Here is a 144,179-nt window from a genome sequence, read left to right on the forward strand (position 1 = left end):
GCAACTCAGGGAAGAAGGGGCTCATGTCACCTTACAGGTTACAGTGCATCATTGTGGGGCAGGGCAGGAATTCAAGGCAAAGACCTGGAGCTGAAGCAGAACCATGGGAGAACATTGCTTACTGGCATGCTTCCAGCCTCACTACACTTCTTATACCTCCCAGAACCACTTGCCCAGAGGAGGCACCGCCCACATCAATGAATAATCAAGAAAACAGAGGAATCTCCTCTATGGAAGTTCCCCCTTCAGGCAACTCTAGTTTGTGTCAAGTTGACAAAAAACTAACCAGCACAGCATATTTCTGCCCTGCTCCATCGCTTAGGGTGTTTGCTATTTTCCTGTGCATGCACAATGATCCTGTGCACAGTAAGGTCTGAAAGCGTTACAGTGTACTTTCTCAGAGTCCAGACTGCAATGAATGCATACAAGGAACTCATTCCCACAGTCCTGAAGGCAAAACCCAGCAGACTCTTCTCCAGAAAGTCCATACCCATGTGCTCAGGTCTGTCTTTCTTCTGAGTGACTCTCTTTCCCTTAACCCTTTGGCTCAAGCCTATATTAAAATATCCTTATTAAACACCAACTCTGCTTCCAAAACTGAAATATATATCATAGAAAACTGTCAGACTATTCTGGCACATTGTGGGTGTGGTTGTTTCCTACCTTCTTTTTTCTCACTTGCCTGTGTGTCAGTGTCAACACTGTCAGTACCACCACCATCAGAATGAACCACACTACCCCAGCAAATCCTTGCGCTGAACTGAACCCAACTGCATCATGCCAAGCTTGAAAGAAGCCAGGTGTTACAAAGAGAAAGAAAGATTAAATTATCATGCAAATAGAACAGAACCTAAGTATTTTCAGAAGGAAAGAGGAGGAGGTGAAGGGAGGGAGGAGCAATCACACCTCCTGCAAGACATCAAACTTCAAGATAGTTCCAACCAAAGTGATACTTTGTTTTGCTCAAGAATCTAACACATACACATATTTTCCCCCACCCTTAGGAACCTGTTTAGCAAATTCAACAATATTTATTGCTTCCCTCTCATCCTTTTAATTGCCCTAAATTAAATCATGTTGCCTTTCGGTGACCACCCTTCGATGCTATTTCATCTTTTATAATGTACATGCATGAATGGCCAACAACATTGGCCCAACGACTTCATCTAAGCAGTGCCATATTTCACATTTTTTTCAGAGGCATTTTGGAATTTGTGGCTGAAGTGCATATGTTGATAGAATTGCCTTTTTAAAAGAAGCTTTAAAGAGCCTTTGAACAATGATTTCTTAATAGACACAGAAGAGGTGAGACCTGTCCCAGCGCCCGTGGGTCATCTGCACAGTCAGCCTGTGGAGCTTCAGGCTCTGGCACACCCAGTGCACAGCACACAGAGCCCAAATCAGCCAGGAGAGGCTCTTCCAGTAAGGGACCTGGGAGTTCTCCACCTGCTTTATTCTTTTTTCATCTGCTGGCTCATTCATTCATTCATTCACAAATATGAGGCAAACCCCTCAGTGATATGTCCATGATGGATGCAGAGAGCAGTATTAGATAAAGAAATTCACAGAAAGGTAGAAACAGAATATTGGTGGACCAAAAAAAAAATACACACATTCCATATTTTCTCTTATATGTGCCATATACATGCGTACATACACACATACATATGTATACATATGTATCTTGTGACATGAAGCACAGCGGGGACTATTTGGATGGAGGGAGAAAGTGAGGAATGAGGAGGAAGAGATGAAAGAGGGCAGGCAATGGGGTGAGGAGACAAGTATAAGAAAATTATATATACGGTTACATACATATGAAAACATCAGAGTGAAACTCATTATTTCGCACCCTGACTAAAACATTAATAAAATCATAAATAAATGTATTTGCTATTTAGCTTCTTTGGGGGTGGGGAGGCAGGTTGCGGTCTTTGGTTTATATCAATAATATCATATTTCTTAAGAGCTCTGGATCTGGCCAATCCAGCTAGGCACTTGCCCCAAGAAGCCAGTCTCTTCCTTCTGAGGACTAGGTGGGCCACCCTGTACTCTTGACTTTCTAAGTGAATGCTGGGGATTCAAACCCTGGTCCTCACATCTAAACAGAAATTGCTTTATCCAAGGAGCCACTTCTCCATACCCTCTGTAAAAAAAAAGAGAGAGAGAGAGAGAGAGAGAGAGAGAGAGAGAGAGAGAGATTGATCTACCACACTGTTGCCATCCCCACTCACAAATGAAGACCCAGGGTCCAGAGAAGATGAATGGTTTCCATGAAAGGCCACCTGGAAGAGCTACCTTGACTCTCACTTCCTCAGAGCCATAAAAATACACAAAAGATTTGCCAAACTAAACGAACAATAAAACCACACAAAATTGTACCTTCTAATTTTGAGGGACTCTAAGTTAATAGGAATGTTAGGCTTTCTAAAATAATAATAATAGTAGTAATAATAATAATAAGCCTTCTATCTTCTATAAATAGGATCTTAGAGGCTTAAAACATACAACTTACTTTGTTTAAAAAAAAAGAACCAGACCATTAATTAAAAAAAAAAACTATTAATGGGGAACATTTTGTGTAAAATATATACAAGCTATTATCAAATTTTTCCTTCAATGAGACAATTTGCAATAAAATCAGGGATGTTTAGGCCCCTAGCTTTAAGAAATAGGAACATTAAGTAGCTGTATACAGTCCTAGGTTCCTCCAGGAAATTCATGTGAACAGGACCCTCCTGTACTTTTGAGAGATGAAAGAAAAGGGGTTGATTGAACTCATGAAATAAAGATGTGATTTCATCCTGCCCGAGGGGCTGTGTCTCAGTCATCCGGTCTAAAGTTCTCAATGAGAGACACTCCTTTGAATTGAAACATCACCAGAGAAGGCCTGTACACTCTCCATGTCTCCTAAGGGGAGAAGAAACTCCTGAGGCAATGTTAACATCTTGTGATAAATTATTACAGCTTTAATTTGTCAAATTAGCTCACCATACCTTGGGAAGCATTTGGCAGAGCTATAAAAGAATGGCATGGGAGAAAGGTAAATTCTAATTAACGATGAGCCTCCGTCATGTATTATTTCTTTTGATAATATTATTTCTTACTGATTTGTGGAAGCTCTTTATATATGTTAGGAAAACTTACCAGGTTCTGCCCTTTTGCCTTCTGGTAACAGGATTACTAAATTGAGAGAAGCACACTGTGAGTTGTTTGGATGGCATGACTTACCTAACCCTCTCCCTATTGAAGGGTGGCTCACAGCCTACCTCTGGGCCATCAGAGTAAAGCGCTCCAGAAACAAGAATCATTCCATAATGGATCTATGATCCACAATGGACCCAAATCCTTCTAGTGGTTTTCTTTTGAAGCTATTGGAGAAGCAACCATCTTTCTTGGCTACTAACAGAAACTACTAGAACAGAAGGGTAGGATTGGAGCATCCAAGATGGCTTCCTTTGAAGATACTGGAGTCATTTCACTGCTGGGCTTTCCAACTACAGAGATCAACAAATCTGGAATGCTCCAGCACATTTGAATTAGATTCTTCCCTTTTAGTTAAAAGTGGCCTGACAAAATCATGTGCCAGGGAGTCTTTGACCTTCTACTTCTTCCTATGAGCTAAGTATCCCTTGTTCATCCTTTTATTTTATTTAAGAAGGTTTCTGTTTCTGTTTCATGTTTTCCTTTGCTTTGCCATGCTGGACATGGAACCCAGGGCCTTGGACAGGCTGGGCAGATGCTCCACAAGTGAGCTACACCCAGTCTTAAAAGTGTTTGCTTTGTTTTAGTTCTTTTAAGATTACAAGGGTTGGGGATTTAGCTCAGTAGTAGAGTGCTTGCCTAGCAAGCTCAAGGCCCTGGGTTCAGTCCTCAGCTTGGTGTGTGTGTGTGGGCGGGGGGGGGGGGGGGGGTGCAGATTGCAATATAATGTTTTCATTTTGTGAGGCAAAGTATCAAAGTGTCCTAGGCTGGTCTCAAACTCTTGTATACAAAGGTGACCTTGACTTCATACCCTTTCCCCCTCGGTTCTCCCAAGTGCTAGGATTAAAGAGATATAACACCATGTCCAGTTATGAGTCCTATTCTCTTTAGACTTTACCTTTGTTGAATTCCTGTTGCAGCTCTTCTTCAAGAGTCTTCCTGAAGAACTGAGTTCTCTATTTCTACTAGTGCTTTTAAGGTTTTGTTTGCACAACTAATCTTTCATTCTTTTCCTTGCAGATAGACAGTTAGCTCTCCCCAAATCAACAATCCAATCTTTCCCTGATTATTTTTGTGCTGTGTTTCCTTTGTCACAATCATATTCAAGCTTTGGATTTTGTCTTGACCCCATATTATTAGTTTTCCATCCAGATTTTCTTCTCTTCTTGTACCAGCTCCACACCAATCTTAATTGATGAAGACTAATGACTGGAGATAAAAATTCCTCTCCTAGCCATCTTGCATATTCACACATCTAGATTAGTTTTAGAATTTTTTTTTTTTTTTAATCAAATTGGGGTTTGCACAGGACTATATATGGGAGTAGGTTTGGAGAAAATTCATTTAAGCCATGTAAGGATGAGGTGTGCCCTTACATTCTTAAAGTCACTCCTAGATTCCTTGGTAGAATTTAGTAATGTTTTGCACATTGGTCCTGGTCATCTGTTGAGTTTTCCCATGTACATTTTCTGTTTCTGCTAAAAATTTTAGTAGAATTGTTTTTAGCCACTGTATTTTCTTTAATAGTTTTACTCCTGTTTATTAATTTGTCCATGCATGTGTGTAGATACGAATGTTGCGAGTTTTTCTCTGACTCAGCCAGCCAGCCAAATCACTACATGGAGACTTACTATTAATTATGAAAGCTTAGTCAATAGCTTAGGCTTGTTTCTAACTATCTCTTGTAACTTAAATTAACACATTTCTATTCATCTACATGCTGCCATGTGGCTCGTGGCTTTTACCTCTCACCTTGCTTCCTTTGCATCCAGCTCTTGACTCCACCTTCTTCTTCCCAGAATTCTCTCTGCCTGGAAATCCTGCCTAGTTACTGGCCATCCAGCTTTTTATTAAACCAATCAGATAGAAACCTCTTTACAGTGTACAAAAAGATTATTCCACAACACACAAGTGCCATTGTGCATTTGTGAGGTCAGAAGACAGCTCACAGGAGGCAGTTTTCTTCTTCCTCCATGTGGATTCTAGGCATGGAACTCAGGTAGTTAGACCTGGAGCCAATGCCTTTACATGCTGAGCCATCTTGCTGGCCCATTGTATTTTCTGACCAGGGTTTGCTATTATATAGGAAAGCTATTGCTTTTGCAACAAGTGAGGACAATAAACAATCTTGATTCTAACAACCTCTCACTAAATAAATGGCAATTTCTTTTGTTATTATTCATTTATTTATTTTAGATCCTTCCCCCGCCACACACTTTCCCCTCTCTGTCCCTCTTCCCCATTCTCTCTCCCCTACCCCCAATCCCCTCCTTTTCTGTCTCCATTCAGGAAAGGGCAAGTCTCCTATGAGTACCAATAAAACATGGCATATCAAGTTTCAGTAAGACTAAGTACCTCCTCATGTACTAAGGCTAAGCAAGGACCCAGTATGAGAAATAGGGTGCTAAAAGTCAGTAAAGGAGTTGGAGACAGCTCCTGTTCCCATTGTTAGGAGTCCCACAAGAGGTCCAAGCTACACAACTGTAATATACACAGAGTGCCTAGGTTAGTCTCAGGCAAGCTCCTAAGTTGTCAGTTCAGTCTCTTCTAGTCTCTATGGGACCAGGTTAATTGATTGTGTAGGCCTTCCCATAGTGTCCTTGACCCCTCTGGCTCCTACACTCCTTTCTCCTCCTCCTCCTCCTCCCCCCCCCCCTCCTCCTCCTTCTCTTCTTCCTCCTCCTCCTCCTCTACCGCCTTCTACTCCTTCTCCTCAGCGTCTCCAAACTCCAATTACTGTTTGGCTGTGGGTCTGCATCTGTTTCCATCAGTTGCTGGGTGATGCCTCTCTGATGACAATTGGACCAGGCACCAATCTAGTTACAGGGGATGGCCAGTTTAGGTTACTTAGATGGCAGTATTTTTAAAGATAAATTTTATTTTTGATGATGTGTGTGTTTGGGGTGGGGGTGGGATATAAGCGTGTGAGAACATGCACCCAAGGAGACCAAAAGATGGCACCAAATCCTCTGGAGCTGGAGTTGTAGGCAGTTTGCGAGCCACCTGATATGGGTGCTGGGAACTGAACTCAAGCCCTCTGGGAAAACAGCAATCACTCTTAACCACTGAGCCATCTCTCCAGCCTCCTATGGTTTGCAGTGTGCATGTGTGCTTGTGTGTGTGTGTGTGTGTGTGTGTGTGTGTGTGTGTGTGTGTGTGTTTGTGTAAGATATAACTTACATACCACAAATTTAAACTTTTAAAGTATACAATTTAGTGGTATTTATTATGTTCACAAAGTTGTATAACTACCACCATTTTCTGATTCTAAAACATTTCATCATCCCCCCAAGAAACCACCCAGCCATTAGCAGCTGCTCTGTACAACTCTTTCTCCTCAGCCACTGGCAACCACTAATCAGTTTTCTGTCTCCATGGATTTGTGGATTTGCCTATCTGGACATTTCACATGTGTGGAATCTTGTGATGTGTGGGATTTTGTGCCTAGCTCTCAGTTACCGGCATTTGTAAGAACTATCCATTATTGGAGCATATTTTAAGACCTCGTTTCTTTTTCTTTCTTTCTTTCTTTCTTTCTTTCTTTCTTTCTTTCTTTCTTTCCTTCTTTCTTTCTTCTTTTGGTGAAATGAGATTTCCTGGATTGGTAATACAATATTTTGTTGATCCATAGATGGGTTATTATCATTCATTCTTCTGAGTGTATAACTTGTTGTTTTTTTTTTTTTAAACCATGTGCTTTCAATTCTTTTTAGTGTGTTCTTAGGATCCCAGATTAATTTTGCCTATTAGAAAACATGCCACAAATGGAATCATACCTCTTGTATTCGTTGTTGTTTTGTTTTGTTTTTTCCTCAGAGTGGTTTTGAGATTTGGAGTTTATTTTGTTTTATTTTGTAGCCATTATCACTAAGCAACCCAGGCTGGCCTTGAACAGCAATCCTCCTAATTCAGCCCCCCAAGCACTGTGACAAGGCATGTGTGTCTAACACTAAGTTCTGCTGATGTTTTCTTTCTTTGTTTATATTATAATACACATTGGGAGGCTGTTCCTTTTTACTGATGAGCTATATGAATATACCCGTTTGTTCACCCAGTCTCCCCTATTCTCAAGTTGATGGTATGTGAGTAAAGTCATTGCAAGTACTCAAGGACAGACCTCTTTAGGATCCCATGTTTCCATTCGCCTTGAGTCTGCAGCTGGGACTGGAGCAGCTGGCTCAGAGTCTGTAGGCTGTGCAGGAAGACACCAAGGCCAAGCGGTTGCGTCACTCAAAACTCCTGCTAGTGCTGTACTCCTTCTTGCCACACTAACTACACACTGACTAAAACTTGATGTTGCCATGTTTTTTGAAGTTATTTACTGATCCTAGTGGGTATATGATGGTATCTCACTGTGATTTTTATGTTTGTTTTGTTTTGAAGTCACAAACTAGTGACCCCCTGCTTCTGCCCCCCAAGTGTTGGGATTACAGGTGTCTAGTTGTGTTCCACCATGACTGACTCATTGTGATTTTAATGAATGTCTTTCATATGGTATTGACCATGGTGTTCTACTTCTATTGGGAATGGACTGTTCAAATTTTTATACACTTAAAAATTGTGTCTCTTTAGTAGTACACAATCTTTTTTTTATGTGTTCCTGACACAAGTTTTACCATATATATCTTGTAAAGCTTTCATCCTTAGTTGGTGTATTTATATTCTTACTGAGGTCACTTATGAACAGAAATTACGTAGAATTGTTTAAAATCTCCTTTGACAAATTCCTCCCATTAAAGATTATTTAATTCACTTGCATTTACTATTATTACACTTGGGTTTTTATAACTGTTTTAAGAAACAAGAAAACAAAGTTCTTTAAATTAGATATTAATTCCTCATTTTTGGACCTTTCCATTCATTTTTAGATGTTATTTTTTAATGTTTTGTAGGGATCCAAGTTTCTGTTTCCTTTCCTGAAGATTTTCATGGTATCAACACCTTCTCTTGACTTTAATTTTCCTGAAATTTCTATCTTTCTTTCTTTCTTTCTTCCTTCCTTCCTTCCTTCTTTCCTTCCTTCCTTCCTTCCTTCCTTCCTTCCTTTCTTCCTTCCTTTCTTCCTTCCTTCCTTCCTTTCTTTCTTTCATTTGAAGACGTATCCAGGGTCTGGAGAAATGGTTCAGAGGTTCCAAACACTGGCACTCTTCCGGGAGACCTGGACGTGATTCCCAGCATCTACTTGGTGACTCACCACTGTCTGTAACCCCAGTCTCAGAGGATCTGAGACTCTCTTCTGGCCTTATCCAGCATCAAGCACATACATGACACACAGACATGTATGCAAGTAAAACTGACATACACATAAAAATAAAAGTAAACAAATGTTTAAAAAAAAAAAAGAGTTATCTGTTTATGTGTAAAACACTTCCATACATTTACCTGACAGAATTCTAGGTGGCTGGCCTTTTTTTTTTTTTTTTTTTTTACTTCAGCTATCAATTTCCTTTAGTTTCTAGCTTCCATATTAATGAAGATACACCAATTCCTGTAGCTTTTGCCCTAAATGTCATGCTTCTTTTTATCTGGCTGCTCTTAAGATTTTTGTCTTTAAGATTAGACTTTAAGAAATGGAACTAAGGATGCGTGGGCACGGCTCCGTCAGAATCTATTTCACCTGGAGTTTGCCGCCCTTCTTGTATTGGCGGGTCGACATCTTTTCTCAAATGCTGGGAAAGCCTGAGCTCACAGCTCTCTCCTTTCTTGGTGTAGATGTATATCTGAATACCTGGTATCTGGTGGTGTAGGGAAGACCAAGGCTCTGCCTCTTTTGGGCCTTTTATCTCCCCATGGTTCAGTTAATAGAGATTCATCCGAGCTCATTCATCTTTTTCTCTGCCATGTTAGATTCCCTAATAATCCAATAATATGATTACATTTTTTTCATACGTGAAAATATTCAATTTTAGGGTTATCATTGCAAATTTTTAACTGTTTCTTTACTGAGACATCCCAACTGGTCTTATGGTATATCTATTTTCCCCCCATAACCATAATTTAAACAGCTAGTCAAGGTCCTTATCAGTTAATCATAATGTTTGTGATTTCTATCATTTTCTTCCTGGTTAGTGGCCCCATTTCCTGGCTCCTCTATATTCCTAGAAAGCATATATGGCTTTTGACTCAGATACGGGTGTTGAATTTTATCGGAGATAACTTGGGACTATGTTTTGGGCTAACTATCTCACTTGTTCTGCTGATGTCAATCTTGTATGCTCATCTCTCAAACCTCAACTTTAAGAAGTAGATTACATTAAAAACTTCATAGGAAGCTCAGTTTCTTTGGCCTGACCTGGGATCCAGCTGGCAGTCTTCTCTCACCTCTTCCCTAGGTTTCTGTCCCTGCCTAGTCTCAATCCTCATTAGCTGAACTGAGACTTGACTGAGTCCTCCTCACTACAGCTAGGTCTCTGGAGCCTTCCCAACTTGCTCTGGTACCTTACTTCTCAGCTTGCACAATTCTGACTTTTTTATCAAATAAAAAACTAGCCAGGCAGGGTGATGCATGCCTTTAATCCCAGCACTCAGGAGGCAGAGTTAGGCAGATCTTTGTGAATTCCAGGCCAGCCTGGTCTACAAAGCAAATTCTAGGGCAGTCAGGGTTACACAGAGAAATCCTGTCTCAAAAACAACAACATAAAACCTAGACACAATCATGCATTCTGGCCTTATTCTTCCTTGACCCTCAGCTTCATGTACTCTGAGGTCTATCCAGGCCCCAGCACAACACCCTTCTTAGGTGTGGTTGGGATTTTTTTGCCCATCTATTTCATTCTCCTTTTCTTGTGACTGGTCATCTGTAAAATCAAAGGGATTTGACTTATATTGGGAACGGGGATGATAAGAACATTTATAGCCAGTTTGACTTTTCATTTCAAGCAATATGTTTCTGCTGTGCGCGCACCCCCCCCCCACACACACACACAATCTTTTGTCAAAAACTGGAAATAGGCTGGGGAGATGGCTCTGGAGGTAAAGCCCCTTCTGTGCAAGCAGGAAGACTAGAGTTTGAATCTTCAGAACTCACATAATGGGGAGCACAATCCCAGTGCTCCAGCAGTGAGATGGAGCAGAGACAAGAGAATCACTTGGCCAGCTACCCCTCAAATGAGGCAGGGAACCTCAAAGAGACTGTCTCAAACATGGTGCCAGGGAAGACTAACACCAGAAGTTGTTCTCTGACCTCTAAGTGTGCACCACGGCACCCACACACCCATACTCACACACAAATGAATGTGCATGCACAGACCATACAATACCACATACACACTATACAAACAAACATATACATTACACACACACAAACACCCAAAAATATTTAAAAAATAAGAACACAAACCATATTTTAGGACCCAATCATTCCAAATCTAACTAGCTATAGGTGAAAAATACCCCCAAAAATTCTGTGAATAGGAAAAATATGATATCCCTGATGAATATATACAGACTTCTGTGGCATTGTTGATAAAACAGTGATTAACGTGGCTATTTACATGATATTTACATTTTATTGGCTGTTATAAATCATCTATAGCTGGTCTAAAGTGTATAGGATGCTGTGTGTAGGTTATATGCAAGTAGCACACTAGTCTATATTTGTGACATTAGCAACTGCAGAACTTGGTAACTGCAGGGAGCCCTGAGACCCATCCTCGATGACTAAGAAGAGACAGTGTCCCGGTGCATCTCCCTTGGCAGAAGTCCTGAAGCAGTGTGGTGGCCAAACTTGGCAATGAGGGAACTGTGTTTTCCCTGGAGAGTAGTAAGCCTCTCTCCCCACTAAAGAGTAGCCTGATAGTTGCCTGTGCAGTACTTTGTCTCTAAGAAAAGGTGTCTGTATTTTAATCTCAACATTGCCCAGAAGAGATTGTAAAATGCAAAGGCAACATCCCAGGTGGCCTTTCACTTAGCAAACTCAATGACAGAGCGGGACATTTCCCTTGGTGTGATGGAGAACTTCCTGTATCCGATGCTTTGGGCCCTGTGCATGGCACTGTGGAAAGCCAAGTAGCTTTCACTCTGGGTGAAGCCTGAGGGCAGACATCTGAGGGTGGCCTGCTGCTCTCCATTAATTCATGCCTTTTCCAGAAAGATAAGGACCATTCACGCTATTGATTATGTTGAATCAAGAGCGGAGGTTAGTGTGGCACCTAAGGGGAGGTTTCGTCCTTTATTTCTCTCTCAGGTCAAGCTGGCTCTGAAGTCTAGAGCCTGAAAGCTGATGGATTGGGCAAATCAGTTTCCAAAGCTGAAGTAGTCTTAGTGCAAAGATTGAAACCAAAGTAAGCTCAGGTCAGGTCAGGGCTGAAGGGCAGACAAGGAGTGGAATTAGACTGTGATGGCCCTGGATTTAAAACTGAAATCTCCTAGAAACATCCTCACCCCTGGAACCTGGGGTAGCAAGTCAGTCTAGGCATTAGTCACAAGCTACCCTCTGTGTTACACAACTGATATCGCAAAGACTCCGGTAAAGCCAGGGTAGAGATTTCAATGCCAACTTAGCTGTGACCAGGTGAGACGGGGGCTGGCCACCCTACAGGGGTGAGGAAGCAGCAGTTGTGGTGAGGAAGGATGTGGCAAGCTGACGAGAACCCAACAAGGGATATTGACTATCTGGTGCCAAGCTGCCAGCTTACACTCTTAATACCAAGCAGAACTAGCTAGAGGACCTACATGGTCCTCAGAGGCCCCCTGGAGAAGGCTAGAAAGGGCCATAGGGATGGAATAAAACCGGGACTTCCTGTGTTGCAGTCAGATGGGGGCTTACGGCATTATTTGAGAATTAAAAGGAAATCCTGCCCCTGAAGCTGGTACGCTGGGGACATCTGGGTTACATACACATCCAGATATTGTCCTATATTATATGGAAAAACATATGCCAACCCGAGTGTTGATTTTCCATTTATTTCTTTGATAAAGAATGTATGAGCACATTCTTTATTTTTCATTCATTACTTTTGATTCCTAACCAGGTGCTCTGATGCCTGTGTGTGCAGTTATGCCTCAGTGGAAGGACTCAGACCACAGTTTGGGGACCCAGATCTCCCACGGTTCTTCCATCTTTGAAGCATTACTCCTCAGGACCTTGCAGTCTTTTAGAATCATGATGGAGAATTAAAGAAGGTATTAATGAGACTAATAGCAAGCAGGACTGCATATGGCCTCTGTACCAGCCTCCATGAAAAAGTATTACAGATCTGGTGGAGGCAGCCCCTGAGTCTGCCCAGTGGGTGAAGGCACCTGCCATCAAACCGATGACCTGAATTCAGTCCTGGGAATCCGCATGGTGGAGGGAGAAATCTGGCTCCTGAAGGTTGTCTTAGGGCAGTGCTTCTCAACCTTCCTAATGCTCCAACCCTTTAATACAGTTCCCCATGTTGCGGTGACCCCCAACCATACAATTATTTTCTTTGCTACTTCATAATTGTAATTATGCTACTGTTATGAATTATAATGTAAAGATCTGATACTATGAGAGGGTTGTTTGACCCCAAAGGGCTTGTGTCCCACAGGTTGAGAAATTCTGTCCTGTGGCCTACTATATACCATGGCACAACCTTTCCCCCCAAATAAATAAACTTTTTTTAAAAATTCTGGGTGTGGTGGTAGTGGTCACAGATTTGAGGCCAGCCTGGGATGCATAGTAAATTATGGTTACCAACAAGCTAACAACAAAGGACAGAAAGAAAAGTACAGTGCAGATCCGATTCATCATTACACTTACAATTAGATTCATCATCATATGTCATGCTGATTTTCATTTTATTATATTATGGCAACATGCTATATTTTATCATTATTTTCATTGTACTTCCTGGCCCAGTCTCTGTCTCTGTCTCTCTCATTCATTCACTTCCATCCCATGTCTAAAGAGAACATTTCAAAACCTCCTAGTGGCAAATTAAAATTCAAGAAATAAAGCAAAAGCCAAGGTTCCCCCTGCAGTGAGTGCTCTAACAGCAGGTTTTACTTATAGCGAATATCACTTTACTGCTTTTAACAAACTTCAAAGAAAATGTTGTAAAGCCATTCATTCTACATGTCTGTTTCACATCAGTCACAATTAGGTCCCAGCCTCACTTCTCTCCCCTTGTTAGACCTCATAAATCCTGTGACCAGAGTGCCGAATGTGGATTACATTAGGAGTCGTCAGAAGTGGCCTGATAGATACGGAGCACTCCAGGTCACCCAGCCTGGCACATCGAAGCCAAGCCGAAGCTGCTGAGAAGGTGGGTTAACGACCCCACCCACCTCAGGACCAGGGATCCGGTCCACCCGGGACACACGTAGGTTTCCAGAGCATGGTTAGTGGAGCCTCAAAGATGGCATTCTGGCAGCCAGGAGTAAAATGCTGTAGTGTAAGAAGCTTAACTGCCCCGTGTCCCCAGTGAGGGAAACCCTGCCAGAATCCCAGTCTCCTCTGTCCTCTGCGTTCTCACTCTGAAGAGGTCCGAGTTCTTCTCCCTACCCGTCTAAGGATGAAATGGTACCGGGGCCTCTCTGGCAGCCACCTCTCCCATCTCTCCCTCTGATCATGACCCGTTCCTCCCACGCTATAAAGTCAGGGAAGTTGTTCAGCAGTGGCAAGCAAATTTTTCTATTTGAAAAATGCAGTTAAAAGAAAAGGCTCTATGGCCCAAGAAAACAGACTCCTCGTTCTCCATGAAAGAGCTTAAAGGGTTTATTTACAGTTAGAACTCCCGTGGCATTTGTAAGATCACTGGGACTCAGGCCTGCTCATTTATCCCGGCCTGGCTGCTGCTTCCCACGTGTGGCTTTTCCCCTGATAACCCCAGTTTTATTCCCTCAGAGGCACCAACACTTGTTTAAAAAAGGAGTCTTTTTCGTTAATAGAAACATTTCCCAAAATGTCCCACATGTTTGCCAGCCTTTTAAAGTGGGCTTTCTTGAAATAGAATCTAGCCTTTCTTGCGCGCCAGGCTATGATTTCTGCTAAGGCAGGGGAGACATGATGTTGAGGAACTCTGATCCTGACAGTCTGGGTTTGCACAACTCCTGGTGTTGCCAAATCGGCCTTGCGACGCTGGGCGGCTGCAGATCCCTAGCTACCACCACGCTTCATCCACAGACATGGGATAGACCTTCCTCGCCTGAGGCATGCCGGGAGGGTTAAGTGACCCTCTACTTATTGAAAGTGTTTCAGATGATGCTTGAAAGATAATGAGTGTTTAACCGGAAAAGCATAGTAAAAAAAAATGTGTAATAAAATAAAATTAATAAGCAAAATTCAAGGGTAGTGAAGCAGTAATAAATTAGTGTGTACACTGCTGTCATAGAGAATGGCTTCAAAGCCCGGCGGAAGCACAGTTGATCCCACTGAAACGGCCCAAGTATAACGCTTCCTTTACTATGCTGAGTTCCTTCTCTCTCTGCATAGTCCGCAAACTTCCTTTCAACAGCCTGCTGCATCTGCCTGCTCACTGAGGTCAGCACCCACTCCAGTGTTGGTTCCCAAGAACCTGTGCACTAGGGAGCAGACATGAACAGGTTGCGAGGCAGTATTTTTACAGTTTAGTATATTAATGTATTGGGGGATAGTGTGGAGAAGACAAGTTGCAGGGTGTGTTCCCTCTTTCCACCATGGAAATCGGGTTGTCAGGCTTGCTGGCAAGCACCTGAACTGGGGAACTGTCTAGCCAGCCCACGCATTGTTTTTAAGCACTTAGGCACCACAGCATATGCCTTTCTCACTACTCAGGAGGCAGAGGCAGGCAGATCTCTGTGTGTTCAAGGCCAGCCTGGTCTACATTGTGAGTTCCAGGACAGCCAGGGCTACACAGAGAAACCCTGTCTTGAAAAACAAACAAATAAACAAAAATTAGTATGTAAAGTAATGGGGTTCCTTATGGCTTTTTCAGAATACTTTGCTTTTATTGATTCTCCACCCTCTCTTCCCACCCATCCCGACTCCTGCTGGCTCCCTGCCTTCCTTCTGTGACAATGGAAAATGGAAGTACCTAGGTTACTCTCCACACACGAGTCCAAGGGGAGATGTGGTGCGTAAGCACGATGGAATTCTATTTGGCTGGAAAGAGAAGTGAAATCAGGACTGATAGGAATTCCCACAGGCCCCACAGGCTGGCATGGTTGCGCATGCTCGGCGGGACACTTAGTCATTTCCAGGTCATGACCCTGAAGCTGCGTGGTTTGGTAAAGCACATGGCGCAAGCGTGGAGTAGCCGCGTGGGGGTCAGTACATGCAGGTGCGACCAGGCCTTTAAAAGCAGGTCCCCATGTTCCCCTGTCCTCTTTATACACGTGTCCTTTCGGCAGGCCTGATCACGTCTGTCCTTTTCTCCTCATCTTAATAAAACTCTTGTTAGTGGATTCTGTCATATTCGCAGGGTAAGGGCGCCGCTAAACACCAACAATGACTTTGCAGGGAAATGGATGGAACTTCAAGTCATTATGCAAAGATGTATTTTTTAAAGTATGAATTTGTGGATTCTAAGGCACGGCTTTAGGTAGCCCTTTCTAGCTTGTGACTTAGCATTATATTAGTCAGCATGGTCTAGATTTGCTGCAGAAACAAGAAGACCTGTACTTGAGAGGGCTTAATAATGCAGAAGGTCAGCCACTCCTGTTCTTTGGTCTCATGAGGGCTCTCTCTATTCAGCATGGACACTTGGGTTCCCAGACTGACAAACTCCATCTACACATGTGCGCTTTTGATACATGATCCTCTTTGTGGGGAGGCACATTTCATGTGCAAACTATTACAGAACATCAGAGGTGAGATCTAATTCGAGGAAGAGGGCCTTTGGGAGCACGTCCTAGGCAAGTAGGTCTTATTCCCAGGAGGCCCGTTCCCTTCTCTTTATTCTGGTGGACGTGACCAGCCACTTCCACAGGCCTGCTGTCATACTCTGCATACCTCACAGGAGCCAGCTAGTCACAGACTGAAGCCTCCAAAACTCTATAAGCCAAAATAAACCTTTTTTTTTTTTTTTTAAATCAGAACTTGCTTCTCTCAGGTGTCTTCCCACAGTGAAAGCTGGCTAACACAGCCACATTCTGTGCCTGACACTTCTCATTCCTCATTTCCTCCCTTTTTATACAACAAGACTGGCTCACAGGAGGTGAGCCGCTTGCCCAAGTCACAGAGTGCCCATATATCTAAACAGATATTCAAAACAGATCTGTCCAAAGATTCCAAAGCCCACATTCTTAACCAGCACTGCTACAACTGTCTGGTAGAATGCTGGGGCTGTAAGTAACCTTGAGATGGACAGGTTATATTATTACCTGGGCTGTGACAGTTCTCCATCAGAAGATGGTCAAAATCCCTCTGTTCATCTCTCTCTGCCATTGCTTTCCACCCAGAGGACTGCCTTCAAATGGACAAATCTACTCTCTGAGCATTCACTGTGAGCTCTTGTGGATCATACCAGAAGAGATTTCAGGATACCACACAGGAAACAGAGTTCTGGATTTTATCTTCTTGAAGAAATTCAAGAATAAAAGAAGGTACAAGTGAAATATAGAATGTGAGACAATTTATGAAGGCACGACACTGCAATATAATCACATTGTATGTGGTACAGCCTGGTCTACTGGCTATTGTGTTGGAGGTAGCAGGAAGGATTTTCAAAAGCTGTCAGGGGTTGGTGAGATAGATCAGCAGGTAAAGGGGCTTGCAGCCAGGCCTCACACCCTGAGATCAGTTTCCAGGACCCATGTGGGAGAGAAAACTGACTCCTTCAAGTTGTCCTCTGACTTCCACGTTTCCCACAGCAAGTGTGTGCATGCACAAACAGAGAGAGAGAGAGAAGGAGAGAGAGAGAGAGAGAGAGAGAGAGAGAGAGAGAGAGAGAGAGAGAGAGAAAGGTGTAATAAAAACTTGGAAAGTTGTATACTATTTCGGATAAAGTAGCAGTTCTTTCTACCCCTACCTCTCCACCCCCAACCCCCACTCCACCTTTTACAATCCTCTCTGCTCTTCCTAGGAGCTGTGCTGTTGGCTGGGTAATGTTCAAGCTCACTTATCAAATGGCACATCTTATCCTTCTGCCCTGTAAGTCTGTCCTTAAACTAACACATCTAAATTAGGGTCCCCAATTAATGTCGCATGCCTTTTATTACTTATAAATTTACTTCTGCATTAATGTTAGACACAAGTGAATACTTTATTTGCTGTTAAGATTGATTCAATGTTCAAACATTGCCTGTTTTTCATGTGTTTCTTGCGTTGCCCTTCTGCTTTTCTTGGTGATTTCCGCCTGCTCACTGGTTGCCTGCTGGATGAAACTGCCTGCCCTTTACTTTGGTCAGGGACACTGATGTTTTACTCAGGCCCTTTTCCCCACAGTGTCCTGCTGAATTCTGAGAGGCGTGTTCCTTGAAGAATTCCTTTGTAGGTTGTGTTTTCTCTCTGGTAGTTTTTTGTTATTGTTGTTGTTTTGTTTTGTTTTGTTTTTCTGAGACAGGGTTTCTCTGTGTAGCCCTGGCTGTCCTGGAACTTACTCTGTAGACCAGGCTGGCCTCGAACTCACAGAGATCCGCCTGGCTCTGCCTCCCGAGTGCTGGGATTAAAGGCATTCGCCACCACTGCTCAGTCCCTCTCTGGTAGTTTTCAAGGTCACACTTAGCAGGATCAGAGGTTCTGTTTAATTTGAGGACAGAGGGGATTGCAGAATGGAAATGTAGTTTATTTCCTTCCATGCCTGTGTTCTATTTTTTTTTCTAAATCCATTTCAAAACTCTTAACCAATCAATATAAGACATCTCACTTGATTACTCCACCCCTTTTTCTTTTGTGTTGAATTCTGGATGATTTCCTCAGACTTGCCTCCCAATTCACTTACTCTCCTACCGGTCACATACATTTTATAGTCCCACTGATTTCTCAACATTTTATTCCAACTTCAATTATTACATTATTTTACGCACATTTCTTGTTATTTTTCAAAGAATGTTTAATTGGGATTTACACTCCCCTGCCCTTTCTTCACATCTGGGAATGTTTTGAGCACACCGGCCGGAGTTTTTTTCTGGACTGATGTTATTTTGAGGTGGAAAGTCTTTTCTTACCTGTTGGCTTCCTTGTTCTTCTCCCGTTTGGCTTTGTTTGAGCTAATCTTCATGGAGACATGCATGATGGAAAGGAGTCTGTGGAGGTTTGCACACTCTAGACCCTCTCTGGAGGGGCTCCACTTATCAATTGTGAACAACATTCTACAAAGGCTTCTTACTCTGAGGTTCCTGCAGTACAAGGGAAGGGATCCAGGCCTTGCTGCCTGCTGCATGAATCACTTTCTTTGAAGTGAGTCTTGCTACTCTGATAGCTCAGCAATATTGCAAATGTCTCTGACCGTCTCTGGGGCTGGTGGACAATTTGATGCTTAATTCAGGAGACACCAAATTGGCAAATCAGAACACTGGGCTTCAGATGGGCAGCTATGTCCAGGCTCCCAGAACTCCCAGGACTCAAATTCCCCTGGTCCAGTGCACAGGGCCCTCAGAGCCACAGTCACGCGGGCCACCTCTTTAATCTGATGACTACCTGGTACTTCTCCTTCGCTTCCTTTTTCAATTGATCTCTGAAGATTTTTTTTTTTTTTTTGTACCTTGATAAGGATTTTTCCTTTCTTGGCTTTGAGTTTAAAAATGCATTAAAATGAAGGAAGCAAATATTTTCACCAAAATATATCTACACGTGAAGTTTGTGTTTGTTTTTGTGTAAGCTTAAACTAGTGTATTTGAATGAGGACCGTTGAAAAGAATGTGTTAAATGGGGAAAAAATGCACAAGGCTGGACAACTAATCACATGGAATGTCACCGGACCCTTAAAGATGGAGCCTGGCTGGCAGAACTGTCACTAGGTAAAGGCCTTTGAAGGTTTCACTCACTTCTGCTCCTGTCTTGCTTCTCTCTGTCTCTCGGTCCGCTGTCATTTGAACAAGCCGCTGTGACAAGCTGCCGGTGCCACAAAACTAGCCTCTCCCCCGCCATGCCTCCTCGAACAGGGCAGACTGAAATCTCTCTAAAGCCATGAACCAACATAACCGTTCCTCCCGTATGCTGCTTCTGTCGAGTATTCCATCCTACCCGTGAGAAAAATGGCTACCGGACCTTAGTTCGCATTCTCATTTCCTGCCACAACAAGTCAGGAAGGTGGGAAGTGAAAGAACACCAGAATGGGCATGAGGAAGTCGGACATGAGACGTGAGCGGGAAGGCAGTCAGCAAAGGTGTCAAGGCGATAGCTGCTCAGCTCGCCCTGAAACCCTGACCGGGGTCACCTGGGGAATAGAAAGGACGGACACTACATAGACACTCGTATAGAAAGGCTGAGGTCAGGTGGGATGTGTGCACTCTGTTGGAGCTGCACCTACTGTCCTCACAACCTGGAGCCTCGGTGTATTTACTATGTACAGCGTGGGAAGTGTTAGCAGCCTCTGTTGGAGGTCTCTATCCTCCTGGAGAAACTGCCGCTGCTAACTTTTGTACACACTGGTCAGTAGTCCATACACCCTCTTGCTGGGACAGAGGAAGGCTTTGCCTTTCCACTGAACTTGGCCCAGGGGAAAAGCTTCCCCAATTTTGATGAGTCCTCTTCCTTGGTCTTTGTCATGGTTGTGCCTATGTCAACAATATGCATTCCCTCAGGACTTCACTCACTCAGGGCTTCCTCCACCCCATTAACAAAAAAGTGGAATCAATCCTGAAACTGTTTTGAGAAATTGGAAGCTCAGTCCTGGGGAGACTCTAGGAGTTCATTTATCTTACCTAAAGTGTGAGGACATACCCATAGAGGACACTCCACCACCATGGTAGAGGGATACTTTTGGAACATCTGCCATCCTTTCCAGCACATCTGGATGGACTTAGTTATAGAGAGAGATGCAACAATGTATACCCAAATGCAGCAGCTTAGCATAGTGATGAATACGCACTGTCCCATGTGGTTTGTGAGGGTCAGGAATCCTGGGATAGTGCCTAATGGTTGTCTCTGCTTCAGAGTTTCTCACAAGGTTGCTGGGACTCTTCTCTCTGAAGGCTTAGGGTGGGCTGGAACATCTGCTTCCTTGGTAAGACACTCAGATGGCTGGCCAGGCTGTGCCGGCTGCTGCTGGCCAGAGGCCAAATTCCTCCGCATGTAAAACTCACCATTTGAGTGTTTGAGCATCATTTCCAGGAGGCATCCAATCCACCCCAAAGTGAGTGATGAGAGCCAAGTGGGGGCATGGGATGTATTATGGTCTGGTCTCTCGGAAGTCCGTTGCTCCAGCACATTTTGTCTGGTAGGAACAAGCCAAGTCATGAAGTCTGGGCCACATTTAAGATGGAGGGAGAGAGGGAGGGATGTTAAACATTTGTCAATATATATTATTTTAACTACCACAGCCGACAAGTAGTATCGTGGCAGCTAGAGACAGGTCTCAGACAAAGAAAGACCTGTGGTTATGGAAGGCATTTGAGCTGAGGGGTGAGAGTGAGGGATGGGGCTGAAGAAATAAGGAAGAAGACGAACTCATGCATGGAGGTGAGAAGTTGGCCTCACTGGATGGCTGTACAAGCAGTGTGGGAATAGAAGGGGGGAGATGTATGGTTTTTAGAATCAATCTTCTGCAACCCCTATGTTGTTATTATTCAAATACTTGAACATGAGAAGACATTCATCTTAGAGTCAACAGCTTTAGTCCAAGGAACTTCAGAGCCTCACACAGACAGCTACTACACAAGCAGACATTTCTACCCTTGCGTTCCATCTCACAGCAATGTCATTAAAAGAAAGCACATGGAGAAATACAGTGTGGAGACTGGGAGTTTAGTCCTTATCGGACCATATCCCAAAAGCTAAATGAGTCACTTAATTTCTCTTGGTCTCAGTTTTCATGTCTACAAAATGGGAATCAAGTATGACCTTAACTCTCTTCCCCCAGATGAACTGAAAAGTGAATGGTAGTTTTAAAATTATATTTTGAAACATGAAGTGTCCTTGGTGTGCAGAAGTAGCTGTTAACCTCACAGACAACATGGAATAAAAATAAGCATTTTGAATCTCGTATGGTGGCACATATCTGCAGTCCCAAGGGCTGGGGAAGAGGAACTGGAGTTCCCAGTCATCCTTAGCTACCTAGAGAGTCTGAGAGTTGAGTTACTCAAGACCCTGTTTATATGAAAGACAAGTGGCTGGTTCTTTATGGTGTTAATCAAACAGTGAGGTAGTAGGAGAATTGGATGTGGTCCTCTAGAAATGTCCCCTGCTCATGAATGAATTCAAGAAAGCACCCAGCTAGCCACGTTCTGTACAGTTCCACAGGCACAGGAGTGACAGAGACCTCGAGGGCTGGGCTAGCACTGGTTACTTCCCAGTAGTGCCTACCAAGCCCAAACACACACACACACACACACACACACACACACACACACACACACACACAAGAGCTCCCAACCAGAAAAATCCAGGCTGCCACTTGAGAGATGAGAGATCCCAAGACAAGGAAATGACACACACCTGGGCAGGTCTGATGTATATTCCTTTCTGCGGAGGGCAGTGGAATTCGTTCCCGGGCCATTCATCATAGTGCTAAAATTAGATCCTGCTTAGAAGGAATGATATATTACTGATTACATAATAAAGATAGCTGTAGTTCTCATGAGAAACAGAAGGGAGAGATATATTTAGGCATAGGGCAAATATATCCTTGATATGAAAAATGGATTCATTAAGTATTTAATCTTTATACCATTCCTGTGAAATAAATGCACACATACATCACACGTGTTTTAAAATGACTTGATAATTAATATTGTTACACTTGAGAGAAAGGCTGGCTTTCCATCGGGAAGTCGTGTCATGAGCCAAAGACTCTGGGCCTAGGGGAGCCCTCTGTCCGACTCTGCAGGCAGAGGGTCAGTTGGAGATGTGCATCGGGGCTTTGCTATGTCCTCTCACTTTGCTAAGCAATCCCAAGTATCACCAAGGTCCTTTTCAAGTCCAGGCATATTTCTACGAGTCATGGAATGGTAGCTGAAAACATTTCCTGCACCAAAGGGCATTGCTTGATCAGAGTTTGGTCTTCTGATTTTCCTTAACTGCCTCCTCTGCAGCGTGACCTATTTCTCCCACCACCACTGTCAAATGGAGAAAGCCTCACATACTTTAAGCCCAGGGTGAAGGTGTTTCTGGTTGTTCTGACTTTAAACAGACACAGGAATGTTTGATTGTCTAATGGACAGGCAGACTGGTGGCCCGTGGATCTCCAAGGTCAGTAAAAACCAGTCTAGGTGAAGTCAAAGCAAAATTGGCCTATGAATTACAGCTTTGAATACAATATTCATCTAGTTAAGATGATTCTAAAGGGATGGTGGCTAGAAAGGAGATGCTAACAAGTTCTGAGGGATTAGAGTTCATTCCTTGGGGCTGAAGAGATGGCTCAGTGGTTAAGAGCACTGGCTGCCCTTCCAGAGGGCTTGGGTTTGGTTCCCAGCAAACAATCATCTGTAGCTACACTTTCAGGGGATCCCACTCCTTCTCTGGCCTCCATGGGTTCTATATGAATGTAGTGTGCAGATATACATGCAAGCAAAACACCCGAACACATAAAATTAAAAAGAACCCCACCCCCAAGTTTATGCTGCAGGAGGAGGACAAGGTTATGGGGTCAGAAGGGAAATGAGCCAGACAATGACTGGGTGTGTGATTTGGGGAATCTGAACTCTGATCCTCAGGCTTGTAGGGAAAGTGTTCTAACCACTGAGCTATCCACTCAGCCCCGCTGAGTAGAGTTCCAAGTAGTCAGGATAGGGCAGGCTCCGCTGCTGTACAAAGCAACACGTGGTGCTCCGTGGCTCAATATTTCCTTCAGGCTTCATGCCCAATGAGGAGTCTGATGGCTGTACTCAATTTTGTCACTGACAGATCTATGGCTCCATGACTTTTTGAAGCTCCCATCACAACACAAGGTTCACTCTGGGAGGATGGTAGCTCTTCACTGCTTCAAAGAGGAAGCGCTCTATGGCATGGCCACTTTCTCCTCAGTCCACTGTGGTGCTTTGAGGGGACTTAGAGAAAGGAGACCCTGCCACAGGCAAAATGGTGAGTAGAAGCTGAATGCACCAAGTTCAGTCAAATCCAGAGAGGCTTTCGGTTGCTCAGGGGCCTTAGCAGCAGCCTTGCTTACCACCCAGGAGCATTCAGCTTTGCACATGGGCTACCAGGCTCTAGCCTAGTCGCCCCTCCAGTTCAGGCCTATGAGAGGCTCGCTGGGATTTTAATGATTGACACTTCTACGTAATTCATTTGCCTTGTTTAAGTTGCGTCCAAATCCCCAAACTTGGACCCTTGCTGGTGAGATGACTGTTAATTGAGTACCTGTCATCTTGTTTTCACTTCAGATCAAAGTGAACTCTTAGATGGCTGATATTCCCACACTATTCGCTCCTTCTTCTCAAATGCCCAATGAGTAGATTATTGGCTTCCCCTCTGAGGTTGATTGATTGCCAGAATAGCCCCATTTTCTACCCTCCCTTGGCATTTGGGCCTCCTGCCATGAGCCCTTGCCTGGCCTCTTGCTAAAGGGGAGGAATTGATTTCTCCATGAGTCAAAGAGGTGGCCAGATGCTTTATGAAGGCTCTCACATCCAAGGATGCTGGCCCCACTAGTGAGTCCATGGCAGAAACTTCCTGGCTGGGATGACTCTGGAAAGAGAATGCACAGCGATGGATGCGTAGAGCTGTGAGAAGCAGGGACAAAGTTGACAGCTCCAAATGTGGGGAGCAAGATCTTTACCCTACAGGTACAGTCAGAGCTCAGCCCAGGGAGGCAGTTAAGAATACAAGGTAGGAGACATCAGGCCTGTGGAGTCTGAGGGGAGGGTGCCTACGGTATCACCAGGCCACATGGATGCTGGATTGAAAATAATCAAACCAGTTCCAGAAAACATTGACAAACTGATATCTGTCTAAGGCCAGCTGGAGCTAAGTGAGACTCAGGACCCTACAGCTGGGGGCAGCAGGGACTAATAGCTACTACAGAAGTGAGACAGTTCTCCACAGATGACACACAGGGACCTTCCTGACCCAGTGGTTCCCAGCCGTGGCTCACCTGGCCCACCTGGGCTTGCCCTCAGACTGATTCAGAGGATGGCTTGTAGAGCACATTACAGTCAGTTCACGTGGCCTGGGTTGAGAAGCACTTGACTAGTGTGCCTGTTCTGGAGGCTTCCTTCTGAACAGGACTCCATATTGGCACTTCTAGGCTTTACTGTACATAGCTGCCTTACTGCAAGAAAAAAATAATAGTAGCGGTGTGCCATTTTGGAGAGCAGCGTTTTAAGCTAATTGCACACAGTCATGTCTTGGAGCCCATAGGGTATGAGAGCGATGGTCTTGGCATCCACCATTTTTTGTCATGTGTTCCACAGTAAAATCTGACTCACTGAAGAGACAATGTGAGAGATAAAGGCTGAGAGCCTTCACACCGCAAGGACAGAGGGGAAGGCGCTTTAAAAATACGTCACAGTGGCTTGAAAAGTGACACAATATTGGCTTGTCGGTGAGGCTTTTAGCGACTCTCACTGAAGACTGGGGTTCCAGGACTCTGAAGAGGGCAAGAGGGCAAGGGGACTTGACAAAGAAAAAGGAATCAGGGAGACTAATCAGTAGTTCACCCAGCACCCCAAGAGCAAAGAGCAAATGCAACAAAAGAAAGCTAACTGCGAGTTGAGCATGTTTCAAGACAGAACATGGCTACTGTCTTACAAAACATGTTTTGAAGAATAGAGATGTACATGCTCAAGCCAGCTTTCCCTGTGAGTGACACAAAACAATCTTTTATTAATATTACTTTAAATGCATTATCATTGTGCATGATCTCAGAAGACCAAGTGTGAAGAGCGTATTATAGAAATCAAAGGAATAAATTAATATGAGAGAAAAGACAATTATATACCCTGCTGGAAATGTCTCACCATCATCCTGTTACTCTGTAAAGTACTTTGTTAATGTAAATATTGCACATAACGATTAGATAAATAAGTGAGTGGGTGAGTAGAACCTTCCTCTGGGCTTTGCAGAAGAGTACAGAAGGCAAAGAGCCATTATTTCATATTCGAAAGTTCTGTTTTTCCAGTGTTGAACAGTGGCCTCAGAGAAGCCATGATGTCCTCAGATAATCAAGCTGACAAGTGAAGCTTCAGAGTAGACCTAAGACAAAAAGATTAACATCTAGTGGCTTCGTGGATGTGGTTGTTGTTAGTCTTCGGGCCCGCCCCTTGAGGACCCTGAGCAGCATCCTCCTGACACCGTCGTAGTTGCCTTTAAGAAAAACATCCTCCCCCTCTGCCTCCCCTTTCCTCTTTCTCTCCTTCTTTCAGCCATGCCAGCTCTCCCTCCCTTCTGTGCACTCTCCCCTTAACAATAAAACCCAACAACAACAACAACAACAACAATAATAATAATACACTTACCACATGAATGTTGCATCTACCATGTGAGTAACTTTCTGTTGTCTGCTGTGCTCACGTGGCATATCTCACCCCATGGGGCACCTTGGTCCAAAACCTGCCAAGGCCTCCTGAGTACCGTATCATTACAGTTATGGTATATAATCTATCCAAAACTTTGTTTTGAAATGTGTATATTTTAGCCTTAAAAGAACATTTTAAGTGTGTGTGTGTGTGTGTGTGTTTTAACAAATGGACATTATGGGGTATGTCATAGTGGTTGTGATATGAGGTCATTTCCAGCATGGGTCACACACTGGACTCTTGAATACCTGCAAGAAAACTCAAGGAGAGAGTTAGCTGATAACACAGTAATACCCTCAAGCCAGAATGGAGGAGAACCTATCTGCAGCTGTGACAAGGGGTCCCTTTGTCTCAGTCACTATTCTATTTCTCTGAAGATATACACGCAAAGATAACTTAAAAAAAGAAAACCATTTCATTAGAGGCTTACTTACAGCCTCAGAGGCTTAGTTTATAATCTCAGCATGGTAGGAAGCATGGCAGGCAGGCAAGCCAGCATGGTGCTGGAGCAGCTCTGAGAGCTTGCATCCTGGTGCAGCAGGCAGCAGGTAACAGGCAGAGAGCAAGACCTGGCCTAGTGTGGGTTTTTGAAACCTTAAAGCCCACACCTCTTCTAACAAAGCCACACCTAATCCTTCCTAAACAGCCCACTATGTACTAAACATTCAAATATAAGAACCTTTGGGGGCCATTTACATTCAAACCACCACACACACCATCTATTAAGAATTAGGTGCTTTTCTCTTTCCGCTCTCTTCCTTCCACATGGTCTCTCTGTCTCTCTATCTCTGTCTCTGTCTTTTCCTCTCTCCCTCTTTCCCTCTCTCCCTCTCTCTCTCAATAAAGCTCTAAAAAGGTTAAAAAAAAAATCACACTAGTGGGCTGAGGTGGATGGAGTCTGGGCCCTAGCTGCTGCAAAGAGCCTTGTCTGGGTCCATGGCCCTGCTGCAGCCAGGGTCTGTGGTGATGTCCACTGCCTGTGTTAGTACAGGGGTCATTGGAGCCCTGCTGTGATGAGCTGGCACCTCCCTTCACTGGCCCTGTCCCTTGCTGGATACTACTCACCCTGTCTTGGGAAAAAATGGCCCCACTCCTTGCCATTGACGTGCACCTAGCCTGGGAAGCACACTAGAGCTGACTCTGTGGTGAGGGACACAGGTGAACTGACCCAGAAGACGGGAGAGCAGGAGAGCTGGCCCTGCCTCCCCCAACAGCCATGTGGTGACATTGGTCAGGGAATGATGCCCACCCTCTTGCCCATTACCACCTGCAGCAAGTGAGAGAGCTGGGCCTGAGGTCATAAGAGTGGGAGAGCAAGCCCTGACCCTCACTGGCTGCAGCACACAGGAGAGCAGGTCCTGCACCCTACCTGGGCAGCAAATGCGAGCTGATCCTGGTGAGGTGGGCACAGGTGAGCCAGTCCTGAGGGCTTGAGAGCAGGAGAGATGACCCTGTCCCCTCCTAGTATTCCCCATACAGCAATCAGAGAGAAGGTTCTGCAGCTTGCCTGGGCATAACAGTAGAGCTGGCCCTGGTAATAAGAGTGAGGAGGACCCAGATGTGAGGGTCGCAGAGCAGAACTGACCCTGTTCCTTGCTGTAGACTGTTTTGGGTGATCTAGCTAAGGCAGTGCTAGAGAGCTCGCCCTGGTAGTAACAATGAGGGAAATCTGGTGGGCTGACCAACCCAGCTACTACCCAGGCTCAGAATTAGGGCTATGAGTTGACCCACCCACCAGCCACGGAATCTATAAACTGTTGGAGCATGTGAAGAGGGTGAACCTACAGATCCAAAATAGCAGTATCTCCAAGACACAGGACAACAGGATATCCAAGAGGAGCCCCACTGAGAGCCTGTTATCCATGTGTGGTGTAGCAGAAGCCAGAGGCCTCCAGCCAGACCAGTGACACTTGCAAGTAAAGATGAATGGACTAAAGGGTAAACAGTGTGACTCAATGGGCCACACTACAACTTCCAGACAAAGAGTCTTCTTTTGTTTGTTTGGTTTGGGTTTGATTTGGTTTCTTTGTTTTGTTTTTTATTTTTCTTTTAAATTTGGTTTTGATTTGTGGAGATTACAAGGGTAGAGGGCAGATTTGAAGAGAAGGGGAGATAAGTGGGATCAGAATACATGATGTGAAATCCACAAAAAATCAATAAAAGTAAAAGAAAATGAAAAAAGGAATCAGGAGGCTAGGTATCAGTTTATTTCCAACTGACCACCTGTGTACATAACCTAGTGAATGTGGTGCAAATTCTGTGGTAAGTAATTTGACAATAACCTCAAGATTGGTTTCCAGGAAGAATTTTTAAAACATTTTTTCCATCTGGAAACTCAGTGTCCTGATTAGTTTTTTTGTCAACCTAACAAAAGCTAGTCATTTGAAAAGAGAAGACTCAATTGAGGGAAAGCCCCCACTAGATTTGCCTGGGGAGTAAGCCTGGAGCATTTTCTTGATTTATTTTTGTTGTGGGAGGGCCCAGCCCACTATGGTCAGTGCCACGCCCAGACCTATGGTCCTGAGTGGCATAATAAAGCAGGCTGAACAAGCCATAAGGAGCAGGCCAGTAAGCAGCATTCCTCCATAGCTTCAATTCCTGTCTACAGGTTCCTGCCCTGACCTCCTTTGGTGATGGGCTTGAGATGTGGTGTCTACTCTAAATAAACCCTTCACTTTTCTCCCAAGTCATTCCTGGTCATGGTATTTATCATGGCAACAAACCCTAAGACACTCAAGAAGGAGTGTCAGACACCAAGTAGGAAGCCAGCTATACGACACTGGTTCACTTCTGAGAACTACGGAAAATAATCCTAGTCATGATGGATAGATTTTGCCACTGAAGGTGAATTCCCTTTGCTGCCAGCAGGGGTATCAGCATATTTCCCTTTTGTATTCAAAACAAAGTTGATTGGAGCTCTGATTAGATGGAATTTATTCTAGGTAGCTCCTTAGAATATAAATTACAGGAGATAAAAAGGATTCCGGGAGCCTCATCTGCGGCAAGGAATGCCTCGCAGGAAGTCAATGCAGGCTGCTGCCTGAACAGTACTCTTCCTGCTCAGTCTCTCTGGACCCAGGGGTTGGATGGACTGAAGTAGCCCCAGCCTGTGCTTCACCTGGACAGTTGACCCCTTTGGCACATCCAGCAGTCCTTCAGATCTTCCAGTCTTTGACCAAAAAGAGATATACCAGCATCCTCTTGATATCATCAGAAATCCGGAAGATGGAGTATTACACAGTCATGTCGCTGGCAGGACGATGGCCAGAACTGGAGGTCATCATGAAATAAGCCAGACTCAGAAAGACAGAGAACACATTTTTTTCTAATAGTTTAGCCAAGATTTTAAAAAAGAAGATGAGAAGTTCCGGGAAAACTGTCTAGGGAGGCAGGGGAAAGTGGGAGGAGGGAAGGAGATAAGGGGGGGGGGGACTAACAGAATCTCAGAGTTTGTAGTATATGTGTAAGAAAATGTCACAGTGAACCCCATTATTTTGTTTAATTATGCATTTCATAAAAATCAATTTAAAGGTTCTTATAAAAGAGTTGGTGTGTGGCAGGAAAACCTCCATTTCCTATTGGTCCAAACAGAGAGAACGTTTAATGACATACCACTCTACCCAATCTTCAACTCTCATGAGAAAAGCTTCTTCTTGCAGTCGATGGGAATCAACACCAAGTCCCTTCAACCAAGCAATCAATGTGCAGAGAGTGAGAGGCTTGGAGCACTGAGTCCTAAATGAGGTATCTTCATCAAGCCCCTCCCCTAAGGTTCAGGAATTTATGTGGAGGAGAAGCCAGAAAGATTGTAAGAGTCAGAAGAGGTGGATGACTTCAAGAAAACAGCATCATCCAGACAGAACAGGACTGGTACACATATGATCTCACAGAGACTGTGGCAGCATGCACATAACCTGCATAGCTTCCAGCCAGCCAGAGTCCCAGCACCGAGAAGAAGAAGTGAGAGCAGCATCCCACTCCTAACCAAGAAGCTATTCTCAGTTGATACCTGCTAGGAAAGGGAAAATCAGTTTTTTCCAATGTTATGTCACTAACTATATCATACTGGTTGATACCACACTCTAGGGCAGGCTCCATTCTCAGGAGTAAGTAGTTGGGCAACAGAAAACAAACTCCATAGTTTTTTGTTTTTGTTTTTTTTTTTTTTTGTCTTTTTGCTGTTGTTGTTGTTGTTGGATTTTTGTTTGTTTATTTGTCTACTTGCTTTGATTATCTAGGTCTTCTTTTCCTCTTCTTTGAGAGAGAGAAAGAACATCAAGTAGGGTAGATAGGGGCTGGGGTAAATCTGGTAGGGGAAGAGAAAGAAAAGAATGTGATCAAAATACATTGCATGAAAAAGAATTGCAACAAATAATTTTTGAAAAACAATGTTTAGAAACTAGGCTGCCTCTTTTAACTTCTACATTTGGATAAGACATAAGTTTAAGACACAAACTCTTAAGAATCAAGTATGCCGACAAGGACATTCAGTAACAGAAGAGATGCATTTGGTTGACCAAACAGGTCCACAAATTCACTGAGACAAAATGCTCAACCCTGAGCAAGAACTTGGGGGTAAGCCCTAGGTTAGTCGTGAGTCATAAGCAACATTGGACATGAGAACTCCACTTCTTGGGATGTGATCATTTCTCTATAAAGTGAGCATGGTGGTGCTTATTTCAGGCTCTTCACATATTTTTGTGACAATGAAAATAACAGTGTGTGTGGAAGTGTTGTGAGAAGTTAAGAGACCTTCCCGGAAGATGAGGTCCTTGATGATGTCTACGAATCTCTGAGCACTGTATCTTTCGGGCAGCATGTCAACAAGCTGACGCCTGACAAATGAGAGCTAATTACTGTGTTGTGTAGAACCCATTGTGACTACTGCCTTCCTAGTTTGCTGACAGGGTGAGTCCTGAGAGCCTACATCCTTCATAAAAGACACTGCTCAGAACCAAGAAGGATTGTAAGCCCCTTTCCCATTTCTGTCTAGATGCTCTGAAAACCAGACAAATGTCACTCAAGGACAGGTGGAGTGACACACACACATAATCCTAGCACTGGGAAGGCTGAGGTGGGAAGAAAGTGAGTTTCAGGCTAGCCTGGGCTACCTAGAGAGTAGCTGTCTCCAAATGAAATCAAGTGTCTTTCAAAATTCCTAAACAAAAAAGAAAAGATAAAAAAGATTATAAAGACCTCCCTTGTAGATTGCCCTGTTTTTGTCAAGTGGTGTGAGTGTGTGTGTGTGTGTGTCTGTGTGTGTGTGGAGAGAGAGAGAGAGAGAGAGAGAGAGAGAGAGAGAGAGAGAGAGAACCACAGACTCAATCCTTGAATTCTCTAAGCAGCAATAATTACATATAATCAGCATGTACTCTAGTTGGCCATAATACAAATTCTTGCCATTGGGTACTTTATTTAATCCTCACAAGAATATGAAATTATATTACTGCACCAAATTTAAGGGTTAGACAACTGAATCTTAGGGAGGTGAGACAACTTTCCTGAGGTCACAGAGTGACTTGGTGATTAGCAGAGATGGTATACCCTCTGCCCTCTGATCTTGGCATTATCACATCTTTCCTGAGAAGTTGCTCAATTATTATTGTTTATTTTGTGTAAATCTGCCTTTGAGACAGATGATTACAGCACACACAGAATTATGTCTGCACCATCTGTATCAGGGGGTTGCATCATTCTAAATGCTTTTGCTCCCTTGAAGATGCTGTGCTGGGAAGGAGATGGTATTCTGCTGGGGGTACACCCTAACCTGCAGTCACACTCCTGTGGGGCTTTCAGGGAACTACAGCTTCTTCCTGTGTTTTGTTGATGTACTTAGCACTAAAGCTATTCTCCGAACAATACAAAGTAACAAAAATTTCCTTCTTGTTCACAAAAAAATTCAGCAGAAATTTCATTTCATTTTTCTCATTCATTCAATGAAAAGATAAGTATTGACTAGACCCCTGCTGGGAGGCAGCTTCTGTCTAGCCAATCGAAAGGTAGGGTCGCATCATTAAAACTCTGTTTAATCACAGCTATTCCAGAAAAAGTAGGGAGCATCTACTGTGGATAAATGTTAATTTTCAGTTATCTGCTTTGGGTGGAAAAGAAAATAATCAGAACCAAAAAAAAAGTGCATATATGTGTATGTGTGTACCTCACCATGATCAAGAATCTGGGTCTTTTCACTCTTTAGACATTTACAGACTTTTGAGCTTAAGTCAGACTAGGCTCTAGGGAAGAGGCCCTTACAAAGCATCACAAGAGCAAGAACTGGGGTTCGAAAACCAAAGCAGAGGAGGTAGGAAAGGCAGCAGAGGCACCCAAAGGCTGACAGAGTGCTAACAGCGGTCTTCATAAATATGCTTCCGGTGGTTTGTGCATCCAGATCAGCCTGAGCACTCCTCCCCCAGAGGGTAGTCATGTTCTAGCTGCAACAGCTCTGGTTGTTAAGGCCTTCTCTGGGAAGAGTGGAGATTTTGTGAAGTAGATGGTGTTTCCACACTCTGCTGTGCACCACAGTGAACAGCAGTAAGAACAGGCGGTAAGTGTGTATTTGCTTGATATTCTTGGAGGAACGATGGTGTGCATGAACCAAAGATCACCTGAATGCTATCATCTCATCTGTTGGAGGTGATTCAAACCCAGTGGCTGAGAAATGAGATTCTCAGATTCAATAACACATTTAAAAGATCATACACTGTGATCCATGAAGTGGCTTCACCACAGGCAGACAAGAATGGTTCAACATACAGCAAGCCAATAAATGCAGTAAGTACTGAAATAGACTCGAGGGCAGAAATCACAAATCCACTTCAATTGTTAATCCCAAAGATGGGAGGAGAAGGACCATTGACCCAAATCATCATGGCCAAATTAATTAAAGCAAGCAATTAATTAAAGCAAGCTTTTTTATTCATGTACATCGGCTGCCTCCTCCTAAGGTGGGGGTTCCAGAGGTCATCATTGGATATGAGTAAGACAAGGCTTTTATAGCTCAGGGGTTAGGGGTTTCCAAATGGGGGGGTGGGGAATAGGTGGGGTTACAGGAACATAACAGGTGATGAAAAACAAAGGTTATTGTAACAAGGTAATCATAGGGGCTCATACAACTATTTGAAACAAAGGTAGGGTTGCAAGATAGTTATAAATAACTTTTTGAAGCAAAGATATGATTACCATTCCTAGAACCACTTGTAGTTAAGGTGGGGCATAGCACAATCCTTTAAAAATAAAGGTTTAATCATAAACAGAAATGAACCTAGTTTGACTTTACTATAAGATGACTTTTAAGCTTAAGATGGAGGCAGGCTGGTTCTTCACAATAGGCACTGAAAATGACCTTCACAGAGTCCAATATCTTTTTATAATAAAGGCCCTGAAGAAACTAGGCATAGAAGGAACAATCTTCAACATAATAAAGACTTGCATAGGTGCTATCACACTACATGACAGTATAACATCTCCTGGAGCTAACACTATGCTAAGATGGAAAAATTCAGTGTTTCTTCTAAAATTAGGTATGAAACACAGGGGCCTACCCTTTCCTACCTTATTCCAAGTAGTGCTTGAAGTCTTAAATCAGAAAGAAGCAAGACAAAGAAATCAAAGGAGTGCAAACAAGAAAGAAAGAAGTCAAACTATTCCCATGTGCTGAGACGTGATCCTGTACTTAAACCCTTAACACCACCACCCAAAGCACTCAACACTACCTCCCAAAGCACTTAACAACAACACCACAGCACTTAACAGCACTGTAGGTGGAGTTTGTTGTCAGAATCACAATCAACTCTGTCCCACCAGCAGCTTACCAAATAACCACAAGAGAGTCTTATTAATTATAAATGCTCGGCTGATAGCTCAGGCTTGTTACTAGTTAACTCTTACACTTTAAATTAACCCATATTCTTACCTATCCTTTGCCACGTGGCTCGTGGCTTGTTACCTCATTCTCTACATGTCCTGTTTCCTCTGCATCTGCTGGTGTCTCCTCTGACTCGCTTCTCTTTCTTCCCTGTCCTTAGTTTGGTTATCCCACCTATCTTCCTGCCTGGCTATTGGCCAATCAGCTTTTTACTAACAAAGAGAGCAACACATTTTCACAGTGTACAGGATTATTCTATAGCACACCACCACCCAAAGCACTTAAGGCTATCACCCAAAGCACTTAGACCTGAAATCACTTCCAGCAAAGGAGGAGGATACAAAGTCAACACACAAAACTCAGTTACTTTTCTGTGTAACAATAATGATCATGCTGAGAAAGAAATCAGGAATACAATCCCATCCACAATGCCCCCAAAAAACAACAACAAAAGAAACCAACAAAAACCAACCTATGAACTGACCTAGGGTGTGATATCTCTATATTAAAATCCTTAAACACTAAAACAAGAAAGTAAAGAAGGCACTAGAAGACAGAGAGCCCTCCCATGTTCATGGAACAGCAGTCAGTATCATGAAGGTGGCTATATTAACAAAAGGAAGCTTATATTACCAAAAAGCAAGCTTGTATCACCAAAAGCAAGCTTATATTATCAAAAGCAAACTACAGGTTTTCAGCAACCCTCATCATAATTCCATTGTCATTTCCCGAGGAATAAGAAAAACAATCTTGAAAATTACATAGGAGGAGAAAAGACTATGAAGAGGCAAAGGGGTCCTGAGGAAAACAAAACAAGAACAATGCTGGAAGTATCATGCCACTTGATTTTAGATTATATTACAGAGCCATAGTAACAAAACCAGCCCAGCATTGGCACAAAAAGAGACACACAGAACAATCGAATATAAAAGAAGCCTTGGAAATAAGTCAACACACTCCAGCTACCTGCTTTTTGGCAAAGATGACTAAACATACATTAGAGAAATATCAACTATAACAAACGATGCTTCTATGTGCAGAAGAATTAAACTGGGCCCTTATCTCTCACTTGAAATATACCAAAGACCTTTAACAGAAGATCTAACCACTAAGACTGCTAGAGGAAAGCAGAGGAGACTCTTGGAGAGAATGTGAAAGGGCTTCCAAAGTAGGATCCAACAGCTCAGCAAATCAAGTGCTGACAAGTGGATCCAGGAAAGAAGAGGCCTCTTCTCAGCAGGTGATGAGTAAATACAGACTTCACCAGCTATGCCTGCGATCTGGGCTTAGCATCTACACTGTGTAAAGAACTCAGAAAGTGAAACACCAAACCCCATGTCCCCGCATCCATAAAAGAGCACATGAACAGACACTCCTCCAGTAGTCATTACTCTGAAAAATGTTGAACAGCCTTAGCCATCAAGGAAATGCCAATCACAACTGCACTGCAGTTCCCTCTCACCTCCAAATGGCCATCTTTAAGAAAACAATAGCAACTGTTGGTAGGGAGTGGGGTCGGGGCAGGAAACCATACACACAGCAGGTGGGATTGTACACTGGTCCAACCACTGTGAAAATCAGTACAAAGGACCTTCAGAAACCTAAAACAAGAACTACCACATATGGTGATATTTTATTTATACTGAAATGTGATTTTATTTGTATGTTAATAAATAAAGTAGCCTGGGGGTCAGAGCTAATAGCAAGCCATAGCAGAAGCCAGGTGGTGGTGGCATACACCTTTAATCCAGATCACATGACAGGCAGATCTCTGTGTGTTCAAGGATACAGCCAGCATGGAGACACACGCCTTTAATCTCAATACCAACCATGGAAGACCTGGAGGTTTGTACAGACAGGCAGTGACGAGGAGGTCATGTGGTTGGGTTTACAACCAATGAGAAGGCAGAACAGAAAGTCTATAAAAAGACAGAGACACAGGAAGTAGGTCTCTTGCTGAGGGAAGGACAAGAGCGGCAGTGAAGGGTTTTTAGCTCTTAGCTATTACTCTGACCTCTTGGGCTTTCATCTCTGCATTGGCTCTGTGTTTCTTATTTAACAAGATGGTTACATCTACAACCACATGACCCAGACCTATCAACCCTGGGAGTATACCCAAAGGAGTTTAAGCCAGCCAATTACAGACACCCTGCTTACCCAGGTTTCATGGGACACTGTTTACAACAGTTAAGGGATCAGACTAGATGCCCAATAACAGATGAGTAGGTTAAGAACCTGTGGTTTTCTTCAGCCAGAAAAAAGAACAAAACCATGCCATTTGCAGTAAAATAGATGGGATTGAAGGTTCCTGTATTAAGCAAAATAAATGCAAAATAAGCCAGACTCAGAGAGATGGATATTGCATGCAGAAGCTGGATTTAAACAGATAGAAAGATATAGGTCATTGTGGACAGACACAGATTATTTAGCGTATATATGACATGGAAACATAAGGAAGAGAAGGGATTAGCAGGAGGAGAGGAGACTGGAAGAGAGTAGCAGAGAACGAATATACTCAAAGTGTATGACATACACGGCTGTAAACGTCATTGTGAAACACATGGCCTTGAAAACGAATGCATCCTATAAATGTGCTTTTAAACTGTCATGATTTTATTATGCATCTCTGTACAAATGACCTGTCTCTGTGCACCTTAGTTTACTCTCATCTCTAAGGATGAAGATTGATGGGTCTCTGTATGGGAAACTGGCTGCAGCAGTTAAATTAGTTACTACAAGCTCAGTTCTTACGGCAGGAGCAGATGTGCATTACAGTGAACACCAGGGGTTGTTACTCTTCTCCCTGAGAAGGTAAAATTCCTTGAAGACGTGAAAATAAGATACAAAGGTGGAGCTGGAAGTTTCTCCATTCTGCCTGGCCCCATGGTGCTGCAGATACTTATAAAATAATCACTCAGAGGCTTATATTAATTGCAAACTCTATGGTCTATAGCTTCAGCTTCTTGCTAGCTAGCTCTTATAACTTAACTCAACCCATTCCTGTTCATCTATATGTTGCCATGTGGCCGTGGCATTACCCGTCTGCTGGCATCTTGTTGCTCCTTCGGAGGGGGCTCGCATCTCTCCTGCCTCCACCCTTCTTTGTCTCCATCTTCAGTTTGAATGTGCTGCCTAAACTTAGTCTGCCTCTCCATTGGCTAAACAGCTTTACTCATCAACCAATGAGAGCAACACCTATTCACAGCATACAGAAAGACATCCCACAGCACAAAGGCAGTAGGGGGTTTCTTTCTCATTGCTAAGCTTATTTTAGTGACATTCAGATTTGATGTCCAGATAAAGATGGCAGATTGTACATACCTATACGTCCCTTCACTTCAGTCTGAGATCATTAAAATGATAGTTATTTTTTTGTTTTGTTTTGTTTTTCGAGGCAGGGTTTCTCTATGTAGCTTTGCGCCTTTCCCGGAACTCACTTGGTAGCCCAGGCTGGCCTCGAACTCACAGAGATCCACCTGGCTCTGCTGAGTGCTGGGATTAAAGGCGTGCACCACCACCACTCGGCAGTTATTTTTCTTTTGTTTTGTTTGTTTTGGTTTGGTTTTGGTTTTTCAAGATAGAGAGTTTCTCTTCACAGCCCTGGCTGTCCTGGAACTGGCTTTGTAGACCAGGCTGGCCTCGAACTCACAGAGACCCACCTGCCTCTGCCTCCCGAGTGCTGGGATTAAAGGCATGAACCACCATGCCTGGCTGTTTTGTTTTGTTTTTGTTGAGGCATGTTCTCATACAGTCAACGCTGGCCTCAAAATTTACTGTGTATCTTAGACTGACTTTATGAATCCTCCTGTATCTACCTCCTGAGTGCTGAAGTGACAGGTATGCGACATCAGGCACAGCTGGTTTTAGGCTGTATAGTAAAACTTTACAGCCTAAAACTCAAACTGCTGTCCTGTTTCTGCCTCCTGTGTGGGGAATCACAGGCATGTACCACCAAGCCAGCTTTTTAATTTTTGTTTTAATTACCAAAGTGATATTCTCTCACTATCCTGGAGTTGGCTGGGTGAATCAAATTACTGGCCAGTGATCTCCAAGGGACCTGCTTGTCCCCACCTCCTCAGCGCTCAGATTGTAAACACACACTATCGTGCCTGGCTTTTTTATTTGAGTTCTAGGGCCAAATTCGAGTCCTTATACTGTAGTGCAAGGACTTTTCTGACTGAGCCACCTCCCCAGCCCTGTGCTCCATTACTTTGAATTGCTCTGCACAATGTTTACCTATTTGTGACATCTGTCAGGAGGAACAGGCAGCAGAGCATGACCCTGAGGGAAGGCCTGGGAGACAGAACTTGTAGGAGCTAGACCTTGACCAGAAGGGAAGGCTTGGAGATATGGTGCTGCTGTAGGAGACACAGAGTCAAATCATAGTATTTGAAAATAGACTTTGATCAAATCAGAAGGCATGGTGAAGTCCAAAGCAACTATTACTTTAAAAAAAAAAAAAAAAAAGAAAAGAAAAGAAATATACATGGTAATCCAGTAGTAGAAATACCACTGACTCATAAAAACTCAATTAGTCAAAAAGGGACAAAAATGTGAAAGTGGGGAAAGAAATGGCGACTGGGTGGGATGGCACACCACACAGACACAAATCAGAGGGAAGGTGGCAGCTTTATTAACATCAGCGCAGGCCTCAGACAAGCAGTACGGCCACTGATAAAGAGGGCTATTACATTGTGATAAAGGGCTCCACTCACCAAGAAGACAAAACATGAATGATTTTATGTCTATAAATCCAACATCTTATCACAAGTGGATAAATTTATTGAAAAACACATCTTAATAAAATTAGAAGAGAAAACAGAAAAAGTCAAAGGGCCTTTGTCTAATCTCAAAATTGAATTCATGATTTAAAATCCTTCAACAAAGAAAACCCCAAGTTCAAATAAATTTATTGGTTATACCAAAGGGTTCTCTCTCTCTCTCTCTCTCTCTCTCTCTCTCTCTCTCTCTCTCTCTCTCTCTGTGTGTGTGTGTGTGTGTGTGTGTGTGTTACATGTGGATGTGTATGCCCATGTGTACATAGGAGGCCAGAGAAGATTTGGTTTCCTGCTCTGTCACTTTCCCCTGTATTCCTTTGAGAAGGGAGCTCTCAAGACCCCGAAACAATCCTGTCTCTGTCCCATACAACTGCAGGTTTACAGGTACACATGATCACACGTAGGTGTTTCTGGTGCTGACGATTTGAACTCAGATCCTCATGTTTGAGCAGCAAGCATCCTTACTCTCCAGTCCCTGGAGTTCTACCAAAGGTTTAGGGGAAAATAAACAAACAAACAAACTCATGTCTTTGGAAAACTCAAAAAAAAAAAAAAAAAAAAAAAAAAAAAAAAAAAAAAAAGGAAGCACTTTCCAAGCTGTTGTTTAAGAGCATCCATCCCTGCGGGCAGAACCTGATTCAGGGGAGCCGGGTGCAGCCACATGCTTGCAAGATCCTCTGGATGCTGAGGTAAAAGGATTTATTGCAAGTTCCAGGCTGGGTGAGGTAACAAACATGAAAACAATCTGATAAGATATTGAGAGAGAGAGAGAGAGAGAGAGAGAGAGAAATATAGACCGATATCCTCCATGAATGAAGATGCAAAGCCCTGAATACAAAGTTAGAAATTCAAGTTAGTAATGTGTGCAAAGGATAAACATTACCAATAGGAACTTAAAATGGGATTGATGGTTTGTGCATTAAAAATGAAATAGTGGCCAGGCAGTAGTGGCGCACGCCTTTAATCTCAGCACTCGAGAGGCAGAACCAGGCAGATCTCTGTGAGTTCGAGACCAGCCTAGTCTATAGAGTGAGTTCCAGGACAGCCAGGACTACAAAAGGAAAACCTGTCTCGAAAAACAAAATACAAAAATAGTATGTGTTGTGAATCAAGTAACAAAATAAGTGAAAACAGTACTTCTCACTTGACTGAAAAACATTTTAGAAAAAAAAAATCTACTATGCATGATGAAAACTTTCAAAAACCAAGAAAAGAAGAATTTTATCCATCTAATAAAGGGCATATACAAAACCCCATACTTACGGTCAACATGGAATGCTTTCTTTCTGAGAGCAGAAATGAGATCTCCACTCCTTTCATCTCTGGTAAACATTGTCCTGGGAGCCCTCGCTGATGAGGCAAGGGCATAGAAGTTAGAAGGATGTCTTTTCTATGCATGGCATGATAGTATACACACAATTGCCTAAGAAACCTACCACAGAAACAGAACCAAGGTCAACGAACAAAAAGAAGTACATTTTCCCCATCAAAACAGCTTTTAAATAAAAATTTAAAGCAACTCTATGATAGTGAAAAAAACATGAAATACTTAAGTTTTATAAAAGTTATATAATATAGTAGTACTTTTTTTTGTCAGGACTGCCAGCCTGCAAATAATGACATGGAGACTTATTATTAATTATGAAAGTTTGGCCTTTAGCTTAGGCTTGTCTCAATTGGTTCTTATAACTTAAATTAACCCATTTATATTAATCTATGCTCTGCCACATGGCATTACCTCATCTCCTTACTGTCCATCCTGCTTCCTCTGAGTCTGACCGGCGACTCTGCTTTTCTTCTTCCCAGAGTTCTGTGTCTTCCCAGAAATCCCACCAGTGCCTAGCTATTGGCCATTCAGCTTTTTATTATACCAATCACAGCAACACAACATCATACAGTGTACAAATATCCCACAACAATAGAAGAATTGAACAAGAGCTGTGGTGGTGGCATACATCTCTAATTCCAATACTTGGGAGGCAGAAGCAGGTGGATCTCTGAGTTTAAGGCCAGCCTGGTCTACAGAATGATTTCCAAGACAGCCAGGGCTACACAGAGAAACCCTGTTCTCAAACACACACACACACACACACACACACACACACACACACACACACACACACAATAAATAAATAAATAAAATAAAATAAAATAAAAAAACCCAAACAAAAAGAATTGAACAAGAAAGCCATAATATATCATAGGAAGTTATTAAACAAGAAGTTTAAAACCACATTAATGGACGGTGTTGCTAAGGTAACAATTCTCTTTTAACTGATCTATGTGTAATAACACCCAAGGTTCTAGGGAGGAGATGGATTGGGTTGACTTTGTGACACTGGGAACCTAGGAATATTTTTATTGTGAATTAACACGTTCTTTGCAAAATGTATGCACTATGATTAGACTCAGAGCCTCCAGCCTCTTACCATGGGATTACATTTTAGAAACTTGGACCTGCGTTTGTGTTTCTATTTTGAAGGCTGTAGATGGAGCCTTTTGAGGTGGGGGCCTGGCTATTAGAAGCAAGCTACTAATCCCACCCCCACACCCAGCCTTTCAATGTTATACCGTACTTGAATCTGGTCCCCTCCATATGAAGAGTCACCACCACCAGCTCCCACCATCACAGATAGAGCTGTTTCTGAGGCTGTTGCTTTCCTGGCCATGATAGACTGAGACTCTCTGAAATCTGTTCTCCCCTAAATTGCTAATCTTTGGTCTTTTGTTCCAGTGACTGATGACAAAGGAATACTGGTAACTCACGCTTTATATAAGAATGCAAAATATAAGAAATAGTCAGTGTGACCTTTAAAAGAACAAGCTTGAAAAGCATATTTCCAGCTTTCAAGATTATAATTATTTCCATGAAGATTAAAGGTCAACAAAACAGAATGGAGTTCTGAAATAGATCATAGATGTATGTATGATCAATTGGTTTTTGCATACGTGTGTGTGTGTGTGTGTCTGTCTGTCTATCTGTCTGTCCAATGGAGAAAGTTGGCAAAAATGATCCTATGCACTATATCCATTTTAAAAATAGAACCTCCAGCAGAATCTCAACCTCTTCCTTACAGCATGAGCTAAAGGGAGACTGAGGCAGGAGGCTGAATGCAAAGTCTGATGCCAACAGCTTTGCAGAGGAAGACCAGTGAATGTCGGTGTGAGCTTCTGGTTGGACAGACCTTGACACTGAAAAATCCTGCTAGTTAGCTAGCCAGCTGGCTGCTGGCTGCTGGCTGTGTGGATACAATTTCATGAAAACATCTCTTGACTCTAGAGAGACTTTTGCTGGCCATTACAGTCAGGGTAACAGCATGCCTTGAGTGAGATACAGAAGACTATGTGCTTACTTTCCTGGCCTGTGTGTTCAGCCTGTTTAAGTTTAACCTCCTTCTAAGAGAACAATGTAACCAACCCTACCGTGCTTTGGATTTTCCCATGCTACCAGCTTTAATTTTGGATTATGTACTCTTCCATGCCCCCAACCCATATATAATGTATATATTTGTTGTGGTAATCATTTGCTGAAAGCAGCCAACAGCTTGGAAGCCCCCTTATACAATAAATACGGTTGTATGCAACCATGAATGTTGAAAGCATTTGTGGGTACAGCCTAGTAACTCCTGTAGTTGGAATTTTCTTTGGGTGGCCAACCAGCACCCAAATAAAGACACAGGGATTTATTATTAATTATGAATGTTTGGCCTTAGCTTAGATTTGTCCCACTAGCTCTTAAAACTTAACCTGTTTTTCTTCACCTATGTTTTGCCTTAGGGCTTTTTACCTTTCTTTTATCCTGTATGTCCTACTTTCCTGCTTCTTCTGTGTCTGTCTGTCTGGCCCCTGTTGTTTCTTTTTTTCTTCCCTGACCCTAAACTTCTCCTCCTACGTACTCTCCCTGCCTGGAAGTCCCGCCTATACTTACTCCCTCACTATTGGCTGCTCAGCTTTTTATTAGACAAATCAGGTGCCTTAGGAAGGCAAGGTAAAATGGCAACACATCTTTACACAGTTAAACAAATACTCCACAAAATAAGCAAATGCAACACACCTTTACATAGTTAAACAAATGTTCTGCAATATAACAAATACAATACTTCTTTGCATAGTTAAACAAGTATTCTGGGACCAACTTCTGTTTGCAGTGTTGGATGCTAATGTGGGTCTGGTGAGAGAAGTAAAGTAATTCTTCCTTTGTAAAACGCTGCTATAGATTCCTGTTAAAACTCCCCCATTTCTTTCCCAGGCCGTGTTTTCTGTGCTGTTCAGTGACTACAGAGGCACAGGAGACAGACACAGAACACACAAGCATCAGGGACAGACAGATCACACACACACACACACACACACACACACACACACACACACACACACACACCAGACAGATTATAGATTCAAAACCAGTGACTAAAGACAGACAAAGGCATAGGGAGAGAAGCAGAGAATTCAAATTGTGCCTCACTCTTGGTCAAACTAATGAAGAGAAAACTGCTTTACTGAGATTCCTTAATGAGACATCAACATGCTTTGGTGCCCTCTGAGGTTATCTTTAGTGAATTAACTCATGCTCCAGGGTCCTTTTCTTGGAGTCCCAAGGGCAGTATTGTAGGGGGCCATCAAGCCTGCTGGGTTTTTATGTGCATTCTGGAGACCCAAGCTCCAGTCCTGGTACCTGCAGGCAAAGCCATCTCCACAGCCCTTGAGGTCTTTTCTAACAAAGGATTTGTTATCTAAACTGTACAGGGCCTATTACAATCACTAATAGATGGATTCAATAACCCCAGAATGAGGACACCAGAATGGTAGTCAACAAATGTGTTGACACACAAGCAGAAAGGTGGACTGACCACAGCTTGGCAGTTAGAAGAAACAAACTTCCTGGTGAATCTCAAAAACATTGTTGGTAATGAGGAGAGAGAGAGACACAGCTCCATGCTGCCACCCTTAGTAGCCTGAGAACTTCCTCTAGACTCTTAGGGGCCTCAGTTCAGGCCAAATCAGGATATATGGCTTCAATACTGAAAAGGATTTCAGGACTAGCCAGTTGAGAAGCAGAGTTGTAAAGTCTGCTGAAGATATTTTAATACAGATTTAAGCACAAAGAAAGTAAGATATATCCAGGTGGATATGGACTCTTCAAGGAAGAGTTGTAACTAATGGTCTTAACATTAACCATTTATATCTTTTTGATGATTTTCAAATTACATATAAAAAGATTGCCAAGAACCCCCTCCCTGTCCTTCCCTGGGTGTAAGATTATACCAGCAGCTCCAAAGACACCTTGAGTGGGACTGTAATCCTACACAGTAAAGCCAGAAGCCACTAGGGTTGCATAAGGGTATCTAGGAGATGTCCTTTCCCCATAAATGGAGGTTCTGGTGAGATTCCTAGAAAATTGTAGGTTTACAGTTGGGAAAGGAGAAAGGCCTTAAGCAGTTAGTAATGATACTGGGATTCTTGTCTCCCTGCCGCTGACAGGCTTCAACCAGATTCAAGGATCTGATTCCTGTTTCCCTTCTTGTGTTCTCAAGACTTTCCTGGCCTTTCTACTCCACCTCAATATCACTTTGGGTAAAAGAGGCCAGACACATGAGAGTACCTCCTCCAGGTCTCTGCACATGGGACTTTTGGGAAAGAGTAATATGATGTAAACCATAGAGCTGGGAGCAGTGTGCTTTGGACAGGCCTGGAAGCAAGGCACAGGAACACGTTGTGAACAATATGAGTGTTCCGTTTCTAGGTTAGTGTGCCTCAAGCACAGGGGCCCCTGCACCTGGGAGGGATAAAAGCCAAGTCCTCCAAAGGATGACTGAAATGGTAGAGAGGTTTGTGCTATGTGTCCCCACTGCCTGGTCCTGTACATATGTACTCATGACAACCTGTATTAAGTAGGCAGCATAACTAATGAGTAAGCAAACATAATAACAAAATGGAGGGACTGTGGTAGTACACTCTTATGATAGCCATTGCTTATTTCTAGAAAATCTAGCATTTTCAGCCCATGTGTGACTGCTGGTACCACACAAAGAAAATGGGAAGTTCTACTCTATCAAAACTCACTGAGCTGTACACATGAAACTTAAACAACCCCATGACTCCTGTGCTATATAAATAAGAATAATGATAATGATAGCATGGTTCAATTCTATCACCTTCAAAATAGTCAAAGTGAGGCTCCTTCCCCATGGTGGGTACTCACACATGTACACACACACACACACACACACACACACACGCACGCACGCACGCGCGCGCCAAGGGGATCACAAGGGAAACTGGAGAGGCTTTATTTTTCTTCATAAACTCAGAATTGTTTACCACTTGAAAATCTGTGCCTATGTAACTGATGACAATAAAAACTAACGAAATGGGGTGGGGTGCCATCTACAGTGTTACAAATGGGGTGGGGTGCCATCTACAGTGTTACAAATGGGGTGGGGTGCCATCTACAGTGTTACAAGCTTCGGCAGAGGGCCGGTGGCTTTCATTTCAAATAGGAAGTTATTTCTGACTAATGACCAGCAAAACGCAGCCTAGGTCTGTCCCCTTGCTTCGTTCATGTAACAGCAGCACTATTACCAGCCAAGCACAAGAGACAATGTAAAAAACTTCTGGAAAAGAAGGCATTGCCTAAGACCGGAGAGGAACCGTAACAGAAATGATCTGTACACCCTAATTAGAGAGTCCACTTCCACCTGTCGTCTCCCACACAGACACCAAGTCAAAGTCAATGTTGTCTAATTAACCAGCACACACACAACTTTCCAGGAGGGGAGGGGGCACTCAGCACCACCAGGGAGAAGCGAGCTTGCCAGGCTTCCCGCCACCTAGCTGTGCTGCCCAGCCGAGGGCTCCCAGGCAGGCCATTTTGTTTTCACACATCTTTCCTTTCAGGGCTCTGCTTGTAATATTTACAGAAAAGGCAGTGCTGGTAAACAGTCTCACACAATGAGGTGTGAGAGTTGATAGGGTCCTATTCAGCCTCTGAACTCCCCTGATGAGCTGCCAAAAGTTGTTATGAATGGCCCGGCTGACAGGGTGATGGCTGATAAAGGAAAAACAAACAGCTTGGGTAATTCATGAAAACACACAGCGCCAAGACAAATCCGGTGGCGAGTGACAGTTGAGATAATGGAATTCTGGAAGCATCTCTTAAGGGGTCCTCTCTGCGCAGTCATTCTGTTAATAGATTTCCCTTAATGTATCAGGATCTTCAACTTATTTCTACAAAAATTATTTATGGTGATGTCTAGTGGGAAGTGCCGGCTTTGGACTGCAGTGGCCAGTTCTCCGAGCTCTCACTTTTTCCAGAGCAGTAAGAATCTTAGGAGATGGAGACCAATACCTGCCATTTAAAGAAATAAAATGGCCTATTTGCAGTTTGATTACCAGAAACATTTCTGAGGCATTCTTCTCTCATTTATAAACCATTTGCCACAAACTTTTGATTAGAAAATAAATGTTGGCTTACACACTCAACTACTAATATTTTTTAAAAAGAACAGTTTAAATGTGGTTGAAGTCAGTTTCTAAATCACAGCCTATTTTGTGTTCATTTCCTTAAATCGGGCGTGACGAAGCAAGAAAGTATCAATTTGTTGATGTTTTGCTTTTGTGCCCAATGGTTTTTCACGAAATGCTTTGTGGTTTTTGTTAAAAAAAAAAAAAAAAACAAAAAAAAAAACCCATTTCTTGGTGTTTTAGAAAGCAGAAAAAAAAAAAAGACATATATTAGCATGCGTGTACACATATATAAATACTATCAGGTGAGCCAAGAGAAGTGGGAAAAAAGAAAGAGGAGGAATCAGGGAACAGCGAGCCTGGGGCAAGTGATCAAGGGCTGTGTGTGTGTGTGTGTGTGTGTGTGTGTGTGTGTGTGCGCGTGTGTGCGCGCACGGGTGTTGAAGGGCTGAGGCCAAGCAGTTGTTGAACCATGCAGAACCTGGGACCTATCAGCTGCCACCCAAATCAAAATCTACATTTTAACAGGAGCCGGGGTGATTGACACAGGCATCCAGGCTTTGAGGAGCTCCGTAATTGAAGTGGCTGTTTCTGCTCCCAGGTTTAAGGACGACAGCTGTGAAAGCTAGCAGCTCATGATGGTCCCTGTTCCACAAAAAGTTTGAAACTGTGTCACAAGTTAGTTGTGTCAAGCTTTCTTAAAGGAAGTTATGATAAGTCTTTAGTCGAGTTGTTTTTGGTTTTGTCTTTTTAAATTTTCTTCTCTTCCCCTTGAAGAAATCTTAAGGCATTCTGGGAAGGTCCACCTCTTCCTCAGTCGATTACACTCATCCAACCCACTGCACAATGCTTAGGAACTGTGCCATCCTGTCTTTTAAAACACTGACAAGGTGATAGTGATATGGTTTCCATAACAACCACAAAGACACTTTAAAGCCCTGTCTTGACTATAGAATCAACTACTTATTTGTTGGGATTTTTACTTGTTCTTGAGACCGGGACTCTTTATGGAGGCTTGGCTGGCTTTGAACTCACAATCCTTTTGCCTATGTCTCTTGTGGACTAGGTCTTGTGGACTGCACCTCCACACTTCAGCTTGGGATTAGCTATTTAACTATTGCCATGTGCAGTTGTGTATCTTAAAGGAAAGCTCAAGGAACCGTTGCAAGGTTGACAGCCAGGTAACCATCATGGATGTGTGGAATGCAGCCAGAATTGACCATTAGATGGCTGCTTTAGATTGTGTGTTTGCTAATACTTACGAGTCTTCTTGAAACCTGCAGGGATCTTGAGATCTAATCCAATGATCAACCAATTTTTTAGGGATTGGTAAAATTTATGGCCTAAAGCCAAAAGTTATCAGGGAAAACATTGCAAGATATAGTTATTATAAGGGCTTGTTATCTTAAATGAAAAGGAGTTCCTTGTTTGTGATTTTTTTATTATGTATATTAATTGTACAAAATAGTAATGATTTTCTTAAAGTATTTTCATGCATGGATATAATGTTCTTCACTCATATTCACCCCCACCTTACCCTCAGGTCCTGTTACCCCACTTATTCTTTCCCCAGATGGGGTCCCTTCTACTTGAACAAGCCCTGCCCTCCCCTCCTCTTCCTCCACTCCTCTGTACTTTGCATGAGAGACAACATGCCATATTTCTCTTTCTTGATCTTACTTCTTATGCTGATCTCTAGTTCCACAAATGGTATGATTTCTTTCTTCTTTAAGCCCACTAGAACTCCACTGTGTAGAGACCATTTTTCTGTAGCCACTTACCTCTTTCTGGACATCTACGCTGATTTCACAATTGGCTGCCTTGGGTAGCACTGCTAAGCAGGGTACGCCAGGGTGTCCTGCTCCTTCTGGTGCATACCCTGGAATGGTACAGCTGGGTCCTATGATAACTCTAGTTTTAGTTGGTGACAAACCTTCACATTGATTTCCAGAATGGCCATACTAATTGACATTTTCACCAACAGCTTACACAGCATATCCATCCTTGCCAACATTAATTGTTATTCTAACAAAGGCTTTATATATGTAATTCATCCAGGAAAAGGCACGTCCAATGGGAAAGTGGACATTTTGCGTTCAGAAACAAAGACAAACCGGAAATGAATATATGACATGGTGCTCAAGTTTATCATAGTAACCACGGCAGAATATCCTTAGGCTAGCATATTGGCACAAATGATGAGACCTGACAATATCAACTGTGGGCAGAAACAGGCTCTCTCTTCCTCACTGCTGTGGCGGCGGGGCTGCCCTCAGCATGTGGAAGGCTGGGTGGTCATTTCTATCAGAAAAGAGGATGTGCCTGCTCTTTACCTCAGCAGTTCCATGCTGGGAATTTAATCAAGGAAAACACTGCAAAAGTCCTTTCAACAAGGTAACCAGAGAGATGCAGGGCTGTAAGAACCAACAAGCCCAGGGCTGAGCATCCCATGATGCTGCAGCCTAATGAAGGGGAGCTACCTCTGCCATGCGGCTCTAGCCACTCTGTGCTTGGCCCAGAAGCTCTGCTTCTCTGACACACAAAGCAGAAAGGCAGAGACAACTTGCTCCCTTTAGATTAAAAATGCATACCTATTGATAGGTGATTGACACATTTTTCTGGGAAATGCTTAAAAAGAACTGGCTGATATTGCTTCCTTTGTGGTGACAGAACAGTCTGGCAGCAAAGGGGAGGAGAAGACAGTCTGATTTATTCTATCTTTTCTAGAAGTGGTGTGGTGTGTAATGGAGGACAGCAATGTCATGGCATTGAGCTTTTGAGCCTTGATTCTTCAATCCCAGCTATGATAATATTAGGAGAAACTCTCTGGAGAGAATGTATTTCCCATGAGTTCATCTTCACCACCGACTATCTTCCAGCAAGGAGACTTCCCACAGAGCAGCCAGATGCTCTGGAGAACTGTCTCCTGGGCACTCAGGCTGAGGCAAGAGGAATACAGACTCCAGATCCCAGGACAGCTGAGGTGCAATAACAAGATTTAAGAGAGAGAGCAAGATGGAGAGAGAGACAGAGACAGACACACAGACACACAGACACATAGACAGACAGAAAGACAGAGAAGCAGAGACACAGAGAGAGAATGTGTAGGTAGGGTGCTTTCTCTAATCCAGGGTTCTCCACCTTTTGAATCCTGGCTCAGAAAAGGGCCCAGTCTGTGTATGTGGACAGGGACACCAAACAGATCATCCATTCTTTGGAAAAAGAAGAATGGGTCACGGCTCACCTGGTCACTATCCTCCCAGAAGTGAACATTTTTGTTTTCCATTACCCTGTAGTAGGGTTTTGTGTTGTTTTGTTGTTTGTTTTAGAAAGTGGGTGGTGGAGGAAAGCCTAGGATGAAGATGAAACATCATTAATCTAGCTGTCACCAGTGTATGACTGGTGAGGAGAGAGAAATCATAGAAAATCCCAGTGTGACGTGCCAACCAGGACACTTTAGGGAAAGGTAGCACTGTGGCGTTCAGACCTCTTCCATGTCCTGGAAAAGAGGAAAGAGAAGGGAAGGTTTACGTGGCTTTACAGTCTGAGACTGAGGTGCAAGTTCTAGACCAGTGTCTTTGGAATCACAGTCAGGAGACTTCTCTCTGAAGCCCATTACATAGTCAGGCTAGGCAAGGCTGTGCTCCAGTAGCAGGCAAATAGCAGGCAAACCTCTGCTTGTCCATGGTTATATGCAATACAGGTTTAGTCCACTCACGTGAAGTCCCTTGTGGATGGCAGTGTACCAGGAGGTCATCCCCTGTGGTATCTCAGCAGAGGGTGGGAGGGTTATTTACTACTGACCAGAACTAATCATGTGGTCCCCAGCTATCTTTCCCCACATGAGGGTGTCTGTTCAACTTCTGTGAACCAATGAAAACAGAAGCAAAAGAGACAACCGGACTGGGCTATTGTAGTCACATTTAACATCCTCCCCTGAAAAGTGAGGCGACACCTACTCACAGTGTACTGTGAGAATCACATGATTCGTGACAGAGGGCCGTAATGTACAACAGACACCCAATAAACAGTGTTCCTGTCACGGAAGCCAGTGAGTCCTCATTTGCTGGAGTATTTTTTGGGGTATGATTTGTGTATTAGTCAGAGTTTGCTAGAGAAACAGAACTGATAGAATAATCATACATATGTATATAAAAATTTAGTGAATTAGTTTATATTAAAATAACAACAGCTGTCTCACACCCAAGAGGCTGAGAGTCCAGTAGCTGCCCTGAGGCTACTCACTGCTGTGGAATATTGTTCTGTATTCTGTGAATATGTGTTGTGCTGATTGGTTGATAAAATAAAATGCTGATTTGCCAGTAGCCAGGCAGGAAGTATAGGTGGGATAAGCAGACAAGGAGAATTCTGGGAAGAAGAAGGCTGAGTCAGGAGTCAGATACAGAGGAAGCAAGATGTCAAGGCAGGGCTGAGAAAAGGTACCAAAGCACGTGGCTAAACACAGATAAAAATTGTGGGTTAATTTAAGTGTAAGAGCTAGTCAGTAATAAGTCTGAGCTAATGGCTGAGCAGTTATAATTAATATAAACCTCTGTGTGTTTACTTGGGGGATGCAAGTGGGAGAGATTTGTCCTGACCACTGGCTAGCTGGGACACAGGAAAACTTCTGACTACAACTCACTGTGGCTGTCTCTCCCTGGAAAGAACCCTGAAGTTCTTCAGTCTGCAGTCCACAGGGCTGGGTGCCTCATCAGTCCCAATTTGGCACTAAAAAAAAAAACCTCAAGGCTTCTTGAAGATCTGCTGGTCCTCAGTCAGTGCTGGAAGCCTGGGAATGCTGGTTCTAACACCAGTAAAGGACTCAGGAGCCACGAGGACAGACAAGACAGGGGAATGGAGAGAAGGCCAGGTTAGCAAAGGACAGATTCTCTTCCTTCTGTCATGCCCCTTAAAAAAAAAAAAGAACCGGCTGCTGCCAGAAACTGCCACCCAAGTTTTCAGGGTGGGTCTTCCCACACCAATTAAGGCAATTCAAACAATTCTTCAAGTGTGGCTCCCTGCTCAGGTGATTTGAATTTATGGCACAACCATCATAAGCTTGTTAAATGTGCCTCGGGGGCTGTGGAGCCGTAGTGGCCGCATTAGTGTGCCCATCAGCACTTCTATGGCCATGGTGACACTCCATCATGTGAGACATGAGCCTCAGGGTGTCACTGGGTGCTGGGACCCAATGCAGATGTCCTCTCCTCAGCCATCACTTGAACTGAAGCCTGTTTTCACACTCGCCTGGATACTCACCAGCAACAGAGGAAAGCCAGAAAATACTCCCCAGGAGCAGGAACTCAACCATTTGACGATAATGGTAACAGAAGTATCTGTTAGTTTCTTCTTTACACTGCATTTCTCTCCATGGTTTGATCCTCATCTGTAGAATGACCACACGATGAAGTTGATTTCACCCTTAGGTTGGCTAAATATGGTCTAGCTATGTGGACTGTGAGAGCCAGGTGAGATGTGTTGTTAAATAGACTGTGATTAATCTTTAACTCCTGGAGGAGAGATGAAAGGCAGTTAAGACTATTCCACAAGAGTTGGAAATGTAACTCAGTAGAAGAGTGTTTGTCTACTGTATACAGGGCCTTGGGTTTAACCCCCAGCAGAGCCAATAAAAAAATAAACAGAATCTAGCAAGATGAGTAGGAGTTTAAGCATCCCACCTATGCAAGGCATCTCCCCACCATTCTCTCACTTGGCCTAAGCTGTCCACACATTCCTTGACTCCCCCATCCCGTAATCCAGTTGAACTGTCAGTAGGCAACCAAGCACTACCTAGAATCTGTCGCCCTAGAAAAGACAATGTCTACAAAGTACCAGGAAGTAAGAAAGTTACTATGGCAAGTTCATATCCTCCAGTCAGAGTCCCATGAATAAGAAGAGCGTGCCCTTCCATGCTGTTATAAAAGTTCTGTTTTATTGTTGTTGTTTCTTAAGACAGGATTTCTTTATGTAGCCCTGGCTGTCCTAAAACTCATCATGTAGAGGAGGCTGGCCTCGAACTCACAGAAATCCACCTGCCTTTTGCTGGGATTAAGGTATGTGCCATCACATTAGCCTGAAAGTTCTATATTTTCTGTAGGGGTCTACTAAAAGTAAATTCTGTTAAGAAAATACAAAATTGGTCCATTGGTCTTTGTCAAAATAACTTATTGGTTAGATCATTTATTTTTGTTGGCATAAAAAAATAATACAAATACTCAAATATACAAATCAGACAGTCCACTAGCTAACTAAAGATAATGAAGCATCTTTGATTGTTCCTAATTCATCTAATTTGCCTTCAGTTTGTTCCTAAAAAGAGAAGAAGGGCCCCCAGAAACTGTGAAAGTGTGTACAAAGCCTGCATAGGTTCAGGCAGGGGTCCCAGGCCTAGGAGGGGAAAGTGGACACAGGATCCCATCCCTAACCGAGACTCTATCTGCAATTGAAACTCTAGGGTAAAGGAAAAACCAGTTTCCTCCAGCAAAGTCTCATTGAGTACCTTAGCCATGCCTCAGGGCAGGCCCCATGCCCAGGAGGAGTTGGCCAACACAAAGCCAACTCAATGGTATTTTTGTAGACTTTTTGTCTCATTTTGCTCTGTGCATTTTTTGTCTTATCAGTCTCTTGCTTATTTCAATTTTTATTTGTGTGTATCCTTCTTATCATTTTTAATAGTTGTTATTGTTTTGTTTTTGTTTGTTTTAAATAAAGAGAAAAACAACTTGAAAGTTTGGTAGGTAGGGGTGTGAAGAGGATCTGGAAGAGAAAGTATAGTCAAAATGTATTATATGAATTTTTATTTCAATTAAAAAAGTTTAAAAACAAAACAAAACAGAAAACCAAGAGCTCAGAAGGCTGCTTGCCAGTGTGTGTCTGTGTAGCCTTGTGGAACTCCAAGACATCTTTCTCCAGCATTCCACTTGCCTGATTTGGGGCTCAAACCAACAAATGACTACATGGCCATTCCACCATTCCATGATGACCAAGAACATTTGGAAACTGGTTTTAAGGGCATAATTATCATTTTTTATGGTCTTTTAGGAGTTTGAGAAAGTTTTTTTGGCAGCCTCAATAGCTATCATGTTGCCTAACTCCAAGAAAAGCCGCTTGCATGTTATACTCAACATATGTTATACTCACATATGTTATACTCAACATATGTTATACTCAACATATATTATACTCAACATATGTTATACTCAAGTGCTGTTGGTCTGATTCACAGTGCGTGCTGCAGGTGTGACACACAGCCAAGGAATTAAAGCCCTTGGACACACGCCACTGGCCTCTGACACGATGCCAACGTAAAATGACACAGCATACTGAAAATGATAACATTTAAAACTGTGATACTATATGGGCCCAAGGAACCAGCTGATGATACGTGTGATGCTAAAATGGAATGCTAACAACCATTTGATTGTATTCTAAAATTGTATCCTTTTCATAATGATGATAACACACACATACTAATAGTAACCAATAAATAAATAATATCCGTTACCTACCACACATAGCATGTGTGAGTCACCCTGGAGTCCCCACTAAGTAGTCCTGTAAGTCAGTTGCTAATAAAACCTTAATCTTATAGACGAGAAAATCAAGGGCCCAAGAAGTGAACTCATCAAACTTGTTCAACACAGCATCTCTCTTGAAAGCAATCTAGAAACCTGAATAGGTCTCTTTAAAACTCATTCCATAAATCAAATTTGACTTGTGACAAACTTTGTGATTCTGAAGCTCTGAGCATGTGCAAGTGTGCTTGCACATGTGACTTGCACATGCGACTTGCCATATGTCAGTCACCAGGCTCCTCGTTCCCTTCAAGCAATCTCTATTTCCTTTTCCTAATGAGGTGTAGGTGGTGTAAACTCATTATAAAACTCATGAGGCATTAATGTTACTGTGGGCTGGAGCATGTCCCCCTCGAGTGTTGAAGTCACATACTACTTCAATCTGAAGACCAGGTCTTTCAGAAGGTGGTAAGGCTCAATTGAGTCCCTTGCAGTAGCTCCTGACCTAACCCACTGATGCCTTTGGAAGGAGAAGGGAACACGTTGCAGGAGTCATGGGCTAGAACCATCTGCAAGGCAAGGAGTCAGACCTCCAGAGATATCAAACCTTTAAACCTCCATAACTGTGAGAGATCAATATCTGTGGCTGAGATTACTCAGTTCATGACTTTTTTTGAGGGGGGCAATTCTCACAAATGAATACATACAAGTCATATTGAAAGTAATGACCATCATAACTAGCACACAGTGAGTGCTCAATTAATGATTTCACTGTTGGTTTAGTTGTGAATAAAAACACATTCTACAGAGCCTTAATTTGGGCTTAAAAGCAACATGTCCTGAGGTATTAAAACACAATCTGAAAAAATATTTTATTTCCAGCCAATAGACATTTTGTGAAACTTCAATTGAAAGACTGAATGCACTCAATTCTCTACACAAGTAGGGTCTACATGCATCGGCAGAAAGCTGATGTCTGTAACAGTTTGTCACGTCAGGAAGTTGAATATGCAGGTGGCTTCGAACCCTTTCTACTCTGTGGCTCCTACAGCATACGCTGTAAGTCCAGGTTGTGAATAGGGACATCATCCTGTTGACAGTAATGCTCTAAGCTGTCACACACACACACACACACACACACACACACACACACACACACACACACACAGTGGAGACATATGGCCTGAGTTCATGTAACTAAGAGGAGCACATTGACATTTTCTTAGCTGAAGCTACCTGAGATAGAGTCCCCATGTAAATTTCTCTTAAGTGACCAGTCCCTTGGGTTTCCTTTTGTGTTGAGAAAGGTTACAAGATCACATCTGGGCTCAGAAAAGTCCAGTGCAATGGATTAGGAATAGCTTGAGAACAAGAGGCTGGTGGTGGATGAGCTGCGTAGTCACCATTCTAGAAGGAGGACATTGGCCAATGAGCCTCCCATTCTCATCCTCTAATCAAAGGCCAGCAAAGCTCAGACAATTAAATATTGGATGTAATTCAATACCTTGTTAGCCATGCTGAATCCACTAATTTTCTGTATATGTATAGTTCTTGTGACATTTAAGCTTGTTATTTAAGAACAGAAGAAAAACCACTAAGCCATCAAAGGTCATTTGCTCATTATTTTCCAGGTTACTATAAAATTTGAACTCATTAATACATAGAGCCCCAGCTATGCAGAAGAAGGCAAGTTATCATGGTAGGCTTTGGGCTGCCATACAACGGTAGGTCTGAGGCTCCCACACTGGTGATCAATGGCTTTGCAACCTATAGATGCTGCTTAATGCTTCTGAAATGTGACTGTGGAATACATGAGCACAAATCCTAGAAGACACACCCTAGAATTTGAGGGAAATATCGGGGCCCCTTATACCCAAAATCGGTTTGCTTCAGTTAGGAACCATACCTCCTACTCCAAGAGTAGTCTGAATTGACAGGGAGGCACCAGTCGCTGGCCCCTCTGCAACCCACCACAAAAAGTAGCTTTGAGTGAAGAGTCACCAGCACCACTTCCAAGGGGTCAAAGCATCTATATAAAGATGCTGAAGAGTCTGAGATTGTGGGTGCATGCCCTCAGAGAGCCAAGTTGCTTTCCACGGAGAAACTACTAGCTCAGCTTTAGCCACAGGCCACTCTGGGGGTCAAAGGTGGAAGTAGAGGGGCAGTGCAGGAGAACTGGACTCAAGCCAAGCAAGGGGTTCAGGGAGAGCCTGGTCCTTTCCCCACCAAGATCACTGTGAACAGCCCCACCAAAGGCTCAACTCATCCCCCTGCCTCAGGCAGACAGAAAAGGGACCTTGGGGTTCTGACCAGCTGTGCTGATCAATCTGGATTTTCAACTTGATGGAATTTAGAATCACCACAGAGACAAACCTCTGGGTCCATCTGTGAAAGTGTCTAGAGTAGGCTAATGGAAGTGAGATGCCCCATCTTAAATGTGGGGGTTCCGGATGGAATGAAAGGAGAGGGAAAGCCGAGTGGCACCAGTCACCATTCTCTGCTTCTTGATTTGGGATACCACATGAGTGGCCTCTGTTCCTGCTATCAGGCCTTCCCTGTCACCATAGGTTTGTCTCCCACAACTGTGACTCAGAACAAATCCTTCCTCTGGTTGCTTTGGTCAGGCATTTCACAGCACCTGGAAAAGTAAGCAGTACAGTTAAGGTACCTGTGGCAGGGAGCAACGCCCACACAGAGATGGGACTGAAGGATCTGTCAACAGACCACACTTAGTAAGAAGTCAGTCTGCCTCCACTGACAGACCCCAGTGACCACAGTAAGAAGTCAGTCTATGACCCTCGGTGACCACAGTAAGAAGTCGGGCTGCCACCACTCATGGACCCCAGTTCTATTACTGGAGGAAGCTGATCTATACAGCAGCCTTTTATTTGTTTAATTTGAACCCAGAGCTTCACAAATTCTAGGCAAATGCTGTGTCACTGTGCTATGCCCCCAGCACTCCATGGTTTTATTTTGAAACAATATTTTACTAAGTGGCCTATGTTGAACATAGCAGTCTGTAGTCTGGTTAGGCCTTGAACTTGCCATCCTCCTGCCTCAGTCTCTTGAGTAGCTGAGATACAACCTGAACCCCAGGCCAGGCAAGTAGCTACTTTTTGTACTGTTAAAAAGTTGGAAAATTCACAAAAAGTACTGTTTTAAATTGCCATCTAAAATGTAAAAGTATAACTAAATAAGAATTATGTCGAATAATTTTCAACACAGGAAACTATCTAGAAGACTGTAAAAGCCCTTTCCAGTTCTGGAAACTAGTAACAGCCAAACAAACAAACAAGACAAGCTAGCCACAAGTAATCGTGATGTCCACATAGCTTATATTTATAGCAGCCTCCTCCATGCTTCCCAGCACAGCGTGCTGAAGGTTTACAGACGGCATATTCCCTGGTGTTGTGTAAGCAGCTCCTTCGAAGGCCATCCTTGCCCACCACCACCAGCAGGACTGTCATGTGGTGGAAAAGCTCGGAGCAGCTGCTTTCTCCCGAGAAGCAAAGCTGTGCACTTCCCTGAAGAGCAGGCGCTCCGGCACTCATGCAGTATTGCTGTGTGTCATGTCTACACATCCCAGCTTGAAACAGTACTTAGTGATGCTTCATCATGCTGCTTCCAGGCCAAAGCACTCCGTTGTTTGAATGTTGGAGTTTCTGGTGTCTTATCTGGAGAAGCCCCTCAGCTCCCCATGGTCTCCAGCTCCTTTAGGTCTCTAGGAACTACAAAGGGCAAGGATCGAAAATGAACACAGGCAACATAAGGGGTGACCCTATCCATTACTGTTTCCTCTCTTCTGCAGCCCGGGGAAGGCTTTGTAAGTCATACACTCCATTAAAGGTGAAGGATGACTTAGCCACAAGGACAGGAGCTCAGCCCCTCCACACAGGGCCACGGGCAGCAGCGATAAACGCCACCAGGATGTGGAATGTGCTTCCTTGGATTTTATTCCCTCTTCCCTCAATCCCTTTTTGTCGTCAGGAACTGTGGGACTGGCTGGCAGGGGGACAAGGAAGAAATAAATGTCTTATGGCTTTTGTTAAAATTGTGTATCATACTGAACATTCTAGAGTCAGGTGCTGCCGTCTTTATCTGTGTTCTGTGAACACGATGGGTGGTGTGGGGAACACAAAGAGCAGTTGGGCCCTTAGATGTCTTCCGCTCCTTTTCCATCAGAAAGAAATAGAGAAAATTTGTTGTTCAAATTATTCCTTTGTCCTGGAGACAAGGGGTAAGTGCATATGTGGCAATGATGGGACCCAGCCTCAGGCTCCTGTATCCCTTGATAAGCCCTGCAGTAAACCTTGTCCTACGGCTGCTTGTGAAGGGCCCACTCCAAAATGACAGCACTCAATGCCAGTAGCAACTGCTAGGTGGCTGAGAACACTGGGTTTCTACCTCTGCTCAGTGCTGACAGGAGGTGAGGCAGACAGATGACCTTGTGGATTGTTTCTGCTTCTGAGGTATCAGGCCCTTGACAGTGACCTTGTGTAGATGGATGGTAGGGATGTTGAACTCTCAACTACCTCTTCAGCACCATGTCTGCCTGCATGCCACCATGCTTCCTGCCATGATGACAATGGACTAAACCTTGGAACTGTAAGCCAGCCTCAATTAAATACTGTGGTCATGGTGTCTCTTCATAACAACAGAACACTAAGATGCATCTTTAGGGGAATTTAATACAATAATGCATGCTACCCAGGGAGCAGGTGTCTGGCATACAGTAAATGCTCAACCAATAAGAGTTTTTATTGTTAACACTTTAGATCAACCTCTGTTCACAGGCAGTCTCTATACAACACCTATGCTTGGAAGTCAAGCTTACTTGTTTTCATTTTTTTTTTGCAGCATTAAAGATTGAACCCAGAGCCTTTTACATACTAGGTTAAGAGCTTTCCCACTGATCTACACCCTAGCCTTGGAGTTCAAGCTATTAATAGGCACAGGAAGTTGAAGTCATGCATTGATTACTCTAAGACGATTAGATTAAGAATTAGTTCCATTGTATTAAGACAGACAACATAATGAGAAGCAAAAGAATTCATTTCCAAGCTGCTGTTCATTTTCTTTCCTGGGGTAGCACCTGTCTGACTCCTCATTCCTGAGCCAGTCTTTTGGACCTGCCCTATCTTTCCCATAAGGAGTGTTTAATTGAGCATCTCTCCTGTTGTGTATTTAGCACCCCAAGAACAGCTCTTTCCCAAGGGCTGAAACCTGCTCTTGAGTCACATACAAGCCATAAGAAGGAATAGGAGACACACAAGCCTTTGAAACAATGAACTAGATGTACCATGACTGTGCAGGGTGTGTGTGTGTGTGTGTGTGTGTGTGTGTGTGTGTGTGAGTGTGAGAGAGAGAGAGAGAGAGAGAGAGAGAGAGAGACAGAGACAGAGACAGACAGAGAGACAGAGGCAGACAGAGAGACAGAGACAGAGAGACAGAGACATAAGGAGAGGTATGCAGGCAGTGTGGCTACAGAACCCATGTGTACAATTGCCCAGTTCACATATGTCTCTCATACATTTTCTCTCTTCTTCTTCTTCTTCAGTGTCTGGTCCAGGTAGACATAACATAGCTGAGGCTGTTCAGAGACAATAAGGGGTTGGTCTGTTGGTGTTTCATCACCATGGAGATAATGCTCAGCAAGACATTGGGATAGAGACAACCACCTGTATGTTTTCAATAGTCCTGGACAAAAAAGGGCATTTTTTTCTCTGAGCTCCGCCCCTGCTCTCGCTTCTTGAGTGCTCCAAGGCCTTCTCATGACTGACTTTCCCCATGTAAGCTTCTTTAACATGCCTCAGCTAGAGTTCCAGAACCCTGGAGCTGACCTCTCTTTACCTGCTATGGCTCATTTTTCTAAGAACACATTGTGTGTCCAGCCATTTGACTGCGTCATGATCTTCCATGTCCTAAAGCAGGTCTCTAGCTGTGTGTCTGCTTTCTCCTACAGACTGAGCGCTGCCTGAAAGCTTTGGCTTTGTACTTCCTGGGTCCATATAACATTCCGGTTTCCTTGACTTACTTATGTAGCTCGAGTATTCCTCAGCTGTTGTCTTGAACACTGCCACTTACTTTAGTGACAGAGACTATTATGATAAACTCCCTATACTTAAAGCCAACGGGAACCTGTGCAAATTAGGAAATGACCCCCCCCCCCCCACACACACACTTGCCTCAAGATGCTTTGTATTTGCTGGGAAATGGTCAAGATAAATGTACAAAATTTTACCTCATCCACAATATAATGCCCTTGTACAATGGCTGCCAAAGAAAATGACACCCTTCCCAGGACAACAGGAAAGACCATTCAGTTAGTAGTGACACTAACTAGTGAGATATGAGGGCTGCTGCTGATCCTTCACTATTCTCCGGTTTGACTGAACTATATGACTTACATTATAACCAACTTAGCTGCCACACACATTAAAATAGCTTTGCTTCTTTTGAGAATAAGATGAATTAAGTTACTTTGCAGGGCTGGGTGGTAGTGTTTGACTAGCATGCATGATGTCCTGGGCTTGATTCCCAGAATTACAAAACTACACACACACACACACACACACACACACAATATATATATAATCAATGAACATTACACAGACACAAACATGTATTAACATCTATAAATTTCATGTTCTTCTAAAATGCTTATTGAGTGATTGATGTAATTTTTTGCATCTTTTTACAAAGTGGAGGAGATTGCAGATATCATCTAATCAAATAACTGAGGCTCAGAAACATTTGTGCCCTCTGAGAAGATGAACAGAGAAGGACTCGAATCAACTGTGTAGACTGAAAGACTGGGAAGAGATTCTACAACAGGCCTGGACCTATCACAGACAGTGAGTCATGGGAACAAAACAACAAATTGTTCTAGTTAATGGGATCAAAGATCCAGAGAAACAAATGGAAGGGATGAGCTTTGATGGGGCCTTTACAAAGAACTTGCAGTGATCACCACTGCGATCTGAATATTGCGAGACAACTGCATCTCTGTTAAATTTCCCCAACGGCTGATGGAGGGGCCGGAAGTCACAAGGTCCCTGAGAGTGAGTGACAGCAAGTGCAATAAAACGTGGACAGTTCCTGAGTCAGGAAGTTCATTCACTACAGTGGTTTCCATAAGTTTAAAATTTTGAAAACAAACCTTGTAAGAAATGTTTTGGTGGCTTGAATAAATATATTACTTGTGTATGGATAAGTAGGCATGGTATACTTTTTGCCTCAAGGTAGGAGACATCTAGTTTAAATGATGGATGATGAAATCATCAAGTATTTTCTAGGAGAGTGCTGTGAGCAAGAGCAGCGGCATCAGCATATCAGATGTTAAAACACGGGGGTGGGGGTTGGGGGGGACCAGAAGCAGAAGGGACCATCTAGTTGAAAATTAACTGAGTACTGCATATATTTAATCCTCTTTTCTAATCTCTACAAAGTTATTACATAAAAATTTAAAAAAAGAATACAGTGAAGATACTACTAGATAATAGATTCAAGATTTATTTCTATTTTATGTGTATGGGTGCTTGCTCGCCTGCACTTAAGTTTGTGTACCATGTGCATGCAGTACCCTTGGAGACCAGAAAAGGGCAGTGGATCCCCTGAAACTGGAATAACAGCCACCACATGGGTGCTAGGAATTTAACCAGGGTCCTCTAGAAGAGCAGCCAGTGCTCCTAACTGCCGAGCCATCTTTCTAGCCCCCCAAAATAATTTTAAAGGAATCATTTCATTAGGCAAAAAGCAGATGGAGAATTGATGGACTGCCTCTAGAGAGAAGCTTAGCCTGAATCCTGCAGATGGAATTATGCAAACTGAGCTCAACTAAAATGAAGGCTCCAGCATCAGGAGCCAGGTATGGAGTGGATGAGGGACCAGGGCTAACACGAGGGCTCACTGAGCATCTACCTGAATGTAGCAGCCATACTCCCAAGCCGTCCTATGTCCAGACAACTATCTCAATGGGGGAACGGAAATGAGTTTCCAGAAGTAGGTGCTTAATGAACCTAGGCTGACAGGATGGGTCTAATGCACTTCAAGATCTTTGCTTGTTTGAGACAGAGTCTGTTAGTAGACCAAGCTGGCTTCAAATATGTTATCTTCCTGCTTCGGCCTCACCAGTGCTGACTTTACAGGCTCATGGCATCACATCTGGCCCAGTATAATATGTGGTTAAATAAGGATTTGGTACTGCAATTATTATTGATCAAATAAAATTTACTGTTGGGGAATGTTTCAGTACTTCCTTGATCATGCTTTTGGATAATTAAAGTTAATAATGTCTTTGTTTCCATATTTGATTACTTCCTTATGGTCTATTTCCCCAAGAGTGCCATCTATTTTATTCCTGCTCCACGCAGTCTATTCTTGTACATACAGCATCCTCTCCTATTTCTGAGAGGTTACTGAGGTTCTGCAGTCTGTTTTCTACAAATCCCAGTCTCTTGCTTGTTTAGACCTTTCTCTTTCATATTGGAAGATCTCCTTAAAGAGTCAGGTGTCATTAGCTATAATCTGTACAAGGAATGTGCTACTGAACGAAACTGTAAAGGGTTGTTCTAAAAACAGCTGAAGAGGGTGAGACAATGACACATTTCCTTTATAAACTTCTCAGTGGTACTTATTACCAACCAATTCATTGTATTTTCTTCGATAAAAATAAAAATAGAGAAGGAAAGGCCAGCAAGCAGATAGAAGCGCTTGCCTGAGACCTGAGTTTCCTCCCTGGAATTCACAATGGAAGGCAAGAACTGACTCCTGGAAATTGTCCTCTGACTTCCACATATGCCAGGAAATGCAAACACACACATAATAATCACAATAGGAAATGCATCTGCATTCACACATATAATAAACACACTAGGAAATTCACCTGCATTCAAACACACATAATAAACACACTAGGAAGTGCACCTGCATTCACACACTCTAATAACCACACTAAGAAATGCACCTACCTTCACACACACATAATAACAATACCAGGAAATGCACCTGCATTCACACACACAAAATAACCACATTAGGAAATGCACCTGCATTCACACACATAAAAAACACACTAGGAAATGCATCTGCATTCACACACACAGCATAACCACACTAGGAAATGAACCTGCATTCAAACACACATAATAACAATACCAGGAAATTCACCTGCATTCACACACACATAATAACCACACTAGGAAATGCACCTGCATTCACACACACATAACAATACCAGGAAATGCATCTGCCTTCACACACACATAATAACCACATTAGGAAATGCACCTGCATTCACACACATAATAAACACACTAGGAAATGCATCTGCATTCACACACACATCATAACCACACTAGGAAATGAACCTGCATTCAAACACACATAATAACAATACCAGGAAATTCACCTGCATTCACACACACATAATAACCACACTAGGAAATGCATCTGCATTCAAACACACATCATAACAATACCAGGAAATGCATCTGCCTTCACACACACATAATAACCACACTAGGAAATGCATCTGCATTCAAACACACATAATAACAATACCAGTAAGTGCATCTGCCTTCACACACACATAATAACCACACTAGGAAATGAACCTGCATTCACATACATAATAAACACACTAGGAAATGCATCTGCCTTCACACACACATAATAACCACACTAGGAAATGAACCTGCATTCAAACACACATAATAACAATATCAGGAAATACACTTGCATTCATACACACATAACAACAACAATAATGCATTTAAAATATTTAAAGTAATTGAAACACTGCTGGGCGGTTGTTGTGCACGCCTGTAATCCCAGTACTCGGGAGGCAGAGCCAGGCGGGTCTCTGTGAGTTTGAGGCCAGCCTGGGCTACCAAGTGAGTTCCAGGAAAGGAGCAAAGCTACACAGAGAAACCCTGTCTTGAAAAACCAAAACCAAACAATCAAAAAAGTAATTGAAACACTAGTGTATACTCCAACTCAAGCAGGTATAGCAGTTGCTGTTATGAAAATGGATGTTTTCCTTTTTGATGGAGTGAAAATAAACATGGAGATAACACATAAGAAAGCCCCAGATCACTGACAAGCCACCTGGACAGTGACTGTTAGCAGTATGGAGAGAGCCAGACCAAGTGCCTGGAACACAGAAGTCAGGGAGACATGCACGGGGTAAAGACCTGGCAGACTTCACTCAACCCTGAGAATGAATGCCTCAGTTTGCACCCTGTGGGCCTGACCAATCTCAAGCCAACACTCCAGGCACAGAAGGTCACAGCTCAGTGTGCTTCTCCATCAGGAGAAATGCACTGCAGACAGTTCATTGCCCGGGGCCTGGGGCACTGGGAGAAAGAACTCCACTCTTCTAAAGCAGGAAGGAAAGAAAATCACAAGGCAGTTTCCAGCACAGGCACAGCTTTCCTCCCACAATTGAAGGGGACAAAGAGAGTTGACGTGCATCAATCAAAGGAGCATCTACCAAATGACACAGTGGAAGAAAACGTGTACTCCTGTGATGCTCAGCACTGGGGCTTCATTTATTAAGCAGACCTAAGATACTTTTTCAAAGCAATACAACACACACTCTTTTAAAATTTTGATTGTGTACATGACATGTATGAGTGCAGGCATGCTTATGCCACATAGTGTGTGTGTGTGTGTGTGTGTGTGTGTGTGTGTGTGTGTGTGTGTGTCAGAGGACCACTTTTGGGAATTGGTTCTTATTGCATCTTGCACAGTGTGGTCTGGGAAATGTGACTGGGGTGACAAAGGAATGAAGAAATGGCAGACAGACACACAGAAAACCTGGGACAGCGTGGGCTGTGCTGGCTCTGACGCACCTATGCAGCCTGGAAACTCACTGACATGTGGAAGAGGGGTTAGCTCTTCTCAGGAAGAGGCTGCTGTAGGGGAGCCGTCTGAGGCTGTAAACCTTGAGGAGGGAGAGGCTGGTCAACGATTTCTGCACACATTCAACATTTCTACCCAAGCTTTCCCATTTCCCTGAGCCTGATGGCGCACGCTCACTTAGTACTTTGTCAGCTCCTCAGAGGTTTGCTCCTTTCAACCTGAGGGTCAAACTCAGCTTGTCCGTTTCACTCATGGAGACATTTCACCTACTGAGCCAGCTGTAAGCATATCACACGTTCTTTTCGAACATTCATATCTTCTATACCAAGAATGATGACAATAACCACGCTTTTGGTTTCAAATGAGTGAGTTTATTAAATATATAGCAAATCAAGTAAAAGAATGAAGTAGCAGGCAGCAGATACACAGTAGACATTAGACTTGGCACTCACAGGATCCAGCACAAATGACACCCTTAAGCCCATCACACAGGCTGCGGCAGGAAGGCTGGCCTATGAAATGAAAAGTGCACTTAGAGGATAATTCACAACCTAGAAGTAGTTATGAAAGTAAAAAAAAAAAAAAAAAAAAAAAAACCCAAAAACCCAAAACCTCAAACCAAACCAAATCCAAAATCTAGGCATTCAGTCAATGTACCCAGGAAAATTTTAGTGTTTATGTGTATGAGTGTTTGAGCTGCATGTTAGGTGCTCTGCATCCCTGCCTGGTGCTGGGCAAGGACAGAAGAGGGTACTAAATTGCCTGGAACTCAAGTTACTGTTGGCTGCAAGCAGCCCTGTAGGTGCTAGAAACCAAATCTGGGCCCTCTGCAAGAGCAGTAAGTGCTCTAAACCACTGAGCCATCACTCCAGATCCTGAAATGTTTTTTAAATAAATAAAAAAAAATACAATACATCTCTGGTAAATGTGACAGAGAAAAGAAACATAGAAACCAAACTGCATTTGGATTAAGAAAGTGGACACAGGGCTGGAAAGATGGTCAGTGGTTAAGAGCACTGACTGCTCTTCCAGAGGATCTGGTTCCATTCCCAGCAACCACATGGTGGCTTACAACTGTCTGTAACTCCAGTTCCAGAGGATCCACCGCCCTCTTCTGGCCTCCCCGGGTACTGCATGCACATGGTGCACAGACATGCATGCAAAACATTCATACATAAAAATAAAGAGTAGACAGAAGCACAGACATCGAGGTTATTTTTTTTCTCTTTTCTTTTTTGGTTTTTCAAGACAAGGTTTCTCTATGTAGTTTTAGTGCCTGTCCTAGATCTCACTCTGTAGACCAGACTGGCCTGGAACTCAGAGATCTACCTGGATCTGCTTTCCCAATGCTGAGGTTAAAGGCGTGCACCACCACTGCTCCATGGTTGAGGGTATTTCTAATTAAAGTTCTATGGAGAGTTTTAAAATGATAAATTGAAAATCTTAGGTGGATTTCTAAAAAATTAGAAACATTTCAAAATAACCTAGTATTTATCCTCTTCTTTGCTCCAAAAATGAAATTTATATTCATTCCTTGATTCATTTATTCAAGGACTATGCATTACTCAAAGATGGGGAGGTAGCCTAGGGAGTCAGGATCAGTATGCTATTATCTGTTCCCCCACAGGAATCTATACATCCCCCAAACAAACCCTCAGACGACTTTGAAACATTGTTTGCAGATTCTAAGGCTCACCCGAAAAAGTAAATGTCAGAAATTAAAATTTCTTTTGAAATAGGAAAGCAGATTTGTCTGAGTAACAGGCATGCCTCCAAAGCATGCCAGTGTTTAGCTCTCCTGGTGGGAGCTGGCCTGAAGCAGCCAGAGAGAAGAAAGTCAAAAACCGAGAGTCTTGGCTTTATCTTCCTATCTGTCTGCTGATCTTTGGGTTTTTTGAGTTGGGTCTCACTAGGTTTCTGGCAATCTTCCTGTCTCAGTGTGAATGGCCTGCCTACCCTGTTGTGGTAACAAATCACAGTCCACAGACTCCCATCTCACAGATCAGAATCAAAGGCACAGGCCAAGTTTTCCTTTCTTCACGGGAGTATGGAGGCTATAGTCTTGGCTACAGTCTTGGCTTCAATGGCGGTGGCTGCCTGAGGTCCTTGGCTTGGGGCCCCATTCAGGTGCAAAGCCAGAGGGCTCTGCTGAGTTTCTCATCCTGCTACACTCTCAACCCCCTCTCTCACCTCCCCTTTCCACATTTAAGAGTCCTGATTACTCTAGGATCTCCTGGGTAATCCAGAGTAATCGCCCTGGGCATCTGTAACCTTAGTTCCCCTTGCCATTGGCTGTTAACCTGTAGAGAGCCGCGGGTAGCTGCACCCTAAAGATGGCTCTGGCTTCTACCCTCTGCCTTCCCGATGGCAAACACTCTTTAGGGTAAACAGCTCCTTATTTGGCTATGGCTGGATTCGTGTGTTGCTGGCATATGCGTGAACCTGTGGACAGTGCCCACGTGGCTGCTTGGGGTTGGCAGCCCAGCCCTACTTAGGTGCTGGGAGAGGCTTGCCCCAGCGAGAGAGACACAATGTAACTAATCAAAGGTCTGAATAAACTGTGATGAGAAGGATCCAGGTGTCGCGTCTTCCTTGCTGGTCGAGGCGGGCGCGACATTAACCATCCTCACGGTTTGTTTCAGGATGACCTGAACTCACCATCCTCCTGTCTAGCTTGGGATTCATTCACCACACTTGAAAGAGTATGCACTACTTTTATAAAATTAAATGTGCACAACAGACATCATTTTAATGAAGAGATTTGACACTTATAATGGAAAATGCAATGTTCCAAGGCCCGACAGTCTACAGGTGGAATATTCCAGAAGAACTGGCTATCAAGGAAAATGACAAGTGGGGCTATCACATTAGACAAAGGGTGGATCTCCAGCCATGGAGGAAAAGGACAGCTCACAATAGGAGGCTGCAGAAGTTACGGCCAGAGACTGGATTTTCACCCATTCAATATATACCAAACATCAAATATGGGTCTAGGAGAAAAACCTGAAAGAAATTAATAGTGTGGAAAACTATATAGGGAAATATATTTGCACCCCGGGGGTTACAAGGCTTCCTTACATCCCAGTGCATAAAGCACATGTTGGTAGTGTTAACATAAAATGAAAATATAGGCAAAGGACTGAGGGAAGAAAGGATTATTTCTATCAGAGACGTCCAGGCCACAGCCTGTGATCCCAGCTACAGGGAGGCTGAGGCAGGAGTTTGTCCAGTTCAATGCCATCCTGGGCTGCTGAGTTCAAGCCTGCATGGCTGTGTGAGATCCTGTCTCCAAAGAAAACACAAGAGCTCAGAGTTGTCACTCAGTAGTAGAGCACATGGGAGGTCCAAAGCTTAGCTCTCCAAAACAAGAGACAGGCATCATTAGTCACGATCTTTGTGTAGCCTGATGAGGCCATGATACCACAATAAAATGAAAAGAGCCGTGACCAGTTTAGTTCTCAGAAGAAATGTGATGGCAGCAGGTATGGGAAACCACAGCAGAACCCATGTGCAAGGAAGACACTGGTGTGTGTGTGTGTGGTGGGGAGGTGCACAAGAGACTGGCTAATAGCACACTCCGATGGCACTGAGGGGTTTAACACCTTTGGGTCTCAGTTTCTCTATATAAAATATGGCTAATAACACACCTCAACTCTGTTTTTTCAAGACAGTTTTCCCTTTTCTTTTCTCCTTCTCCTTCTTCTTCTTCTTCTTCTTCTTCTTCTTCTTCTTCTTCTTCTTCTTCTTCTTCTTCTTCTTCTTTTCTCCTCCTCCTCCTCCTCCTCCTTCTTTTTGTAGCCTTGGTTGTCCTAGAACTAGCTCTGTAGACCAGGCTAGCCTTGAACTCACAGAGTACCATTGCCTTCTAAGTGCTGGGATTAGAGGTGTGTGCTACCACCACCTGGCTATACCTTAACTCTTAATTAGGGTAAAGATGGAATGAGTTACTAAAGTCATTTGGAATGATGCCCAGCACAGAGTAATGGTGACGTCCATGATGGTTCACTGTTCTGTGATGCATGCACAGAGCCCTGTGCCCATCCAAGCTCACTCACATGCTTAGGAAGATGTTCAGCATAGTATCATTTGCTATGACAAAACTGAATTACTTTGAATGACATTGACATCCAACAGATAAATACATTTTTGTGCCTGTACAATATGGACTAATTTTTAAAAACCACTCACATCAGCCAGTGAAATGGCTCAATGGGTACAGAGGTGTGTTGCCAAGCCTGACTATCTGTGTTTGATCACTGGGATTTCTGTAGTAGGAAGACAGAACTCCTGCAAGCTGTCCTCTGACCAACACACACACACACACACACACACACACACACACACACACACACACACTAAATAAATGTAATAAAATTTACAAGATCATGCATGATCTGGAGCACCAATATGATCTATAAACATAGACCAAACATGTGCATTTGCATAATATGCCCGGAGCAAGCTGGCGAGGTAGATAGCTGATCATGGGGCTTTGGGTTCAACAGACCTGCCTCAATAAGTATGGTGGGAAATGAAGTAGGAAGATGCTTGATGTCAACTGTCAACCTCTGGCCTTCACACTCCTATATACATACACATGCACATGCACAAATAATTTTAAAAAACTTATCAAAGGAGACCACCAGGCATGGAGACAGGGTTGGGAGAGGGTCTAAGGAAGACTTCATCAAATAAAGTATTTTTTTTTTAAGTAAACATGCATTGTTTTGAAAAAAAAAATGCTTTAAAATTCTTATAAAATCACAATCACTTAGAATAATCCAAAATAGACACAGGAACAGTGGAAAATCAAAAGAAAGTTGTGACATTAATTATTTATCTTGTGGCTTTATCTTCCTGGAAGTGAAAATTGCAAAGGACCCAGCCCTTCTAAGAATGTCCGCTTAGTCACGGGCTCTCAAGTTCTTAAACATGGCCCAAGCACATCAAAATCAGACATCTTTCAATGAGAAACATTCTATCATAAGTGTCTCAGTGCCTTGTTTCCAGTCTACATCATATTTTGGAAGTTCTGCCTCCCTGGGAAGGTAATGTTTGCAAATTTAAAACATGGCCCTTCAGTATTACTTAGCTGACATAAACAAATTAAAATAAGGCCAGCCTAAGCCAGTTGTGTTTATCAACCTGATCCCCTCTGAAAATGAGGGGTGAAGTCAAAAGCCCTTTAATACTATTTATTAGGGGAGTAATATAATACATTTTGACAAGTGGAGCAGCTTTAACAGGCAGCTGTTAAAGTCTCTACAGGGCCTGTTTAGAATGAAATGGGAGTGAGAGACAGTCCTGTAACCGGTTCTACCAACAGCTCAGCCATCAACTCTATCCTAACCAAGTACTTTTTATCCAGCTAATTTACGGAGTGAGTCCCTCAGGGTCTCCGGCGTCTAGCAGTGCAGCTCATTAGAGCCCACAGCCAACTTTTCTCATTGTAGCCCAGAAAGCATGTGTGCTTAAAATATAATTAAATGGCAAACAAACAAGATCCTTAGTCGCTGACAGTCTCAGGATTTGTAAATTGACAAAGGCACGAACTTCTATGCGATTATTTAGAAAGCAGGATGAATTCCAGCCACTTATGGCAAGACATTTGCCCAACCGTTCATCCTGCATGCAATTAGGACGCTAAAGACTTGGGCTACGAGTTCCTTGTGGGAATTAAACTTGCAGGTCTCTTACAAACGCATAATGTGGTAAGACTTGCTGTCCAATGAGGTGTCTTATTGAAATGTCCCAGGCCGTTTCGCTTGTCACAGCTGTCCTTTCAGCCGCCTGCACTCACAGTGCATAGCTTTCATTACGAAAATAGAAATTTGTGTCCTAAGTGCTGTTACATTACTAATGCTAAATATTTAATTCCCCGGGGTTCCAATTATGGTTGAGCGCTGGCAACACTGATTCCGCTCTCTAATAACAACTGTAAAGGCAATTGGAGCATTTTTCAATTAATTAAATACATAGTGAACGAGTAACCTCTTGTCATTTTGCCCTCCAGGACCTGAGCTAATTGCTGTAGAATAAAATGTTTTGAAAATTAACTGATATTCTGGGCTGCACAAAGTTACACCATTAAATTACAGTTTGCACAGTGAAGTTTGTCTTCTGATAGTTTCACTCCATGGTCTACAGCTGTGAGATCGTACCTGGTGTTAGGGCTTAGCAGGGCCTCCAATCAGGGCTAAGTGGAAAGCGAGCCTGGCCTTTCGGAACCCATCAGTAGCTATGATAGTCTGAGCTGCTCACAGATGAGTGGACGGATTTCCACTAGAAAGTTCCCCAGACTTCATGACAAGCATTTACTAGACAGCTTCAACATTCTGAAGTGTGCTCAAAAGAATCCCTATCACTAATTGTAGTCACACACAAAAGCTCAAAACTAAAGTTTTTGATTTTTTTTTTTTTATTATTTTCCCACATGAGAAAGTTGCTAATTGAATGTTTGGGAAAGGCCGCCTTATTGAGATACTTTCTTGCAGTTTCTTGTTTCACCCTAGAACAACATCATAAATAAGCCCCAAATGGATGTCTCAGCTGAGGAGGATGAATCATAAGAGCAGACGCCACATTGAAAGTAAACCTTTTTCTGAAGCACAATGAAATTTGATTAAAGAGCTGGTCTCCTTGTAGCGAAGGTCGCTGACAGGTGTTTCTTAGCACTGGCTCTTGATTGGTCATAATCTGAAATCCATGCTGGGAAGTGAATGCACCCTCGCAGCTGTCTGTCTAGCAGGGATGATCCCCTAAACAGGTTTCACTGAATTAGTCTCCACAGAAGCACTCCAGCTCGGGAACGGAGGCACTGCAAGTGAAATTAATCACTCTGGGAGAGAGGGAAGAAATAATAGAGAAAATTTAATCATTTCCATACCAATCTTTAGGGTTTAAATCTTTAATATTTCTAAGATTATAGTAACATCTTTGAGAAATGAATCTTAATTACAGGATTAGCATGGAAGTACCAGTCAGTTAATATAAATAGATCAGCCTAAATTGCTGATCTCTTTTAGACTAAAGTGGATAATGAGGACTTTTTAGAATTCTGAGGTTGAGTTGACTTCTCAAGTACTAATGCCAAGATCATTGGAAAATACACATGGCCACATAGAGAAGAAAAATATAAATTCTCTGAAGGTTTATTGAAATATTAATCCATATGGAGTGTTACATCTTAACAGACCACTAGCTTAATATATTCTGTCATTAACAACTCCTTTTTTGCTGCTGAGGATCATCAACCATTTTTAACATGATAAACCACTGAATCTGTCAATGATGACTTGTTGAGCTGGTTCAGTGGGTAAAGGTGTTTGCTGCCATGCCTGTGACCTGGGTTCAATCCCTGGGTCTCAACTGGTAGAAGGTGAGAACTGACCCCAACAAGTTGTTCTACATTCCTGCTATGGCATATATACATGCACACACATGAACACAAATAAGTAATATCAAATCTAGATATACAAATAACTAATTACCAAAGGTACTTATGTTTTCCAGACCCTCAAAACTATATTTTTAAACTGAAAAATAAAGAGGATTTGCACTTTCAATGTAAGTACTTCAGATACTGTTTGTATTGAGAAGCGTATCAGGAGCTGGGATGTAGTTCAGTGAGTTCCTGTCTAGTATGTATGAAGTCCTAGGCTCAATCCCCAGCACTGAGGAAAAGAAAAGAAAGAAATGGATTGAATTTTATTCCCAAAGGCTCATGTTCCTAGTTTTGAAAAACAGTCATTTTACTAACTGACTAATACTATGTGGCTAAAACTGAGTGTGGTGGCATACACCTATGATCCCAGCATTTGGGAGATGGAGGCAAGAGGGTCTCAAATTAAAGGCCAGCTGGGACTGCACGGGGAGATGCTGTCAGACAACAACAAATAAGCAAATATATGGTGCAAACAAATTCAATTTAATTTTCTAAAAACACTGTGACTGTAGTAATCATTAAAGACTGTGTTAGTACCAATGTTCCCAAGTTATTGGGCCCGGCTAGCCAGTTGGAGGCAGTCACTAGATTCTACAGGAACAGTTTTCATCACTGTCCAGACACAGCTCCCATTGGAATCACATGATCTCGGATCAAGTTCCCTCTTCTTCCTCTCTCAGTGTGACCTAGCATACCACACATGCAGAGGGTCCTGCAGCCCAGCCACACAGTCCTAACTAGGTCTTACCTGTTATTCAACCACACTTTGACCATGGGCTCTGAGAGCAGAGGATCCAGGTCCACCGGAAGCTGCTAGCTGTGTTTGACCTGGGTCCAATCTCTTGATGCGTAGGCTCCTCTGGTCTCCTAGCTCAGAGAAGGGGACAGCTTAACTTCTCAGTGTCTGAAGACAACTTGTGTATAATGCATCCAGATCAGTATGCACAGCAGAGAGAAAAATCAGAGCCACTATGGGCCTTGCAAGAGCTTTTTAAGAATTAAAGCTTTATCTTTAGTCCCAAAAGAGTACAAGCCAAAAGCAGGTCTGCTTGGCATTTTTAAGTGAAGGATGAGAGCTGAGGATGTGCTCACTAGTGAAGTGCTTGCCCAGCATGCCCAAGGTTCTCTATTCCATCGCCAGCTCCACAAAGAAAGATAATGGAGAATTGGCAAGACAAATAAAGGCATTGTTTAATACACTGAACTTTTGATATGGCCTGTTTTAAAGCTGACTTTCTTATTCTAGAGTGTCTGAGGCTTAAATTCCAGAGTTCTCCTCCCATGGTTAGGATGAGTCTTGCAGTAAGCTATGGGACCTCAACTACTGCAAAGGAGGAGCCAGGGCAAGTTCCCCTCCTGACACTTGAGTGGGAAAAACAAAACTGAAGAATAAGACTCACAGAACTGAATGCTGGTCTTTAGCTTGGTGCTTTCAAGTGACCATTCCACATCAGTCTAGCTCTATTAGCTGGTCTCCAAGCCCACAAAGCCCAGGGCAGAGGAGATCTAGAGGCAGGTCAGGAGAAATACCCCTGGCAGCCACGGGGGGCACAGAAGCAGTTTAAGAAATGATACCAAGTCCTCTAAGGAGAGCTGAGCTTTACAGTCCAGCTTGCACTGATGACCCTGAGTTGGCATCAACACCTCGTGAGACCCCACCCATTATTTCAGAGGTAGATAGGCTCCTTTAGCAAGATCTACAATACCAACAGTCTCTGTTAATTCTTAAAACTTGGCTATTCTGAAAACCCTCTCCCTGAGGGCTGCAGATCATAGTGGCTTGGGCGTACTTAGATAGTTTTATGGTTAATGCACTGCAGTATAAATAAATATAGCTTAGTGTAAGCACCTCTGCTGAAAATATGTATGCCATAAAATGACAAATAAAATAGGTCAATAACTAAGCCCATAGTAAATAGCTCAGGCATAACATTAGCATTAACTAAGATAAACCCGCCTCCTTTGAAACTGATGATAAATTTATTCACAATGGAATTTTAAAATGAAAAGCTACATGTGAACTTAGATATACTCCACTTCAGGTGAGAAGAGGTCTTAGGAAAATAAACACTCTGCACTGTTCTGGTTCAATGTTATATCACAAAGACACAGTAGGTGCTTAATAACCTGTCCATGAGCAGAGCTGTAATTTACATACTGCTTAAATGCCAGGTAAGCAAAAGAGAGGTATCAGGCTATTGTCAACTTTCTTTGGGGGATGTTTAGAGTGAAAACAGGGGTCTAAAGTGTATACTGTACACTGACTTTGATGGGAATCAGGGCAAAAGCTACTGGATAATAGTGTCTTGTTTTGGTTGAGTTGAATATTAGAAGACAATGGCTGATCTGAAGATACTTGAAACAGGTGATGGGAATGTAGGGTACCTCTGTTTTCAACACCAAATACATTCTGAAAACCCCCAACTCTCCTTCCTTGAGCACCCCACAAAGTGTAACCTTCCCCTTGTACCTTTAAGACAAGTGCAAGGACAAGCTGTTGGACCCCAAGCCTTCATGTTCTTGACTCTCTCCCACACTCCGTCTTCAAGAAAGAAACAATGCTCGAGTCCACTGCTTTGTTCTGAAGTTGTAATGTGCTGTTAGATTCCTGGCACTGTAATGAGATCCCAGAGAAAGGAACTTACAAGGAGAAAGCGCTGATCTGGGCTCATGGATTTAGAGGCTAAGTGCTGATGAGTCAGCTCACTGCTGTGGACCTGAGGCCACACATTCACAGCAGGAAGGCATGATGGAGCCAGACTTCTTACATTGCAGGCCAGGAAACAAAGAAGAGACCAGAGACCCACAAAATCCTTTGAGGTCACAACACTGATGAATGACCTCTAGGCTGTAATTCTCACAGGTTCTGTGATCTCCCAATAGCACCACACTGAGGGCCAATCTTTTAGAAGAGGCCTTTGGAGTGATGTCAAATTACAAGTCTGTAAATGCTTTGTTTTGTTCTTACTTTTTTTCTTTTTTAAGATTTATTTATTTATTTATGTATACAGTGTTCTGCCTACATGTACCCCTGTAGGCCAGAAGAGGGCATCAGATCTCATTACAGATGGTTGTGAGCCACCATGTGGGTGCTGGGAATTGAACTCAGGACCTCTGGAAGAACAGCCAGTGCTCTTAAGCACTGAGCCATCTCTCCAGCCCCTTACTTTTTTTCTTTTGTCACAGTTTATTATTACTTTTTAAAAGTTGCTTCATAGTTTTCAGCCTGGCATATAGAGTCACCCCTGAGAAGTAAACACTGACCAATTTGAAAAATCAATGAATTCTAATTCAATCTGAGGTTCCAGAGAAAAATGCTACCCCCACCCCCCAATTGGAGATAGTCAGGAAGACAGAATGACTGTCCTTAGCAGAGACCTCTGGGAAACATGTTCACAGTAAGAAAAGCCCAGGCTAGGACTGGCCAGCTGCTGGAGTCTTGCATTCAAATCTGGCCAGAAGAGTCTAACCTGCAAGTTTCCCAGTGTCAGGCTCATCCGAGCTCCTATAACACCCAGCTCTGGCCATCCAGGCCCACTAAGCAGAGACAGCTGGGAAGATGCAGGCCTGAGGACTCACTAAAGGCTGCAGTGTGCTTCTGCTCCTCTCCACACACCCCTGCAGGCTACATTCTTGTTACCAGCTCTTCACCCAGCCGTCAGAAGGAAATTACAAAGCACACTTTGAATAGCTGGAGCTGGGGCCGAAGGCAGATGGCAAGGCAGACATTTAAATCGAGGGGAAGTACATGGCTTGAGTGATCCTGTCGCTTCCAAAGCTCTTGTGTCAGAAACTCAGTCCTCAATGCAACAGCATTTGGAGGTGGATCTGATTGGGGAGATGTTACGAATGGATTAATGCTGTGGGTGCTTCTTCTCCCTCTCTGCCATGTGAGCACAGAGCATGAAGGCCTTCACCAGCCTCCAGACCTATGGAAGTAAATCCTCTTCCTTCCAATTACTCATCCTGCCACCCTGTTATAGCAACACAGGTCAGCTAAGACACCACACAGGAAACAACTCCAGTGGAGGGAGAAGAGAGTGTGGGGGACAGACAAGAACTACACGCTGCTAGAGAACCAACAGAGATGAAGGTGTTTTTACTGTGTGGATCCCACTGAGGAAAGCCTCTTGGAGTAAGGAGATACTGTCATAGAGACTGCCAAAACTGAAGCACATGGAAAAATGACTAAAAAAAAAAAAAACCAATTAAAAAACGTTAACAGCTTGGGCATGAATCCTAACTCTCAGAAGGCAGAGGTAGGCGGGTTTCTGTGAGTTTCAGGATGGCCAGCACAATACAGTGAGACCAGGTCTTTAAAAAAAAAAAAAAAAAAAAAAAAAAAAAAGCTAAAAGGAATATTATAGAGACCACAGAGAAGATGGAGAGATGTCTAGGTAGAAAACTTGGATCTACAGATTTTAAAAAAGGAAGAATGTTGGAAAGGAGGAAGTGAGGCTGACAGAGGACAGAAAACACCGTTACAACAGTGACTTCATGCCTGGGTTACTGGGGCAGGAGGGATGCCTTGAGTCAGAGTGAAGGCTGAGGAAGAGGGCTCAGAGGAGACAGAGGACAGCAGTCAAAGTTACACACCTATGCCCAGGCAACAGAGTGCCAAGGTGGAGGGCAGTGTGCTAGGGGCAGGCATCTTTGAGGACCAAGATGGAGCCCAGCAGCAGGAACCAGAGGCACTGTGATGTGCACACAGAGGTTAAGTGGGAGGAGAGCTCTAGGCTACAGGTTGTCAAAAAGCCCCTTGGATTGCTAAACAACATGATAGGATGAGATCAGGGAGACAGCTAGAGACAGCCAATATGAAGACATATCCACAGCTTGTCCACAGCTTCCCCAAAGGCAGAAAGCTAAGGAGGTAAACAATTCCCCATGCACCAGAGGAGAGACAGGGCCAGAGCAGTTAAATGAGACTGGGAGTAACTGTTTAAAAGTGAATGGAGTACTTTAAAATATAGAAGGAAAGTAGGAAATTAGGAAGAACCAAGTGACTGGCTGGCCAGAAGGGGAGCCCATTTTTATGAAAATGTGCCACAATTGTAGAGCTACTGGAATCAATATTATTATTAAATACAAAATCATGAGTGTCTTAATTTTATTGTATTTTATAACCACTTTGAGTAAATCTGTGACTCATCTAAATTCAGAAACAACTCAGCCATTCTGAAGACACAGACTTGTAATACCAGATAGTCAAAGGCTGAGGCAGGAGGACTCCAAGGTCCAGGACAACCTGAGAACTCTGTGTCAAACTTTAAAACGTGAAAAGAAGGCTGGGAATATATCTTAGTGGCAGAGTGCTTGCTTAGTATATACTGGGGAGGGGATGTTCAAATTCTTCTTAAAGGAGCCTACACCACAACAGAGCTCCCCAAATTGATGAAGCTTAGCAAAGGCTCAAGTGTTTTCTTCTGACCATGTGCTTAACAAAACAGTGATATGTACACACTTACCCCAAACAATTTTTTTCCCTTTTTTTCTTCAAGATAGCTCTGGTTGTCCTGGGACTCACTCTGTAGACCAAGCTAGCCTCAAACTCAGATCTGCCTGCTTCTGCTTCCTGCTGGGATTAAGGGCCAGTCCAAAGCAATTTCTTAATAAGGACAATGGCTCAATATAGTCTTACCAAGTTACTCTCTAATTTCTTCTCTGGGCAATTTTGATTTTAATTTTGAAGATCTTCCCAAAGAGCTTTACATTTCTTTGCTACTTTAAGTCTACAATGAACTACAATTTGAAATGTACTATAGTGTACAGATTAGGTATTTAAGATACCAGACAAGTACAAAATTTTCCTTAATAAATACAAAGGAGGAACTGGATTGAACCTCCTGACCTGCAAGAGTCTTACAAGTCTGTTTTATGAGAACAAGCTTCTTCTATCTCATTTGCACTCAGCCCCAAAGCTCTTCTTCCTCACTGTGGTCTGGGAGGGAGCCCAAGGCCTCTCAGAGGCTGCTGGACCTCAGGATCACAAACTCAAACCTAGAAGTTCTTTTCAAGGATACCTCATTTCTGATGCGTTCAGAAAAACACAACAAGCTGTTAAATAGACTGTTGTCTGGGCAGACGCATTCATACGTCAAGAAATTCTAGCTAGACCTGATCTCACTCTGGTAACCTGCAGCCTAACTCTAGTGTGTATCCCTCTTTACAGGGACTGTCCTGCTTCCCCAGGTCATGTGTGTCTCCTTCAGGACGCCAGCCTGACTGGAACTTGGTCTCTATCCAATGCTGCTTCACAGCATTCATCATCACTGGTGTCTGTCTCCTGAACCTGAGTTCTAATAATGCACCACTGTGTGGGCCGGCTTCTTGTGTGACTTTTTTCTTATGGCTACACCTGAGTCTAGAAGCATGAGTTAGGGCCAGGGCACTGTGATGTCTTCTTTATTGTTAGAGTCCCAGTGACTCAAAGCACTATGACACTGGATAGACACTCCAATACAGTTTTCACAAATCAATGACTGCATAGCTTTATAGTGTTTATGTGTACATCTCATCCTTTAGCTTGTCATTTATTAGAGGAAAAAGCATTTAATTATCTTATTCTTTTTACATAATGATGATTATGACCACATTAGGCTAAAGATAAAGCCACTGAAAGACAGAGGAAGCCTAAGACTAGTTCCTCACTCACTAAAGTTAGAGATTTATAATCAGGACTATAGATGGGATCATTGGGTCCAATTAATTACACTCAATGTTTCTTAGAAAGAAAAAGATTGGGCTGGGCATAGCGAAGTATGCCTTTAATTCTAGCATTTGAGAGGCAGAGGCTTGGTCTACAGAGTGAGTTCCGGAGCCAGGACAGCCAGGTGTCACATTATTGTATCTTATGTAAAGAATTACATCTTACGAAAGGAAATCAGAATAACAACACTCCTTAAAATTCCTTTCTATGGGTCTTCCCAAAATATCACATCTGGCTTTCCAAGACATATTCTGTCTCAGTAAGTAAAATGTAAATGTAACTCAGTATAATCCCATAAGGGCTGGATGGGAATCAGGGCTGTTTTTCCCATTAAGCACTGTATAAAGTAGCTACATTATTTAGGGGCCATATAACCAAAAAGGATTACTTTTTGCTTTTTAGCTCTTTCTTTCTGTAATTCAGTGCACAAGATGAGTTAAAAGCACTTTCTGTATCACTGCCAATCTGACACCATATAGGTAATTCTGCAGGTGAGATGGAGTGGCCAAAATGTCCGTCTATAGATCCAGAAGTCACAGTGCAGTCTTGATGTCCAGTCTGTTAAACCAGGAAAACTGCCCAGAATTTTCCCGAGTAAACTGTGAGTTTCACAGCAACAGTGTGTATATTTTTCCACACCCAGGAAAATTTACCAAGAAGAGAGATGATCTAAAAAGTATTCCTCTAAACATGAATGAACACAACCCAGATTCTGAAATAATACGATCTTCTATTTACTACGAATAATTTAAGATAGTTTATATATTTTAAAATCATTAATTAATGCAGTTGATATAAGAATTCCATAAAAATGTAGATATCTTCCTTGCTTTTGTTCTCTCTGCAAAAATCAATTAGTCTGTAAAATAATCACCTATTGATAGAGGTGTGCTTCACAATTCCACTAGTGGCCACACATCTCAGGAAAATAAACTTATATTCATACACACACACACACACACACACACACACACACACACACACACACAGCCACATGACTATGCACAGCAGCTTTACCTGTCACAGTCAAAGCCCAGAAAGAACTATGATGCCCCAACCATGTAGGGTTCAACTACAGACTCCTATGCTTTGAGTTGCTACCAAAGGGGAGGTAGTTAAAATAGACAGACACAACGTGAACCGTCCTAAAACAAGCCAATCCCAACAATTACCTGCTGTCCTTACACAAGACTAACGGTTGAAGCATGTGTGTGTGTGTGTGTGTGTGTGTGCCCACAAAGGGGAAAGAGGAAGTCTCTGTGGTGATGGAAATCTTCCTGTCTTGATTATTCAACATCAATATCCAGCTGTGACATTAAATATACTGCAAAGTACTGCTGGGAAAACTGGGGAAAGGTTTCCAGGACACATCTAACATTTTGTACAACTGCCTTTGAATCTAAAATTATCTCAAAATATAACATTTAATTAAAAATAAAATTAAGGAGAACCATGTGTGATAGCATTCAAGAGACAGAGGCAGGCAGATGTCTGTGAGTTTGAGGCTGGCCTGTTCTATATAGAGAGTTCCAGAGCAGCCAGGGCTATATGGAAACACTATGTCAAAACAAACAAACAAACCCCCCCAAAACCAAAAACAAACAACAACAAAGCACACACACAAAAAACAAAAACAAAAAACAAAAAAAACAAAAACAAAAACATGAAGGCAAACATTCTAGCTACTGAATTTGCTTTGCTATGCTGAGATATAAGCTTCAGAAATCACCCAGGAGCTTGGAGTCTTTGTAACGACCATGGAGGTGGATGAAGTACAGACTGGGCCACTCACAAAAAACCCAGAGCTATTTCTGCCCCTGCTGGCATCTTTCAGTCTCCCTGGTTCCTTGCCTGGGGGTGATCTCTAGGTAAACACACACTTTCCTGGTTCCTGCCACTAGGGTGGGAGGCATCCTCTGTAGACTAATCCTTCCCTTTTCTACTGATGCTACAAAGGCTCCTGAGATGGATTCCCAGACAGCAAAGAAGTAGGTCACGGCTTCCCAAAGGTCGAAGGGATGGTAGTTTTCTTTATACAAATCTGATCTTCCCACACACAATGAAGCCTCTGCCAGGTGAGGTAACTTTCTTCCAGAATCTGAACAGCACTGATATATTTGTTTAGGAGGAAATGTTCTACTGGGGGTGGAGGTGACTAGTACAGACAACTAAACAGTATATGTGGATGCCTGTCATCTTTTTTCTCCCATAAGTATAATAAAGGCAGGTGAGAAAGTGATTTGGAATCTAATGATACCTGGTTGCTAGAAAAATCACAACAGCAAAACAATTTAGAAAACTTTTTCAATCATCAATATTCATTCAATCAAATAAAGACATTTTAGGAAAAAAGCAACATAAAAATGTATTTGACTTTTCCCTATTCTTTGATTAAAGGAGCAAATATTCAACAATCCTCTGTAATATTAAGCATTTTGAATAAAACTAGTGATATAGAAGCGTTCACTTCCCACACAGGACTGAGGATTGGTGCTAGAATACTGTAGTCTAGAAACAGCTACCCACAAGCACGCAAGCATCACTGAGTGCCCACATGCTCCATGTCCTTTGCATCTAGATGGAAACAGATCTCACAAAACCCAAGAACATTGGCTGAATCTAAAAATAATAATTATTTGTCATGATCATTGTCAGTCCTTAATATCTTGTACACCACTGATTACAACTTAACTTGGCCATGCTGCTTCATGCTTGGGAGAAGACAAGCCACTAATCAATTGTGGACACTAATTGAAAATGCTACCTTGTAGAGGCATTTTAATAACTTAGTAATGGGGTGAAGTGTTCCCTCTAACTGATACTTTAAAATGGTTTCAATAACAAAAATGTCAGCCAGGGTGCATGCAGCCTTTGCAAACACGAAAAGCTAGTCTAAATAAGTGAGCAAACCTCCCCTGGAAGGGGCAGTACAATTCTGCAAGTGGTAGAGGTCATATGGAAAATAGAATTATATGCTAATTTGTTCCTATATTAAGTTATCATAGAAGGTCAGGTGAAACACAGTAAAGTGAATTCTGGAAAAAAAAAATGAAGCAGATTGTTATGAACCATGTCAGAGTAAACTTCGTCTTAATACAAACAAGAAAGCTTTTGAAAGCAGGGTCTTTCTTCCTTTATTATTTCTAACTAGACCTAGATAATCACATGTGTAATTTAACAACAAAAGTGTTTTCTACAAATAGTTCATCCCTAAAGAACTGGGCAGGATTTTTTTTTTTAAAGAGAGAAAAGAAACAGAGAACAGTCTAATATTTAAGGGAATAATTTTCTTCAAAAAAACAAAACAAACTTTAACTATTTAAATTAATTTACCAAGATAATTCTCCCTGCACTGTCGAATGAAGAGATACGCATTAAGTGATGGGCTCATAAGTTACTAGTATAATGCCTTATTTTACCCCCAATAAAGTAAACAACAATAGAGGTATTTCTGCTTAACATAGTGTGGTCTGAGGAAAAGATACCTTATTTCAAAATCTATTGAGGGAAAACTATACTTCTGTCCTAAAAAGATAAAATTCTATGGCTATTTCACTAACTTAAAAACTATAAATGCAATATAAATGGTTGAAGATTTAGGATACTGGTTTCAACGGCACATCCCTCACATTTACTTCAAAAGTCCACTTAGAGGAAGAGAGGAAGAACCTGGGGCGGCGGTTGTAGAGATGAACCCTTGGGCACAGGATGTCAAAGATGTAGCTTTTCATAATGTACCCCATTTACTGCAGGGCACAACAAAACAAGTAACAGAGGCCACCTACACCACACCTTCGGCAATTCTTGGGGACAATGTGGAACAACAATTCTCTGTTGTTTTTTCTCCACTTAGATATTAGTTGCATTGTCAATTTCTTCTCCACATGTCCAGGGCCAGGTCATAAGGGAGTAAGCACAGTTGGCCAAACTTCCCTCAAATCAACTCGTTTTTAATTTCTAAAAAGATTGTACATATTGATTTTATGACTTAGTTGCCATAAAATGGGCTGTTTCCATGAAATATCATTGTGTTATCATCATCTTTGAATGTATCTTTCCCAGGTAAATGTCACCAGCTTAATTCACACTACTTTCTCCTACCATGGGAGCCATGCGAACAGGAGTTAGACCTAAAATTTTCACACATTCTGATGTATAAATACATGGGTATTTATTTCTTCTTCGAAGGATTTTCTATATTGACATCTTAGTCCATAAAAAGGCCAAGATGACAGAAAAGGGAACAAAATCTGACAAAAATGAAGGCCTGCACTAGTGTCTAAAAACCAGCACTCAAGGGATTAATCGTCACAATGTCAAGACAGAGGTGGCCTGCCATGAAATACTGCACATTAAATACTACAACAACCCATATGGAATGTCTTAATACACCCCATGTCATCTATAGATGGCTGTGTGTACACCTTTATTTTAATGTGGAAACTGTCCAAATAGTAAGCCAGTTAAAGATAGCATCAGATAAATCAGCAGCTAGTCTATTACTAATATGAAGGCTCAAGGTAAGATGAGAAGAACCCTTAAAACCAAGGATCCGGCCTTGAGACCCCAGTTATCACAGTGACACTGTCATTTTGGTGGGCTGCTTATGAAAACTGCATTTCCCTAGCTAGCTGGGAGGAATGAAAAGCTTCTTACAACCAGCTAAAAAGAAAGTCTCTTCCGTGCCCCTTGAAAAAGCTCATTTTCACATTACTCAGGCTTCATTATGCTAAATCAATATTCGTTTAGTCACTGGGGTTATTGACATATTTTAAAATAAAAGTATACCCTTCAGCTACTGCACTCATTACAGGTAATTTGTCTTGTCAGAGAGCAGGGAATATTATCTTAGTCTTTCAGGGGCTGACAGCCCATGGAAATACCTCCCCATGGTTACAACTGTAAATAATTTTAAGGTAAAATATTGAAAAATCAATGACTGCTTCCTGCAATCTGTCACAAACAAATCAATCATAATCTGTCCTGCCATCGAGTATGATTTGAAGGAGATGGGAGCAGATGTAATTCCTGGCTGGAGTCTCTCATCTCAAATCACTTCACATAATGGTGTCATCATTTAAACACTTAACAGTCAGGCCAACGGCCGCTGTAACATTGAGTTGGACAGAACCACCAGGAGGAGGAGGAGGAGAAAATGCCATCACTATTATGTTAACAAACATTTAATTGAAATGGTTGGTGCATTAGTAAATTTCCGCTGTGAACAGTTTTACCTGCCCCTTTCATAGCTCAAAATTAATCAAGGCTGCTTTCCCATGTCCTGACGGATAGAAAGTTAGCCTATGACTCAGACTGTACTCTTTACAACACTTGCGCTTATTACTTAAAAAAAAAATTATAGAAAACAAAATTTGGAATTAACAAATGAGACACATGGATTCCAGAATATTCTATAATTCTATCCCTATAACAATAACAAAAAATAGAATTATATAGGTCAAGATCATAATTTCATGACCTAAAAAAATTGGCAGAAAGGTCTCGGATGCCCAAATATTGAATTTTACGTTTTCCTTCTACTAACAAACATATTTCGACTTTGTAATGTTGTAGTGTTCTAAATGACCAGTGAGACCTAGTCAGCTTGAAAACATGCCGTACTCTAAACAAAAGCTGTACCATCAACTGCTGTATTAAAAGCAAGAGTCATAACCCAACCATGCCAGGTGGGCAGTCGGTCGTGGTCACAATGCTGAATCGCTGTGCCAACGCAAACTGCTCTCCAAGTGAGCACTCTGCTATTGGCATTTTCTGACTACGTTGTAATGGTTCCCCAGCTGCTGACACTCTGCCAGAAGACATGGGGACAGGCACTTGAAACTAATATTCCTCTCTCTGCTCCAGGGCTCCCCCAACATCACTGAACTTCCAGACTACCCAGAGTCTTTTCTGAAGGTTTGTGTTTGTACATGTGCTCTAGTACCTTAATGGAAGAAATCAATTTGAGCTACCACATTTCTTACCATTTTCCTAATTATATAATTAGACACCATGAAACCCTTTACTGTTTTATTAATGTCCCTTACTAGATATAGGTCAGGGGCTAGAAATCTGTGATGACAGGGAAAATGTTGCCTTTCTTAAAAAGAAAAACAAACAGATATAAATACTATTAAACGATTGAGGTCTGTGTCAACATTCCCAGACAAAGTAATTGCTCTTCTGAATGGCCTGATTTATAACTGAACCTTCTTGGTCAATGTGGTAACTAACACAGGGCCAGATGACGGAGCCTCTCCAGAAGATATAATTGGAGCCCAAGGTTGTTTTTTAGGAATCTTAGATTTCAATGCCAGCAGCAGGTTTGAAGACAAAAATGCACATGGGTCAATAATCAGAGATGCCATCCAGAATGGAGCGAGCCTTCTATTCTGTGTGAGTCTCTGCAACAGCTGCAGAGCACACAGTAGCCAGCCTAGTGGAGTGGAAAGGGAGAAGCCTGGCCAGGGTTTCTGAAAGCCAACAGAACTCAGGCTGGAACCAGGCAAAGAAACCATGGCCGCTATCTCTTGTCATCCTCTCGCTGGGGTCTCTGCATCCCAGAGACAACCTACTAATCTTCCCCTGTGCTTGGCTGGTGGTGGTGGGGTTGCTGGTGGTCAACCACCATGGAGAACACACCCCTAGGTAAATGCACCAAAGGAATAGGAGGTAAATGAGGACAGTTGGACAACAGGCTGAGCTCATGTCAACCCCAAACTGAAATGTCATCTGCTAGGGCTGTGGAGGACGCCATCGCAGAGCTAATTCGCAGAAAGAGGCTATTTTAAGGGTGCTGAGTAGGCCGAAATGCTATGTCTCAGCTCTCTAAACACAGCCTGTGGCCTTGGGAGAAGCAGGCTCAGAAAGTTAGCAGAGAAAAACAGGATGGTTCCCATAGCTCAAAATGAAAGAAACTGTGGTCTATTGGACAGAGTTGTCATGCATGATAAAGGTTCAGGGTTGCAGAGAAAAGTGCTCTTAACAATAGATAGCATTACCTCCCTGTCTTCCGAATCACCTTCTTCCACAGGCAGTCAGGGGCTCCATTACCAACTGCGATTCTTAAAGAGAAAACGGCCACAGTTAGCTTCATCTCTCCTACTACTTCCTTCCTTCACGGAATTACAATTTAATTACCGATACCTCAATTGATTTTATTCGTGGATGATGCATTTCTTAAACAGCACACTCCTTAGCCATCTCCACTAAAGAACATTTAGTACAACCTTCTCAATTAATCAGCCCTAACCCATTACTTCAAAAAGGATGGCTCTTGATATTTTCAGGAGTGCCCTCCACTGCAAATACTTCATATACGACAAGGAGTTCTAATGCATTTGAATACCTTTAATGAAACTTGAGTCCTGATAGTAAATCCAGCTCGATATGAAACTGATAAACCCGAATCCTTAAATATTTCATTCATAGGTATCTCTCCCAATATTTATGCTTGGGAAAAAAAAAAAAAAACCAAACCTCAATCCTCTTATGTTTAAATTCAACAACTTTATCATGGCTTAAATCAGAACAGACCCCTAAGCTTAAAGGTAAACAAAGAGGAGTCCTATTTGTTGTGCCTGCCTTCCATTTTCTTGACATTTGTGCTGAGCTTCTAGCCTGCTGTAACATTTTAGCCCTGAGTTTCCATAGGTTTCCGATAGTATGGGGATAGTTTCCGATCAGTATGGGGAACACCAGTCTATTATTTACAAACAATTAAATAGTATTTCACATTACAGCAAGAGCATGTTAGTGCCTATAACAATTCATAGAGAAGCATTCGTTCTAGCAAAGGCTAGACTAACTAGACTGCCTTCAGTAAAATTATCTTACGGGTGTGAGGTCAGCCACTAACTTTATTGATAATAAATGTAATTTACTAAGTCCAGTTCCTTGATCTATTCCTTAGATAGCACAAATATTCTGCAAAGTAATTCTTTCTCAAAGCCTTTCTTCCCCATCTATACCCAGAGCCCTGTTTTTAATAACAATCACAAGTTTTGCATATATACACCTGTATACTTTCCATAATTAAGAGCTGAAGATAGTGATAAATTTATTCTTAAAAGAACCAGATCATAAAAATAATTCCAAAATGTGATTTGTTGTAACTATTATCTCCTTTAAATAGTAATTTTAATTCTATTAAATATCACAACCTTGGTCTTGATTTTATTTGTAAAAACCTGTTTATAAATCTTACTATCCAATGATATAATTCAAATAAATTATTCAATGCAATTCCAAAACAAATGATAAATTATTCAGACATACCACAAATCAACATTTTTAAATTTACCAAATTCCTGTTTAATGAATGCACTACTAGAATTCTAATACTCCAAGGTCTCAGGTGGCGTTCGCCCACCATCCACACTTAGCACCTATTACTAACCTATACTTTGCTGAAGCCACCTTGGTGCTATTTGGGAGCATCACACACAGGCACACCAAAAGCATGCCGATAAGTCTTGGTATGTGCAAGAACACATCTCAGTGCATATGTGAAATAACTCCATATTTTGGAAATGAATTTAGTTTAAATATCCAAATATATTATAGAAACATTGTACTTGTCACCTGTACAGGAATGTACATAGAAATGACTCTGTGCAAGAGAACACAGAATACTAGCAATACTTTGGGGATATTAGATATGAACATCTAATCCAATTTTCTCCAAGGTATCACAACATATTATGGTAAATAAACAAATAAGAGCTGTATCAAGGTGTGGAATATCATTAGCCTGAGAAGAGGCTGGAAAACGGATTATACAAATGACAACTGCAGGAGAAAATGATATTCTCCTTTCCTGAACAAACGTTAAGTGCATCCTCACTAATAAAGACTTACACTCAAACTATGTTACAATATACTGGGTTTCAATTTTGAAGCATCTAAGTTGATTTGCAAGCTAAATTGTTGCTGAGGTGTACTAGAGCTATGAAAACACAGCCAATTTATACAGAAATAAGTCATCAGTACTGCACTTCTGAGGAGAGCTGTGAAAGGAAACTAGTCATTACAGAACAAGGGAAAAAATCACCCCTAGGTTTACATGTTCATAGAGATGTGTCAGCTGCTGTTCTGTTAAGAAAAACTATTCTCTACCAAAATGATGTTAAAAAGAGAGGCTAATGCAATATAGAAACTGAAGAGGAATAGATGAAGACAGACATGCTACCACTCAAAGCAGGTGGTGCTATTCCAGAATTAAAATGTTGTTCCAACTATGGCACTGTGCTCATAATCTATTTTAAACAACCCATTCAATTCACAAAGGATTACATGATTTCATTCATTTCCAGCTCATCAACTAAAGAACATTTTAATCTTTCCTAAGATTTCTAGAACACATAAACATTCATAATTGTATTATTAATTAAAATGGATAATTCATTTGTATTAATATTCCATATCTTTCAACATAATATATTTAATTTAAAAATAACACATGCATAACAGCATAAAAGACAGGGACTGGAGCTGCCAGAGAAAACATGCGATGGAGGGTCTGGGGGAATAATAAAGCAATTATCTCAAAATTAACGCTCTTGTTTCAGTTTCGGCAAACAAATCTAAGTAAGTCTTCCTTTGATTCTAGTTCCCCATGTAATTCTAACCAGCTAATTATCCTTGAAGTCAAGAATGAGCCATGACTCTACACCTGGCCTTTCCCATCATATGCCCACGGTCCCCTCCACTTTCATTTCCTCTTTCTACCCTGAGGTTTAATATTGAAGGAAAGCACGGCCACATCTTACACAAATGCTGATTGACAGCCAGCTTCCAGGAAATGTCGAGCTACAAAGAGGAGGGGAATTTTAAAGTAGCACTTATGTTAAAGGGTACGAGGTGCAGGGTAAGCCAAGGGCAAGTGGCCACCAGCATCCCCCATGTCATTGTCTTCACACTGAGAGATTCCTAGGTAAGGATGGTGATACTATTTTAACCATTACCCAGGTCATAAATTGGATTCTAAACCAATACTGTATCATCATTTGCTCACCAGTTAAAATGTCTAATATAGTATTTTGGAAGGAGTAAAAAGTCTCCCTTTATGTCTACAAATGGAAACGAGCCGTTCCATAAACATTGTACATATGCTCTTGATGATATGAAAACGGAATTGTTTTAGATCATGAAGGCACTTGGGGAGGCTGTTTCCTTCCCCAAGCCTTAAAAGGCATATATTTCTCATCTATTACCTTTCCCTTAGATCCCTTCTCCTTCCACACTGAACGTGTCTTCCTCAACAGACTGGTTTTGACCACTAATGAATGTCTGCCTAACAATACAGCCCTCTAGTTTATGCTTTGCTTTCGAAATTAGAAGCCATTATTCCACAAAGACAGAGTACAAAGACAGCCGACACAAGGTATTGCCAAAAAGCCACAAGTAGTATTAGAACATGCCAGAACACTTAACATTCAACTATCATTCCTCTCTAAAACTTCTGTTGCCAAACTGCTCACAAAACCTGGAGGCTCAAAGACAGGTTTCCAGGGCAATTAAATTCTCCAGAAGCAAAACTGTACAAAATTATGCCCTCTTCGTATGCCTCCATTTACAGACAACATTTTCTCTGGATCTTAATTAAGATAACGATGCACACCTGTGTCAACATTCTCCCGCAAGACAGCCTTATCAATCATAATCCTTTAAGTACACTCGAAAACAGCAAAGCGATATGACAGGGGCAATCTGTTGCCTTTCCTGATGCCGGTGTTGTATCTCTGCCACAAGAAAGATGAGATCTTCAAAATCCAGCAGATCTACTGTTCTAAGTCTTTAAAGTTTTAACTGTAAACAGCTATTACACTAAATAAACAGGCATCACCTCCTTTGTACTTGATAGAAACAATGACAACTCTACTTGTCCAAAACTTGAAGAGCAAGCTCCGTGCCACATCTTGGCACTGCAATTGTAGGTCTTACTGTAAAGCTCTATGTTTTAAGAGCTAGGCATAACTGGATCGGTGCAGACATGACAAACCAATAAACCCTTGGCAAGTTTTAAAATGAAGCTTAACAAGGCTACATTAAAAACAACCAGAGAAGCCTACTCTGAGTACAACATGTTTAGAAATATACGAATGCAGAAGTCAGGGAAGTAAAAAGTCTTGGTGACTTGATATGAGGAAAGACAGGTCCTACCTCTGCTCATGGAAAATGAGCTTCAGCAACAAGAGAGCCGAACTACAGCTAACAAGTGAGTAAGTCCCCAAATGGAAAAGCTGATGAACTGGAAGGAAAAGGTGTGTGTGTGTGTGTGTGTGTGTGTGTGTGTGTGTGTGTTGGGGGGTGGTGTCCATCCTTCCCCAGTATTAAGATTAAAAAGTTAAAACCTTATGTTTACCAAGTGAGAATACAAATACTTTCTTAAAAACGGAGAAAGGCTGCCAGATGCTATGCGCATTCCGTCTGCCAGGTAATGATCAGCCTTAGCCTTCCCTCACTTAAATTAACACAATTCTGTATCTGACGCAGGAGGCTGAGGCCAGCAGAGCAGCAGAGCCATCAATGTGCAAATAAAGCAGAAAATAGAGACATCCTTAAGAAATGAGCCTTAAATTTGATGTAGAACGGAGGTGACAACCAGAAACAGAACCATAAATTCTAAATGTTTCAATATCTTGCAGGATTCTTTCTAGTCCTTCACACCAAAAAGAAGACAGTAGTAGAAAAAAAAAAAAAAAATAGGGTGGAGAACAAGATGGGGAGGGGGTACAGAAACAGCCAAGACGCCCAAGTGGCAGGATTATGTAATGAGGATGTCTGCGTGACAGACTCGGGCTCTCGGTGGCACAAACCTCCTTGGCTCGCTTTCAGAAGTCGTCGTCCTGGACGAGAGCCGAGACAGATTCAGGGGGACACGCGTGGGCCCGAGGGACACGCCCCCGCGCGCCTGCCTGCACGCGGACTGAAGAACCCGCTTGGCATGTCTCAGGCTCGGGCCGCCCACGCGCGGGGCCGGGCCGCGTCCACGCCATCGGCTCGGTGCGCGGCTCTGCGCGGGCCGCGGACGCTCCCTCGTGGCAGGCCTCGCCGACCGTTAGCCGGGCTGAGCGGGCGGAGCCGGGGGCGGTGCGGTCGCGGGAGGCGGGGACCCTCGCGTCGGGGCGGGGACACTCCCTGCAGACACTCGAGCCTACCCGGAACCCGGAACGGTCAGCCTGAGAAGCAGTCTCAGGCCGTCGCGCGCTCCCCGGGGCTCCGGCCCCGCGCGCCGCACCGTCTGGCTCACAGCCTTCCGCCTCAGCCGCGGACAGCTTCTGGTCTCCATGACAATACGCAGCCGAAGCCACGCCCAACCACGCCCCCTCGGCGCTGGGACTCCGAAGGAAGCGCCTGCGTCATCCAGAGGTGGGTCTAATGGGGACCGGCGCCCAATCAGAGGCGAAGGCTGTGTAAGGGAAGGGCTGGGAGAGCCGAGAGGTTCTCGGAGAATGTAGTCCGCAGGGGTCCAACCTCTTGGGGGCGGAACCTGTAGCCCGAGTGCTGGGCAAGGGGCAGCCTGCGCGCGTGCGTGAAGTTGCGCCGCGGAGCTGGTCCCCGTGTGGTCAGGGTGGGGTTTGTGTGTGCTGTGGCCCCCAGCTCAGCAAATTGTGTGTCCCGCGGATCAAAATCATTGCGCGAAACTTTGTGTGTAGTTATGCTCCAGCCTGCGCATTGCCGGGCTGTGAAAGGCCACAAAATGCTTGGGTTGTGCGCTCTGCCGGCCGCGGTCCTGGTTCACCAGCGCCCCTGTCTGTCCCTGAGCTCCAGTGCGTTTGCAATTTGCGGCGGCGGGAGGTGGCGACCAGGGGTGAGGGTCTGTTTTGCCTTCTTACTGTGTTGCCGTGGGGGGGGGGGGGGGGGGGGGATACAAGAGGCCTGCCTGTGACTCAGTGTTATGTGTTTGCCTGGCCAGCGCCTCGCTGAACAAACAGCGGTTGGGTTGGACACTGTTCTGCCTAGTGTTTGCAGTGGAACGGGGGCGGGTGCGAGCGATGGGGAAGGCGACTTAGTGGAACAAAAGGGAAGAGATCCCACACCCTTCGTCACAACAGACCTGGCAGGGCGAGCTGCCTGTAGCTAGCCATGAGAAGCAGGCAGCGCTGCGTGGGATGGCAATGGGGTCGGAGGCGACTGGGGGACCTACTCGGGTGTAACTGCTTCTCCGCCTGGCACGTCTTGCCCACTGTCTCCCTTGGTCCAGAGAAAATCCACACCCCCATCCGGAGCCCCCGAGCCTCCTCTTTCGCCTCCTCTAGCCACCTGGCAAGGGCTGGTGGAATGAAGGCCCAGTCGGGGTCCTTCAGCCTAGGCCTGGCTCTTGCCCACCTGCTGCTGCGGCTGGCACAGAGAGGCAGTCATCCTGGCCTCCCTGTGCCCTGGGCGCAGGCATCCATTGGCTCTCCCTGGGACCTAAATTCCAGGTCTCCAGCTCAACCTAGAGACCTCCGGCAGGAGGGAGAAGCCGCTGTTGAGCGAGTGACGAACCACCTCCGAGGCCAGCTTTCCGGAGAACAAGACATCCGCCAACTTCGCTGTTTGCACTGGCGAGGAGGACGCTGAGCGTTCACCCAAGCACAGCCCGCTGCCTCTTTCCCTTTGTGTTCCCGAGCGGCCCGACACACGCCCAGGGATAGTGGTGCGTCGAGATTGCCGCTCCGCCCAGAGTTAGCAGAAGAGAGGAAAGTTGGAAGCGATCGGCGCGCTTGGGATGTGATTGTCATCCTGGGGCCGGCGCTCGAGAGTCTGAGAAAGAGAAGAGAGGAAGAGTAGGGGAGGGAGGAGGGGGAGGCCGGGCAGAGGAGGAGAGGGGGCGGCGGAGGAGAGGCGGGCGCTAGGGAGGGGCGAGGGGAGCGCCAGTGAGCGGGAGAGGAGCCGGGGAGGAACAGGGAGAGGGCGAGGCGCGCCTGGCGGCCGGGTTGGCTGCGGCCGCCCAGAGGCTCCTGCCAGTCCCCCCACCGACTACACCCCGGGAAGGAGGAGCTTCGCGCGCGCACAAGGCGTCAGAATCCTCAATTTCCAACTTAGCATCTTGGCAGGACCTTTGCAAAGCCAAAAGCAGAGCCCCCCGGTGCAAAGAGCGAGGGGGGGTGGGGGGAGAGAAAGCCTAGCCCGGGCAAGCGGGGCGTGCAGAGGAGCGGGCGCGGCGGTCGCAGCCGGAGGCGAGCGGGAAGCCAACCAGGAGGCGCCGCGGGCCGGAGCCCGGGAGCCGGGGCTCGAAGAGCTGCGGCCCGGGGCAACGAGAGGCCAGGTGCCCGCTCCCTCGCCCTCGCAGGGCGCCGCCCGGCTCGTTGGCCGCCGCGGCGCGGCGCGCCCCATGCCCGTGTGTGGCCATGTCCTACCCGCAGGGCTACTTGTACCAGCCGTCCGCCTCGCTGGCGCTCTACTCGTGCCCCGCATACAGCACCAGCGTCATTTCGGGGCCCCGCACGGATGAGCTCGGCCGCTCGTCTTCGGGCTCCGCATTCTCGCCCTACGCTGGCTCCACTGCCTTCACCGCTCCGTCTCCGGGCTACAACTCGCACCTCCAGTACGGCGCCGACCCCGCGGCTGCAGCCGCCGCCGCCTTCTCGTACGTGGTGAGTGAGCTGGGTCCGGGGCGGGCGGGCAGCGGGGGCCAGGCCTGCAGACCCGGGCTGCGGGAGACATGGGCCTAGGCGCCACCTCGTCCGCCCAGCTTCGCGGCTCTTGCAAACTTGAGCAATTGTCTTGCTCGCCTTCACCCGAGCCTTAGGCTCCGGAGCAGCTCTGGCAAGAGCCGCATCTCGGTCGCTGGGATTGCCCAGCTGAAGAAGGGAAGAGTTTGGGGCGGAGTGGGGGATTGATCCTCACTATTAAAAAGCAACATTTGGTTCAAAGCTCTGGGCTAACCCGCAAATTTCTTTTTATGTTTTTTTGTTTTGTTTTGCCATTTTAGAAAAGTAGTTCAAAAGAAGCAGAACCGAATTCTGAACAGTAGTAGCGTGCAAAATCTATGTAAATGTGTTTGGCCTCGCCTTTAATTAATCCTCCAAAATGTTGCAAATCCGTAATCCTATCGTCGCAATCCGATTTAGAAGTATTAAATTCTGAAACGTCCAGCGAGCTGCGGTGTATCCGGGTTTTTTCGGCCGGGTGTGCTTTCTGGAAAAGCGCAACGGTTTCGGTTAGGGATAGCATTTTGCACCGTCGGTGAGCAGACTAAAGCTCAGCTTGTCCTTAGAGTTTCTTTGAGGATTAAAGAAAGAGCCTTGACTTCCCTTGTTGTACCCCCTTGCGCCCAACATGCGGTCGCCCTGGTGTAGAGCTCCGAGGCTGCTCAGGCCTCTAAGTGAACGGTGGGCCCTGCGGCAGAGGCCAGATCTAAGTAAGCGCTGGGCACCGACGTTTCCCAGCAGATGAGGGCCTCCAAGGTGGTTTGCCAAGCCCTGAACAGCCTCAGGGATCCTGAAGGACCAGATTTAGAAATTGAGGGGCCCACTGCCTTCTGAGGAGGGGGAGGGAGTCACTCTTGTGTTTGAATCAGCCAGCTCTGTCTGCCTCAGGGGAAGCTGGAGTGCGGGCCGCGCTGGCATGCAGACCTAGGGACAGAGGGAAAGTAGGTTTCAACCTTTTAGGTGGCGGTGAAGCCCACATCCCCCCACCACTCACCTAATCTCTGCCTATCCTCCCGCAGAGCTCTCCCTACGACCACACTCCTGGTATGGCGGGTTCCTTGGGGTATCACCCTTACGCGGCGCCTCTGGGCTCCTACCCTTATGGGGATCCCGCGTACCGGAAGAACGCCACTCGGGACGCCACCGCCACACTCAAGGCCTGGCTCAATGAGCACCGCAAGAACCCGTACCCCACCAAGGGCGAGAAGATCATGCTGGCCATCATCACCAAGATGACCCTCACTCAGGTGTCCACCTGGTTCGCTAACGCGCGCCGGCGCCTCAAGAAAGAAAACAAGATGACGTGGACGCCACGGAACCGCAGCGAGGACGAGGAGGAGGAGGAGAACATTGATCTGGAGAAGAATGACGAGGACGAGCCCCAGAAGCCCGAGGACAAGGGCGACCTCGAGGGCCCCGAAGCAGGTTGGTGGATACGGGAAAGGGTGTGATGAGCGGGACTTTTAAGGCAAAGGGGGCCTGGAGGGGGCGCGCACGGGTCCCTGCTTCTGCTAGCAGGAACCGGGGTCCCGCCGCGTGGCCTCCACGCCTCTGACAGCCTGGGTTTCACCCACAGGAGGAGCAGAACCGAAGGTTGCCGTGGGCTGCGAAAGGCTGCAGGGGCCGCCCAGTCCCGCCGGCAAGGAGACGGAAGGCAGCCTCAGCGACTCGGATTTTAAGGAGTCGCCCTCCGAGGGCCGCCACGACGAGCTGCCCAGACCCCCGCGTGCAGGCGGGCCGTCCCCAGCCGGGCCCGCAACCGCGCGTCTGGTCGAGGATGCTGGTCCTCACTACCCCGCGGGCGCGCCGGCGCTTGGCCTGCACCCATCGGCCGGGAGAGCTGCCCCCTGGCTCGGGCGGGCCCTCAGTCATCCACTCGCCACCTCCACCTCCGCCGCCGCCTCCGGCCGTGCTCGCCAAGCCCAAACTGTGGTCTCTGGCAGAGATAGCCACTTCCTCGGACAAGGTCAAGGACGGGAGCGGAGGGAGCGAGGGCTCTCCGTGCCCACCGTGCCCCGGGCCCGTGGGCGGGCAAACCCTTGGAGGCAGCCGTGCGTCTCCTGCCCCAGCGCCCGCGCGCTCGCCCTCGGCGCAGTGTCCCTTTCCGGGCGGGACGGTACTGTCCCGGCCGCTCTACTACACCGCGCCCTTCTATCCTGGCTACACGAACTATGGCTCCTTCGGACACCTTCACGGCCACCCAGGGCCAGGCCCCACAGCGGGTCCTGGCTCTCATTTCAATGGATTAAACCAGACGGTGTTGAATCGAGCGGACGTTTTGGCTAAAGACCCGAAAATGTTGCGAAGCCAGTCTCAGCTAGACCTGTGCAAAGACACTCCCTATGAATTGAAGAAAGGTATGTCCGACATTTAACTCGGGTACGGTACTCCCGGACTTTCCTAATTTATTAAAACCATGGCCTTGGCAGTTATTTTTTCCATCACCAAGAGAGAGAAAGAGAAAGAAAAAATAAACTACCCCTCTTATTCAGAAGTTTATAGTTTATGGAGGTGGATGACATAAAAATGTATACATCTCCACACTCGAAAAAATTGTTTTAGCCAACTGAAAAGAAAAAAAAAACCTAAGAGGATTTGTATTAAATCTTATTCTGTATATTTAATGTAGCATTTTTGTATTTAAATTGATAATTCAGTATCTTTGAAGTAAATTATGAAATCAAGACACCTGTACAGGCATTTAATGTTTTTTGTAATATAAATATATACATTTGTGTTCCCCCAAACTGTTTCATAGTTTAAAAATACAAGTTTAATTTAATTTTTTACACCTATTGATTTTTTCTGCGTATGAACTAAAGTATTATTACAGAAAGGAAACAGGTTATACTCTTAGATTTAAAAAGTAAAAGAAACTGCAGTGGTCTTTGTAAAATGCAAAATATTTAATTAAAGGAGATTTTAACATAATCAGAGCCACTCATTACTTCTCAGAAGCCTCAATAAATTGTCAATTGCCTTGGTCAAAAGGTGCAACTGTAACTTTTTTCAAAGTGGGGAATGAAAGGTGTTGTCCTCAGACTCAGTGTGCCTGGGGAAACCGTAGTTAGGCCACAAACCCGGGGAAGCGGCCCAGTCTGGGAACACAGATTTGGATCTCCGTAGCCGGCTGCTTGAGGGGGAGATTGGACCCTCGAGGAGGAGCGAGAAGAGAGACCCAAGTGTGTGCCAGAAGGGAGAAAAGATGGCAAACCAAGGCAGAGACGCGCACCACCCGAGAGCCATCGCTTAACCTAATTACTTCCAATCAGTGTCGTGTTTTATGCAAAGCAATCAGCTGGTGAACTTTGCTAATGAGTTCGATTTTATGCCGGATTTAGCCCTTATTACTATTTCAAAGGTGCTGTTAGCTAATGCGGGCAAGGAGCGTTAGGGGATGCCAAATGGGAAGGCGTCCCCAAGTCACAGTCTCTTCTACCCCTTCAAAATTGGGCATTGATCTCTTCTTTGGATTTGATTAAATCAGTGACTGTTCCATCCGCGACCGTGAGGGTGGCCTGCGGCCTTGTGGATGCAGGCGCAGCCTCCCGGCAGGGACCACAAACCCGCAACTCGACGGTTCCCCCCTTTCACAGGTAGGTGTCACACTTGTCCTGAATTTCGAAGCTGCTTTTTGCAGCGTCTGAGATAGGAGCATGGGCCGAAGAGGGGTGGGAGGCGGAGGGAGCATCACAGTCACCAGCGGCAGTGAACAGAGCCCCAAGGGGAGTCGGAGGCCCCTCCCCCCATGGGCTCCTTTTTGGATAAGTGGCTTCAAAAGCTCCAGGCCATTTGCGTAGATAAAGAGGCCATTGTGGACTTGATGAGGCTTGTCATCGCTTTAGCACTTTTCCCAGCTCAGATTGCTACAAAAGTGTTTTTGAGGGTTTATTTTTCTCGTTTTAGTCCCCTTTATTTCAGCTCAGTGAAAACTTGTGATTCATCTCGGTACCAAACGAGCAAGGGACAGCACCCCAGCGCCACCACCCACCAACCCCGGGGTTCTGCCTTAGTTACCCTGTTTGAATCTCCATTTTGCACCTGAGATGTGGAGTTGCCAACCCTTTTACTTCATGGAAAATTTTCCGTGGCGTTGGGGCACGGGGATTGGGGGAAGAATACGTTACAGCAAAAACATACCCCAGCGAGGGGAATTAATTTGATTGAGTGTAGGGATAGAACGTGTTTGCACACAACGGCAGCATAATTAGACTAAAGCAGAACATGCATATTTGCATTTCTCCTCCATTACTTTTGCCTACTCGGGTTTTAAAAGCACACCCCAAACTTTCACCCCGTTGTAGCTTTTACTAGTTTTTGTTCCCCCCAAACCTGAAACAGGACTCATTTCGCTTATCCGAATTGAAACAAGTTTGAAAGCTGCATTAGCCAGAGGCTTTAAGGAGCAGTGGTTAAAAAGAAAGAAAGAAGAAAGAAAGAAAGAAAGAAAGAAAGAAAGAAAGAAAGAAAGAAAGAAAGAAAGAGAAGTTTAAAATAGAGAATTTTCACAGGTAAAATGGTTATAAAGCTAAGTCGTGTGAACAATTAAACAAGCATACATGTAACCATCGCATTTTATTTTGTCCCTTTAATTATAAATGATTTTTAAAAAACAATTGCATTCCAGAGATGACTTACCCTGCCCCCTCCCCTTCACGCCCCCTCTCCCCAGCCTAGTTCACAATTGGCTCCCCCCACCCCCATGCTTATGCAACCCCAGGAGTCATCTTCTTTTCTGAAAAGTCTGAAGAATAGGCAGTTCGCTTTTCTTAAGGGAAAGTTTAAAGACCACGTCAACGCGGCGGGGTTTTGGAAGCACTGGTCCTAAACTCTGCCCAACGAATTTTAAAAGAAAATTACAGGCCCCCTTGTGTTCCTGGGAATATGCAAATGACGTGGCCGGTCCTCCCCGTTCCGCGGGCGAAGGCTGGATCTCCAGCCGCATACCCGCGGGGCTGCCTGGGAACGGGAACCGCGCCCGCAGTGAAGCGCGCGCCCTTTCTCCGCATCCAGGCGCTGCAGGCGGAGGCTCAGGGCTGGGCAACGCAAGCACCCAGCCTGGCCAGCTGTTGCCTGAGTCGCTGTGCCTTGCGTGCATCTCTCCTGAGTTTGGCGTCTGCAGTATGTGGTTTTCTTTGCGTACTTCAACTACTGTACACACTCCTAAGGAAGCCCGGGATTTTCTTTCTTGCAGAACTAGATTTCGGTGATCAGTGGTTTCTCTGGTTTCTAGAGATTTTCTAATTTGGAGGTAGCCTGACGAACAGGTCCGAGTTTGGGACATGTAGACAGTAACGTTTAATCCCAGTAGTTGGGTGTCCCGTGACCCCGAACCTCCATTTTGACTCCTCTGAAGACGGTCTAGGAGGCGGTGCGTCTTAGAGGCATGGGCACGAGGTGCTCCTTGTCAGTGCTGGCCAGGGTCAGGGTTTGTTTGCAGGCTTGGATCCGGACACGAAAAAGACAGTGCTTAAAACCTTTAAAATGCCTCAGAGCTTAGTTGTGCTGGTGTCAACCACCTGCGCCTGGCTAGGTCAGTTTTGGACACCCCCTAGCCCCACCCCCTAACCTTCGTTTGGCACTTAGGGACTAAAAGGAACCGAATCCCTAGCGGCTCGTGGGGTCTCTGCACTCAGTCTCCTGAGGCAGGGTTCCTTCCATCATCCCTTTGTGGAGGCCCAATCAGTTTAAGGGATTTAGTAGTCAAAGAAGAAATAGCCTGGCGAAATCTCCAGGGCGAATGCCAGGGCCTTGAGAGGTGGCAAAGGGAGGTGAGATGGGGGGTCCCTGCTCCTAGAAGTCGGATGTTAGGACCTGGGGAAAGTGGTTCCCAGTCGGGGGAAGAGCTTTTGCGAGGCCTTTTTCGTTGTGAACACCTTCAGACCACTCTTGCCATTTACCACCCAAATCTTGGTGCCCAAAGCAATGCGGGGAAGGAGGGTCGTGCGTGTGGCTTGGGCCCAAGCCAGGTCTTCCAGCTCACCTGTCTCCCACAAGTAAAAGGCAGGTCAATTCAAAGGGCCCAAAGTGAAAGGAACAGAATTGAACTCTCAAGAGGAGCCCCGGGCTTGCAGGTTAGGAAGGGCGCCGCCTACTGGTCCCCAGAGCCACGGGGTTCTCAGTGAGAAGAAGCTGGCCAGGCCACAATTCGCTGCCCTGCCCTGGTTCTGCACTTGAGCTGGTCGACCTCAAGCTGCTTCCAAGTTGCCTAGGCCCTGGACTCTATGACCTAGTTAGCACAGGGAAGTTGAGTAGCTGGCCCTAATTAAATCAGCTTTAACTCTACGGATCCACGTCCTAGCTAACTCACTGTTACAAAAGTCAGAGAGCGGGCAAATTGAGAAGTGTGGGACCCAAGTAGCCTGCAAGTCCGGGCTTAAGTAGCCTGCAGGTAGGGGATTTAACGCGACTACAATCGTGGTCCGCTTCCTTTCACGTGTACCCCATTTCTGTTGGTCCTTTCACGCTCGCGCGCCAGGAATCCCACACAGTCTTGTTTAATTTGTGGTTTGCCATTTCGGGAGGAGCCTACCAGGCCACTAACCTGGCAACACCGTTTTGGGCCGTGAGTGGACATTACAAAATAAGGGAAGGATTATTTCCCCTTCAGTTTGCTTCGAACGCCCTCTTTTCAACAGTACCTTTAATGGCGTCTGAGTGGCAAAGCTTACAGATGCTCACCACGGCTAGCACGTAAGGCACAGAAGTGCCATAGGGTGGGTGATGTTGAGGAGAGTACTGCGTGCCCTCGGAATGACTCTGAACGTTCCTTGCCTCTCGGCCTTCGAACTGGACAGAAATCGGACCAGAATGAGATCTTGTTGTGCACCCTTTTCGCTAGCCAAAGCTTTGGCAAGGTCCCTAGGCCCGCTCTGCATGTCTACCTCTGTGGCCAGGTTAGACCCGTTCTCCTTTTCGTTTTCACTATAAATACAAACCTGAGCCACAGACAGTGGGCAGACGGGATTGTGGCCTAACAGGAGAACGCCTTCGGGGCAGGTCTGCAACTCTGTCCGGTCTGCCCCACCGGGCTGCCCCTGGTCTTCCGCCTCTCTTGGGTTGCAGTCCCCAACCCTGGGTTCCCCAAGGCTGCTAGCCCAGCAGCGCTGGTTTCTGATGCCGAACGAGTCCCGCGCGCCCAGACGTCACTTTCCCAGTGAAATCTGCTTTTATTTGCTCCGAGCAAACCCCAGGCTCTCAGCGCTCCCGCCTGATGGATGCAAATGTAAATGTGCACTTATTTAATTGGATCAGGCCCCAAGATAAAAGAGATAAACGGCTCCCCGTTTGCTAACTTATTTTCCGAGGCATGCAGCGCCGCGTGGAGGGGAAGCTAATGAAGGCGCAGCGCGTTGCTCAGCTCTGCAGCTCTTCGCAGCGGTGGTGCACAGACAGGCCCGCGCTGTGAGGCCTGCGCCACCTTGTCGCCCTCCTTCATGGAGGCCCTCCAGTCCTGGTGGTGTTCCCCGTGGGACCCTCTGTGCAGCCTGGCTGGGAAGATGAGAAGGCCAGAGACTGTTGTCTCTTTTGCAAATACCCGGTCCTTCTCCACCTCGGCTTGTCCCCGCTCTGCTTTCTTCTCCAAACCCCGGAGCTTGGGTCACAGCAGCTAAGTGCATTAGGCAGAATCCCCCTTTTCCCCCAAGGCACCTCTTCCACCTTAGGTAAGGGTGCAGAGAGAAAGACGCCAAGTGTGGACGGACGCGGGCGGGTGGAGAGCAGAACGCCTCTCCTGCCTTCAGGGTCAGGTGGAGCGGTCCTCATCACGGAAGGACCCTTTTTCTGTCCCTACAGGGCCTTCTTTTGAAGCCTGAATTTGCTTTCAGAATCGCCTGGAATCCCCGGATTAACGCCCCCCCCCCCATACTGTATGCACTCAATACACGACACAATAATTTCAAGGTGTCTCAGAGTCTGGGCAACTATTTGGAGGGAAAGGACTGCCTGACTCTTTTTTCCTTGAGACAGCAGTTTAGACCTTTAGAGCTAGGAGATCCTTCTGTGCTTCTCAAATTGGGCTTCCGGTTTCTTGGAAAAGTTTCTCTTCGGTTCAGAAAGATGAGGGTTGATGAGAGCAAGTGTAAAGGAGAGCAGAGGGGCGCCCTGGGCGGAGACGCTCTCCCAGTAGACCCAGCTTCAAAGCTGGGCTTCGAGGGGCTGGGCTGGGCAGCACCGATGTCGCTTACACGCTGGGTCCCAACGAGCTGATGGATGGGCTTGTCAGTAGAGCTGTGTGTGCGGAGCATTTACCTCGCTAAACTGAAATTACTGTCTTTTCAGGGGCTAATTTGTGTAACTCCCATGGAGGGGCCTGGAGGGGGTTTGATGAGGCATAAAATGATGATTAATGAATTTATTGGCCGCTGCTCATCAAACAAGGGCTCAGAGCTTGCGTACACATCCGGAGCCTGGCGGCGGCGCTCAACCCAGCTGGGATTCAGCCTCCGGGTTCCAGCACCTACAAGGGTTTTCCCACGTGCCCAGTCCTGGATGCATTGCTTCGCTATCACGCAGGATGCTTCCTGTGGGCGGTCCTGGACCCCTTTAAGAAGTGGGAATGGAATCTGGAGGTTCTGGAAGAGGAGAGCGGGTTCTAGCTGGCCGCCATCGCCCCCTGCGGGCAGGATGCTCAAGCCTGGGACAGGGCTGGTCCTGTTGGAGGAGGACAGGGTCGGGTCGCAGAAGCCTCTGGGATTCCTAGGTGACTGGGGAGCCTGAGATAACTTGGAACTGTGAGCATGGGCTGTGTTCCGGATATATCATAGCTACTGGGTGGCTGCTTGGGCAGAGATGGCTCAAAGCTGTCTTCCTAAGTGCTCGTGTGCAGTTTCACAAGTCTGAAACCTGATGTTCTCAGCTGTGAAAAGGGACTGAAATCCCCCCCCCACACACACCCCAGGGGATGCATGGCACATAGTGCCCTTCAGTATAGCTCTTAAGGTATCCTCTCTTAGAGACTCAGGTTCCCTGCAGACACTAGCTCAGGCTTAGGATGAGAGGCAGGATCCTACCTGCATAGCTGCTCCTCCTTGGCATTCTTCTTCACTTCCCCTGGCCAGTAGCACGGCAGGAGCTTAAAGGGAAAATTTGGGGGAGTCTAGAAAGGCAGTCAGACCCACCAATGACCTGCTTGGATGACCTGGGAAAACCAACAGGAACTGCCTGTGTCCCCTTCGCCGTGGAGGCTATTTCCCGAGCTCCCTGCATCCTTGACCAGCCAGCCCTTCATCTATAGGCACCTGCATTTTTGAATACAGACAGCTACAAGGACCTTTGGGCTACTCCCTTTGGTCTCAATCAAGAATCTGCAGCCTCTAAGGCTTCTAAGTTTATCTCAGATTCTTTTCTTGGAATTCAGTGTCTTCACCACCTTGCTCATGCCCATCCATTCACGCTGTCTGTCCCAGACTTCCAATCAATTCCACCCTTGCTTTCAAGACATCCACCTTCTTGGAAGAGAAGGCCAGAAAGACCCTGGCATCGACTCCTCCAGGGTAGTATTATTAAGGTGGTCTCCTTGTTGATGCAGATCTACTTCAAGTCGTCTGTCCTGCTAACTGAGGATCTACTGTGGGCTAAAGATGCAGCCTGAGTAAAGCAAAGCTCCACCCTCCTTGCACTTTGACTTCAGAGGGCCAGAGAGTAGCACAACAAGTGAACCACAAAGACTCCACGCAGTATCTGTGTGATGAGCCTTAGGGGGCAAATGGAGAGGGTGGGAGCGGGTTCTTTTAGTGAGGGAGCCCAGTGAGCACCTTTGGAGTGGTCATGTAACAGGGAACCTGAAGATGCTAGGGAGCCTGCCAAGCAGGAACTTGGGGGAAAAAGAGTTTTAAGCACAAAGAATAGGAAGCACAAACCTTCTGAGGTTTGAGGGAGACCTTGGCGGGAGAAGGCCAGGGCCCAAGCCAGGGGCAGTTTACATGGGGCCTTGTAGGTCCTATGAGATCTTTGGGGTTGGTGGTGATAGACAGACATAAGCATCTATAAGCATCCTGATGTGTGTGCGCTGAGCTTCTGGGCGGATAGTTAGAGATGGTCACGAGTTAGGAGGCCAACAGAGTATCCCGAGGGAAGAACACACCTAGGACCAGTGTCGTAGCTATAGCCAGGGAGAAAGTAAAATCTCCTCCCACAGGAAGCAAAGAGGTTTCCTTTTTCAGATAGAAGAAAGCCAGATAATTTTTGACATGACACCCAAACTGTTGGACGTGCTGGGAAGCCTGTGACAAAAATACTCAAATGCCCAGGGTAAGATGCCTGTGTCCATGGATGATTCCAAAGCAGACACTTCTCTCCCAAAGCCACAGATGTTAGCATGTTGTGATCGGAGCTACTCTTTTGTTCACGCCTCCCTCCAGCCTCCAGGAATCTGAGGTTTGGGAAAAGAGAATGACTTGTCCCAATCTCATGAAGTAAGGTCATAGGCAGAGGCAAATCCCAAATCCAGGTCTCCTGACTCCTGGCTTGAGTTCTGCCCTGCCTCACCCAAGTTAAGTTCTTGAGGATATCTGTATTTTAGCAGAGAACTCTCAGCAACAAAATGCCTTAACAGAGAGGAATGAATTTATAATGGTGGGATCTCAGACGCTGTGACAGGCTGTCAAGGGAGATATTTTTAGGCTGGGCCTGGAAACATCTTAGCCTTCCTCAAACGCTGCTGGCGGAGGGCTGCTTCCTCACCACTCCGTGTGTGAAGTACAGATGAGGGAAAAGCCGGGATGAGCCATCTCTCCCAGAGACTCAACAACAAGGAGGGACCGCGGCTGTTTCCCTGCCAAGTCATTGTCTGCCCTGTGTAATTGCTACCTGATAGGATACGCTCATTTCTCCGGTCTGAAGTACCTTCTGTCTGCCTACAATTTTCTCACATAGCAGAAGTGAAAATTAATATTCCTTTGCCCATCATCCCACAGAGTGAATCCCACCAAACAAAGGTTTGGCCTGGGCAGGCTGTGAGTCACCTGTCTTTCTGACATTCACTTTGCATTCTTATTTTGACATCTCAGCTTGACTGTCTTTTCTCATTGCCTCCCCTGACTTCTGTGTGTGTGTGTGTGTGTGTGTGTGTGTGTGTGTGTGTGTGTGTGTGGTCACCAGCTTGGGGATTTGTTTTATTCTGTAAATTATCAGTTCTTTGTCCCCAGCGGAACCCACAGGACCTTAGGAACAATGTCTCAACATCTTTCAAGTCGATTCAGGCATCTATTGGCCCTAGATTCTAAATTTCTTCACGGTTCCAAAATGTTCCAGACACCTTCCCAGCTAACAGGGTTTGACATCAGACTCATCACCCAGTTGTTCCTAAGACTTTTCTTTTTAGATCCAAACCACAAGAATTCTTGCTGTTTGTTTTGTTTGTCCTGTATTTGTATTGAGTATCTAAATCCGGACCCTGTGGTGGTGGGAGGCTCTTTCCAAACACTCATGTGTGCAGTGGCAGATGCTGGCAGCTGAGGACCAATGTATGGATCCCATGAGTTGACCCTTGGCTGCTCGGAGAAAAGGGCTCATTGGAATAGCTACCACCTCTTTGCTCTCATGAAGAGTGTGGCAGATAATTCATAGGCCGGCTTTATTTTGGCAAATGTAGTTATTTTTCCTTTCTATAGACTTTCTTCTTTTCTTTCAAAGGATTTATTTTACTTAGTGGTTTGCAGAGATATAGTCCACCAGGGAGGGTTAGGGTTAGGGGAAGGTATGACACCAGCAGTAGCACCGGGCTGTGGCAGTAGGCTGCTTGCTCACATCAGCCAAGATCAGCAAGCAGAGGGAGATGGATGCTGATGCTCCCTTCCCCCCTTTTATTTGATCCTTCTAATTCCCCACTTTTTCAGTTTGGCAAAGGTACAGGTAGAAAGAAAGGCCATCTGAAAACATGCTGCTGGGCTCAAGGATAGCCCTTCCTTGGCTCAAGGCTCCTCAAAGCTGATTCCAGCTCCACCCTCCAGATCTAAGTCATGGCCCGCTCTCTGTTGGGACTGGTGTTTATATCCTCAATTGCTTCAAATTTTGTACCATGTACTAATTTTTGAGAGAAATGTTTTTATGGCCACTGTGACAGGTACAGACGACAGTGACAGAAAGGGGGTCTAGATGAACTTTCCCTCCCTGGATTTAAGGAAGCCAGCATCTTTCAGGGTCTCTGACAGTTCCTACTGCTTCTGCTTTGAATGCTGGCCTCAAAGTTATGTATTTTGGGAATACATGAAATTCTCCTCTCTCTCTCTCTCTCTCTCTCTGTGCGTGCATGCGTGCGTGAGTGTGCGTGTGCGAGTGAGTGTGTGTATGTATGTGTGTGTTCTCTTCGCTTTCAGCTTCAGACAGCGCTGTCTCTGTTGTTCAAGCTGACCTGGAAGTCCTGGGTTCAAGATCCTCCTGCCTCTGCCTCCTGAAGAGCTGGGACTTCAGGCCTGCCACAGTTCCAGCCTACTGGGCATGTTGATACCACATTTTGGGAAAGAATACCAGCTTCTTTTACAGGTATGGAAACTGAGGACTTGAGAGGTGAAGATTCTTATTAACATCTCACAGCCAGTGGGTGGCAGAGCCTCATGACCTGCTGCCTCTGAGGACTTGTCAACTTTCTGAGGACTTTTTTTCTTTCTTCCTTCCTTCCTTTTTAAAATTTTCTTTTCCTTTCTTTTTTAAAAGATTTTTTTCCAGTTTCTTTTTAATGTGTATGAATGTTTTGTTTGCATCCCGATCTGTGCATTACTCACATCCCTGTGGCCCCTGGAGGCCAGAAAAGGGCTTTAGCTCCTCTGGAACTGGAATTACAGTTGTAAGCCATCATGTGAGTGCAGAGAATTGTACCTGGGTCCTCTGGAAGAGCAGCCAGTGCTCTTAACTGGAGAGCCATCTCTCCAGCCCCTGGGAGTACTCCTAACCTCATTCCAGGATAAGCTTCTGGGGACCCAGGTCCGGACAGAAGAACTTATGACCTGCTGATGAGGAGCTTGAGTCCCTCCTACTCTATGATGTTATTCTGTTCTGTTGTCTGGAGCCTTTCGAGGTAGAAAGGCCTTGGCCTAGTTTGCCTTTTACAGCAAAGGGTAGGGAAGGATAGGAGCTAGATCTCCACTTCTGAACAAAACGTGTGGAAGTAGTGGGGTTGGTGGTTCTGGGGACCCCAGGGTGACTCCAAATGGATGGCTGCCATCTCCTTTCAAGAAGGTCTGCCTGCAAGCATCCCCCTGCTACCTATATCTAATGGCTCATAAGTGAGGCAACAACTGCAGTGACAAAGAGACCTTGCTTAGTGTGATGACGTGAATAAAAATGTCCCCCACAGGACCATAGAGAGCGGCACTATTAGGAAGTGTGGCCTTGTTAAGAGGAAGTGTGTCACTGGGGGCGGGTGTGGCATTCAGATATAGAACTTTCAGCTACCTCTCCAGCACCATGTCTGCCTGCATGACGCCATGCTTCCCACCATGACGATATTAGACCAAACCTCTGAACTGTAAGCCAGCCCCAATTAAATGTTTTCCTTTATAAGAGTTGCTATGGTCATGGTGTCTCTTCACAGCAATAGAACCCTAACTCAGACATTAGTGTTCCCAAGTGAAGCATGTTGGGTACCAAACTGTAATGTCACTTAAGTCAATGTCTTTACTCCTGCCCATCTCTCTCTCTTTTCTCTCCCTGCATGAAGAGAGTGTTGGGTGAGTTCCTCTGATCCACTGAACATCAGTATCTTCATCAGTAAGATTGCAGTGTGTGTGTGTGTGTGTGTGTGTGTGTGTGTGTGTGTGTGTGTACACCTCTGGTGGTAAATGAGACAAGGCATACAAGCCTTGTAACAAACGTTGGCTGGGATCATAAAGGCCCAGCAGAGATGGCATTTTTAGGGTGAGAAATAGCTGAGATGTTCTCAGACTATGTAGTCTGTCCTATCTTTTTTTTTTTTTTTTTTTTTGCTGACCTTCCATGTTTTAGAAGTCCTGAGTTTAAAGCAAAATGAGAAATGTATTTTAAGAAATACTCCTTACAACATTATTTCATTACTTAAACTGCCTGCTGACTCATCTGTCCCTCGGTAACTGAGTCTTTCTTTACCAATAACTTTAATTACATCAATCACTCATGCCCCAAACAGCTGAATAATGAAAACTCCCAGAGGTGACACCGTGAACTTCTGTCGCACAAGCAGGGACTTGCGGCGGCGGCGGAGCTGTTTTTTTCTTTCTCTTTCTAAAACAGCACTCGGGACTTCAAACAGGAGGCATACGTTTAGTTTTTACAATTTACTACCTGTCTGTCTAGCTTCTTATCTACCTGTCACTAGCAATCTTCAGAGGGGGAGGAAATGACTATCCATAACTCCTTGAATTCAGTCAAATCTTTTCATCTTCTGACATTTCTAAGTCATGAGTCCCAAGTCTGCCCCGAGGGTTAAATACAAAACACACAAGAGTTCCAACACCCTTTCTTTTACTGAAAGCTGCTAATTGCACTGTTCAAGAGTTAAGATGTTACCTAAACAATTATCCTGTTAGCAGTAATAATAGCTACCTTATTAAGCACTTCATACATGCCAATTATCACAGCAAAAGATGTCAGAAGAACCTCAGCAAGTGCTGATGCAGTTGCTGTCCCCATTTTACAGATAAAGAAACGGAGGCTTCACTGGAGGGGTCGTCTGAAAGGAACCCAAGGAGGAAAAGAGCCTGACAATGTCTCACTGTCATTTTCTGCATGGAGACAGATCCAGGAAAGAGTGATAGGCCACTCTAAGGATGAGCTAGCTGTTTGCCTGGCTCTCCAATGGGAAGGGAGCAGAATAATGAACTTACTAAGCTTGAAATTTATCTGACTCTGAAAGCAAGCAGTGATCATCATCAATTTGGTGAGAGGAGGGGGATGTGCAGGGGCTGGGTATGCACTCTCTTTCCAAAGTGCTCTCTCTCTCTCTCTCTCTCTCTCTCTCTCTCTCTCTCTCTCTCTGTGTGTGTGTGTGTGTGTGTGTGTGTGTGTGTGTGTGTGTGTGTGTGTGTGTCTCCTCTGAGCTCTGGCCCTCTCACCACAGACTGGGTCATTAGCCTCTTAATCACTCTTTGTGTCCAGGCCCCGCAGAGGAGCTAGAGAAGGTGTAGAGTACTAGCATATCAAAACCCCAAGCTTCACAGAGTCTCAGCACTGCTGTGTGTGTCCTACGAAGCCCTTTACTCGCTTGACCCAGGCTCCAGCTCAGGCCCAAGTCTCAGGGCTTCTCCTGGTCCATTGTGTTGGTGTTGTTTGAACATGCATTCCTCCCCCTCCCAGGCTGGTTTCCTCTGCCTTAAACCGTGGGCCCCAATAAACATGCCCTTGGTAGTGTTTGTCATGAATTTTGTCACGGTCACAGGAAAGGTAACTAGTGCAGCCTTGGGTGCCCAGCACTCGGTTTTTCCACCCACAAAATGAGACAAAGTCATAGTGTTAAGAATATTTCTTTTTCCAAAACAGGGACTTGATGTTGAAGCCCAGGCTGGCCTTGGACTCCCGGTTTCAGCCTCCTGAGTGCTGGAAATATAGGTGTACTCCACCACACCTGGCTTCAGGAAGGCACCTTAAAGCCAAAGTGTCATTCCCTGCCTCATAGGACTGCTGTGAAGATTCAAGGTGATTGTCACAGGCCCTTCCATAGCTTTTCAAGGAACAAACAGAAGCAGAGGGCCCAGGCCTCACCTGAGAGAGCTTGCAATGAGCCCCAGCTTGGCCCACCAGGACTGCTAGTCCCTCACCAGCTGTCTCCTTCCTCCCTTTTTTCTAAGGGACATCTCATTTTGTTTGGGGTGATAATATACCCAGCCCCAAAGAATAATTACTTCTATGTGAATCACGTATGATGATGATTCCATGCCCCCTTTGCAGGAGGCTCACTTTCCAAGCTTTCCTTGTTGGTCATGGGCAGTGGGACCCATTCTGGCTAGGTGCACATGAAGAGAGGCCTTCTGCATTTCTGAACCTCAGGCTGGTCAGATGAGGAGGGTACCCGAGAGCAGCAGCCCTAATGGAAGTTCCTAACAATATTTCAAGTTCACATGCTAGTATAATTTCCCTGCCTAAAACATTTAATGTCTCTCAATAGCCCCCAGAGATTGTCTCCTGATAGGCCCATAATGAGCGAAGTACCATTGATCCTATTGAAAGAAACAGAAAGGGCAGGCTGCTATTCTGGCTTTTACAGGCAGCCCCTGAAACATGTCTAGAGAACAATAAACAACCAAACCACTGGGCCAGAACAGTGGGTACAGGGCATTTGATTTGTTTGGTTTTCTTTTTAAACAAACTCCCAAACTCCATCTTAGGCTCCGATTTTCTCCCTGGACACACATTTCTTCTCCCCTGGATCCATATCCTTTGGACGCTATTAACTCAATTCTGGGTCCAAGGAGAAACAAGTGTCTGAGGCATAGCCAATGCTCCATCCTTTGAGTACAGAGCCTGGCCTGGGGAAAGCCAGGCCTATAATACTGTTATTAAAATTGAAGAGAAGTAGACGCTTCCACGTCTCCCACCCTTCTACACCGCACTGAGCTTGAATCCCAGGACTGTGACAGCTGAGAATGAAGTCCCAGTGGAAGAGAACAGAACCGAAACATGGAAGGAGACAGGTCTTAGAGGCTTTGACCCTTTGCATTAACCTTTGCCTGAAGACTGCTGGGGCTTTCGCTGGACTTTGGTTGAGGGAGTCAGCATTTCTGTTCATTTCAGTAGTCCAAGTTTCACTTTTTATTACTTGTAACCCCAAGAGTCCCAGCAATAACAGATCTCCTCCAGACCTAGGATCATCAGAGAGATAGATATCCAGGCATCCTGGTTGTCCTCCCAGGTGGCTTCACTTTCCAACACAAGATACATCATATAAGCAAAAAGTGTTGCTTCTAGAGAGATACTAAAATGCTGCACAGTTCACTCTCCACTCTGTTCCTGATGATAGTAGCTTCAGACAGACCATGTAGGATGGCAACCTCTGCTAACCTTTAATGGATGCATACCATGAGGGAGAAGCAAACACTTGTTTGCAGCCATTGAGACACTGGGTCATTTGTTACAGCACCAAACCTTATCTTGTCCTTAAAGATAATAATACTCCAAGTTTCTATTTTTACCTTCCCTCCTCCTGCCCTTTCTCTTTTCCATCTTGTTCTTCCTTATCCTTCTTCCCCTCCCCCATCCCTCTTCTTCTCCCCCTCTCCCGCTCCCTTGCTTCCTTGCTCTGCCCATTATAATCATTTCTTAACTTCTTTCTGTCAACAGATCATTAAAAGCCATCTCTGATTGCTCACCCCCTGCCTTCCCAGCAATACCCAGGCAGACATTGGCAGGAGATAGCCAGCCTGCCCCGGCAAAGTTGTACCCCTGGCATCTTCACCCGGTGCCAATCAATTACAGCTGTCAGTCATTCATTCTTGCCAGCACCAGTCCCAGCAGGCCAACTTCCCACCCATATTACTAGACTCACAGCGTTCCAAGTTCTGGAATAAAACCCTCTTCAGAAACTCCTATTCGTTATCTTCTAAAAATCCACAGGATTCTGCAGTTTGTAGTGTGGTATTAAGAGCACATTGTTCTTCTAAGACAAAACACCAGCACTGGAAAGCGCCTCGGCTTTAGCTGTTAATGAGCCCACTCTGGAGCTGATGAGCTCCTGAAGCCAGTGGCCTGCATGCTCCTGTACCCCTTGCTGCATCTGGCGAGATGTTGGCCCGCACGTTTTGGAAAAGACTAAGTGCCTTTGAAAACACAAAAGTAAAACTAAACCATTGCTGAAGCTCGGAACTGCTTCATCAGCACTCTCTAGTGCTGGGGGCGAGGTCTGGGAGGGAGGTGCGGGACTCTAAAGCATGTCCTCTGTGGGATAGTGGGGATTGTAGGGACTATCATTGCCACATACCTTCTACATTCAGCTCCAGCTAATTGTTACCGTATAGGAATGTGGACATAATGTTGCCAGCCCCCCAACCCTGTCCCCAAGGGAAACTTGGAATCTATATACAGTTCCAATTACATCCTATTTTCCCTAAATCACCATGAGGTTCCGCTCAGTTGTTATGGTTTGGATACGATGTGCCCCCTCTCTCAAAGGTTTTCACATTAAAGGTCGGTCCCTGGCTAGTAGTCCTGTTTGGAGAGGTTATGGAAACTCTTGGGGAACCTGACTGAAAAGAGGTCACTGCAAATAGAGACTCGGACCTTCCCTCCCCTTTCCCGATGCAGTCTCTGCCCCCTGTACAGGGAGGTGGAGACGCTCACATGTTGCACGCTTCTCAGTCACACACTCCCACTGCCACGATGTTCTGCCCAAGCACACAGGACCGAGTAATCACAGACTGAAACCTTCTGAAAGGTCAAGTCCCAGTGGATCATTCCTCACTTCAGTTGTTTCTGTCGGGTATTGCCTCCTGGTGATGAGAAAGGTAGTGGATGGATACATTCACAGCCACAGGGCAACACTTAACAGCTCATAATACACACATGCTCTCACCTCCTCCCATGCTGCACCAACCACGTCCATTCTGCAGTTTTGGACAAACAAGCTCAGAAAGATGAAAGCTCAGAAAGCCACATTTTGGAACTTGAACGACCAGTCTGTAGCTGTCTTCTCACAGCTCCAACAGGTGACACATGGGCTAACTGTGGGAAGGATTCACACATCCATTTCTATGGTATAGGCCATGGGAAAGATCTCCGCAGCAAGGACTACCTTCCCCATCGTCCCTTCCTTACGATTCCCTGTGACAGATGGTGAGAAGGGATGCAACCTGTGGTTATAGCCCCCTAAGCTCTGTGGAAGAGCTCTTGCCCAGCATGTGCAAGACCCCAATGTCAGTCTCTAGAACTGAAAGATGAGGAGATTTGGAGAGGGGGGAAAGGGAGGGAGAGAGGGAAAGGGGAGGAAAGGGGTGGATGGAAAGAGGGAGAGAGAGAAAGATGCAGGGAGAGAGGGAAAGGGGGTAGATTGGGATGGAGGGAGAGAAGAAGAGGGGAGAGAGAGAAGAACAGGATTCTCCTCCCACACTTTGCTATCAACAAATCCTGCCATCTTGGAAACCACACATGGAAAAATCAAAGGACCACAAGATGGAATGCATCTGGCTCCCTCAGTCTTCACTTGGAGATGACCTCCCTCCTCAGGAGCTCCATTTCTGGCTTGACATCAAAGACAGATACACTTCCACTGTGGTTGAGCTGTTATACATGTTCATCATGGGTCCTTACAGCAACTGGCAGCATCTTAAACAATGCAAACACTGGTGTTTCACTGAACACAGCTTCCCCTTCCCATCAGCAGGAGGAGCTTGTAAGGAGCGCTCATTCATTCGGATCTAGTGGAGGAGATCAGGACTCTGGTTGGGTTTAGTTTCTAGTAGTGGGGTGAGGTGATCCTGAATGTCACCGTGCTTGCACCCCACCCCAGCCTTGGCTTTCAAGGAGGCCTTGTTCATTCTTAAGCTGAGGTGAGTACCCCATCATTCAGCCCCTGGAGAGAAGCAACAGACAGAGCAAGTGTTTGGCCTGTGGAGGCCACACACCCTCTACCAAGATAGGAGTCAACACGTTTGGGAACATCAAAGACAGTTCAATATCTTTAGCATAAGGAGATTAACATTTACAAAGGTTTCCCCTTCAGCCTGTTCCTGGGAATTGGCAGATATGGCCAGAAGGGACAATTAACATCACCCATCTGCCCTGGGGTCTTCTGGCATTTTCCATTAGATTTTCTTTTCTTCTTTTGAGATGGCCTCACTGCTCAGTCCAAGCTGACCTGGAAATTGTGGTCCTCCTGCTTCAGCTTTCTGAGTACTGGAATTACAGGCATGCACCTCTACGTTCAGCCCCCCCCCCCATTAGATTTTCTTTTGAGCCTTCTTATTGATTTGGGGTACAGGAGGTAAACCGTGATGGTCTTAGTTTTGAGCAAGAACCCTGTACAAACAGGAACACACTGCAGTGCCCTGGGCATGGTAGCATGGATAGAAGTCAAAGGGGAGGAGCCTATCCTTCTCTGTACCAGGTACTGGTACTCAGAGCAGAGAGGGAGGAAGGGAGGGTACCCAGCTTCCTACAGCCACAGTCAGTGCCCTCCTATGCTGGCCCATCAGCACAGAAGCATAGAGGAAGGTGAAGCACAGGCTTGTCTGCAGCCAGAGGCCAAGAGTTCCTCACCACATGCCAAGTACCAGCAGCATAGGCGGTGGGTAGGGACCAAAATCCCTCCCAGCTGTTGGAAACCATAGCCTATTCAGAGATAATTGGCAATTAGTTAAACAACTCCTGTTTAGAACATGCCTTCTCCCCACCTTCCAAGACAGCTGTGTTTAAAAGGAGGTGGAGCTTCTCCTGAGTACGAAACCCAATCTCCCAGTCCATAAAACACCAGAGAATTTGGGGAGCCAACGAGGTAAGGATCAGAAAGCTGTCCAGGTAGTGGAATCTTTTCTGTAAGCCCCTGCTTCCCCTCTCTCTTATGTGTCACGGAGGGGTCAAGACTACAGATTCTGGAGGTTAGACAAACCCAGGTGTGAACACCTGCTTTGCCATTTGCAGCTGTGGAAACTGGGGTCATGCAGCTTTGACCCTCTGAATCTCAGTGTGAATGGAAAAAAACCACTGTGAAGGTTTGATGAGGTAGAGGATCCATAGGGCTGGATCACAGTACCCCAGAGTGTTGACTCATAGAAGTTTGGGCTTATTTAAGCTTAGATCCCCTATCCTGGCTCTCACAGTCCTCTACAATTTATCTCCAACCTACTGCTTCAAATTGGTCCTCATTCCACATTCCATGTGGTCTAACAGCCAAGAACATCTGATGCCCTGGGCCTCAGTTTCCTAATCTGTAAAAATGAGCCCCATGAACTAGAGTCTCTCTTGCATGCCTGCCAATCAATTTAGGCTAGGCTTTGGCAGATCCTCTTCCTGTACCTTTGGTCCACAGTCCCCTCAGCTAGGACATTTAAGGACAATTATCTTTCTTCTCACCTCTACCTCTTACAAGGCCACAATGTGACCAGGAAAACCTCCTGGGACTAGTTTTATTTCCTGTTATAACACAGCCCCACAGCATTGTTCAACTGAACCATGCTTTTTAAAAACAGAAAGTGTCCTGTGGAGGGGCGGGGTAAGAGAGAGTGGGAGAGAGTGGGGGTGAGGGTTGATTCCCAGCCTCCTTTACAGTCAGTAGATCTAATCCTGTACCCACTTGTGGGACACTTACCTGGGATGGGTAACTGCTGCCCCCTGCAGGCAGGGCAGCCATTACAGGTGTCTCAACTCCTATGTTTCTCTGATTGACCGCTCAAGCAAAGCTTGTTGACTGCGCCCCAACTTCCCAGTCTCCTCCTATCCTCTGCATTAACCCTCTTCCTCTTCCTTATCTTTTTTTTATTGTTAAGGATAGCTGCTATGTGTTATATTAGAGTTATGTTAACCTACCTTATTTTAGACTTATCAGTTATCAATATTCAAAATGTATCAGTGTCCTTCTTCATCTTCTCTGCTAGACTGAGATTCTGAAAGACTGAACTCCTATTGATCTGTAAAGCCCAAAGGGGCTGGTCCAAAATCTGGAAAGAAATAGGGTCTTTCATGCATATAAACGGTCCTCTCAAGAGCTGTGGGTGGGTGACTGGATGTATTGATAGACACGTAGCAGCTTCTGTGCATTCTGCTTGGCAGGGTAGCAAGTGCTTTCTAGATCAATTTAATCATTAAACTAAAATGAATGAATAAAGGAGTAGGTGGACATGAGTGTTTCCCTGTGCTTGGTCTCAGTCTGGTGACTTTTTCTTTCTAGGAAGTGGGGATATACAATGCTAGTTCTGAGTCCTGGGTTCCTTGAGGGCCAATGCAAGTACCAGACATTGGTCTCAGCAAAGTTCACACAGTGAACTCAGAGAAGATTGTTAAAGCTGTCAGTTGCTCCAAGAGCTGCCCCAGCTCTTGTTGGAACCTTGAGACCTATAAGCAGAGGTCATTATTGCAGCAGCCTAAGCTGGCTGCTGGGTTTCCCCTAGGTGTCCATGGGAGCGCCTGCCATGCTCTGGTGAGGCCTACTCCATGGGCAGCAAGGAGGATTTATTTATTTATTTCCTAATTTGCTTTCTATTGCTGTGATAAGCACCATGGCCAAAACGCTCGCTCTGTTTCCTCTTACAGCTGATATATAGTTCACTGGGGGAAGCCGATGCAGGAACTGGAGGCAGGAACTGAGGCAGGAACTGGAGGCAGGAACTGGAGGCAGGAACTGAGGCAGGAACTGAGGCAGGAACTGGAGGCAGGAACTGGAGGCAGGAACTGAGGCAGGAACTGGAGGCAGGAACTGGAGGCAGGAACTGAGGCAGGAACTGGAGGCAGGAACTGAGGCAGGAACTGAGGCAGGAACTGAGGCAGGAACTGGAGGCAGGAACTGAGGCAGGAACTGGAGGCAGGAACTGGAGGCAGGAACTGGAGGCAGGAACTGGAGGCAGGAACTGAGGCAGGAACTGGAGGCAGGAACTGGAGGCAGGAACTGGAGGCAGGAACTGAGGCAGAGACCATGGAGGAAGAATGCTGCTGACTGGATTGCTCCTTGTGGTGGTTTGGATGAGACTGGCCCCCAAAGGCTCAGATATTAAAATACTTGGTTCCCAGTTGGTGGAAGTTCTTGGGGAGCATTCGGAAATATGGGCTTGTTGGAGGTGTGTCACTTGGAGTAGTCTTTGAGATTTCAAAAGACTCTCACCATTCCCAGTGTGCTCTCTGCTTCCTACTTTTGGATCAAGATGTGATCTCCCAGCTGTTCTTGCTGCCATACCTTTGCTCTGCTATCATGGACTCTAAACTTAATGAAGCCATAAGCCCAGATTAAACACATTCTTTTATAAATTGCCTTGATCATGGTGTCTTCCCACAGTGATAGAAAGTAACCAAGACACCCCCTTAGCATCTTCATCCTGCTTTCTTATACAATCCAGGACCACATATCCAGGGGCAGCACTGCCCACAGTAGTCTTGGCCCTTCCACATCAATCCCTAATCAAGAAAATGCCCCACAGACTTACCTACAGGTCAGTCTGAAGGAAGTATTTTCTCAATTGAGGTTCTCTCTTTCCAGGACCCTCTAGTTTGTGTCTAGTTTACAACGAAGCTAACCAGCACAATTTATCTACTTGTCTGTCTATTTCTTATTGTACCTGTGGAAATCAGAGGTTGATTCCAGGTGTCTTTGTATATCACAATGTACCCCAAATTTTAAAACATTTGTGTGTGTGTGTGTGTGTGTGTGTGTGTGTGTGTGTGTGAGTCTAAGGATAACTTGCAGGAGTCAGTTCTCTCCATCCACTGGGGGATTTCCAGAGATCGAACTCATATCATCAGGGTTGGTTGCAAGCACCTTTACTGCTGAGCCATCTAGCCTGCCCTCTCCACCTTTTCCCCTGGGACAAGATCTTTCAATGAATCTGGAGCTCAGGGACTGGCGAACCTGACTTCCAGGGAGCCCTTCCCCATCCTCTCCACACTGGGATTGCAGGTGCCCATCTCCAGGCCTGGAGAGCTAAACTCAGGCTGCCCTGCCTGTGCAGCATGCACCATGGAGTCCTCCTGTTTATGGCACAGGACTTTTAAAACAGTCGCAGAAATAGTTGCGCCAGTTGGTTTCATGTACATCTGGAGTTTCAAAGTACATTATCCTTAGACATTATCTACTTTTCCTTATATGGTGGTGTTGGGGATTGAATCCAGGAACTGATGAAAGCTGGTAAGAGTCACAGACTTTATCCTGGGCCTCATTATCTAATTCCACCTTGAAAATTTCCCCATGCCTTCCTTGTCCTCTCCTGTCTCCCTCACAAGGTGTATGAAGTGTGCATCTCTGTGAAAACCCATTTCACAGAGGAGGAAAACTGTGGTCACAATGGATGAAAGAATTGGCTCCAGGACATACTTCAAGGCAGAGGTAACACTTGAGACCACCGGCCTAGATGCCTAGATCTTTATTTCAGTGTGTTTTATAGGGAAAACAATCCAACCACTGACTACCAGTTTGATGTCCATAAAGAGGAGATGCCACTGGGTGTGGAGACAGGGTGACAGGGGTAGCACAGGGGAGAGGCCTGACTAGACAGAGGTGGAGGAGATCCCTAGAAGGATGGGGGAGATTAACAGCAGACAAGGGTGCAAAGAGCTGGGGACAGATTTTCAGAGCACTGGAGAACAGAAGAAGCATTGTCTCTGCACCAGAGAAGCCTGGACCCAGCTCCCTCACCTCCAGCTCCTCCACCTGGAACAACTGACTTCACATCTCAGCCCTCAGTGGGCCACTCTGTAAACTTGCCTGATCCAGTAAGACTGTCATGAATATGACAGAGACTAGTCACATTGGGAGACACAAATCAGCCACTTTGATACATTCAAAGGAAGGAAGAGCTTGTCCTGTCATACAGTGAACAAGGGACAGACTGTCTTGTAGGCTTCAGCTTTTTTTTTTTTTTGTTTATTTGTCTGTTTTTGTCTTTTTCTTTTCAGCACTGGTGATGGAACCCAGGTCATCACCCTGCCAGGCAAGTGAGTGTTTTGCTACCAGGCTCCAGCCTCCAGCTTCCCGTTCTTTGAACACACCACTCAGGGGAGGTATTCTAGGGACCCCTGATAGAGGAAGCCCAACTCCCAGCAAGCCAAAGCTGTGCCCATAGTCACTGTTGTCACACAGTGACCCTCAGCAAAGTGCCTGTCAGCTCCAGAGCCTCAGAGGAGACCCAGCTGGAGATAACCTCAGGTCACTCTGCCTCTCCTCCTCAGCTCCTAGGTTGAGGGTGGGTTATGATGCACTCTTGCCCCAAGGAGAAGTCACCAAGATCACAGGCCAGAGCTTAGTGCTCTCAGTCCCAGGCCATCCCTCTTAGAAATCTCTCTGGACATTCATGGTGAGCATCTCTGCCCCCTTCCTAAACCTCCTGCCCATGCTCCATGTTTTTACCATGGTTCAACAGCATCCCTGCCTCCGAGGCTGAGAAAAGCCAACCATCGTAGAGCCATCAACAAACGCAATTGAAATTAGAGACAGAAGGAGAGAGGGGCAGATGCATAATTTATGGCAGGGTGGTGTGTGAGTGACAGGCAGCAGCAGGAGGCTTCTGCACCTTATCGATCCTTTCAAAAACCCGAGAAAGGGCCGTGCTGGGGGCCAGGGCAGGCTTGGAAGGGGCAGGTGGGGGCAATGCCATTAAGGACGTAGTGCGACCAGGCCAGCTGCCTGGGTGGGTGGGGGCCTGGGCAGGTGGGGCCAAGACGCACGCCTCCAATCGATGACACGATGTCAAAACATAAAATGCATGCTTTGGCTCTTAAGCCAAATGTGCGTAAGATTTTTAAAAGCATTGATTCAGGATGGATCAATGGAAATCCTGGCATATTTTTTTCCCCTGTGCAAAAAGGGAGTTGATCACATTTTTCAGCAAAAGCGCCCTGCAGGGGTGGCAGGAATAAGTGTTCTGACAGGGTGCATTCCTCTCTGCCTGGAGGGAAGGGCCAGGAGCCCGACTCCTGCCTCCCTGCCATCCAGGTGGAGGCCACCAGGTTGGAGATGAGCTTTCCTGGTCCACCCATGTCTCCTCTGAGGTTCACTTGTGGGTATCCAAAGATGATGACACCATCCAATTCTTAAGCAAATTCTGCCAGCCTACCTGCAAAGTCTATCCAGGATGCCGCAGTCTCCACTCCCACTTTTCTATTTCTATTGCCTCCAGTCTGGCTCCCTTTCCCTGGCCTGCTGCCTCAGCCTCCCCAGAGCTCCTGACCTGGTCTCTACATCCATGGCTTTATAGCTGGAGGTGCCACACTGACCCACTGGGAGCTCCCATCTCCCCCTGAGTAAACTGTCCAGTCTTGCCTTCCTACACATCCTGTCCCCTCCCCTACTCTTTCCACTTGCTCACAGAATGTCCCCTTCATGATGCTGGCCCCAAATGTCCAGCCTAGTGACTGATGCCCCTATACATTCCATGGCCCTAGGATATTCTTTGCTTCCCATTCTTAATGTTGTTTAAAATAGTGTTGTGGGTTGTCTTTTACAGTTTTTTTCTGTAGAATGAGGTCCCAACAGGGCAGAGAATCGTTTACCTTGCTCCTCGACATGTTTACAGAAGTTAAAAGATGGGGCTAAGGAGATAACTTGGTCAGTTAAGTGTTTATGTTGCAAAAACAAAAGACTTGAGTTCAGTCTCTAGAATCCACATTAAAAACAAAAGCTAGCCACGATAGTTTACACCTATAATCGCAGCTGGTGAGGAAGAGGCTGGTAGACCCCTGGGGCTTACTGGTCAACTAGCTTAGACTACTTGGCAATTTGGGATCACTGACAGACTCTGCCCCCCCCCCCCCAGGTGTACTGTTTCCATCCTAAGAATCAATATGGGTCATCTTCTGTCCTACACATATCTGCGTGGGGGGGGGATTTATTGGGGTTTGGTTACTGTAAGTGTTTTTTCAAGGATAGAAGAGAGAAATAGGAGAGAGGGAATTGGGAGGGCTAGAGGCAGGAAGCCACACCTAAGCAGGGTTAGCACCCTACAGTGAAGGCTCCCACAGTGCCCTCACTCTCAAAAATAGAAAGCAAAGAAAGTCTGCAGAGCATCTCTCTTGGGGGTTCTTCCTGGGAACATTGAACCAGGCTGCAGAGTCATGAAACAAAGCTGCTCCTTGGGGGTTGGGGGGGAAGGCCAATGCCTGGTTCTCATGGACCCACACACCCTCCCTAGCCTCATACCTGCCCACAGCCAATAGGCAGGGTGTGACTAGGCTGAGCCCAGGGACTCAAGGACACAGGTATAAGGCTAAGGCTTTGCTGGAGATTCCAGGACTTCTTAGCGCTTCATCATCACAATTGCTCTTTGGGCTCTTGTATGTTTGTGTGTGTATGCATGTGCTATGAAGGCTAGATTGTAGCCTGTTGCTACTCCTCCCATGCCTCTCCCATGGTCACATGCCATTTTCACCATCCTTTGTCTTAAGTCTTTGACTAGGTGGGTCACACACTAAAATGGAGGTAGAGGTGGAGGTTGGGGAAGAGGGAGAGAGAATGAACACACAGGCATGGGCCGAGAACTTGCCCTACCCAGCAGGCCTGTGGCTGAATCTGGTCCTATTTCCCTCTTTGACCCTCCACTAGCCTTATCCTAGGAAGCAAAGAGCCTAGAATAATCTTATTTGGCCAGTGCTCAAAAAGAAAATTATTTAATTATTTCCCTAAATCTTTTTTTTTTCCCAAGAAGCCAGTCTTGTTACATTTGTTATTCATAGAAAACCTTAGTCACCAGCTGGGCAGGGGAGGCACACTGGGATAGGCAGGGACAGCGGGGAGGGGAAGGGTGTGCTCAGAGTTCTGCCCTCTTAAATATATATATATTCTTTTCCAGCATGTCTGTCTTTCTTGTCTCTCTTAAGTCTACCAGGTCCCTCCCTCCCCACCTCCTTTCAGGCTTTTTCTTTATTTTAACTGCATATCTCTCTTTCTACTTCTTCTGATTGGCCTTGGCCTGGCTCCCAAAGCTGACCCCTTACACTTCCTGACAGTGTGATCAGCACTGCCCATAACAAGGTACCCACCTTCTACATGATCAGCATGTGAAACTGGGCACCCTGGGGTGTCCACTAATGAGACCCCCTCACACAGCTCCAGCCCAGAGTACAGAATGTGGCTGGGAGGAAGGGAGAGCAGAGAAGGAGCATCTTGTTCCAAGTTATCAGTGTCCCAGCATCACCAGTGAACACCCAGCTTTCTGTGCTGTTTGGGGTCCCTAAGGCCCATGTTTCTCCAGATACTCTCCCCTACCCTAGAGTCTATGGCACCCTGTTGCCTTGCTCAGTGAGCCCCAGGGAGGCAGGAGAGCCCAAGGACCCTGGAGCCAGACTATTCCCTTTATTGACTAGTCTATTTTCAGCTAAATAACTTTCTTGGCCCAGACTTCCTCATCTGCAACTGGAGAGCAGTACCATTCCCTTCGTGTGTTTACATAAGAGTTAACACTTTAGGAAGCACCAAGGACAGACAGTTCGACATGCGTTTGTCTGTCCTTTCACGTGTCCACTCTTGGGTTGTACCAGGCACCACCTCTACCAGACCAAGCCTGTAAGGCAGTGGATACAGAGCTCGTAAGGATTATTTTGAGTCTTCATGGGGGAGAGTGGGGGTCAAAGGACCCAGAGAAAGAAGGGCATAAAGGGAAGCACGGCTCAGACCTGAAGCAGATGCACGTGGACTACCAGTTTATACTTGATTGCCTCCTTTGTGGGGTTCTCTGGGTCTGCGTCTTCTGCTTCTCAGAGGTCCTTGGAAAACAACATGCATATGGCCTTCCTTGCTCGGTTTCTGGCCTTCTGTCATCAGTGTGGGTCACGCATGTGCCTGTTTATTGGCCCAGATACCAAGATGGGTCCCCTAAGACCACTGGCTGCACAAATAGCACCTGTGTGTACAGAAAAAAAAGGTGGCCAGCAACCAGCTGGTTTGCTTTTGGGTCTAACCCTCTGCAGTTTCTGGCCTTCCTGTTCGAGGTAAAGACGAACTACACTTCCCACAATCCTTTACTTTGTCTGCCGGGTCCAGCCAATGGGAGGTCCTGGTGAGAAGTTGTGGGCGGGAAGACAAGAGAAGCCAGTATTTTCCTAGCTTTGGTAATTGTGAGTGATAGGTCTAGAAGAATTTGTGTCTGCCCTGGGCCCCTTGTCAGTCCCGCGTTTGGCAGGGTCTCCCATTGTACGCTGCTCCTCTGTCTGCAGCGTCTATCACAGCAAAGCTCTGACCCTACACTTCCTCCTTGGTCCCCTGCAGTCACTGGCCTGCCTCTCCTTCTCACTGAATTATCAGCTTTTGCAGCACCTTTATCAGGTCAGCATCGCCCAGTCTTCTCATGGTTCAAGCAGCGGATTTTTCACAGCTTATCTGATTTTACACGTTAGCAATGGATTCAGATTTTAATAGGGCTTTCTGAGAGTGGGTGAGCACCATGGTCCTTGTCTGCAAATCTGTGTCAGAGCTTGGCCCCGCTGCCAGATTCCTAGGCTACACCTCAAGAAAGGGATTAGGCAGCTGCTGTCATTGCCCAGGTCACTGGCTGACCCGCGGCTTCTCTGGATCGGGATCTTTCTTTGAGAGCTAACCAGTTGACTAACGCTGTCCACTCCACCTGATGCTAGATGGCCAAATTAGTGTTGTTGTTTTTCCCACTCCCACGGTGTGTCTTTTAATTATATAGTATTTTATTTTAAAACCTATTTCAAAGCCAGGTCTGTGACCCAGCTCTCCAGCAGGGGATGGATCTCTTCTGGTTCCAGGACCTGAGTTTATCTTAGTGAATGGTTAGAGGCTCGGCCTCTTTTTGGAGGATCATTCCAGACTGAGCAGTCTGTAGTTTAGGGATTGCCAGTTCATGGTGTCTGTCCATCCAGCAAGTGTTTATCAATCATGCAGGGTGGCTGGTGCTGGACAGGGTCACTGGTGAAACTCGTAAAGACAGTCCTATTTCTGTGACAGAAAGAAGTATATAAATCCATGTCAGATGATATTAGATGTCTTTAAGTGCTATAGGAAAAGTAGATATGTAGACAAGGACAAGGAGATACTCCTCATCGGCTAGTCAGGGAAAGCCTGTGTGAGAATGACATCTAAATTTGCATTTGAAAGCAGTTGTGCAGGAAGAATGTTCCAGAATGTTCTAGATTGAAGGTCAACAAGTACCTAGAGAGGGAAGGAGGCACAAAGAGGCCAGAGTGCATGGAGCCCAGGCACAGAGAGTGATAGACAGAGCTAGAGGTGTAGCAGAGGCTGGGTCTTCCAAAGCTTTGTGAAAAAGACATGGAAAGGACCTGAGGTTTGATTCTGAGGTCATGGGAAACTCTTCCTTCCTTCCTTCCTTCCTTCCTTCCTTCCTTCCTTCCTTCCTCTCTCTCTTCTTTCTTTCTTTCTTTCTTTCTTTCTCTCTCTCTCTCTCTCTCCCTCCCTCCTTCCCTCCCTCCCTCCCTCCCTCCCTCCTTCCTTCCTTCTTTCGTTTTGTTTTGTTTTGTTTTGTTTTGTTTTGTTTTTTTGAGACATGGTTTCTCTGTGAATCCCTGGCTGTCCTGGAACTCACTCTGTAGCCCAGGCTGGCCTTGAACTCACAGAGATCCACCTGCCTCTGCCTCTGCTGAGATTAAAGGCATGTGCCACCACCGCCTGGTGGGAGACTATTTCTGATCAAGAGGGTATTCCTTTGCCTGTCACTCAGAGATGGTCATTGTTGGGATGAGGTCTTCATAGAGACCAGAAGCAGGTAACCCAGCCCTATCTGCTTCTCCACTACATCAGTGTCAGAATTGAAGGCAGCTACTGGCCCCAGCCATTGTCTGCTGGAGGGCACTAGGCTGCTTTGGACCTGTCTAACACAGAAGAGTGTGTGATGCCCACAGGGCTCTGGACACTCCGCTCATGTGGGTGAAGCTCCAACTTCTGCCCTTTCCAGGTTCTAAGCTCCAGGGCTGGAAGTGGGGAGAAGAGTTTGGTGGCAAGTGGTTCTCTCTGCTAGTTAGAGGTCAGCTAAGCTGAGTTTGTCCTCTATGGCTAACTGGTAGACCTCGAACAAGTTGCTTACCTTCCCCAGGTCTTTCCACTTGTCAAAGGGACATAAATAAGTACATCTCCCTCCTATGGCTGAGAACATTCAGTGAGCTTATGTGTAGACAGACTTGTACCTGGGTGTCCATACAGAGCATATAGCTATTTTCCTATCTCTATCAAGGGAAAGACTGTTTGGAATGTAGGTTTGGCCCAGGAGAGACCAGAATGGTCTCAGCTTAGTGCGTGATCAGAGCATGGCTGTCTGACACAGCTTTCTCTGTCCTGGATTTCCAGGGTGGGTTCGGGCTCTCACTGAAGCTTCCACAGTAACAGCAGGGAACTCTGCTCACTCCACTAGAGGTACTGAGTTTGCATTAGGTTTCAGAAAAATTTGCTAGCCCCTGCAACTCAGGTTTAGGAAGAGGGAAATCTGTGGGATTTTGGCTCAGGATGACATCTTGTGCATCTAGGTAGATAAGCAAGGCCTCTGGCACCAAGTGAGAAGAAATGGTCAAGAGCAGATGATGGCTGTCATGGCTTAGAAGATAATTCCAACCAAACTAATGGGGTGTCCATCCACATATAGCCCAACTGCCAGGCAGTAGTGTATTCCCAGCCCAGTATAAGGTAACTTCTAGACCCCCATTTGAGACAGAGCTCTTCATTTCAGAGATGAAGAGACTGGATTGGTGAGGTCAGCCAGAAAGTTTAGGGTCATATGAGAAATGAGAGTCTGGCTTCTACCCTTTCCCCATTCTGGTGTTGTTACTGCTTCCTCCTTGTCAAAGCCATCCATGCTCAGCTCTCATGTGGAAGTCTCTGTACGGGACCCTAGCTGCCATCCACGCCTGCTTTCTCTACTTCACCTTCCACAGGCAAGTGAGGGGGCCTTCAAAAGAGATAGAACTTCAAATCCTGTGTGTGCATCAGCATGCTGGATGCTAGAGATACAGCATCGTATGCTGGCTGCTGGGTAATCTGACTGCCTGTTACTCGAAGGCTGAAGTTACAAATGCCTGTTTGCAGTGTGGCTCAATGATAAAACTTGGGCTTGGTATGTGCAAGGCACCAGGTTCACTTCCCTGCACCCTCTATCCTCCCAAAATGATCCCCTCCCCCACAGTGTAATGGGTTCTTCTGGAATGTTCTACCAGAAGAGCAGACAATAAAGTGTTGGCTACCTATAGAAAGTACAAAACTGGTAACAAAACACTCAACAACTCATGTTATCACAGTGGCAGCAATGTCAATAAAAGGACAGTCATCTCTACTTGGCCTGCAACTGGATATCCAGGTAGCTGAACATCCATCCTTGGACTCTTTGGAACCTGCAAGGGATGCCATAGTCACACCTAGCCTGATGTAGTGATACACATAAAATCCCAACACTCAAGGGGTAAGGCAAGAGGGTAGCAAAATCTAGGCCATTGGAGCTGTATTTGTCTCCTGAGAAAATAACAAACAAACACACCAAAAACTTCAAACAACCAAAGAATCAAAATTAAAATCAGCATTAAGAAAAGAAGGAAAAAAATCCCTTCTGGATACCAAGTATGAATGGAGGAGGCATTTAAGCTCCTACCTGACCTGCCTACAAGGCGCTTTGGGATCGGACCCTGCTTACCTGTCCTGCATAACTTAATTTCTTGATAGTTTCTACTTCCTTTAATCCAAAAGGCCCAGGTTTAGCACCATAAGTGATACAAGTTTCTTTTTACTTTGGGATTCTTCCAATAAACCGTAGGTGACACTTGTCTAGGGATAGGGAGAGGGTGCTCCAGCCGGAGGGAGGGTCCATGATCCTTCACTTTGTTCTCACTATGGGTCTACAGACTACCAGAATCCCTTGGAGTATCGGCTGAGATGTTACATCATCATGGAGGCAGCCCTTCCTTACTCTCATTTTTGGAGTAGGTCTCTCTTCCATCGTTCTTTTTCTCCCATCTCTTGTTTCAATGTGGATTATCTAGTTAATGGGATGGTTACTATTTTGTGATTCTCTCTCCCAGCAGGTTGTAAGTTCCCTGAAGTTGGAGGCTATGTTTTATTTTTTTCATGGAGGACCCCCAATACCTAACACAGTGCCTGGAATATTGCAAACACCCACTAACCCATTAAATACTGGTTGAGTGCATGGGTGTATGGGTGGCCATATGGGTAGATGGGTAAGCAGGTGGATGGGTAGATGGGTGGATGGTTGGGCACATGAGTAGATGGATGAGTGAATGGTGGAGCTGTGACCCAAACCTAGGCTGGCTCAAGGGCCCATACTTTCCCCCAACTCTCCTATTGTGAGACTGCCAGCCTGGTAGTTAAGTAGATTATATCTGGGCAAGAGCCTCCGAAACTGAGGAGGTCAAGGCCAAGATCAGTGGGAAAAGATCAGAAGAATCAAGGGATCCAGATGTGCAAAGTCCCTTCAGTGAACAAAAGTGACCCCAGGAATCCATGTGAAGCGGAACCATCACATCTGATTGTTAGTTTCCATTAAAGGAATTGTAGCAGGTGCAAAAGTGGGAGATTATCCCAAGAATTAAGATACGAAAAAGATGTGAGATCACTAAACTCCAATTAGGGAAATTAAACTGTGCACACTCCCCTCCTGATGCAATATTGGGAGCCTGCATTAGCTCTGGGCTCCAATTCTAATAAAATTAGAGAATAACACTTTAATTGAATTGTGCTTAAAAGGATCATGCTGACAAATGTGATTGTATCTGGCTGGGATGCACACTTTCTCCAGCAATCACTAAATCCAGTGAGATGACAGTCCTGCGATCCTGACGGGTTTCTGAAACAATCTGTGAACTGTGCTGAATCTTGGAATCTAATCAATTTATAACCGCCTCATTAGGGCTGGCTGCTAACGGGTACTTAAAAATCAAAGCGAATGACTACACATCATGGCTGACTAGCTAATCATATCGATGCAACATGGCTGGATTGTGTTGCAGCAATTCATTTCCTCTTTAAGAAGCCACTGTCACCTATAATTTAGGGATTGAGATTCGTCAGCCTGATGCAGACAGCTCCAATGTCCAGCATTTTCTTGAGCACACAGCCAAGGGGTGCAGCCACTCCACCTGCTGGGGGTAAGTAAAACCAGTCCTTTGTCTCCTCCCAACATTCTACTCATTCTCCAAGCTCACTGCTAGGTATTGAGTTCAAGACTGGGCTGCACAAGTGAGGAAATGGAGGCTCAGAGACCAGTACCATGTTTCCTAAGATCACACAGCAAATGAGTGACAAAGTCCGAATTGAACCAATTATTTTTACCCTTTCAAAAATTTGGTTAGTGTGTATTAATTATATGTAATAATGGCTTTCCTTAGGACATTTTAATGAATTTAATGTATTTTGATAGTGTTCACTTTCATTTCCCTTTCTTGTTCCCCCTCACTCCTGCACATCAAATTTGATCTTTCAGGTTTTCTCCCTCCCTCGCTCCCTTGCACCCTTCTTTTCCTCCTCTCTTCCTTCCTCCTCCCCTTCCTCCCTCCTTTCTTCCCATCCTCCCATCCTCCCATCCTCCCATCCTTCATCTCTTACATGGTCCTATAGGTTGCCTTGAATTGAATATGTAGCCCAGACTAGCCTTTAAATCATGGTGTCCCCCTGCCTCAGCCTACTGGGTGCTGGAATTACAAGGTATGCATAGATTTTCTAGTAATAATTGTAATGCAAATTCATAATGGTGATTACTCTTTCATTGACAGTTAAATTGGCTTATTTATATGTGGGGAGTGAGGGTTCCCATGTGTGTGTGTGTGTGTGTGTGTGTGTGTGTGTGTGTGTGTGTGTGTGTGTGTGTGAGTGTGTGTGTGTGTGTGTGTATGTGTGTGTATGTGTGTATGTGTGTGTGAGTGTGTGTGTATGTGTGTATGAGTGTGTGTATGAGTGTGTGTGTGTGTGTGTGTGTGTGTGTGTGTGTGTGTGTGTGTGTGTGTTTGTTCATGTGTGGATGTCAGAAAGCAACTTTTGGTGTCATTCCTTAGGAGCTTTCTATTTTACTTTTTATCTATCTATCATCTATCTATCTATCTATCTATCTATCTATCTATCTATCTATCTATTTTAAGACAGGGTATCTCTACATAGCCTTGGCTGTCCTGGGACTCACTCTGTAGACCAGACTAGCCTTGAACTCACAGAGCTCCACATGTCTGTGCCTCTCTAGTGCTGGGATCAAAGGCACGCTCCACTATGCCCATTTTACCTACTTTACTTTCTGAAATAGTCTCTCACTAGGACTTAGGGCTTGATGATTAGACTAGGCTGGCTGACCTGTGAGCCCCAAGGATCCACCTGTCTCTGCCTTTCCAGCACTTCACCCTCAGGTGAAGCTTGAGGAGCTAGAGATTGAACTCTGATCCTTATGCTTGCAGGGCAAGCATTTTAGACTGGCTATCTCTGGAGTCTCTAATTGGATTCCATGTTAATAATTTTACTAATAATGAACATCAACACCATCATCATTACTATAATACTGACAACCTATACTGAAATAAATCATATTAGAAATGTAATTCATTTAATCCCCTCCACATCCCTAGAGGTTGTTCTGTGATTATTATGGTAGGCCTCCACAGTTCACCACACATTTCTGAGCTTCCTGTCACTTTGCAATTGGATGAGCCAGTTGCCTAGCTCTCCAATGGGTGATGAGCAGAAGGGACATATGTTATTTATAGGCCAGAGCATTTAATGGCTGGCTGTACCTTTGTCAGGCAACCTACCAGCCAGCAACACCAGAGTCAGTGGTCGCTCTGAATACAGCATGCAGAGTAACACAGCTTGGAGCTGAAGTGTCTCCTGAGAACCAGTGTGTTAAAGAAGGGCATGGAGGTGCTGGAGACTTTGGGAGCTGGGGTTTATCATGGGGAAGGTCTTTGAGGGGATAGTTGGGCCCCAGCCTCCTCTTCTCCTCTGTTTTGCATTCTTCCTTTGTAAGCTGATTCTCTCAAGTATTTCCTTACAAAATATTTTGTGTGTAAACACATGCCCCACATGTGTGCATAAGTGTGAACACACGAGTGTCCAGTCGTGCTAACTTGTGTGTGGAGAAGAGGTTAATGCCAGGTGTCTTCCTCAATTGATTTCCTTATTTACTGGGGAAGGGTCTCTCACTGAGCCTAGAGCTCCCCAATTTAGCTAATCTAGTTAGCTACCCGGCCTCAGGGAATCCCCTACCTCTGCAGAGTCCCTGAAGCTGGCTGCCAAGCCTACATGGCTTTTATGTGGGACGATGGATCCAAACTCTGTCCTCCATGATTTCAAAGCAATTTATTGTCCACACGGCTGTCTTCCACTCCTCTTTGGTGTGTTTTGTTCTGTTCTGTTTTGTTTTACAGTGAGGGGAAGCTTTCTAACACACAGAGACCCCTAACTGACCCGCAGTGGCTAGGCAGCACAAGTGAGCAGTGAATCTATGCTGCTGGGAACTACTGAGATGTAGAGATTGTTTGCTATTTCATCAGAGCCTAGCTTACCCTGGCTAAGGGAGTCATCACCCCATTTTACAGAAGGGGAAACAGACTCACAGTGGCTAAGACACACTCAGGCAGTGCCATACTGCAGACATCTCAGCTCTGCAGAACTCACATTGGGCAGTGAGTGCCAGGAACTGCCTTAAACCAGATATTTGTCCTGCCGTTAAACTCCTGTCTGGACAGAGATGTTATTAATAAGCTTTGGATTTTTTGTTTGTTTTTGACACAGTGCTTTGCTATGTAGTCCATACTGGTTTCAAACTCACTGTCCTCCTGCCTCAGCTTCCAGAGTCCTGGGATTAGAGGTGTGGGACTATGCCTGGATTAACAGGCTCCTTATAAAAGCTTCAGAACCACTGGCTTCATGAAGAAGCCCTTCTGGGGTCCCCAGGAATCTACATTATCAAGGAGGTCCTTCATGAGATCTCAGTGTCACCAAGAGTGCTGGCTCTCTGATGGAGAGGTGCTGGGGCCAGTGAGGGGCAGACAGGAGCCACATTTAATAAAGCCTCCCCTGCTTATGGAGAAGGAAGGCTGCAGTTATATTCTCTGAAGCAGGGCTCTGAGGAACCTCTGAAGTGTGGGCTATTTACAATTCTAAGAGCAGTTTTAAGGGTGGAGCTGCAAGGAGGGAACTAGAGCCCCCAGATCTAGAAGGGAGTGTAGGAGAAAGTTTGCAAAGATTGTATGTACTTCAGGAAATGTATACCTTTCACCAGAGGTTTCTGAGTCAGTTAAGGCAGTAATTGCAGCCCTTCCCTGCAAAGAGAGGGCAGGATGGCAGGACCTGCTATTACCAGGTTCTCCAAGGCACAACAGCTTGTTTACTGGAGGGATAGGAACTTCATGGTGATTGTCTAGTGGCTCCAGGGCAAAGCCTGCTGTCCCGCTCCCTGCTTGTTTTTGGGTCTCAGTCTGGCCATCAATCTTAGAGCTCAATCAGGGGGTACCTTTGCCAGGATGCTGAGGTGAGCAGCTGCAAGGGGGCAGAAAGCTTGCTGGGTGTCTGCCACTGGCCCTCGAGAAAGAGGTGCTGCCCAAGCTGTCTTGCCCTGTTAGAAGGCACTTGGGGCCCAAGAACAACAAATCCAAGTGTTGGTGTGAGCACCATAGTTCACCTGCTGTGGAATCCTAGGCAGCTCCTTCTCCTGATGCACACCCAGGCTTCCCATTTTAAAATATGAAGTGTCCTACCAGATTGGCTATTCTCTAATTTAGTGTATTTTCCCTATTCTTTAAAAGGGTTTATTGTGTGTGTTTCTTGTGTATGACACACTTTGACACAAATTAATTTTAACATTACTTGAATGTTTGTATATATATTGAAAACACAGTAAACAATGGTTGCTTATTTAAAGAGAAAACATTTAAAAATTGTGAAGCGACTTACTGGCTTTCATGGAAGAAAAGAGAATAATGATAGAGGACCTATAATATCAAATAAAATGATAGCACTTGTCCTACTGAGCCTGATGAGATGTTCCTGCTGGTGTAGACACCCATTCTTTGCAGAACCCCTGCTCCTGGGTGACACCCCAGATGCTGGGCCTGACTCAAGTGAAGGAGAAACATAGCTGCTAACCTTCTCTGAAAGGCTTCTCTATAATATTCTCTATCATATGCTTCTGATCAAAATTTTGTATCTTACTGGTAGACTCAAGTCATGTGATTTTTTTCTCTAGCTGCAAGGGAGTCTGACAAAAGCAAATGCTTGCCATTTCTACTTTCTCCATAAGGAAGTAGACCTTAATTCACAAGATAAGCATAACATAGTCACAGGAAGAGAGTTCAATACTGACAAACAATTGCCAAGTGCCTCCTACAATGACAAGTATAAAACAGGCTTGAGATTTATGCATCAGATTTAGATATAGTAACACACAAATTTAAACTATTTAAGAGGAATGACATTGTTCTGACAAAGTCAACTTACAACTCTGAGGAAGTATTTCTCACTGACTGCTAAACCTTTTGAGTTCTGGGGACATCCCATAGCACATTTCCATATTGGTCTTCATTTGCCACTAAGGCATCCTTTCATGGTGACATGTGTTGTTGTTGTTTTTCCTTTCCCCATAACCCTCAGGGATTACACTTGCATGTCTTGATAGTAAGAACATTGCACATGATATGGCATTGTACAGTATGGCAGCTTCTGTTGTTTGATAGTCTGCCTTGTGGCCTAGAATATTCCAAGAACAGTAATGATTGTGGGAACCATCGTCTCTAAAATACTCAGTGATGTAAGAGATTCTTTCAGTGCTCCTCTTCAAGATGAATTCCATCTAACCTGGTGATGTTTCCAATGCTGTTTCCCTCCAGGATTCAATGTTCAAGGAACTGGGTTTCCTTGTCTCCTTAAAGTCAGGCACACTATTGTAAATGGCATGGGCAAAAGATATGTCAGCTCTGGGTGGAAGCATTTCATAGTTCCTCCTGATGTGTCCCTTCACTCTGTTATGATGAGTAATGAAAATGCAGGAGGCCTCTCTCAGCCTCTGGGAACGAGATGTCATGGAACAGAGCCCCTGTCAATGTACAATAATATGAAGATAAAATAACATGTATGTCAATAAATCTCTTATTTTGAAATACTGTGATGTTGAAGCCATTTGTTATACAGCATGACCTCCTCTGTCCTGACAGATATACCTAATGAGACAGTGTCTTAGTTAGCTTTCTATTACTGTGATAAAAACACCATGAGCAAAAACAACTTGTAGAGAAAAGGGTTTATTTTACTTACATTTCTACATCACAGTCCATTATCCAAGGAAGTCAGGGTAGAAATTCAAGGCAGGAACCTGGAGGCAGAGACTTAAGCAGAGGCCATGAGAAGTGCTGCTTCCTGGCTTGCTCCTCATGGCTTGCTCAGCATTCTTTCTTACAGCATCCAGGGCCACCAGCCCAAGATTGGCATTGCCACAGTGAGCTGGACCTCTCACACCAATCATTAATAATAAAAGAATCATCACGGGCTTACCCACAAGCCAACTCAGTGGGGACACTTTCTCATTTGAGGTTCCCTCTTCCCAAATATGTTTATCTTACGTCAGGTTGATATTAAACTAGCCAGTACAGAGAGGGATTATAATCATGGTGGATTTCTCTCTGCAGCAGAACAAATTATAGCATAGAGATTCTGAGTACCTATTCCCAGTGAGACAGCTTGGACATTTCAGACATATGGTTCACATCCTAGGCCAACCCCTTCCAATATCCATGCTTCCCAGCAGTTCCCAGAGCAGGGAAGACAGAGCTGTGGCCCCTGAAACCATGCGTCAAGCAAACCTTTTCTCTTGTAAGTTGATAGTGAGTTTGTGACAGCAACAGAAAGTTGGCTAACACAGCTGGTGGACAGCAATCTATGTCGAGAAAACTTGTGGAAGTCATTGAAACAGGCAGCAAACAGCCTTGGTAGGTGTTCTATCTAGCCCGTCTTTCTAGATGATGCTCATGCTTCTTGGTGTTTGAGCTATTTGAAAAGCCTCAAGAAAATTGTAGAAGACATAGTAATCCAGCCTTTCTCATCCATAGTCACATCAATAGCTTTGTTGGTTGGAATTCAGTTGACTAGTTAATTGTTTATTAACCTATTTATGAATTGTTTTTCTTTTCTCTTAAATAAGCTTGTATATTTGTATTCTTTGAATTTTTTTCTTTTGAGTGGACTATAGCATCTTATTGTTTCCCTCATTAATTAATAGGTTCTATGAACTATATTCTTGTTTTCTTTTGTATCACTGTGCTTTGAATACAAGGCCTTGGGTACCCTGATCTCTGAACAAAACCTTTGGCACATATTCATTTTATATTTATGAGTAGGTCATGATTTTATCGTTTATACAAACCTTAAAGAGCTTTTATCAATTGAGTCCCCAGAGGGAGGAGGAAAGCATGGGCTGTGTATCATACTCTCCTACCCTTTAGGCACCTCACACCCATTTGAGCTCAGACATGTTTGATCCTAAGATTTGTGCTCTTATCCATCTGTCTCACTGCACACCCAACCATTTCTGGAGGCAAATGGGCGTATTGACAGGCACACATTGGCATATGTTCCCCTTAAAACATGATGCAACTTAGATGAATTGAACGACTTACAGAGAAGTCTGATCCCAGAACTTGATTTCTGGGTCCCTGTATTTCTAGGACATTCTTATTTTTAAAAATATTTATTTATTTTACTTTTTCGCGCGTGTGCGTGCGTGTGTGTGTGTGTGTGTGTGTGTGTGTGTGTGTGTGTACATGTATATGTGAAGGTGTTTTCAGAGATCAGGAGAAAGTGTAGAATTCTTAGAGCTGGAGTTACAGGCAGTTGTGAGCCATCCATACTGGGTGCTGGGAACTGAACTCTGGTCCTCTGTAAGAGCACCAAGCACTTTTAATCACTGAGACATTTCTCCAGCCCCTGTGGGGCCTTCTTATAAAGGCATGGAACTTTCTAGCTAGGACTTTCCTTGAACATCTGTTCTAGGTTTGTTTTGTTAAAATAAAAAAAAGCCACAGAAGATTGATGGGTGGTTTTGATTCCTAAAATGCTCCCTGCGCCTTTATTCATAGAAGGCTAGGGAGGAGTAACCTGGGCAGATTGGGCGACATTGGCTTGGTATGGCTCAGGCCAGAGCCTAGAAGGAATGGGTCACACACAGCTGGCATGTTGCTCCCCTAGGGCCATGGAAAGGTCATGGACTACAGACACACCCTCCTTATTGCACCCTGCCTAAAGCAAGGTCAGGATGAATGCAGTGTTAGGATTTGTGGAAGATTCATAGGCTTGGGTGTTGGCAGGTCCAGGGTTTAAATCCTGCATCTATCATTTCTTAAACTGTGATAAGAAATATATCATTATATCTCTCTGGGCCTCAGTACCATAGGAGGGATATCTGTAGGAGGGATAGAGACACAGGCTAGCTCCTTCCTTCTCTCCCAAGTCTGAAGCCTGGCTCAGGTGCCTTTGCTCAGATCTTACTTTTGACATGGGCTTGCCCCTCCTGGATGGTCACTAATGGCTGATACAAAGGTTGCAGATGCCTTTCATTGTCACCGTTTGTACCAGCTTCTCTATGATGAGCCCCTCTACCTTCTATGAGATGACAGCTACTCGTTACAGCTGGTGGGCCACAGGCATTGGCATTTGCTTGCAAAGGGAGAGAGATGTCAGAGAAAGCCGAGGAGTGGAATAGCCAGCTGTGTTCTGATTTCCAATCTGGGTCTCCAATCCCTTGGCTAGGCTTTCTGGTAAGGCTGGTTAAGGCTGGTGAGGTTGTGGCCCCGAGTCTTACTTTTTCCTCTGTCTTCCCAGGAATCTGGCCCCCAGACAAGGCCGGGCTCGGTCTACACAGTCAAGGTAGCTTTTCTAGGCAGTTGCATCACCCAGGTTCTTGTTTTTGACTCGCGCAGCCCCAGCCCTGCGGGAATCCTCTGTAAACTTTACCTCCGTCAATGTCCCTGTTGAGGAAAATTGGCTCCTTTGACACCGTTTTAGACAAAACCATAATGTGTGTGGAGCTGAAAGAGGTTCTATTTACAAGTCTGCAGGAAATAGCCCAGGGCAGAGAATGGTAATTGCAGGGTGAAGGTTCATGGGGGCTTAGGAGATCGAGGACCGGCTGCAGAGTGGATCTCTGACCCCCAGCTGGAGGTGGTCCTGAAGCCCCTTCCCTGGGCAGGTGTAGATGGGCAGCTATAGGAAGGGGTGAGCATGGACCACAAGGAGACAGAGATACTGGGTCAGTAAGATGAGGACAGAGACTGTAGTCAAGGTGAGGTCCTTCCTTCCTTCTGCTCGATGCTGCCATTTTTTGTCTGGTTCTGACCTTAGTTCCTGGATAGGCATTCACACATTCACTTCCAGAAGACTGCTTTTGGTACAGACACTCTTGACCTGAACCATTGTGTAAGTGCACCCACACAAGCACAAGCACATGTGTTCTAGTCTCTTTGCTCAATTGTACTTTCTTCCTCTTCCTGGCACCCATCACTTCTGAGCCCCGCCCTTCCTCTCTCTACCTCTCCCCCATCTCTCAGACAGGATCTTACTATGTAACCCAGGCTAGCCTAAAATTCAAGATACTTCTCTCTGTGTCTCTGTCTCTGCCTTTAGAGTTCTGAGTTGGCAGTCATGAGTTACCATGCTCAACTTAACGTGAGTGTGTGTGTGTGTGTGTGTGTGTGTGTGTGTGTGTGTGTGTGTGGTATGTGTGTGTGTAGGGGTAGATCCCAGGTCATGCAAATACTACACTGCTGAGCTACATTCTCAACCCTTACTCTGTCTTTTCTTCTACTTTCTAGGTTTCACAATGTTTGAGGCTTTGAATTTCTCCTCACTGTATTGTTAGTTCCTGGAACAATGTTTATATACCAGTGGTCCTCACTCAAGGACCACAAGAGTGAAGGAACAAAAGTGAATAAATGGCCAACCCCAAACTTCACGGTCCCTTTAGGCTCCCTCTCCCTGCTGGAGGTGGGCTTCCTTGTGAAGGACACCTTGACCTCTGAGCTGAGTAAGGCTAGATACCATCTAGGTGGGGCTCCCACCTGAGAAGAGCATGGGAGTCATCCAGACAGCAGTTGATCAGATGATCTGAGCCTAACATCTAAGGCCCAGGATGTTGGATGAGACACTAGAGGTCATGCAGGATCCAGACGGGACTGTGCCAAAGCTCAGTAGAGTCAATTTGTTCCTGGTCCCCAGGGCCAATCTCTACCATGGGCACACAGAGCAGACAGCAGAAGCAGCTGATGCAGTAACTAACTGCACACATCTTGGGGAAGATGGCCTTGGGTTGCTGGGACTTAGATGTGGAGACAAGGACTGGAGATACGGATTTCTTCGAACTGCATCCTAAGCAGGACATGGTCTTCCTGTGTTCTGTGTCTTGAACTTTCTCAAGGTAACTGTGTTACCCATACAGCTATTGTTACCCCTCAGGACCTCCTGATGTCCTGACTAATGGCACCAGAATGCATCTCAGCCAGTCTGAAAGGATCCCTCCCTTTAAACCCCAGGAGACACTGAAGACAGACCATCCTCACCAGTGGAGGGAAGCTAGGCCCTGCGAATGCAGAGCTTGCTGCCTCAGCCTGGCCTCAGTATTTTTAGCATATTCCTCCTTCATTCCCTTCCACAAGCCACTAGCCCACTCCTTGTCCAAATAACAGCCACCAAAATAACCCTGCAGTTGACAGAGGGGGGACTGGGAGGGTCCCCTCCTTCCAGCCCACCAGTCAGGAGTGATCAGAAGCCCTGGAGCTGGGTGTGAGCCAAGTGAAGGAGGCTCCTAATTGCACCTTTAGCCTGAAAGAAAGGAAGGAAGGAAGGAAGGAAGGAAGGAAGGAAGGAAGGAAGAAAGAAAGAGAGAGAGAGAAAGGGAGAAAGAGAGAAAGGGAGAAAGAGAGAAAGGGAGAAAGAAAGAGAGAAAGGGAGAAAGAAAGAGAGAAAGAAAGGAAAGAAAGAAAGAAAGAAAGAAAGAAAGAAAGAAAGAAAGAAGAGAAAGGAAAGGAAGAATGGGTCTCCTTTGGGTTGAGGGACCCCAGCTGGTGCCTGGGGATATCTAGGGGTCTGGACTTCCAGTGACAAAGCAGGACTGTCACTAGGAAGCAGTACTGAAGTGAGCACAGTGACTCACTACTGAGGACGGAGGTTCTGTAGGTTGGGAACCTCAGGTTGGGATAGAGTTTGGAGTCACCTCAGAGGCACTGCTGTCCCTGGTTGCTTTGGCTGAGGTCAGCAAACCTCGGCTGCCTTCATTTTATGTATTGTCCCCGACAGCAGGAAGCTGGTCTATTGCCCCTCATGGTATCTTAGGCCAATGCCTCAAGCTCAATTAACAAATAACTCATTGACAAGGAAAGCAGCTGTGTCTGGCAGGGCCGCAGAGATGACTCCTCACCTTCTGTAGAGAAGCTACAGGGAGGAGGGGAGAGAAGGTGGAAGGAAGCCTCTACCCAGGCCAGTCCCCAGCCCAGAAAGAGAGGCCTGACTTCAGAGGCTGTCCTCTACCCTTGACGTCTACCTTGACCCAAGGCAGCAGAGACAACCCTTGTTTTCTATAGGACTGAAGGACTCTCTAACTGCTTTGTGTATACAATGACAGGCTACTATGGCAACCAGAAGACCGAGACCCATTATTACCTCCATCATATAAGAGGTGAAGCTGAAAGTCTGGTAAAACAAGCTGCTTGACCCAAGTCCCTTACCTCCATGGGCCAGGGCTGGGGGCTGAACTGTAGTCTGCTCCACGGGATCCACCTAATTTCTGCATGTATAGCCTACTATCCAAGGTGGCCATTGAAGTGACCTAGGGTGTGACAGTCCCTCAGCTTGGCTGCACTCCCATTGTCACACCTCCGAGGTACCTGCATCTCTCTTTCCTATTTGGTAGAGAGCTTCCTGCCTCTTGTTTCATTTGTTGTTCATGGTGACCCTGAGTGGCCGCATTCAGATTGATGTTCAACTCATTTCACTAACATGCTTTATAGATGGCAACAGAGGCCTAGAGACAATGAGACACTGGCCTAAGGTCACTTTGGGCAGACTATCTGGATGCCTGTGGCTTTTCCAATGCACCTGTCTCCCAGACCTTCTTTCATTGTCTTACCTCTCCTCAGCTCTAACCAGCCTGGGGGCTTTGTAGGTCTTCAAGTTTGCTGAGGGGTCGTGCTCGCACGCTGCCATCAGCACCCTCAACACCACTACGTGGCTATTAAGCACCGTCTATACTGTCTAGGCATATTGTCACCCTTCTACATGATAACTTGTCTCCAGCGCAGTGATATTATTGTATGTCTTTAAGAAGACATAGACTAGAAGATGTTGGATGCTGGGAGCTTTATTCAGTAGCAGGGACTGTTGCCAGTGGCCATGTGTTACTATCATGGGGCAGCCCACCCTTGCCTGGTACATATCTCTAGAAGTCAAGAGATGTAGATCCCAGGGCATGGACTTGTCAGTAACATTCCTAAGCCTTAGTTCTTGGGTCACGCCAACAGAAACAATCTTCCTTGTGTGGGGATCTGACTAGGATCCCAAATGATGGGACCCAGGATCAGCACAAGTTTCTAGTTACATTTCTGAGATCTGTTCTCTTTCAATGCCCAGTTTGCTTCTCTGTAGAGTTTGCAAGGCTGTGGGCCAGACCACCCCAGCCCGGTCTAAATTCTGAGCTTTTCTCCATCCTTTCCATTTTTAATTCATTTATTTGCCTCATTTATTCTGTACTTAGACATAATCTCCTAAGAATCCCTCTTTACCTCCCCGGGCTAATACAGCCCCTCGCTGCTCTGAACTTCTCCTCTATATCTTAGCCTTATCATGTAATCATCCAACCTTAGTTTCTCAACGACTCTGCCACCATCCCTCCTCCAGGAGGAGAGTGGGTACTGGGCCATCCTGTTCCCTCACTCTCTCTGCACTTCACAAAGTACCGATCCCAAGGGTGAACTGTAGCATGAATCTTAAAGGTTCTTATTAATAAAACTCAAACCCGAGGCAGGTTATTGGTGTGAATGCTGGAAGATCAGAGAAGCAGAACAAGCCATGGCTATCTCACCTTGCTAGTTCCTCAGGTGATTCTGTTTCCTCAGGCTGGAAGCTTCTGAGTCCTCCTCTACATGAATCTCAGCTGAACTGTGTTGCTCCAAAACCTGAACACTTAACCAACCAAATGCTTAACTAACTACATGCTTTACTCTCCTCTAATTCCTGGTCCTCACGCCTTATATACTTTTCTCTTTCTGCCCCCACTCCCTTGGATTAAAGGTTGGGTTTCTGGGATTAAAGGCGTGGGTCACCATGTTTAGCTGTTTCTAAAGTGGCCTTGAACTCAGAGATCCACCTGGCTCTGCCTCCCAAGTGCTGGGATTAAAGGTGTGTGCTACCACCGCCCAACTTCTGTTAGGGCTTACTCTTCCTATTTTCTAGCCACCATTTTTGGCTTTGTTCTAGTGGCTGTCTGTTCTCTGACCCCAGATATGTTTATTTCAGGGAACACACAATATTTCAGGGAACACAATACCCACCACAGTGAACTCAGAAAACATTTGTCTGAGGAGTAAATGTAGATCAAGTTTACTCCTTAAGGGTCTTTAGGCCCCTGGCTCTGACTCCAGGTCTCACAGACCATGGCTCCTCTCTATGGGGTTGGAATATAGACTACAGAGTCATGGAGCAGCTCAAGCTTGGAGGGTATGTGTGTGGGGGGGTGATCTTTGTAGGGTACTCATGCTCTTTCCATTTGGAAGTGGGAGTCACTCCCACTGGTAGAGTCCACAGAGACTCTTTGGAGTGCTTACCCATCAGCATGCAGACTCCCATGGTCAGCTTCCCATGTGGAGGATCTACTGAAGACTTAGAAGGAAAAAACCTGCTTAAAACATCTCTTTTAGACGAAATAGTAGAGCAGTATCTGTATTAGAGTGGAGGTCAGTAAGCTTTCTTTGTAAGGATCAGACAGTAAGTATACACACACACACACACACACACACACGGGATTGAACTCAGGGCCTTGTGTGTGCCAGGTAAGCTCTCTACCACTGAGCTACAGCCCCAGCCCTTTAGTAAATATTTTAAGCCTCACAGATCAGGTGATCTGGCTTTTGTGTTCAGCTCTGCACTGTAACATAAAACAACCATAGACACTATATGAGACCGTGTTGTAATAAACTTTGTTTTATGGACACATTTCATGTGATTTTTTCGGGTCCTGTGTAAGCCTACTCTTTTTTCACTTTTTATTTATTTATTTTTTAATAATTTAAAAATGTGTAACCATCCTTAGCTCACTGGCTAGGAGAAGAAACAGCTGAGAAAGAGGACTGGCCTGGAAGCCCTGGTGTGCTGACTCCTGCAGTCATTGGAGCACTTGGGTTCAAGTTCTGCCCGATCTTCAGCCGGGAGTGACCTTGAACAGGTCAGCTGTGATGGCCTCTCCAGGCTCAGTTTCCTATCTAGGGAGAAGGAACCTGGGCCTGGAATTCTCCAGACGCTGATACTGTGGGAATCACAGGCATTTTGCTAAGTGAATGTAAAGGTGGACTTCGCCCTTCACCAGCCCCCAGACGCATTGCTGTCTTGGTTCTGTGTACTGCCCATGTCCCTTGCTAGTGGCTGAGTGGGTCTTGGAGTCTTAGAGAGGCTTGGGGACAAAGGGATTTTGGTTGAGCCTCAGAAGCAGTCACCCCAGTCACCCAGCTCCTGTGGGGGCCCCTCACCATTCATGCTTGCCCCCTCTTTCCTGCTGCCTTGCTTAACAAAGACAAAGACGGCAGTTGACACTGTAATGCTGAAAATTGCTTGTTTCAGAACATCCCAGTAAACAAGGCCGTCTTTGTTTTAATCCCAGCCTAGCTTACTGTAGTTAATTATAGGAATTTGTGGCTATTTATGTGAACCGAGGACAGGCGAAAACATTCATTTGTCGGTGGTTTAAGTGCTGGGTGGGAATGGGCTCCAAGTGTAGAAAGGACTCAGAGTGGCATCTGTCCTGGGGGCTGTGCAAGGTAGTGAGGGACCTGAGTGTGTAATTATCCCCACTGCTCCTGAAGAGAGGGAAGGCCGCTATGGAAAGTGACACCTAATGACTGTTTTCAGCGCGGTGGGTAAAGAGAAAGGCCCGTGTTTAAGGCCATCGCTTGAGATGGCGTCTTGCACCTGCCAGGTGGACAGGGTGACTTCTGGGCCTGGCAGTGCCTGCCTTGTTCCTGTCCCAGCGGGTCTGGGGGACCAGGAAGTGTGGCCAAAGTTCCCAGGGGTCTGCAGATAGGGTGGGGGCCAGAGGCTGGAAGGCCCGGGTGCCGCCTCTTCTCCCTTTTCTCCAGCCCCAGAGGAGCCACGGTTAGCAAGGAATGTTAACAAAGAGGAGACAGTGCTGGCTAAACAGAGGCTCCAAGACAATTCCTGGCCCAAACAAAGCTCCCAGGCCCCCACCTTCATAAGAAAACAAGCCAGGCCTTTGTGTGCACACAATAATTATCGCTTGCAATTACCCTAGTCAGGGCTGTGCTGGGGCAGCAGGCAAGGAGGGGGTGCAATTGGAAGCCCTAACCCTCAGTGGGGTGGGGGTACAGTACCTGCACTGAGATAGTTCTCTGGCATGCACTTGCCTGGGAGCCACTGTCCAGGGGAGCCCCAAAGGTCTTAGGGGGCCTGCTCATAACTTCCTTCTACTAAACGTGTTCTCTGGGATTGCTGGGAGACCCAGCCACATCTCAGACCAAATCCGTAGAACCTCCTGCACCAGTGACCTTTAACTACAGTGTTCAGGACTGCTGTGTGCTGAGATATTGTCCTCTTATGTGCTTGGCCATGTCTGAACCCCACTTGGTTCCTCCATCTGCATCTGGGCCCCCAGTGCTCTGCTTACCATTTTCCACTCCCTTGCAAGTCTTCCAAATGACCCCAACATTGTATCTAAAACACCCAAGAGCCCAGCCTGAACTTGAACCTGACGCCCCTCCCAGTGGTAACCCTTGCTTTCCTAGTCTTCTTTCTTACACCCCTTTCATCTCTTCCACCTGACTCAGATCCCAGTGTGTCCCACCTCCTCCAGGGAGCCTTTTGTCCTGCTCCACCAGAGGCTTGTTGGTCCTTGGTACTGATCCTGTCCTGTGGGTGAGAACATGCATGCACACATCTACACACCATATACACACCAGTACAATTCGAACACTCAGTTCTGAGTTTAATAGCAACAATGACTGTTGTGATATTAGCTACACCCGCATTTACTCAATGCTTCCTGTGTACCATGCAGATTGCGGAGCTGTTGCCCACACATTGAAACATGCCATCCTCTTAAAAGGTAGACACTGTTTCCTGTCCCTGTTTTATACTCAAGGACTTACTGCACGGAGTAGTTGAGAAACTAGCTCAAGGTCACAGAACAGAGGTGGTAGACGTGTAGGGGGTGGTACTTGGGTACCTAATGTCACAGCTAGCAAGGGCTGCTGGTTTGCTTCTGTGTTTCCCCAAGGCCATAGCCCACCCTTGTGGTGCCTTAAAATCAGCTCTCAGTGGCAATATTTAATCATGGGAATCAGCAAGCATCGCCACAAATGGGGTTCTTCCTCCCCTTGCCCAGAAAGCCAGCTGTTAAACACAGACTGGTCCATCACAAATGAGCTCACCCTGTCCTGCCACACTGTCCACCACCCTCCATTGTGAATTTTCTATTTCTCCAGTTGTTCTCCACTCCTGTGGTGCCTGGTGTGCAGGTGGTGAGCCTGCACTCTGTCCACTCAAGATAGAAGAGATTGGGGTTTTTGTTTCGTGTTGTGTTTTTTTTTTCCTAGACAAGATTTCTCTGTGTGGCCCTGGCTGTCCTGGAACTAGCTCTGTGGACCAGGCTGGCCCTGAACTCACAGAGATCCTCCTGCTTCTACATCTCAAGTACTAGAACTAAAGGTGAGCGCCACCACTGCCTAGCAAGGAATTTGTTTTACTTTACTCCATTTGATGGTTTTGTGACAGTCTTGGCATTTAGCCCACACTTGCCCTCTGACTGAAGATCCTCTTTCTCCAGCCTCCCAAATGCTGGGATTATAGGTGTGTAGCACCAAGATGGGCTGAGGGCACAGATTTATTTCTTCGCTATTAGGGACTGTGTGGGAGCCTGGCTGAGGCCATTAACTTGGGTTGGGACAGAACATCAAAACAGCATGGTCCATGATTGGTTTGGTATAGTAGATCCCCGTTACTCATGAGGCTGGAGCCCTGGGCAGCCAAATCACCTTGCGGATTAGGGCCCCTTAGGTCCGACTCTACCAAAGGTCTCTCACCACTGTCCAGTGGCCAGACAGAGCTGAAAACTTCAGACAGACCAATTAGAGGCTGACTTCATCCTGGTTTCAAAGATGCCGAGAAAAGCCATGGATAATGTTAGCCAGAGTCAAAGTTAGCCCTTTGCCGAGGGCCCAGCAGGGCCGGCCCTCAAGCGGCTAGCTTGGGAAGCTATTTTGGTCTTGCTTGACTGGTGGCTGAGAGCAATTTTCTGGGCACCCATGGGCCAAAGGGGCCACGAGACTCCTGCCACCAGCAGCTGCCTTTTTACACCAGGATAATGATGGCTTCTGGGCGAGAGAGATCAATAGGGGCTAAAAATATGTTTCCGTCCCATCTGGATGCGGCTCTTGCCTCTCACTGACTCAGAGGCCTCTACGAGCGGTGGGGGTGGAAACCGTTGCATACTATGGAACTTGCAGACCACCTCCTGCTTCCTCAGGGCCCAGAGCCCTAAGACCCAACTGGGGAGACCAGAAAGGAGTGCTCAGGCTGGGTGTAGGATGGAGCACCTTCATCCTCACCTGGCTCTTTGGAGCAGGCCCCTGGCTGTTGGCAAAGTCAAAGAGAGGACCTGAAGGGAAAGGGATCCAGACCATGCTCCCCTCATGGCTCCATGCTAGTCCAGAGCTGGACACTGTGGGCACAGTGGTAGAAGGACGCAGAATCTTCTGCCCTAAGAAGGAAGGAAACAGACAGTTCTTTACAAAGGCCAGAAGAGGCCCAAGCTCAGCAAGGCAGACAGCCACCCCAAGCAGGATCTTTTCTATCTCATCACTCAGGCACAGGTACCCGAGGGACCTCATCTCACCAAATATGTAGGCATTTCCATGAGATCATTACTGTATAGTCCCATTCCACATATGAGCAAAGCAAAGCTCAAAGGCCACCCTTCCCTGATCAACCAAAGCTGCCAGTAGTTGAACCTGCTTTGGCCCCTCAGGTTTCATGCATCCAAATGACCAGAGCTTGACAAATTTTCACAAGGGGCTAGATGGGAATACTAGGTCTGCAGGCTGTTGGTCTTACCACGAATACTCCACTCCACCCCGACAGCATGATGGCGGCCATGGCCCATGTAAATGAGCAGGCAAGGCTGTGTTCTGATGAAACTTGATTGATATAGGAGGTGGTGGAATGGAGCTGGCTGGCTGCAGCTGGGCCTTGAGAGTTCTTATTATGAACCCATCTCGAGGAAGCAGTTTCAGGAACTTAGAAAGCTGCTTGAAAGAGAAACAAAAGCCACACCCACACTCAATGTTTTCCAATAATTATATCAGAAAGGAAGCAAGCAGGCAAAATTAACTTTCATAAAATATCTGATTTAACCCCATATATAAGGATCATTATGATGTTGACAGGTAGTAAATACAAT

At 45.1% G+C, this 144,179-nt stretch overlaps 2 protein-coding genes across 2 annotated transcripts; one reads left to right on the forward strand and one right to left on the reverse strand.

Moving 5' to 3' along the window:
• Nucleotides 1–51,108: 51,108 nt before the first annotated feature.
• On the reverse strand, nt 51,109–91,016 carry LOC118583907. The gene is made up of 4 exons (XM_036187667.1): nt 90,979–91,016; nt 90,157–90,694; nt 85,339–85,401; nt 51,109–51,193 (listed from the first exon to the last, which is right to left on the reverse strand). The coding sequence occupies exons 1-2, from the start codon at nt 91,014–91,016 to the stop codon at nt 90,172–90,174; spliced, it is 561 nt and encodes a 186-aa protein (XP_036043560.1). The 3' UTR covers nt 51,109–51,193; nt 85,339–85,401; nt 90,157–90,171.
• A 1,200-nt stretch (nt 91,017–92,216) lies between these two features.
• On the forward strand, nt 92,217–95,956 carry Irx5 (iroquois homeobox 5). The gene is given in 4 exon segments (XM_036187965.1): nt 92,217–92,919; nt 93,996–94,401; nt 94,553–94,809; nt 94,811–95,956. Coding segments are annotated over 4 exon segments (1,449 nt in total). The 5' UTR covers nt 92,217–92,673; the 3' UTR covers nt 95,351–95,956.
• The last annotated feature ends 48,223 nt before the right edge of the window (nt 95,957–144,179 follow it).

This window comes from Onychomys torridus, chromosome 5, assembly GCF_903995425.1.
Source record: "Onychomys torridus chromosome 5, mOncTor1.1, whole genome shotgun sequence".
Taxonomy (NCBI): domain Eukaryota; kingdom Metazoa; phylum Chordata; class Mammalia; order Rodentia; family Cricetidae; genus Onychomys; species Onychomys torridus.

Bases quoted from the DNA above. Each gene is read 5' to 3' on its own strand.
- LOC118583907 (XM_036187667.1), bottom strand. From the start codon at position 91,016: ATGCGCAGGCTGGAGCATAACTACACACAAAGTTTCGC. The intron at 90,695-90,978 runs GCAATGATTTTG...TGGATGACGCAG, and splicing joins AACTACACACAAAGTTTCGC to GCGCTTCCTTCGGAGTCCCA.